Source organism: Seriola aureovittata, chromosome 7, assembly GCF_021018895.1.
Source record: "Seriola aureovittata isolate HTS-2021-v1 ecotype China chromosome 7, ASM2101889v1, whole genome shotgun sequence".
Classification (NCBI taxonomy): domain Eukaryota; kingdom Metazoa; phylum Chordata; class Actinopteri; order Carangiformes; family Carangidae; genus Seriola; species Seriola aureovittata.
Genome location: NC_079370.1, coordinates 21723439 through 21867617, shown reverse-complemented (window position 1 = coordinate 21867617; position 144179 = coordinate 21723439). Strand labels below are relative to the sequence as shown.

The following is a 144179-nucleotide window of genomic DNA, read 5'->3' as shown; positions in this document are numbered from 1 at the left end:
CCAAAGAAAATTGTGTCTACTAAGAAATAACATTTGATCCTCTCACCTAAAAAAGAGGAATAAAAACAGTAATCAGAGCCACAATGAAACAGTCGACATTTAATAACATAATTTAAACTTTGATATGAATTGACCCCAGTATTGCCCGAGAAAGCCTTGATGATGACATTTTTCACACAAGCTTGTGATGGATTTAATGTCTCTTCTTCATGGAACTGAGTCACTTAATTATTAATCTGAAGTGGAAAGTAAAAATTTGCATAGTTCATTTTCTCAAACTGTGTTAATCACTTTCTCAGTGTCACAGAGGGTGACACTGAGAAAAAGATGTTATGTATCAGTCTAATAAAAAGCAGCCTGCACTGGGACAATGTACCTCAAGCCTGCATGGGTCAATGTATAGATCCAGTGGTGTGGAGCTCATAGCAGATCAGATAAGTCTGGTTTGGTTGAATGCTTGCTCTGAGCCTTTTGAAGAGATGAAAACAGAAAGACAGAGGCCCCTGAGAGAGAAAAACCTTTTGAAAGGTTTGAAAACAGAAAAAAGTGGCCCTAGATGTTTCAACGTGTCATCACATCACTGAATTATTCATTTGAAGTTATAAGTGACTCAGTTTTTTGGCATTGATTTTCTACTCCTTTACTTTGCCCTTTTTAAGACAACTGCTAATCCAAAAAAACAGCCCAAAATAGTTGCAGAAACAGTCACTTTTCAGAATGAAGAATGTTATCAAAGAAGTCAAGGAACATAGAGAACCTTCAGTCTTTGTTTCCCCACCTTTAGCTCGTCTTATCGCTCTATTACAAATCTCCCCGCTTGCACCGACGTCATTTTTCTCCCGTGTAGCTATCAAATGCCCCTGCCCCCATGTGTATCGACCACCCTCCTCCTGGAGATCAATACTGAGCCTATGGAGGCTGGAACAAAAACTGTAATTACTCACAAAGCTACAAATTCCTCTGCGATAACAGCTTATTTCATTCATTATTGCAAGTAAGGAAAATACGCACACATACATAGGCACACATGAAACAGTTGCAAGTGATAATGATGCAGTTATTTTCCTGTTTATTTATCCAGAACTCAATTGTTTCTTCTAGGGTTAAGGTTGGGGTATTAAGGAAACTTGTACCCGTGTATAACCCAAAATAAGTTATAATACATGCTGTGTCATTATATCTTAAATTATAATTGTATATTTCATAATGCATTGGTAAATTTGTGCTCCTCACTTCATCTTATCTTCATCATCCACATGATGATAAGGAGCAAAACAAGAAAAAAAAAATCCATTTTGAATCCCAACAGGAAAAGATGAATTATTTTCCACCATGAGAAATAAGGTGAGCAATAAAACCTCTCATGATACAAAAGGGTAAGAAAGGATAACAAACAAGTGGGCGAGATTTGCTCCCTTTCAGCAACCCTCTTAAGTGGTAATGGGATAACCCTGGACACGTCAAGAGCCTATCAAACTGCCCCTCACATTCGACCCCTGGGTGAGACAGGAAGGGCCTGCTTTGTTTGTAGCAATTGGGTCCTGTGTGCAGGGCCGTAATGAAGTGACCTGAAATAATGGAAAGCCCTGGGCCCCGCACGGATGATTTTTGCTGGGATAAGAGCAGGGATCCTGATTCGGAGTCACAGTTCATTTCATTTTTCGCCTCTGATGAGATCTCCTCCGTTATCTGATAAAATTGAACAGCCATTACCGGCAGGGGCTCAGGCCGGCCAAGCGGTAAAGCGCTGCAGACTGCTCCTAACAGAAATCCTATACACTCCACTTTGTCAGCAGTTTTGAATTCATCGTTTGCTGGGGGTTGAGCCAGATGATAGGAATAATCTTGGCCCAACCAAGATTGACACTTCATTTCAGAAATCAATATTTACAATTTACTTCTTTCAAAGTTCATTCTGGGAGAAGATTCCATATTATCCTTTCCAAATAAGCTGATCATATCTCTCTCTAGTCCTGGAATGGGTTTTACCAAAATGTGAATTTTTTGGTTTAAAAAAAAAAAAAAAATCAATGTCGCCATTGTGGGCTTTAATCTGCCCTTTGATGACAGTAAATCTTTATCTTTTTATAGACAAACGGCTGTGGGCCGCTGACACCATTTCCTCCCAGAACAAAGCCCCTCGCCCCGTGTGGACGCTGGTAGATACATGGAGCCCTAATGTGGCTGGACACGCCACCGACGGGTCATTAATCAGACACTGTGACAGCCACCTCTTCCCAATCCAGCCCCCGACTTCAGCCCCTAGACAAGCCCACTCAACTCCTTACCCACAGGAGGCCACGCAGGGAGCAAAGAGACAGAGGGAGAAGGGGATTGAATGGGCACTGGGAAGACAGGATAGAAAAGGGATGAGGAGGGATGCTACAAAGCCAAGGTACAAGGGACTCAGGCATGATGGGTAGGATTTAAGATATAAGAGGTGTGAGAATCAGAGAGGAGTTGGTGCTCGAGATGAACGGCAGTGTAATACCTGAGGGGAAGGGGAATTATTTTCTAAAGATCATCACGGATGTTTTATTAACTGATGTATATGACATATGCATCCACTGCAATGTGCAGCATATCCAGCTTCCAAACAATAGTTTAACAATGTGCATACGAATTGGAAACACTCCCTGCGACTCCCTGTTGGCGGCACAATGATGTGTGGTACCTGCAACCCAATCACTTCCTCATCTGCCTTTTTACTGAGACACGCTGATAAGCAGAAAACCAACATATTTATAAAACAACAAATTCTTCTCCTGTGTGTTTGCTGCAGATTTGTTCACAGTACCCACTACAGCAGGGGTCCCCAAACTTTTTCCTGTGAGGGCCACATAACTTTTCCCTTCTCTGATGGGGGGCCGGGTTCAGTTTGTAACAGAAAAAGTGTGACGATCGCAGGGGTGCCTAAACGTAAAAATTTATTGTTTTTCTAGAAAGCCACACATAACCAAATAACCCTTTCCGGGTTCTTCACAGAAAAAAAAGTCAGGAAATAAATAATAACACTATTAATGAAATAAATAATAATAGTTCAGGGGGCCGGGCCAAATGTGGGGGCGGGCCGTATCCGGCCTGCGGGCCTTAGTTTGGGGACCACTGCACTACAGCATCAAAGAGCAATGGCAACCTGTCTATGTGCACAATAATTGTTGCAGACACACACCTGCAGAGGAAATAGCGCACAGGTTTCTGCAGGGAGTTTACAACTCTTTAGCTAACAGCTCTGTTACCCTTGTACTTGGGCACAGCATTACTTTGAGCTAAATAATAGATAGAATAGAATAATGCTCACAGTGACGCTGCTAACATGTAGGTATATTGTTTACCATATTAGTTTAGCATGTTAGCATGCTAACATTTGCTAATTAGTAGCAAACAGTAATTTGAAGATGAGGTGAATGGGAATGTCTTAAGTTCTGAAACTATTTGTTAACAAACTAAAGTATTGGACACTTGATGGTAGTGTAAGATGAAAAGTTAGGGGATCAAAAAAAGTATTACAGTTCATGCTAAAAGCGAAACATGAATGTCTGAACCAAATTTCATGGCAATACATCCCATTGTGAGACATTTCACGTAAAAACCACAGACATCAGCCTTATTGTGGCACTCGAGAGAATTTCAGAGGCTCACCAAAGTAGAAGAATTCATCTTGTGGGGCCCTTGAATGTCTGTACCAGCTTTCATAGCGATCATTAGTTGTCATTAGTTGTAAAAGCCCAATACAAAATGTCAGCCGGCTGGTGGTGCAATAGAAAAAGTCAGGGGATCACCAAAATTAGTAGGATTCATCCTCTAGGAACCAATGATGTCTATGCAGCAGGCCATGACAACCCATGTGATGAGATATTTCAGTCTAAACCAAAGTCTGACCAACGAGCCAACAGAGCGACTTCACCGCACCATCTGAACTGATTAAGATCCGTGATTAGAACCCAAATCTTTTATTTAACTCATTTGGACGTACTTTATAATGCAGAACTTTTAAAAGCCAATTTCAGAGTTGCACGGCAGTTCAGTCGTGTGTTGCATGATGGGACAGGAGACAGGTCACCAAGGAGACGAAAAGTCACTGGATCAGCAGACCATTCTCCGCCTGTAGCTGCACTCCTAGAATGAAGACGTAGCTAATGAAACTCTCACTAAAAGCTGTCTTTAAAACCTCTACGTTTTAAAACATGGTCTCTCTGGAGTTACCTAAAGGTGTCAGGTCCAGCTGCTGCATGTTGGAGCTCGCGTCCAGACGCCAACCAAGGATCACAACCTTTTATTAGGAATTTCATTCCAAGTACTCCCGCTCTGTGCGTTTCTGTTTGTTTGTTTCCAGGCGTGTGTGTCTTTGAGCCATAGAAAAGCGATAAGAACAAACATTAACACAGATCATCCCAAGTAAACCCTCAGAGGTACAACTTGATGCAGTTAAAGGAGAAATAACCAATCACAACTTTGGCTTCACTGAAAACCTTAACATGATTTGCAGCTAAGTTAGAGCCCAGTGAGCATGTGTGTTATCCAATTTTCATTGTTCTTTGGGATTGAAGTGATGTTCCAAATCATCTTATAGGCACAGCTAATGTGGTTTCAATTGATCACAGGTTTGACGGAGAACCATTTTCTCATTGTCTGTCAGGTGCCCGAGGATAGCATTGAGCAAATGTATATATCTCCCCAAAAAATGAATATGTGAGCATGAATATATACATCTGGGTTTTTCTAAAGTGCACTCAGGTGATAACTCTGTTTCTCTCTGTTCACAGCAAGCCCCCCTCCTCTGCATGAACCAAGTATATTCCATTAAAACCCCTCTTCACCATAAGCCCCAGTGGATAAAATAAAATACTGCACTTCTCCGTATTGACTGAGTAAAATGAAATAATCTATGATGCATGAACAAGCTCTAAATGAAATAATAATGTCCTTAGCAGTGAAAAACGGATTGGCGGTACAGTAATTGAGCAGATTTATTTCCACCCGTTGGAAAATGGGAGGAGAGGGAGGCAGCGGTTGTCTGCTGAAAACTGCCCTGCTATTTTATTTAATCTCATATTGGAGGAATTATTGGCTGGTAATCTATTGTTAAACATCATTTAGGGTGATGGATTGGGAGCGTCAAGCTTTTCCCCACGTAATCAATTCATATCTCATTAGCACGTATTATTTATGATTCTCATAATGTCCCTGCGGGGACAGGGCTGGGGGTGGGAGGGTTGGCCGGCCCCACTGGAGGCCTCAGCTGTTGCTAAAATGAAGTGTGACATACTGTAGCTTATGACCTAATAACTGCATATATAAAAATGATTTTGCTTGCACTATTGATTTGTTTCTGGCCATTCTATAAAAGAATAGAGGAGATGAAGGGTCACAGCACCCTGCTCCCCCTTTGGCGTTCAGAAAAAAAGGATATTTAGAGGAAAGAATAACAGCAATGTGCTTCCACATATTACCAAAATAGAATCATGATATGTATGATCACACAGGGAATGAACTCATTATTATAACTGATATGTAAATCTCTGCAGGTGAATACTTACAACAAAGTAAAAAGGTCACATTTTGACAGAAATGAAAGTCAATTCTTTCTCACAAAAAAGTAAAGTGTGCAACTTTGCAGAGATAATAAAAAACAGCTTCATGAATACAACTGCTAATATTCTGCTTTTTATCTCACTGACCACAGATCCCACGCAAAGACAATGAAAACACAAAAACTATTATAACCACAATAGTACCACAACGATACCTGTAAACTGGGAGACGCGTTCATTCATTATGATGAATGTTGTCATCCGCAGTTTATTTTTGAGGCGATCATCACATACACACTCCTGCTGCTGTTCATACTCACAAGAGAATCACAGCTTGGTTTGGGGAAGTTTTGTTGACAATAACAAAAATGTAGATTACGGCCATTGTTATCCTTTAAGACATGCTTATATGTTTATATGTTTTATTTGACTTAAAGCCAGTGTATGTTTCGATAAAAAGCACAGATAAAAGAGATTGATGGAGACTGGGTTAATAGTGCTACAAAGCAAAAGAAATTCAAATATATCATCATACAAACTCCACCACGCTTGTACTGATACACTGGAAAGATTCCTGATAAGATACTGTGCTATTCAGCAAGAAATGGAGCATAAACATGTCTTGATTTCCTTTAAAAAAGAGATTATAGTCTTACAATGAGATCATCAGGTGAAGATCATCATATAAAATGTGAAGTGAGAATTAAGGTGATTTCTTGAAAAATAAAAAAAGCAGAATGATTTTCCCTGACAGGCTTGAGAGGTCTTAGGTCTGAGATCTGTGATCAATATCCTGGACAGGGGCATGCTGAGCTGCAGGAGCTTTCCTACTGTTCACTGAGCCAGCACAGAAAAGGAAAAGTGTCATATTGTGATCTTTATCCAGTAATCGTCCTGACACACAGTCAAGTGATATATATATCCGCTGGTTTGCTGCGGGGGCACCACGACTGTCCGCAGTGTGCAGAGCAGCTATAACATCTCTGTTGAGTCCTGGTAACACCTGGCAACAGAAAAAAGCTCAGAGTCAGAAGAGAATGAAAAGAAAAAAAAAAAAAGCAATTATAGACAAGTTATGTTCAATTGGCCATTCTTGCAACAAAACAGTCTAAGAATGGACAGATACTGGTAATAAGTTTCTGGATCAGTCGATCTTTATTTTCAGCAACCACGCAAAACAAGCTGTTCAGCTAAGTAGATGCACCACCTGTTTGAAGAATAACACCGCCTGGTCTGGAGACGAGTTTAAACCAGCACACGTCAATTGACTGCTCTGAAATCTAGACCTGCACACATGTGGTTGACACGATCACATCCTATTGCTTCGAAAATGTAGTTTGTCAAAATATTAATAACTGCACTTTAACTTTCAAAAATTTTAACTATAATATTTGCATTGCAGTTAGATACAGCAGACCTGTGAGAAAATGTCTAAATAAATGATCTTTTTTCATCGGAGAGGTGCAGATACGACGTTATGGTCCTTTCTGAGACACCAGTTTGTGTTGTGTGTTTCTATTTTTCTTATTTTTGTCCATCCTCTGTGTGTACAGGTAGAGTACATAAGGATTCTACACTGGCTGTGAGCTTATCATTGTATATCATAATGTCATTCACATGAATTAATAGACAGCTGTGGATGTACAGAATACTGTTCTGCTGTGATGGAAAAGTAAAACTACTGTGTGCAAATGAGTGACCAGTGGCTTTGTTCCAGTACTGTATTATGTGCTGCAGTGACTGAGTGAGATGTGGCTGCTAAATTACAACACTGCATAGACCTTGAGATAGTCATCACAGAACCTCATGCACATCTTAACATTTATCTTGTGTCTGGGCTGCTTGAACATATCCCAGCATGCACTGGGCAGAAGGCTGGGAAACACTCAAATTCACAGTCATACATGGACAGGTCAGAGTCTCCGGACAAATACGACGTCTGAAATGCCAAGAAGAAAATATGCTAAAATCTTCTTCTCGTCAGCCAGTGTGCCACTACCTCACCTTTACAAGACTCCGCTACTACCTCCCTGTTAGTTCTGGCTTTTGACTTTTGCTCAGAGTGAACTGCACACAGAGACCACTGGGAAATGATTCATTGTCAGTGCATCCTATGAGGGCATCGACTAATCAGTATCGTAGGTGATTTGTAATTGTAATTTGTTGTAGTAATTTGCTCTGTGGTAGCTGAAGATATAGTGATCACATAGTTTCAGTCATTCCTAACCTGCAATGTAACCACTAACTTCAGTTTTATTTGGAGAAACAGGAGTAATTTACCCACTGGTAGCTGGTCCAAAACAAAATGTCAGGTGTTTTTATGAAACATGGGGATCAAAGAAAGTAAAAAAAATGAGATGGGAGGACTGGGAAACATATGAAACCAGTACATTTTGGATTTAAGTGCTTTGCAAGCTCAGCATACAGATCTGGGTGTAGTCGTTATCACTGCAGATGAAGATAAAAAAAATTTGTTGATAAAGATAAAAAAACAAAACAAAAAAAAAACACTGAGGCATTTTCTACCTCTTGGTCCAATCACAGCCATCAGGGTTAGTACTCAAGTCAAGGTGGCTATAGCAATGTCTTTTCAAAATAATGTGAAGGGGAAACTGTTGTTGGCTGTGGAGCATGTGCACATGACAGCTGAGTGTTCTGAAAATAAACAAATCCCTGCCAAAAAAACATGTCTGTCAAAAGACTTTCTGAGATAAATGCAACACATTCCAGAGATAAATGCAACAAACACAATTTGGTAATTGTCACATCCAAATTAAAACCTGAATGCACAGGCTTGACTTAAGCTCCACTTTAGAGGAGCGTAATGAACCTATTAACACCAATAATTTTTTTTTTTTTTTATCTGCGCACAGCTCTCCAGGGTGATCAGAGACGTTAGTTAAGTCTATGTATACTGCTGCCAGACATAAACAATGTGCTCACACAACCTTAGCTGATTTTGGCTGACTCTCTGAGGTTTCTGTCAAGTATGAGTGAGTATTTAAAGAGTTCAACACAAGGATCTTTCCTGTTGAAATAGGCGGAGTGAGTCTAATCCATTGCTTTAAATCATTTTATGCTTTGGATATTTAGTACACATGTTGGATTGAGAAGCGTCACCTTCACTTGTGTAGTACCAGAGCAGTGCAGCCCACTCTGAAGCCACTCAGAGTCATCTCAGCTTCAGAATCACAGCAACTAAGAAGACATATTACTGGTGCCAAAAGTCCAAAACAGGTGTTAATCCTAACATTGGCTATGTAGAAATCTAAAAGCTCCTTTAAAGAATTGAATCAATCTTCTTTGCAGTTTTCATGAATTTATTCTGTTATCAAAGTATTCATGTCCTTAAGAGTTTCAAAGCCATGGAAGCATAACAAGACCTGGGGCTAGCTGGTTACCATGCTAACTTCAGTACCAGAAAAGAAGTGACAGGACAAGACAAAACAAGAGTTTACATTTCCACTGCTGGAGACAACTCTAGGTGACTAAAGGAATGAAGTTTGATGCTGAACTCGCTGACTCCACCGGCTCATCTCACAGAAATGCAAACATACTGTACAGGAAACAAGAGCTGAAAGGGCAAAAGAGCAGCTGGTTGACTCAACGGGGCATTTGTTGAGCCCAGCCTATATTTCCAGTTATACTGTATATATGTACCTAATACAAGACAAATGTTGCTTTATGATTGACAGTTTGCATGTGGGATTGCTAGCAGAAATGTAGCCTACTTTTGGTGTTCTATTGAGTGCACAATATAAGTGGTAAATTGGTACATTCAGAATTTGGACAGTAAATATTGTGCACTATATAGTAAACAGCGAGGGATTTTGGGCAAGGTGTCCACAGGTGACACACTAAACCAGGATCATCACCATCCTTCAGCGGTATCTCTCATCATGTGTGACTCCATGTCAGCGAGACTCCACCCTAAGCAACAATCATGAATCCGTACTGGGCTGCTGCTCTAAAACTGAACCTGTTCTCAAACAACCTTTTTGTGAAGAGCGGGAAAAGCAGCCACTTGGACATAGAGATAAAAAGTCTAAGATTATGATAACTTATGGTTTACTGTTGCAAAGTTTAGTTTTTATATTTGGTGTGAGAATCATTTGAGCTGCATTTTGAACATTATAGAGCCCTATGCTTTCCCTGTGTGCCTGACTGAGGATGGATCTGTAAGGTAGGTGTTGATATCACCTTCTCTTATACAAACCTGACATCTACTGGGCAACTACAGTACCCATGGATTAACAATCAGAAAGTATCAAAGGTAAGTTAAACCATTAACAATACTACACTGTCAATACAACACTGTTTGATTATTTATAAAAACCCTTGAATATACAGTAGGTAGTGTCTCAGTTTAAGCTACATATATTGAAAATTCAGTTCACCTAAGACAAGTGTCTAAACTGTTTTAAAGAGCTCCACAAGTTTACTTATGGTCAATGTTTTGTTGAAGCCTCCAAATTCTTTTTTTTCTGTACTAACACACTGAACATGTTGTCCATAGAAAACTGTCACAATGAACAAGTCTTTTCTGCTTTTCCCATGCTCCAGCATTTGAGAGGCATCTGCTAAGTTATTCATAAAGCCCCATTACTCCTTATGCATTTTTAATTGGCCAGACATAGCCTTTATGTCATGATATGGAGGCTTGTAATGAATATTTACTGTCCAATTATTAATGGCACTGACGATTAATAATAACCTGAAAGGATAGCACATTAAATTCCACCACACTATTCAGTCTCAGAGGGCTCATATTATAAATTGATTACTTACATTTAATTATCATTATGTTGAGCTTGTTCTTTATTCTTTCACCTCCATTTAAGAAATGTCTTTTTTTTTTTATCTGTTATCATTTAAACTGTAGGGAAATCACTTTGGTCTGCATATGCTCTGAAAAGATTGAGTGACTTTGCGTCTGGTCTCATTCCATTTGTCCCTCATTGGTTGCTGAGTAGAATATTATTGATTTTTTTTTTTCCTGGCCATATGTCCTTACCTTGAATGTCAGAGATGTTCGTCTCCTTTTTTTCCCCCATATTTGCTCAGCCTCCAGTGGATTTAAAAAATGCACCTTCAGCAACTTGCCTGCAAGCAAGAAGAGGCTGCCATGAATTTGCAAATTTTAAATTTTAAGTATCAAAGCTGCCTGCTAGGTTCATTATTAATTCCTATCCTGCAGTACGAAGCAAATTTTGGTGTATTTCAGCTCCAAAAAAAATGTGGGTTTCTATGCATCATTTACTGACTGTAACCTACAGTGCAGACACAAACACAATACACAAACACACACACATGCACGCACAGTTTCATCCTGCAAGAGCTGTCCTGTCTACTCTCTACTTCTAGCATTTCTTTAATCACATTTACAGCTGAAATAACCTGACTGGTGTGGTGACATCAGACAAGTGATACGATGGTGTGACCGGACAGGAGTGGAAACGTCTGCCACCGTGTTGTGAGGACAGCGAAACACACGCTCAAACACATTCACTTCCAAAAAAAAAAAAAAAAAAAAAAAAAAGTTGATGTTGCACTAGATGCATTGTATGAATGAGAAAAGCTTTTACTGAAGAGGTATCAGCACGTATGAAATTCAGCTCCCCTTAATTGAAGAAAGGTATTGATATCAATCCCTTTATTTCATGGAAACCATTTTTGACTGAGCTTTGGCGATTGAATTTCTAGATGGATGTCCTCTATTCTACAAGACACCTGTCTCTTATCTCCCTCTTATCTATGAGGATCGAAGCATGCAGACTCTTGAATTACCTATCCATACAATGTCATCTGTTTGTCCCCCAAGTTGGTGTAACCTGACCTTGAAATCAGAGCCACCTAAAATAAATAAATGAAACCCTAATCAAAAATGCTACTCTCCTTTGGATGGGTGTCAAAGAGGAAGGATGATCCGTCCTGATTTGATTTTGTTTCCAAACCACATGATGCATTCGGACAATTAAAATTTCAGCAAGTCATTCGCTGATAGCCCTGTGAGTGAGTGCCGCTGGGCCGGGTCCTGGTTTTGGATTTCTTGCGGTTCTGCCGACACTCTGAGGGCAGGTTATTTATTTTGGCCCGCTGCCATGTCTGAGAAAACTATGTTTCTCTGAGTGTGTGTCTGGAGTCACAGAGCAAGGTCACAAAGTGTTCAAAGAGCCAGCGAAGAGACCCAGAGAGCTCACTGTAACAGAGAACAGGCTGCTCTACACTGACTGCTTTGTTCATCACAGCGGTTCGACAATTATAAATTATTTCTGTCTTTGTCTTCTACAGTACACACTACTCATCAAACCACTCATTCCTGAACATCTATGGTAAGTGCAAACACATGAGTCTTTTGCACTAGTGTAGGTGTAATTTATTGCTAGAAGAATAGGATGGAATAAGGTTGGTTTTGGTTCTGTTCTTTCCTTTTGTTCTGTTTTTAAGTTAATGGTAAACAATGTCAGTTTACAGCAAAAATACACGTTTCACAATCTGCATTTTTCTTCATTAAAGTTGAGGAAAAGACAATTTTATCACATGTGTCAAAGCTGAGAATTAAAATGTTTTACTCATAAATATGAAACATGTATTAAGGATTAATAAATGAAACAAAAAATGTATTATTTTTTTATGACCATCATTTATTATGCGAGGTTGTTTTTGCAAAACTAGTTCAGACTTGTTCATGTGTTTAGGTTTACAACAGCTCAAGAGTTTCTTGGGTGATTGATCCTTTACTTGGGGTTTCCGACAAACCATTGCTGACTTGAATTTAAACACAACAAGAACACTGGGTATTGTCCATAGATTTGAATCTGGACACGGCCCAATGTCCACACCTGTCTAAATTTGACTTTCCAGTTGTTCAGAGAATGTGTCGAACAATTGTGTTAAAATCATATTTCTGTGTTTTGTCTTGTTTTCTTATTCATGTTTCTTTGTTTTTTTTTACATTTACCGTACATCTTTATGTATTGATGGATTAAAAATGAATTTTTGGAAAGGGGAGTGGGGCTCTGTTCTCTTGAAAATGAGAAATATAAAGAAAAAAAATTGAACAAGTTAAACATTTGGAGAATTACTCTTACTATATGACTGATTATGAATTCTCGCTCCTTCACGATGACCTGCACCACATGTAGTTATGTCATCTTTTATCCTGAATAAACATATATGCTGTATTTACATGTCATAAATTACACCACCAGCTTATAGTCCATGGAAACTCACTGGCAGTGGATCATGATTTGACAATGAGATCTGTGATTCCTTGTAATGCATCCCATTATATGCATGCATTCTTCATAAGTGCTAACATGTTTTGTTTAATTTCATGGTGAGAGTTATGTATTTATGCGGCGAATCCACTGAGTAAATGTTTGTTAGATTACAACTCTTTCCCATTAAAAAGTAATTTAACCGTGTGGCATTAAGGCAGGAAGTTTTCCCTCATAACTGAACAAAAGCAGACACATGTGCGTGTGCTGAAGTGTGTGTTCCCGTGTCCCAGTGTGTGTAAATGCATATGCTGAAAGAGGCTTGTGTGCAGCCACTTGTGGAATGTTTCGCAGCCAGTGTGGCATGGCGCTGTGGAGATAAAAGAAAATGAAACTGAATGTGATTAAGATGAAGTCATCAAGAATAATCTGTTGCTGCAAAGCAACACTGCAGGGACTTCTGATAGGAGATACTGCTGTGTTGGGCAATGGACGAGCAGATATGGGTGTGCAGCAGCCCGTGACACCCTTTTACCCAGAGGGGTCCATCCACAGAGGAGTCCGCTGAGAGTGACAGCAATGATGATGTCATCAAAATGGGCCCTGGCATGATGGGCTTGAGAACGATGCCCGGCTAGGGGGGAATTGTCGATTTAGTAAGCAGTGAAGCATAGCAACTCCACTACAGGCAGTGTATAATTCCCAGCGATGCAGGGAAAGGACATTTCTTTCAAAAAAAGAAAAAAGTGTATGGCTTCACCATAAATAATGAAACACAAATGGCGTTCTATACCTCCTGGCTGGCTACACAGGGCAATTTTTTTGTTTTTCTTATTACACTCCATTGGGTTTTTTCCTCATTGAATTTTAATCTTGGAGAAACAAAGACCACTCTTCACAAACAAGTCAACAGGAAATAACTAAATGAGCACTCCTCAAGGATTAAAAACAGTCTGGGAACTTTCTTTATAGGTTTTGCATTATTGTCTGATTGTCTGAATGGAAGTTGTGTGTTTTTACAAAGGCTGTAAGAGAAACTATATTCCTCTGTGCTCATTTCCCCAGTGCATTTTTCTTTCGCCAGGTAAAAGAGAATGGAAATTACACAATTCATCAAGACATTTTTTTTTCCTTGGTAGTAAAAATACTAAAAAACAGTCAGGCCAAATAAGTTTGTGTGATATTCAGTCAAAGAGCGACAGTTCAGTGAAGACCTATTTTCTCCATACATAAAACACACACAGACATAAACACACACACACACACATACACAGATGAGTGAATAGATTTACAGGCAGACAACTACACAAACAAACATAAATGCCAGTAAAGTTTTTTTCTGTTTTAAATCTATACAACTCTATACGACATCACCCCTAACAACAATAATTGCTCCTAATGCAGTGCACTGTACACATGATGTGAATTTCTCAGTAAGGTCTTGATGGTGTTAAAGCTGTACTTCATACTAATGTTCAAGCGTAGACTATGTTTCTGAAGTCGCAATTCTGCCATCAAGTGGGCGACTCAAAACATTACAGCTGTTCTGAATTCATTTCCAGACAGTTATGACTGCGGTGTATAGGCAAGGGCTTAAACCATAGGCTTTCTGCATTTATGAGAGATACATACAGCCTTTATGTAAAGATTTAATACCCTATAATGATAATGCCCAGATTATTAAAACCATGTATGACTGAGTGCTTATAGACTTCCATGTATACCAGTGCAACCCTCAGACAAATATCTACAAGCCTAGGCCTCGCCCGCAACCCTGCCTCTCCTCCTCTACCTGGCAGCATTGCTCAGGCTTGAGCGGCTCAGTGACTGTCTATCACTCAGGGCTCACGTACATTGTGTTCGTTCAGTGAATGAATCACTGAAAGGAGCTGAGACAGTCTCAGGCTCAGACAGCAGTTTTTTCGTAATGCGGGTTTCACCGCGCATTGTAAGCTATGAATCACACTCATATTGTTTCTTGTCTCTGTACGCTACTTGTGAGGTTTTGTGTTGTGGTGTATGTGTGCTGCCGCTGTGGCAAAGTAATTTCCGACTGGGATCAATAAAGTACCTACTTACCTACCTTGTCTGTAAGCTACAGTATCTGCCTGGTCCAACAGGTTACAGTTGAAGACTGCCTAGTGTTCTGAGAATATCCCATACTGTTTACATTTTCTGTTTATTATATACAGCGTATCCCTGCAGGTTCGCTCGCAACTGACTGACAGCTCAACTGAACTGACTGAAAACAGATTGTTTCAGGAAGTGATTCAGTTCAGTTTGTTCACCCAAAAGATTTATTCTTTTGAATGAAACAACACTGAGGAATCAAGTGGAGATTCACAGACCGAAGTGAAAGCATCTGATCTCAGAACAGTGTTCTCTCCCATAAAGCCATCTCATATATATTTGTTTGCATCCATCATGTAATTTACTGCCCTCTTGTGGTCACAGTAGGTTATTGTCTCTGGAAGCTGGGTTGACTTCCAGTCACTGCATCTATCATTTCTGTCATTTTCGTGAGCGTGACCGTGTCCCATTGACAGATGCTGAGGCTTGTCAAGCAGAGGGGGGAGCAGCATTTTTTGGATGTTTTCACATGTGCATTGAGGATAATCCTGGGATCTTTGACCGGTGACCAGCTACAGCCATTGAGTGCTTATCAAGCTGCCCTTGACTCACATTCCACTGTTCTGAGTTCAGTTATGATACTGTACGCACTGTTTGCATCCGCAGATGTGTGTTGAAACTAAACTTGTACATTAGGAAATGCTGAGAAGTTAGAAGTTAGCAGGACAGCTGTGAATGTAACAGTGCAACTTAAGGCTGTTTATCAGTAAATAAACACTACAACTCCTCAAGACCCAAGCTCCTGCGTCTCCCCTGTGTGTGTGAGTATGTCTCTGTTCCGCCATCACCAGAGAGCAGGGTCAGCTGATACCAGAAGAAGAAGTCAGGCCTGTCTGTACATCTGGACATATTGCTCAAATCTCTCACTGCTGGACTGCCAGGACTGGAAGGTCTGGTGGATCATCTGCTGCAGCTCACGTTCCTCTTCTGCAAACTGTTCCTCCAAAGGCTGTCTTACGTTGCTTCAAGGGTGGGGTCTGAAATTAAATGGACCTTAAACCTATTTTTACAGGATTTTTATAGTAAATCTGTTGTTTAGTTTCCCTTTCGTCTTCCTCTTTCATCACTTTTATTTGACCTGTTTATTGTTATCATCAAATTGTCGAGTTTAATGGTTTAACTGTTGCTCTGATAGCTTGAAAAGAAACTGACCGTATAAAGTCCCGTGCATGGAACCAGGGTAAAGGTATCACAATAGAAATGTGTCACAATCAAAAGGATTTTCAGTCAAATACCTCTGCTGCTGTCTGTGGTATTCGCTGCTACTAGTGCTGCGCTCAGCCTGTCCCAGGTGGTATCCCTGCCCATTTTTAGTTTGAATCTCGGGTCCCATCACTGTGGCCTCCTCAAGGAAGATCTGGACCTAGTCATCTGTGTTCAACAATCAAAGTGTGACTGAATTGTCACTGAATTGTGTCATTGTCACTTAATAGTAATTATTTTGAAGATTACCTTATTACCTAATTGATTTTTAGATTTTTTTCCTGGTACTTCACATTTGATATGTTTAGTATTCTCAATCAGGAAGGAGTGCTGCTGGTCTTCAGAAATCCAGTCAGTCAAGTAGATGGGGAGAAACTGAGGGACAGTAATTGTAGTAATTTTGATCCTATTTTAGTTTTTTCTTTTGCTTAATTTTCTTGCCTCATCTAGCTGCACAGACTGCCGTTCCTGTTTAAAAAAACACCCTTTTATTCATTTTTTGCAGTGAAAACAAAACATAGCCAACAAATAAAACAGAAAAACTGTGGGCACGAATATGTATCACTAAAAAACTGAATTTAAACCATTTATATTTGAATTCAAGATCAAAGCCTTAAAATCTTATTTTATAGAGAGAAACCCAAAGGTTCCCACTATAAGTAAGCCTTTGGTGACAGTGAAGAGCAAAAACTGACCTTTTAACAGGTAGAAACCTCTGACAGAACCGGACTCAGGGTGGTCGACCGGTTCAGCCGAGAAGAGAAAAGAATAGCAAAATAATCTGCTGAGACAGAAGATCCAGAGGATCAACAATGGACATAAGGCAAAATTGGAGTAAAAAATCAAAAACTTCAATCTTTTTGCAACATTAAGACGTTACCACTGCATTGGTATGAGATTGTTACTTATATAGAAGCAGAGACATTGTATTGTTTCTTTTTGTCATTATTAGGTTATTATTGGTTTATATGTTGTTTCATTTAATGTCTTAATTGGTCGTGGTGGAAGGCAGACGTGTGAGTTTTTTAGTAAACTCAAAGATTGAACAATTCAAAAGTTCTATAGAAAATTACTCACTTCTCTAGTTATAACAAAGAAGGTAGATGGGTCCTGCCCCTGAAATGTGCGCCACACTGGAACCACACTGCACATTGCTTTTTGGCTTTATGCCATCCTGCCATTTTTGCACCTATTTCCCCTTTTGTCGTTTTTACCCACTTGTTCTTTGTTCTTTCTTTTGCCTCGTGCTCCAAGTTACTTTTTCTTTGCCCACACGCACAGCCTTTTACTATTACAAGCCAGTTCAATACCAACAGAAACAGAAAAGCAGAAGAGTCTTCTGGACAACAACAATCCCCTCTGCAGTTATCTAGAAAAAGTTTAGCATCAAACCGCGAAAGAGACACAGGCTACATCAGTAGCAGCGCGATAATTGGGAGGGTCAGGGTTGTTAGAGTTTCGGGGCGGTGGCCAGACTGATTGATGTGTTGGCATTATGTAAAAGTAGGCTACCTCGCTGTGCCATATGGTCTGCCTAAACTGTGCACTCACAGCCCCAGTGTGCTCCCAGTGTGCGAGCCGCAACCAAGTCTATATTTGCAGTAGAGGGGTATATGAGTTGCCCATCCTTAAGTGGTGCAACCCGGGCGTGCCTTGAATTGTAATCGGTCAGCTAATGACCCAATAACGGCTATGAACTCTCCATGGGGCTCGTACAGAGTTATCAGAGACAGGTTGGGGATGTGTGTGTTCACACTGGTTTGGAGGCATGGAAGCAGCAAAAAAGTGAAAGGAGTGCGGTGGTTCTGAGAAGGCTAGATTATAAATATTAGATTATTATCAATTCATTTTTAATTATTAAAAAGAAAAAAAATACTGGAAGCGGATGCAGCGAAATGTTCCAAAATAACAGGTATATTCTGAGCATGCCGTAAAGACCCAGCAGGTGAAATGATAAGCAGGGGTGTTGTAGCTAGGTGCTAGTTTTTAGGCAGCCCTGTGCTTGTATTAGCTGGCTGTTTAACTTCATGTGTTATCAACAGTTAATGCAAATAATTTAAATATAAAACATTTCTAGCATTTGTATGTGTTGTTCCTGCTCTTCTTTTGCAGCCTCAGAACTGAGTCGGCCCAGTGATGCTGATGAGACGGGGCGAGGAGGAGCTGGCAGGGCAACACAGCTACAGGTGTGCACACTGGCACTGCACAATATGAGTGCAAAGGATAGTATGCAGTTTCAAAGGGCATACTGACAACATGATCTGCCCCAGAACGCCCACAGAGAAGCTTACAGAGAAATCAACAGGGGTGCCAACTACACTTCGTCTCCAGGGAAACCACCCCACAGTCTGTCATGAAGAAGTTCCCGGGTTTCCAACACCAACTGCTGCGAGTTCCAACCAGGAAAATCTCCAGCCACTGTGCAACTCACAGTAGGAGAGATCTTAATATTCTGCTCAGTACTGGGCTGATGTTGAGATAAAATAATATTTTAACCATCAAATTTAATTCATAGACATCTCAGTATCATTTAGCCATAAAGTAAATAGCCAAATCATATTCTCTCCCACCACTCCCTAATTCATTACACAGTTCCTTTTATCCACTATTGATTAACCCCCGTTACCCCTCTTAGTTAGCAGTAATACATTTCTTTATACAAAGTCTGTCATTGTACTGTTTAATAATGAATGCATTAATTATATTTGTATAAAATTAAAATTAAACCCACAAGTTCCTCTTCAGAAGTCTTGTCCTGTCAACCAGGATTTTTAATTTTTAAAGTGAGTGAGTTCATTGAGTGTAATTGTTGTATTTTGTGTATTACATGCATTACTTACTTTTTTCATAAGGTGTTTAGAATACTCAAATTTGAGTTTCAAGCCAGAAAAATCAAGGTCACTGGTGCTGAAGAAAGGCAAAGTTACAGACAGATTTGGCCTCAGCATTGAAATAACACCAACCATAACTGTCTCTGATAAGGCCATTGAAGAGCCTTGGCAAGGTGTTCAACAGCAGTCTGAAGTATACAGCTTCAGTCCAGGCAACCTGTCAGGAGCTGGAAAGATTGTTGAGAGGTTAGATGAGATTATATTTTGTTTTGTTACTTAAATACCTTTTGCTTTTTAAGCCTGTGTGTGTGTGTGTGTGTGTGTGTGTGTGTGTGTGTGTGTGTTCTTTTTCGTTAAATAGTTCTCTCCAGTGTGGCGTCCGATGGCTTACATCAGATGTGAGTATCTTTCTTCCTCGCCTTTCTAGCAAAATAGAGAGATTGATGGCCTTGTCTTGAAGAATGGGCTTGAGGGGCTCATTAAAATGGAAACTTCCGTGTCCTAATTTTCCTCCCCAACTCAGCAGTGGTGTACATTGGTATTCCTGTCACATCTGGCTAAATGAGAACACCCCCCATATGGCGTCATTTACCAACAGAGTAAGGAATAGGAGTTCAACCTGCAGAGGTCACCAAAGCACAGTGTATATAATCTCCAGAGCATCTTCATTCCAGCTCCCCACAAGAGATGGCCAAAATAAACTCATGTGTATATGATGTTCTCCACACATGGAACACATGGATATTGCTGTATTTATCTTTCAAAGGAGATCAGGGTTATGACTCTAATCAAACAGTAACCACTTTTATTTTGGGTGCATTTTTATTATCGGGCTTGTGCACAAAAATTTGGGTGTCAGGTTACAGTTTAATGAAATACAATTAGTACTGGATTCAAGAGGAAACACATCACTGTTGATTGTGGTTTGTCTAAGATTAAAAGGCAACCTGTACTAAAGCAATCTGCCCTTCATTTGAAGCAAATGTCATACACGATTGATGACAATTCTTTTCTCAGTGGGACAGAACAAAATTATCGAACTCCCTACATCCATATATTTGATATATTATTTGATAGATTCAGAGCATCTGAGATTAAATGTTTAAAGCGTACTGGCAGGTCACAAAAAGCAAAACGCCAAGAGATAAATATGAATTTCAGCATTTGATGATTTGAAATAAATTTAAAGCCAAATTTAACTACAATAAAAAAGATAAAAAGCACCTATAGAATAAATCTTCACTGTACCCGTTAGCTCGACTTTTTATCTGACTCTGAACTAATGAGCCATGAATGGAGGCTGTTGCTTTTATGCTGCAGAGAGGCACAGAAATGGACTGACAAAGAGACAGTCAACCCGATTAGACCCAATTTGACTCTGAACCAGATGTTGATCAGGTAACGCTGTCCTGTCTCCATGACGACGAGCATCCACAAGAAAGGAGAAGGGAGCTCAAGTGAGATTGGCCTAATTCTACTTGATGGTTTTGATAGAGCAGAGATGTGTGGGAAGATGACGCATCGACACAGCCAGTGTTAAATAGCTGTATCAAAGATGGGCTTAGAGAACTACAGAAAACTAAAAGATAATATTCCTCCAAGTCCAAATAATTTCTAATATATTGTGTGAGATGATCAGGGTCAGAATTTGCCTTGTGCGTGACCTTAAAGGTACCCTGTGGAGTTTTTGACAAGAACTGCAATGCAGCAACATTTTGATGAGCGGATTCCTATTTTGTTTAGTGCCTTGTGCTCCAGAACAGGATTCAAGGACACACAAGAATAGGCATATACACAGATGAAAGGGAAATAATGCACAATGGGTAACACTGTACCAGAAAAAGGCAGAGAATAAAAATATGCCTGCTGATGTAACCTCTGATGTATACAATGCAGAACTCAAAATATCCAAAGAATCAGCATTGCAAATGAGGAAAATATGCATAGAACTTGTTTGTTGGGCCTCAAGGAGACACGAAATGGGTTTTGGAGAGAAACACCAAAACTTCATTGTATTGGGTGGCACTCACCGCTCTCACAGCGTTGTTTTTGAACACAGCAAGCAGCTGTTTTCAGTAAAAACAAAGCTCTAAAAACCTACTGTACACTACCTGCTCAGCACCAAATGAGAGACACACAATTAGAGACTAGCTGGCGAACTTGCATGTAGCAGGGAAAGAGCCACATATTTGATAGTGACCAAGAACAGACCTAAAAGAGTGAACATTTGTTGATATGTCAAATTGTCTCCTGCCCCAGAGTGGCAGAGAAAAATCTGTTAAGGGATCACAATAGTTATTAGAATTCATCCTGGAGGCAGCTTGAATGTCTGTTCCAAATTTCATGGCAATCCATCAAACAGTTGTTGAGATATTTCAGTCTGGATCAAAGTGGAGGATTGAGCAACAGATGAATAGACAGACATCGCTGTCCCTAGAGCCACGCTGCCCGTGTGGTGGACACACAACAGTGAAAATGCACATCTCAGCGCAGCAGAGGGTGGGTGGACTATTCATTTTGAATTCTGCGGGTTGCATCCCATTATCACCCAAATTTGACATCAAATCCTGTTTTGCAGAAGGTTCGCACAGCTGCATCTCTGCTCCCAGTGTTAGGTGACCTCGTTTAGTCTGAATCGCTTAAATGTTCCCATAAAATGGACCATTTTTTTCCACCACATCTTTCTCTCTTCAAAGCTGAGTAGCTGATGCTACATCATTTAAACGCAGGGTGACTTTGACCTACAAGAGTCTACACATTATACATCAAATCAACGGCTCATTGATTCTAAGAAACATTCACAGAGAAAATAGGGATGTGCTTCACTTTGAAGCTATAATTCCCAAGACTGCACTCTAAAAGCAAAGTCGTTTCAAACAGTCATCAAAAAAGTTCTTGTGTAATTAGCTCAAATTCACATGTGAAGAAAGAGTTTGATTTAATTAGAGACACTGAAGTATGATTTTTTGTTTACATCTTGGATGAAGCCTGGAGCCTGTGACTCATTCCTCTAATTGCTCGTGATTGCAGCATCACATTCAATAAAAGTCTTGAGGAAGAGGTGTTGATCAGTGACAGAAAATAACTAACTCAGACATGATGAATCTATGGCTTATTTCCCTTAATTCAGCTTGTCAGCCAGTCATGTATGAAACTGAATGGTAAATCCAAACATGGCAGCCGAGTCATTGCAATGGGAGCTTCTCACCAAACTCATATAGCAAAAAAAAGTTCCTCATGGAGATCCTTCAAGGATGATCATTGTAACACATGTTTTAGTGTCTTTCTCTGGCTTTGTTTGCCCAACTGCCCCGATAACTCAACTCACTGGTCACTTTATTAGGTACACCTTTCTAATACGGGGTGAACCGCCCTTGGCTCCAACAGAACAGCTTAAATCCTCCATGGTCTGGATTCAGCCCTTCCCAACTGGTATTAAGGGGCCTCCGCCAGCAGCAGCTCGAACTGTTGACACAAGGCAGGCTGGATCCATGTTGTTTATGCCAAATTCTGTTTCTCCACTCATGTACAGTCCAGTGTGGGTGAGCTTGTGCCCACTGGAGCCTCAGTTTCCTGTTCTTGGGTGACAGGAGTGGAACCCGCTGTGGTTTTCTGCTGCTCAAGGTTCCACGTGCCGTGCATTCAGAGATGCTGTTCAGCACTGCACTTTTGCTTATTTGATTTTCTGTCGCCTCCCTGTCAGCCTGACCTTTCGCCTTAACAAGACATTTGTGCCCACAGAACTTTCACTCATTTGATTTTTTTTTTGTTTTTCATTGTGAGTAAACTCTAGAGACTGTTGCACATGAAGATTGTCATAGGCTATTCATGAATTCATTCATTCTGTTTGCCTTTGCCATATCACTAACTCTCGTGTCATTTCAGACCCTGTCACACCCTCCTCCCCTGCAGTAATCCCAGCTTTCAGACCTTTCAGCCACCTGACTAACTAATTTGGTAGTTCAGTGTGGTTTACAGAAGGGTGTCACAGTGTTATGTGAAGTTCTTTTACTGCTGTCTTTTTACTGCCTAAATATATGGAGAGGAAGGTGCAAATGCTTAATGAGAGCTGCATAATCAGATCATGCTGCAGACTGCAGGGACATCCTTCTGGGTAAAGAAACTTTGCATGGGAATTTAGAGAGCAATAAAAGGGTTCCATGTGTAATAGAAATGAATACCCAAAAAACCATTTACGTTCTGCGATATGAGCTTGATTTTTTAATATGATCGCATCATCTGTCCCCATAAAATCCAAATGAGGCATCTTATGAAAACGTTTGAACAATATTTTCAATGCAAAGTATTGGCCATGTTGGACAATGAACCATGGAAAACACAGCTGTTCATATGAGCATTACAGATGATAAGTACTTTTACTGTACTTGAGTATTTCTATTTAATCATACTTTATACTTCCACTCCACTACACTTCAACTTCAAAAATGTTTGGCTTCTAATTGTCCATGAGTTGCTAACAGCTCCACCAACGAGTGATTTTTCTCTCAAAACTTTTCGCATATGGTTTAATATCGATAAATGTTCAAATGATCCAATACCTCACCAAAAATCAAAGATTAGAGAAAAAGTCCAAAATTGAATTTTTCTGGTGTCCTTGTAAATAAAACTGTATATAAAGTAGTTGAAGCTAGCTCCACCTCCAGCAGCTACAACAGTAACACGCTGCTCACAAACTGATGCTTCAGTATTAATCTGATCTAATGACATCATATGTAATAATACGTGAGTCAGAGGGACCAAACCACTAGTTTTACTTTAATGTGATACATGCAGTACTTTTACTTGTAATGGAGCATTACAGATTTGTTACTTTTACTCAAGTAAAGGATCTGAATACGTTTCCCACCATTGCCAGTCAGCCACTTGAGCCATCACTGTGCCAGTGCCAGCTATGAGCTTTCTATCAACCAGTCCAGAGAGCAGAGAGGAATTACTCTCCATGATGTTCCATGTGGACAGGAAGAATTAAAGCTGATGAAATTTCCCTCCTATTCCAAATGGATATTTGTCCCCCTGTAATAGCTCATTAGTAAATCCTAGTTGAGTGTACTGATTCGCAGCCTTACATTCGCTAGAATTAGACCATCCTTTCTGCTTGATTAGAAATGAAAAAATAAGTTGCAGTTGCATTTGACATTAACATGAATATCTATGACGATTTCCTCCTAAAATAGGAGCCTGTAGAGTCCCAGGTTTTGGCTATTTTTATTTTTTCACATTGCTGGTAAAATTTTACACCATGTCCCCCTATTTAGCATTCGTAAGCAGTACATCAACCTTTACAAATGGCTTAGAAGCCACTATAATGTAGCTGTAAGCAGATATAAGTGATTATTCATGTATATGTATAGCAGAACGTGTTTTAGTAGAGGTTATAATTGTCAACAAATATTTTACATTAATCAAAACTTAAATCCTCATACAGTAGCTGGTAAACCACTTATTACATTTTTGTATACTGCTTATGAATGCTAAATATAATATACTAAATATAGTATATAACATGCAAAATACAGTATAACTAGACATTATAGTAATAACAATAATAATCTAGATTTGATGTGTTTTATCATTAACTGCTAAGGAGGTTATGTTTTCACCTGTGTCTGTTGGTTTGTTTGTTTGTCAGCAGGATGACACAAAAAGTACTTGACCAATTTGCACCAATCTTGGTTTAGAGATGGGGTATAGACCAGGGAAAAAGATCCAGGTTTTCTCTCTGTAGTGTGGTGTATGAAGTTTGACAATGGTCTTGGCAGAGGTCTGTGCTCTGTGAGTGCCCTTCTCGTTTCCCCGAGGTCTAAGTCCCCAATTTTCTTGGCGTACCACAGAAAGTTGGAACAAAGCTTCAGAGATAATGCTTCTGCTCCTATGATCTGGTATTGAAATAGCCCACACAAACATGAAGAAGAGAATGTTGAGATAAAGGAAACTATGGCAACTCATCGTAAATCAACTAACTGACAGTAGAGGTCCGTATCCTTCACTATCTGGTTGGCATTGAGATTTTGGATGACGGATGAGATGAGATGATGACATGAGATGTTATTAATAGCTCTCTACAGTTTCCAAAAAAAAAAAAAAACCCAGTCCTAAGTGCTTTCATCAGAATCAGAGGGTGAGCAGGGGAGAGATCGCCTCACTCCCTCTCCACTCTCGCTTTCAAAGTCCATTTTGTTAGATTTCTGAACTAGTGGAGTGTGTCGACAGGAAATGGACTGTGGATTTCAACATCCCATAAACCACATCTCACATCTGATAGCCTATTGGCGTTTTCAAATTGCCGAGAAAATCACTATGAGTAAAGAGTGTATGTGTAAGTTAGTAGGATTGTCTCTTCCAACTTCATGTGTATGATTGTGGATAATAATGCAGCAAACTACAAATCTCTTAAGAAATTCTTAAATTTATTAAGACATTCTTTGCTGATTGGAATAAATAAGTCATCTTTCCAAGTTCAAATATCTTATATGAAAATCCAATAAATGTTTAGAATACCTGAAAGCTTTGGTAGGAACTCATTTTTTGGCATATTAGAGCCACTATATGTGGAATTTTTGAGTGATCGAAATTATTCTAATAGAAAATTGGTGCACTTTATCTGTCGTTTTCAGTGAAGTCATCTCATTGTCCCCAGGTTGAATCGCTTTGAAATCCTGAGGTGGCTTTACGATAGAAATAAAGATCAGGGGTTCTATGGAATATTTAAACTGCCTAAACAAAAATAAATCAAACAAAGAAATTAAGTATAATATAATACATTATTATAGGTATATATTCTTACATGATACAATATATATATATATATATATATATATAAAATATCTTATACTATTGATTTTAGTTACATTTGTAATATCTCAAAACTGTGGACAGTTACACCCGGAGGCAACTGTTTTCATGTGGAAGTTATCTACCAGGGCTGCCATCAGTGACACTAATCCCTGCCCATGGTTACGCCCCTAAGCTGTATGCATACCTGAAAAGAAAATACATATAGCAACGTGCATTGTATTTCAATTTCTTTTTTTTGATTCATTTTATTTTGGTATTTTAAATATTACATACAGTGTGTTTCCACTGCTTTGCATGCTTCATTGGTTTGTCATTATGACTCACATTTAAGGTCATGCTGAAAGTGGCTGGTGCTGAGGGCAATGTGAAATCAAAGCATTAGTCAGCCGCAATAATTAGCAGTGTCAGCGATATTAACAGATTGGAGGACAGATATACGTATATTATACAGTGCCCATGGGGTAAAATTTACAGATCACAGAACATACAAGGATGTAACTAATCCTATAGCTAGACATTTCAGTGGAATGAAACATCATGTCATTGTTATACTTTAAACATGTCATTGCTTTTTCTCTGGTTGTCTTTTAAATTTTTATCTTTAAAAAAAGTTTTAAAAAGTGCTCCAATTTAAACAATCATATATTATCCCTACCCTTGGATACAACCCATAGGAGCACACCAGCGTCAGACCAGGAATAGTAAGACCTGCAGGAACATACCAGCAGCAGGTGTATAATAAACACTATACTCTAAGTGTTGCTGGAGTTGTGACCCCCTGAGATGAAATAGTAAAACTGAAAACTGGAAAATCAATATAGCAGAGCAAGTTCTTCAGACAGGGAACAGGATTCATAAGTCTCATGTGAGAAAACAAAGTAATGTGAGAAAGTGTTCCACTGCTGTAGACTGTAAAGAATAATAGCTCTCTGACACATCTACAACAACAGTAATTAGCCTTGTTAGCACATTGGTATTTAAGTAGACCCTCGACTTTCTGATACATTAAAGAATAATCATTAATATTAATTAAAAGGCCTCATTTGAATTTGGTTAATTCATATGTGTAGCACATGCAGCTTTGTCTTTTAGCTGTATTTGCTGTGGCCACACACACAGCATGTTAATGGAGGTGATAAGCTCCATGTCTTCCAAAATAAGAGCTTATTCTGTAGTTGTAGTGATTTTTTACCTGATGAATAGGTCATTGAGATGAAATAATAATGAATATATTATCACAGCAGGTGAATTATGAGATTGATAATAATCATATGAGTCTTTGTGCACATGTTGAATAAGTTGTGTTAAATTGTCTGTTGAACTTAGTCTATTCCTCTCCCTTTAATCAAAGAGACCAAGGACACTTGAAAATAAAGTAAATGAAAGCTCAGTACGATCACTCACTCAGAGTGCCCGGCTTTTCTTAGAACCCACCAAACGACAAATGACCGAAGTACATGCTGAGTGCAAAACTAAAATAGTGAATCTCTCACACTAGGGAGGGTGGCAAAGTCGAGAGGTCCTCCCACAGAAAATTGGTGGTTTTAATAACACGACAGCAGTATTATGTACACACTGAGCCAACCTTTCTATTCCACACTGTCACTTGGGTTTTCTATTTCAAAGTCTACATGAAGATGCACATGTAGGATGCAAGATGTCAGCAAATACTTGAAAATATGTCTCTTAAGAATTAACATGTAAGCAAGCAATGGGCCTGGTCCATAGTCATGCACAAGTAACAGTTGGTCTCCTGTCGTACCATACAGGAAGCCAATACAGGCCCAGTTTTTTTTTTTTGTTTTTATCCAATCAAGATTGAAACCTACATGATAAAACAGCCATGAGCACATTAAGGCAATGCGTGCAAAACATGGTTAGCGTTGCTGATCTGAGAACTGAGGTTGTGTGCGGCTCCAGCGGACTGCTTTGGCTCCTAATATAGACAGCCTGATGCCATCTGGGTGAACACGATTACCTCACCAGTCCATCAGGCTGGTGAGGTCATTTGTATCCAAATGCGCACACATCTAGCACAAAGTCCGTATAAGAGCTTGTTTTCTAAAAAGTATTTCTCTATATTCTCAGTATTAACTCTTCAACCTGTTGGATGTTCAATAAAAGACAGAACATAGACAGTAAAGGGTTATAAGGACTGGCAAGCATGTGTGCATTTTGACCAAACCCTGGTCAGTTCACAGCAAAGTAGTTTAGTGACAAATCAACTAAATGAAACACAGATTATCCTCCACCCCATGAAAATAACCAAGCCACATGTGTCGATCAACAACCCACTGGTTTTTATTTAACATGTGCGTCAGTGGCGCTGAGATTTAAACAAACTGTGTTTTTTCTCGTGAGTGATTGACTGTGTATGAGTGATCTGTGCTTGGCATGCAGAGGATACAGAATGAGCAAAAAACTTTGCACACACAGCTGCTGTGTTCAGTGTTACTAGTTGACATGCACACCAACATGAAGCAGGAGGAGTACAGTCTATTCATTTTACATCCCACTGCATTCCAATTTGTAAATGAAAAGACGATTGAAAAATCATCATCAATTAACTTGTAAACCACATTATAAATAATCCATTATGGGTTTAAAGTAAACATTCTTCTGTCAATCTAGAATAGATGTCTGACCTTTATCCTGACTGTATTTGATTTTATTATTATTATTATCAATTTTTATAGCTCTGGTATGGAGTTTGTATTCTGGTCCAGTCTTTGAAGCCTGATTATATTTTTCACAGTCCTTAGTTTCATCACAGGTTTCATTTCCTTTATTGAATTCTGTACTTAATCTGAACATGAGCTACCATCTTTGCAGTCGGCTCTCGCACCAGCTGTCGCCACTGCATGTTTAAATAGTCAGGCAAGCCAAAGCCAGATAAATTCCCCAGTGTAGCTGCTATCATAACACAGCATTATGTGCTCATGTCATATAGTTCCCTTGCTGCTCTCATACCATGCCTCTCCCTACCTGGCGTATGTCATGTCTTCCCCCAGGAGCACTAAAGACAAGTGCATGCTGTTCTCCCTGATACCTTTGCAGTATGTCCGCCCTCAAGTCTTCTGTCAGTCAAGCTGACAATCACACTGGAAAGTGACAGGTCTGAAAGCAAGGTAATGTAGTGTCAGTGTCTTTCCCTCAGCAGCCTGACTCTTCCAAAAACAACAACGAAGCATAAACAATATGTTAAACGTCTTTCCTTCCTTGTTTCCTCCAACGTTTGCAAAGACAAGCTATTCAATATTCAAAACTGTACAGTGTTAACATCAATATTTGCTGGCTAGCTGCCCTCTTCGTCACTGCACATTGCTACTCTTGTTTGTGATTTACTGCCACTTGTTGGTCAGTGGAATAGTGTGACCATATGGTGCATTTTATATTATACAAAACATGTCATGATCAAAATAAGCCATAACTGCGTATTTCCACCTTGGAATTGTCTCTCCAATGTTCCCTCCGATAACCATCTCGATAGGCATTGCTCTTTCACCTGCACAAGCAGCGGTGGTGGGCGGGGCACAGGGCCTGATCCAGACTTTCTCAATGAGAAAGTATTGTAAGTGTAGATGTGCTTCCAGCCCCAGTTTTCCATTTTTTCCATGGGAAATCCATGTTAAATAAAGTATTAATCATAGCAAAGTATTTTTAAATAGTTTAAAACATGTCTGGAGAGGAACTTTTATGGTTCACCTTCTATCCAGAGAGCGCCTGCATCAATTCACCAACTTCATCTGACTGCATATCCCACATCACTTTTTTTGTTTGTTCACAGATAACCAAATCTGCCTACCATCCCCTCTAAAACTCACTAACAAGTTAAATTTCATTGGTTTAACAACAAGAGTGTAAATGCAAATGGTTTTTTATTTAGAAAGTTATAAATAGTCCTGCACATAATCACTTAAACCCAACCAGATTTTGTTATCTTTGGAGAGAGCCAGGCTAGCTGTCTCCAGTCTTCTTTTAGCATATCATCCTCTTGACATTAGAGGGTGACCACGAAAGCACACATTGGATCATAGCACAGATAACTGCAACAACAAATGTATTGGTTGATACCTATACACACAAATGTGTAAGGGCGTTATAGTAAAACTGCATCTGTCCTTAAAAGACATACAAAGGGACCTTCATACCACCTTGTCTCTTTCCTGTAATGAGGCATGACAACAGGATACATGTGTCCCCTCAGTGGTGAAAGTGATCAGTATCAGCTGCCTCTGATAATCACAGGTTGTGATTCACATTCAACCAAGTCGTGTTCGGTCAAAGCAATGAAGCTGTCTTTCCTCACACCCTCACTTTTCTGATCACTGTTGTCTGCCCCTGGCTGCTATACAATGCTGTCATGAGTTGTGTTGATTTGATTTTTGTGTGTGTGTGTGTGTGTGTGTGTGTGTGTGTGTGTGTGGTGAGGCCATCTCTTCAATTGTGCATTATCCATACCTCTGCAATATGTGCTTGGTGGGTCTGTGCAATCCCCGCTTAATCTCTTATTTCTACTCAGATTAAATAGGGAGCAGCACAAAGAACCGAGCCTTTTCCACAAAATAAAAGTCTATGATTACTTCCTTAAAAAATGCTCCTCTGACATGTTTCTGACTGAGCTGTTTTGTCTTTCTTTGCCCCCAAACTTAATAGGTTTTTCATTTATTTTATATTTACTCTTTACTGCGAACGGTGACAGCTCTGACTAAGTGGTACTTTATGGGTATTAAAATGAAACTTCTGGATCAATACGGTGAGATGACAAAGAGTCTCTATGGTAATTGGCAATCCCAGACACAAGAGGATAAACGTTTCACTCTTTGTTATTCCAGAAAATCTAAATGTGCATCCCTGGCTGTTGTCATAGAGTCACAATAAAGAGTATTCAAGATCTCTACAATGTAGTCTAAATTAATTTAATTTTAATTGGAAACACCTAAATCAGTGGTTTTTAGAAGTAACATCATTAGAAAAATGTAAATCAAGTGTGTAGTCAAGGGGTTTCAATTGATTGTTGGATCCAATTTTTACCGAGTCATTATTGTTGCAAACATTTACCATGAACACAAAGAAACTCCAGGCAAATCCATGAAAAGGTGACGCAAAAACACGAGTCAAGGGATGGATAAAAGAAAATTTACAAGACACTGAAAGATGAGAACACCAAGAGATCTACAACCCAAACAGTTGTGGAGTTAAATTCTTTATTTTAACAATGCAGCTGTCTTTATTGTTCCTTGTTCGTAGTATTTTTTTTTTTTGCAACTAATCAACTGCAGAGTAAATAATCTGCTTATTGTTTACATCGGCTCACGCATGTCCAGTGTATGTCATTGCTCAAATATGTATGCGTTTGATAGTCTGGACGGAGATAGTTTCTGATACAGAGCTAAAACGCTCGTCTAGATCATTTTCGTTTGAAAACTAGTATGTTTTGGACATAGTCTCACACAACAACAACAACCTAAGCATTTTGGCCATCATACTTAACGCCTGCACATCATCATAAACATACCATCCCCGGTATTAAGCACGTTTGTCGCAGCATCATGCAGAGGTGGTACTTCTCTGCAGCAGGCCCTGGAAGGCTTCTGAGAGTTTAGAGGGTAAAATGAATGTAGCTAAATATTTTTTAAACATCCTGGGGGAAAACCTGATATAGTCTGCAAGAAACCTGCCACTTAAGTGACAATGACCCCAATCGAAGCCAAAGCTGCCCAGGAATGGTTTAATAACAATAATTTGTGGCTTGAAAAAGGGTGTTCACTTAAGATTGCAGTGTCCACACAGACTCATGGCTGTAATTGCTGCCAAAGCAACATCTACACATACTGACGTGGAGGGGGTAAATACTGCAAACAGGTACTTTGTGTTTTACATCTGTAATTAATTTCGATCACTTTGTAGAGATCTGTTTTCACTTTGACATTAATCAGCCTTATCTTGTTGATCAAGGTCCTTCAGACAGCCACATTAAATCTACTTTGAGTCAGTGTTGTAAGACAATAAAACACAAAGCTCCCAAATGGAGCAAATACCTTTTATAGGTAACAATTTTTCTTGCACAAAGGGCAACGCTCTTATCAAGCAAGTGACATATGTGTTATAGCAATATAGAGTATAATTTGACCACCCTTAGTGGTTCCATTTGTTCTGTTGATTTGCCTCCAGGATCTTTACTTTCGTCTTTTCTTCGTTAACTTCATGACTTTTTAACTGAGAAGTCATGGCCGAGATGTGAGGCAAAGAAAGGACACGTATTTATGAAATGGGTTGCAACCAGGTTTGAATGTGGAAAATGAAATTGTCACTATCAAAGTGGGTGCTCTTTTGTTGACATGTTTCATTTAATTAGGCTCATGACCTTCTCACTCTACATCACAAATGTCTAAAGCTGCTATACCAGTTCCCTTTTGTGCCCTTACGTACCTCCAAATTTATGATCGATCTGAGTCAGCGAGGGCAGCTACCAAAACAGATTTTAATATCTCAGCTATTGGTGTTTCTTGACCTTTCAGCTACCAAGTGTACCCAGACGTCTGTGGTTATATTACTTGTATATTTCAGCCATGGCTTGATTTAACACTGCCTACGCCTGTGTATTATAACCTGACTCATTATGGACTCACTGCTGTATTTTTTAGTTATACTGCAGTAGTTAAAATGCTTTAGGAGTCAGCAGCATCACTGTGGTGTAGCCTATCATAAGTTTTAATACAGTGCTGTCACTGTTAGAGTTCATTTTAAGGTGCCACTCAGCTGTCCCTCTGTAAGTCTCAACTGTGGGTGTAGAATCAACTCCTTCTTGACCCGACTGATCAGACATCTATCTCTGCCCCCATTGCTGCAGCCCAAAGGATGGAAGATGCTATTATTGCCAGTTAGATAAAACCAGTGTGCCTCTTTGTCAGTATAGACATCATCATGCTAAATGGAAAAGTTTGAGGTGCTCTGTTTATTACAGTAGATGTTTTAGAGGGGCATGAAACACCTCATGGCATTTCTGTAGCTCTGATGGATGACCACTGAATTTTTTTATTATCAGTTAAGGCCATTATTCTCCATGCAGAATATTCCTTCCACAGTGATCCCAGTGGTGACAGTTAACTGCCCTTGAGAGTAAGAGCTGGATGTCCAAGATTATTTATTTCCACAATGCAATAAAATTGACAAGTAGATACACAAATACAGTAAATAAGTCAGGGATCATTCTTTCATGCCCCCCTGACTTTCAACAGTAAACACAATATGCTTTACTTTTTTTGTGTTTAGGATGTTTTTCTTGTGAGAACAAGATGGTGTTTAAAGAAACATATTGACAGTTATCTGAAAAACTATAAAAACCTGCATCTGTGCACCAGGTGTTTCTTGATTCCAATTAAAATTTTGGAAAGCAGCTTAAAGTGATGATATTATCCTCTGTGCATCTATGAATCGCTTCAATTATTAACCACACCAATCCTCCACAGATTTGGAGAAGGTAATCTCTGCAGTTATTTCCTTTTTCTTAGTTGACTGTAATTCCCGTTACACCTTCCTGTCGTGATTCCAGTCGATCCAGAAACCTCTAATGTGGCTTCTATTAAAATATTATGTCACCTGGTTGCTTGTCATTTGAGTATAATTTGCTTTTCAAGCACGCTTGTGTGACTTGAATTAATAAGTGCTGAACTTTATAAATGGTCTATGTCATGTTCACTGAGCCTAATTTATTGTTACTAAGTATATTGTGATACTAACCTGAGTCATTTAATTCAAGACTTTGGAATAAAGATGTACATCTGCTTAATGTATGAGTACTAATATCCCCCACAATCAAACTCCTACCAAACATAGAGGTGTATTGGTGTCTTATAGTTTTGAATAATAGCCAATATTGACATAGGTTAGTTATGATTTCTCTAAAATAGTTTGGTCAGTTAGTTTCCGTTTGAATTATGCAGGCAAATGGGATTTGATATGAAACAATTAGCCTACTTTGGGATTACATGCCAGCTTTTAGAATTAATTCACGAGTGTGGGCATATAGATAATCCATGTAGGACTTGATTGCGTCTGTATTAAGTCTATCCTAAGAGATCAAGGCAAATATTGCAAAAACTGAAGGCACGGCTGCAAATTAAATACTTACATTTCATTACTATTGTCTATATGGCAGTTGAATAGTATTGTGAGTATTGTGCCACCACGTCTATTCATAAACACTGCATTCTTGCTGGTCACGTGATGAACGCTCTGTCTAATCACGTTGTTCAAATGCTGTGACGTAGGAGATTCAAAGTTTGCAGCAACGTTTCTGCTGGGAGACTCTTGGTACTGTTTTCACCTGCAGCTTAAGCCTCTGTGGAGCTTCTTAAAGTTATACAGACCAATGTTTTTCTACGAGTGAGTGGGTTTTAACTATCGGAATGGAAGGTAAAGTCATTGGACCGGGTCCGTACCGGGCGACGAAGCTGGTGAGTCTCTTTGTAACGTTAGCAACGCACGGTTAAAGTGACAATAAAAGCTTTACGCTAACCTTTAAAATATGTAAGGTTTCTTTCATATGTGTTGGTACCATCGCAAATTTAGCGTAGATTACGCAGACATCTTCTATCCAAACGTACGTACTTTAAAATTTAGTTTAAGCTTGTTGAAAGTTAGTAGCTAACGGTCACATGTGTGATGTTACTTACTCAGACAGGGAGTTAAAGCGTTTAAGACTTGTCTTCAAGAAGGCACTACTAGCCCGGAAACTTGTCGAGCTTAGCAAACTGTTTAGTAGAAAAAGATGGCTCTGACGCTATAGTGGGTGGACTTAAATGTTCAATGTTGCTGAGACTGTCAGAACTATGTTTTGTAGGCTACTTTACAATAACAGCAACTCCGTTTTTAAATTCATGTAAAAGCGAATACACAATAGACTGATACTGTCAGCTTTTTCTATGTGCATCACAGGCTGCTGTCTTTAATCCCTTTCAGCAGTAATAAATTACATATTATTCCAGAGTCAAACTGAATTTATATTTATCTTGTAATTTTCAATGCCAAATCTTGAGGACTAGCAGTTTAATTAACCCATCCGGTGTGATTTGAAGATTTCCAAGAGGGCTTTTTCACAAAAGGCAGTTTGACTTGAGGAAAAGCACACATATAACTAATAACAGTGTATGTCCTTTTCAGGTTTCTGTCAGTCCTGTTCAGTTACTGTATATTGAAGTACGGCCATGTGGTATTGAACAGAGGATGACAAACTGGTAGTGAATGTTTTTCTACTAAGAACAAACCCTTAGAAAACATTCCCCCCTACTGCCTATAAAGTGTACACAAACACAAGACCTTCCCTGTCCTCCCAAGGGTCTGAAAGCTAGCTTCTTGGCTATTGCATTTCTGTATTATTTTAATCCCATCACATGTTGCGCTCTATTCATGATTCAGACCAGCCCATTAGCAGCATTTGCTTTATACAGTTTGATACTCTCCTGTTGTAATGACTTTGTGTATCCTAATCCTATTTCCCCCTCTTTGCCTTTATCTGTTTTGTTGATTTTTCTCCTCCCCATCTGGATACTTTGTGAGATCTGATAATCCACAGCCCCTGTACCTTCCAAAGCACTATTAGGAGATAATGTTCTGTTTGTTCTTATACATACTGGTTACATTTTGTGAGTAGATAAGAGTTGTTTCAGTTCAGCCTTGCTATGCTTCTAACAAAACAGTTTGAGTAACTGGTGTTTGTCTTTGATTTGCTATAAATATATATATATATATATATATATATATATATATATATATATATAAGAATAAAATAATGCACATATACGAATCAAAATGAGTTTGTCCTGGATCCTGTATGTGATTTTTCACTAGTAAGAGAGACACCATAGTCACCATATGGTATAACAGGTGGCTGTTATGTGTGGAGATTTTCTGCAAAATTATTATATTCAATGATAATATGAAGAACCTGTACTGCATTTTTTTTTTACCGCAGCAGCTGTCTGTTTTCACTCTCACCATGTTGACTGTAACTACAAAAATGTCCTCATCAGAAATGCCTGTATCTGATTTTTTTTTCTTACAGTCTACAGCATTTCTCACTGTTGTATTTCTTCCTGTTACACAGTGGAATGAAACCATTAAACTCTTCCGTGGAGGCATGCCGCTGAGAAGGCACTGGGCAAACTTCCGCTACTATGATTGCAGTTTCACAGGATCTGAGGCCGTGGATTACCTGCATGAGCTACTGAGGCGCAACTACAACTTTGGGCCTGAGGTGACTCGTTATCAGACTCTGCAGCTGCTTAGGAAGTTTCTCAAGGCCCATGTCATTGAAGATATCAAAGGACGCCATGGGACAGAGGACTTCGAAGACAACAGCCATCTGTACAGGTATTTTTTTGTCAGCCTGCACCGTTATTCTTGTCACTTGAAACAAGGCAATACTCCACCTTCAGTTTAGCCTTGTCTCCCTTCGGCTGAGCTTAGTGCTCTTTGTTTGTTTCTCCAGGTTCCCCACACTATCTCCTCTGAAGTCTTTTCCAGCAAGACCTCTCTTGAGAGGAAGCTGTGACCTGCCCAGACTCATCCGCTGGGATGACTATGAAGAATTGCCCCAACAGGAAAACATTGCTCCACTGAAGTCAGCCGTCATGGTGAGCAAGAGACAAAGAATTTTCAGACCTTCCTGTGTTTACTTAGACACATAGTGCACTTGAAGTGTATGAGAATATGCTAATTTAATAGAAAGTAAATGGCAAGATGAGGTCATTTCAGATGTAGACTAGTACACAATCTGCTCCTGTTTAACCTGGCACACATGTCCAGTGTATTCAGGGTTTTCAGGTGCATTTTCAGTATGGACAGATTATTTCTGATATGGATCTCATCTGGACTGAGATCGTTATCATTTTAAAACAGTTTTTAGAATGAAAACGTATTAGTGTGGACATAGTGTTATCTATTTATCTATTTATTTAGGTGACTCAGGCATTGCTGTTTGGACAGCCTTATGTTTAAGGATGTTACTACCATTTTGTCCACCACATTTATACATATGGAGAAAGGAATGGTAGAAACCCCGCACCTTACAGTGTAACTCATTCCTGTTCAACAAGGAATGAATTGTTGTAGTCTGAAATTTATCATTGAGTTAACATCAAGACATCACTATCTCTGACACGATATTAACAACAATCCAAAGTTCTAAGTTTTACAAAGGTAGGATTTAATGCATAAACACTTCATTCGATTACCTTACAACACTGTTTTATTGGATTATTGAACCGTTTTTTTTTTTTGTTTGTTTGTTTGTTTTTCTGCTCCCTTATTGTAAATTTAAATGGAACTTTTTCTGTCATTCCCTTTGAGCAGACTTCAGATTTGTGGAATAAAAGGCACAGTGTGGCTATTGGAGATGTGCATGAATGCAAGCTCATACGCAGGAAGGAGATTACTCCAAAACAAGTGGACCACATCTGGAAATCAATGACAATTGCACAGTATGTAACTGTTTTCCATTACTCATAAAAAACCTTCATTCTTTATGCTGTTAGTAGTTTTTTTTCTAGGTATTTGATGCCAACTCTGTTGTTTTAGTTTACAGAGAGTGTTGGGCCTACAGTCATTGGATGGAGTGTTAAACCCCAAACATGTGAACGGCAAGCACATTGTTCACAATGTGTTCATTGTTAATAAGACGGGCATAGTCGTATTGGAGAACAAAGCAGGTATGATGCACTGGTTCAAAACTGGAAGAACAACTGCTTTTTTGCTGTAACTTGCATGAACATTAGGACTCACCTAGTTCCTTTTGCATTTCCAGAGGACATGCCCTATTGGGTGGTATCAGCAATGAAATGCCTCGCCAATTGTGAGTATACATATTTTATTGACTCTGAACATCAATGTTAAAAAATAAAACTCACCATCTGCTTTGGGGACTGTGAGCACAGCAGGTGCAAGTACCTAAGGTCATGAGTAAAACTTCTAAACTGTCTTCTAAAATCTTATTGATCATTTTGGAGGAGTAGGTGCCATAGTTTAAAATTGGTTGATGTCTCACTTTGGGACAAACTAAATCTGTAATGTATAACCTGTTCTTGTGTGTGTGTCAATTAATCAGTTTACTGACTGTCAGTAAAGTAATCAGCAACTATTTTAATTTGTTGTCAACTAATTTTATAGCAAAAATGCTGAACATTACCCCGTTTTAGTTTGTAGTTTTTGAGGATTTGTTGTTATTCTCATTCTTTTGAGTTAGTAAAGTCAATATTTTCGACTGTTAGTTAAACAAAATAGGCAAGTTGATGACATCACCTTGGGCTTTAGGAAACTTCAACGGATATATTTCACTGTTTCTTGTATTTTATAAATTATTCAACAAGAAATACTGGTATATTAATCATTAGTTGCGGCCTTATTGTATACACATGTATCATTTTACCGGTTTACAATTAACTGTATGTCGATTACTGTTTTTAATTATTTTTTGCGAGCACTAAGAAGAACTGTATTTGTCTCCTTTCTCAGGGCCTAATGGCAATGAAACCAAACAGCCATTGTACCCAGGTTTCGAGAGAGATGTTCTGAGAACAGTAGCAGATTATTTTCAGCGGCTCAAAGAACCACTACTGACTTTCCATCTATATGAGGTCTTTGTCAACATTCTTAGTGAGTACTTCACCCTGTGGATCTGCTACCAATATTTGTTCACTGCTACAGATGAACATTTGCTGGTGTTCATTTTGTCTAGGCGGTGTGTTTGCCCTCAGGATCAAGACTCTCCTCTCTTCATATCTCTGCAGGTCTGCTGCAGGAGGAGGAGTTAGCCACTGAGGCTCTAAAAGCCAGCTGTCTGTTACTGCCACCGGCCAACCGGAGACGCCTCCAGCTTTTGCTGCGTCTCATGGCGCGGGTCTGCCAGAATCCCCACCTGCCTCCCCTTAATGACACCATTGCAACCCGCACACTGGTACAAATTCCTATCAGTTATTCGCTACTTGTCTTTGTGCTACTACTGTGAGCAAACAATATGATGCAAATATGATAGTGCTGCAATTAATACTACCTTTATAAATCTAGTAAGGTACAACATTATTAATATTGTGTAAATTTTTCTTGGCCATAATTTGTTAATGGTTGCATTATGGATAGGGCTGCACAATTAATCGAAATATAATCAAAATAGCAAATATGACACAGTATCCAAATCGCAGGAGCTGCATTTTTTTGATAAAGGTAAAATGTGTCACGTTGTGTATTGTTTGCACCATAAGCATTGTGGGGCTACAATTCATATTTTCCAGACGTAAAGGAATATGTTTGGTACAAGACCCAACAAAAATCACATCATCATTTTTATAAATTTTTTTCATTGAAAATTAAATGCCAAAGTGACATTTCCAACTGAAATGGCAATCGCAAAATCTGCCAAAAATGATTGTAATGTGATTTATTTTGCATTTCGTGCAGCCCTAATTATGGACTGTGTAAGGTGAACAGCTCTCTGTCTCCAAGGAGGGACAAGAAGCAAAAATATATGCAAGCCTTGGGGCATAATGTTTGCCCAAAATCCTTACTATCTGTTAAGCAGGATTAGTGGTATGCTTGGCAACATTTTCAGGGAGAGGACAATCCTCTCTCACCAAAAATAAATGTTGTTCGCTTTATCGGGCGATCTGAATCTGTACATGTGGTTAGACATAGCAAAACACTGCAATATACTTCTATGATATGATGTTTATAGACCTGAATTTATTTGGAAACAAACCCTGTTGTATGTATGTTGTATAGTTGTATATTCCTATACCATGCTACAGATGAAGTGAACATTATTCATGAAAATCAAGTATGATGTATTCAGGGATACACTTCATGTTCACTGCAAACTTTCCAGCCACAGCAGTTCCAGACTCGCACCACTTTGTCCACACTAAGATGATACACTAAGAAATACCATCCACTGAATACTATAGGGCATACTCCTCTAGGTGAACAAGGATACTTTCACTACATGAACAGAAAATGCCACAGGTAAAGTCCCTGAAAATCTAAAGAAAAAAGGAACTTGCAAGATAATTGCTGATTTAAAAACTACAACATCAGAAGGAAAATACCTGAAAAATATGTTTTGTGTTTTCTGCTCCAGTGTATTACACACTTCAAGGATACTTGGTCTTCGTGGCCATCCTTTTCTGTAGTCCATTAAAAACTGAATATTATGTATGAGCATGGAGGTTGTTGAAGTTGTAGTCTGAGACCACTTTCCCATTTACTCGAATGAATATTATACTCTGTTATAAGATTTACAAAAAAAAGCATTTGATACGGCTCTGTTGTAGAACAGACACATCTACCGGTAATCTATTTTATTGGCTCAGTCTATATTAAATATGCATTTTGCTGTCAAGATAAGACTACCACGGTCAAAACAACCCCAGTCCCACTATTTGCATGCAAATTTTTCAATTTCACAAAGTTGGTGTTTGGTCAATGGCTGTTGCTTCTAATTTATTTGACAGATTTTCATTATATTGTGTACACCTTCAATATCAGTGTAAGGTAAGGAGTATCATTAATGTACTGTATACTGTGAAGCTGGTTTCTAATCCATCTCTTGTTGTGGTCTCTGTCCAGATGGTGCAGATGTTCTCTCACTGCGTTCTGGGTTCAGGAGATGAGATGGACTTGGACGACCTGCTGGCCACCAAACTAGTGACCTTCATGATGGAGCACCACAACACCATCTTTCAAGTGCCCTCCAAGCTGCGTTGCCAGGTTGAGGAGCACCTGTCCCATCTCAAAAGAGTTCAGGTCAGTACACTTCAGTTACTGTCTGTTAACAAATTAAACAAGCCCCAGCTCCTCTTTGCATCACAGTCACATGTAGCCACTTTCTGCAGCATCTGTTCCCTCCCACAATCCATGTGTACCAAGTCGTATCTATGCATCAGCTGTGATGAAAATATGCCAGATTGGTTCCATTGTCTTGTGCTAAATGTGGAAAAGTGGTACAGTCACTGGTATATTTAGATATTAGTCACAAAAAATCAAGAACTTAGATATATTTCTATGTTAACGTGAGTGAGTTTAGTTGTGGGTTTAGCGCCCCATCTGGCAAAATGACCTCTTGGGATTTGCTTCTGTGGGAAACTGAGATCTGTGATAGAGATCTGCAACAAGAATGGAAGTGAGAGCAGCTGGTCAGCAGCATTATTGTTGGTTAATCGTGGGATGAAATTAAATTTACTATATGAAAACATGAAAGGCTCTAGTCATAGAGGCAATTACATGTATTTTTTTATAAACGTCAATATTATTAAATGAAAATCCAGATTTGTTATTTAACAACAATACTGTAGAGGCTGCACTGGAGGCTGGTGTGCCAGGATCTGTTTTGTATCTGTTGCTATTGGAAACTATATAAATGACAGAAACAGGGACAGTCCAGTCAAGATTTGTATCCCATTTAGTTCTTATTGCTTCAAGGTAAACCTGTTTTTTCACTGTAACCCTGTAGAACTTCCAGGATGAATTATACACATTTTCAACAGAAAACACTAATCTGTAGATAAAGAGTCACTCATCTGATATTTCACCATCTGGGGCCGTATTCACAAAGGATCTTATTAAAAATCTTTATGATCTTTTAAATCTTACTAAAAGTTCCTATCTAAGAGTCTCCACTTCAGAGCTGTTCGCAAAGCTGACAAGAGCGACTTTTAGTAAGAAGCAAAGACAGCTACTAAGTTCATCATTAATATACAGGAGTGTGAGACAGGAAGGCAGGACCGTAGGTAGGTTTCATTAAAAAAAAAATTTTAACTGATGATTTCATATATGAAACAATATAAAATATATTGTATATATAAAATATTGACTTGTCAGTCATGTCTTATCTGGCATTGAATACCATCAGCAAATTATATTTTTTTTAAACTGACAAAATAAATCCTTAGTAAATGTCTGCCATCAAAATATGGTTTCAAAAGTTGATTATCATTCTGTTATTACAAAACACTGACCTGATAAGGCACGTTACCTGCACACATTACTACTTGTCAGTAGGACCTACTTTTAGTGCTATAAGACTTTGTGAATTACTCTTAGACCAAGAACTCTGGAGTTAGTTTTGACACATCCCGTATTTTTAGAAGTTTCTCTCAACTCAGCCAGTAAGGTGCTAGTTTTAGCCGTAAGATGTATAGTGAATACAGCCCCAGAACTTTTACAAAGACAGACCTAGTGACACAGATTTCTCCAGGGTTTTGTGCCTGCCCTCTTGATTGCTTTTATAGCGTGAGTAGTTGCATATGTATAGATATGTGCATGTGTTTAGTTTTGGCTGGCACATCAGAAAATCCAACAAGACTGTCAATACAGTCTGTGTTCAACATTGTTTAGCCTATAAATGAAGGCCTGATTGTTTGTATCTTTGAGTCCAGCAGTGGATGCATAAGCTTGCACATCCCATGCTGTGAATCTGAAAATATGTTTTTAGCTTAAATTAATGCTGTAAATGGGATTTCAAAACTATAACCACCCTGCACACTGAGCACATTATTCATATTTACCAACCATATTAATTATCCTCATTAAACTATTCTAGTGAGCATGTAGGCCACCCACTGAGAATACTGTTACAATTTCTGAGACAGTATGTTCCACAACACCATAATGAATCCTGTGTTCAAATGTACAATAGTGGACAATAGGGTTGTGCCAATCAAGAGTGTCACATAAAACTCTACACGCTTTCTTTCACTTTTTGGTTGCTCTTTCCCTCTCTCTCATTCATAGGTTAACATAACCCACCCAACCCCCCACCCCGCAATCATATCAGATATTGCAAATTTCACAAGGTCAGATCTTATCCATCTGATTATGGATAAGATCGTGCGATCCTAGTGGACAACCTAGAGTTAAAGTCACAGACTGATATGTTTTCTTAACATGTAAAATCTAAGTCAATTGCTTTAGGTTTTTAAGTTTTGACCTACCTTGAATTGTATTGTCAGTTCATGGTGGGTTAATAATCTCAAAAGCAGATATTATGTGATGACAATGATTATGTCAATAAGCAGTCCTGATGTAAACATGTACCTCTATTTTCTCACATTTACAGTCAGAAAGATGGTTGAAAGTTTTAAATCCATTAATCCTAATCAAAATCCATTTCCTTTGTGTCTTCCATCAGATTAAATATGCGGGTTCAGATACAGACTTCAGTTCATCTCCAGCTTTTTGTAAACAGATCAGCAGGGTGGAGTCTGAGGAGCAGAAGGTGATAGGTACTCAGACCCCCTTACAGGAGCTGTTGGAGGGCTTGATTGCAGACAAAGAACTCCCTGCCAAGGACAAAAGAAAAAGGCTTAAACAGGTATGACTATGCCATTTGGATACATAGAATAGTTCAAATAGAGACTGAGGTGTCTGTTTAAAGTCACCAAAATTAAAGTGCTTTTGAGCAATAGGCTGTAAGCATTTATTTGTATGCTCAACCACCAGTATTGATCTGCGAGCACGAGGCCTGACTTTCCTTACGCATGTACACCTCGCTATACCTCTCATTGAATTCACCGCACGGCTGCTGACATAGACGAAAATGAGCTTCTAACTCTCTCTCTCTCCCTCCCTCCCTCCCTCCCTCTCTCTGAGTGATCATTTTACAAGTAAATATAACCAAAATCAGAGCTGTTGTCTTTAACTTATCTGTATGGTGTTTTGGTCGGATGACATTAAGGGCATAAAGGATTTCATCAGTGCAGAGCAGCAGCTTGAAAATGGCTTGGAAGTGACTGCTGGTTAACATGTAGTCTTAATGTGCCGCATTTCAGTCACCGTTTCATACTTTGTATTGTTGGACAACAGAAACAGAAAAACATGTAAAACAGGGCCTAAAGTATTCCGATCAAAAAATATGTGTGTGCACGTTCATTGCTGAACGTGATCTGTCCTTCACAATTTCTTTGTTTACAACCCAAAAAGAATAAAGAAATAGCTGATAGTGGCTTTCTTGATTTCACTTTAAAATTCAGTTTACCAGTTCTTTAGCACTTCAATGTTACTGTATTTTTTATCTTCAATATTTATTTATTTTCCATTATTTATTTATTTCCCATCTGTTTTTCAGAAGGAAACACTTAAACATTGCTATAGTATTGCAGTGTTGTTTACAGCTGTCTTTTACATTGCACATACTTTTATAAAGAATAGAGAAAAATGGTGTAAATGAACTGAAAATATTTTACTATTTCAAATGGATAAAACTTTATTTCATCATAAATTTGCTTAACCCCTCTCTCTTTCTCTCACTCGCTCTCTCACACTCTTTCTCAGTCGCACACACTCATAAGCACATTGACAACAGAGCCGTCTGTGGATTGGCTAAAAACAACAACACATACCTGTTTATTTGCATATGGAACGGGGAAGTGAGAGCGGATTACAAGTGGTCAATCAAGATGCATGTGAAGACGCTTTTTAAAGCCAGGTGTGAACTGACAAACTTAGAGCTGACCACTTGTGATCAGATCACTGAAGACGTGTGTTAATACCAGGTCTAAATAGGGCCTTGACTTTTCCAGCAGGCTTTAGCTGCTTTCCACTGAAAGTGTTTGTTTACAGTGTTACAACAACAGTTTTCAACTACATCCTCAGTTTTGCACATTGATCATACGTGGTCCAGCCATATACTAGGTTTTAACCAAGTCCCAATTGTTTTATTTGAAGGATTTTTAGGTGCCATTGTTCTATGTCTTTGGTGTACATGCAGTATACTGCACAGTAAAAATGCATACACTTCCCTTTTCAGTTCCAGAGGTCATACCCAGAAGTCTACAACAATCGATTTCCCACAGAGGAAAGCAAAGCTGCTGTCATACCTGAGAAAACTCCTCGACTCAAACCTAATCTCATGTTCTTCAACCTCAAGAAACCCTTCCAGCCTTTTCAGAGGAGCTGGAGTTTTAGGGCATGATGACCACTGACATATCTACACTTCAGGCTGTATGCACAACCTCAACCTCACTGTTCTGAGACAAGGAGAAATGTAGCTGTATTGGTACTAATTTAAAAATAATGAATTTGACATTGTAGCACTGTTAAACTAAAGACATTTAAAGGGTCAGTTCACTCAAATTACATAATAAATAGAGATTTCCCATTTACATACACAGACACACCAGTGTACAAGTATAAATGCTCACAATGGCATAGATCACTTGTGCAGGCTACAGCATTGACTCCACATTAATCCTAGATAGAATTATAAACCAGGTTAATATTGCATCCATTGAATGTGGATGGGTGAACTGACCATTTTAGGAATACATTTCTACTTACTGTTGCTAGAAAACTTGAACAAAATATAGGAAACATTTACTAACAGAAAAAAAACCACTGATGTTTCTTAAAATGAACTTTAATCGTTGTCCTAAATTTGTGTGTTGGTACATTTTCTACATCTAAAATACTCTGTTAGAAAGGTCTAATGTAGGGTGGCCCTGAGAGCTCAACACACTAAGGCTGCAGTGTGTGGTTCACCTCTATGCAGCTCTGCATACTTTGAGGTGTTTTTTTTTGTTTGTTTGTTTGTTTGATTTTTTTTCTCTAAATGTTGCACGTGTTTTGTCAAGTAGGTTTTTGTAAATTGATTGTGTTTTGTTTATTTGCATGTATTTCCTTAATCAGCAGTCCATTGAGCTCTCAGGGACACTGTTAGCCTGAAAATCAGACCAGTCAGCATGCTCATGTTATTCACTCTCGCAGATGGGTCTGGCCCCCCTCCCGTTCAGACAGATTTCCATTCATCCTGAGACCGGTCAGGCCAATCACATCCAGCCATCCTTTAATCCATTTACTTCTGGTTGTCAAAGGTCAAGTTTCAGAGGCAGTAGGCTAAGCAGAATATTCCATGCATCCCTCCTCCCTGAGGGATCCTGAGGCGTTCCTAGGCCAGATGGGATATATAATTCCTCCTTGATCTATGCTGGGGTCTCCTCCCAGTTGGACGTGCCCCGAAAACCTCCAAAGAAAGGCACCCAGGAGGCATCCTAATCACATGCCCAAACCACCTCAACTGATTCCTTTCGATGCAAAGGAGCAGTGGCTCTTCTCTGAGCTCCCTCTGGATGTCCAGGCTCCTCACCATATTGCTTAAGGCTGTGCCCAGACATCTTATGGAGGAAACTCATTTTGGCTGCTTGTATCAGCAAGCTCATTCTAACTGTCACTACCCAAAGCTGATAACCATAAGTGAGGTTTGGAATGTAGATGGACCGTTGAATCGAAAGCTTTGCCTTCTGGCTCAGCTCCCTCTTCACCACAATGGTCTGGTACAATGTTGTTACTTGTTACGCAACACCAATCCTCCTGTCAATCTCCTGCTCTATCATACCTTCACTTGTGAACATGACCCTGAGATACTTGAACTCTTTCACCAACTCACCTCCAATCTGGAGGGAACAATCCACTGGTTTCCGGTAGAGAACCATGGTTTCAGACTTAGAGTTGTTGACTCTTATACTGGTCACTTCACACTTGGCTGCAAACAACCCCAGAGCGCACTGCAGGTCACGGTCTGAAGCCAATAGAACAACATCATCTGTAGAGAGCTGAGACACAATTCTGAAGTTTCCAATTAATTCCAGTGGGTTCTTAGGTTGCCACCTTGACAGGCACCAATGACCTTCTGACTATAGCTCCAGCTTGCCACCTCTGGCTTTGAACATGGCCTACTCAGACTCCCCGACCTCCCGCGGGATGCATGAGAAATTCTTACATAGGTGGGAATTGAAGATCTCCACCACAGGTTCCCAGTTCACCTTCACTACATGTTTGGGTTTGCCAGGTCTCACACTACCCAGGGACTCCAAGAAAGCTGGGTGAGCTGCTGTTCAGTGCATAAGCACACACAAAAGCCAGAGCTTTCCCCTCCATGACCCGTAGTCACAGAAAGGAGACCTTCTCATTCTCTGGGGAGAACTCTAACACAGTGGCACTCAGTGGCACTCAGACTTGAATATCCCACATCATGTTTCATTGCTCTGATTGGTTGTAGGTCTACCCATTTGCATCAAGAGGCATTTTGCTTTGCGAGAGTTGATAACACCCCTAGGGAATAAAAAATGAACTGAGAGGTTCCAGACCCATTCTCAGATGCACCTTGGTCTGGTGATGCCGGCGAGGCCACTATACTGAAAAGTAGAATTTGAAGTAGCTAATATGAATGAAATGCATTTCAAAGGTGTTAATGGCTTATTAAATGTTAACATTATAGACTGTGGAATATTAATTATCAAAAAGATTAATATTTATATACACTTTTATATTGCAGTACATTATATTGTACTGCAGGTGCAGTGTTGGTTCCAATTGGCCTTCAAGCATTTAATTTCATGAGCTTGACTCTTGTGATGCAAAGACTTATTTCATTATCACATTTCAATGTGGAATCATTATGATGCTGTATACACAAATATAAATTTGTGTTTGTCATATGAACATATCAAGGGTTTGTCCAGAAAGGGAGAGTATGTGACAGAGGCAGGTGAACATTGTCCAACTATATTTAATAACTTTTATACACTGAAATCCTGAAACCTAATCTCAGAAAAAGGAAGAAAGAAGCAAAAGAGGTATATCATGTGCTATCAACTGTCACAGCCCTTTCTCTCTAACACCCCCACCTCCCCCCGTACCTTACTTGATTACTGTATGTGCACTCTTAACTCATTTCATGTTTTTACTTGCTGGTTTTATTCTGTATATAAGAACTATTTTCTTGATTGGTACATATTTCAATGTCTCAGATACTATTTTCAATGTATTTGTCATAATTTTCGTTTACCTGCTGTTTTGTCATGTCAATCAGGTTGTTACTTAATTTTAGACTTAAAATTGTTTCTATTTTTATAAAGATTAAGTACTGATATTGTTTGGATTTCCTAAATGCTGTTGAACAAATGCAATAATGCTGGAATAACTGTTACACTTGAATTGCTGCTCTGTGCTTGAAAAAAATGAACAGGATAAAAGTGAATTCATGTTAATGCTGATTTTCTTATAAAAAAATTACTGTAATTGGCCAATGTGAATCTATTCCTTTGTGGGGGTTATTGGTTGTTAAATATGAGGGATGTTGTTACAGCGGCAAAAACCTGTGCACATACAACACACAACTTTAATTAACTATCATTTTATTTATGTAATATTTAAATCAATAAGTTTAATCAACTATAATGACATTGATAGATTTTGTTAATTTTCCTAAATGGAATGGCAATATGTATGGTTCAGTAGTATACACAGAACAGCTGATCAGGACAATAAAATAGAATACAAAAGGGAACACACAAGAAGAGAGCAGGACTTTCAATAATGCGTTTATACAACATTCATTTTAATAGATAAAGTTATATATACAGTGTGGTATGAAAGTCTAAGACCAGTTGTCTTGGACTTTTGTACCACACTATGTACAGTATATAACTCCAGTTTATTAAGCAATGTACATTTGCAGTTTTTCTCAGACAAATTTTAAGTAATAGTAATGCATTTCATGGCAATCCATCAGGTAGTTGTTGAGATATTTCACTAAAACCAAAACTGTCAACCACATGGGGGCGCTGCAGTAAAAGTCAGGGGATTGCCAAAGTCAGAGCGTTGCATCTTCTGGTGATCATGAATACAAAGTTTCCAATAGTTGTTCATATAGTTCGGTCTGGACTAAAGTGGCGGACCAATGGCAACACTGACAACCTTAAAGCGACACTGTGGCTAAAAATACACAGCCTGCAACATATGATCGAATTAGCCTTGAGCACAGTAAGCTAAGTTGTATAAGAACTAAATGCGGAGCAGATTTTCACCATGTACTGTTTTCCTGAACTGTGAAAGCTGAGTGTTTATGAAGTGTGTGTTTACTTGCCTCTGCATACGTTCATGACTTGGAATCATAAAGCCTCAGGCTAAGCACCAATATTTAGTTCAATCTGAAACATTTTCAATTCGCATGGATGCATTTGTATCCAATCATGTCCACTCACATCTTTTCAGTTTACTTTGTGTATACTAGTGTCAGGAGGTTTGAGTGTTATTTTCCCTCAGTATATACCAGATGCAGTCTCCTAAATATATGTATTATTGAGTATTGAGTATATTGAGTATTGGATGTTGTGCAGTTCTCAGGCCAAAAGAGCATAGAGCACACTAATGTTGTATGCTGGTATCTGGTGGAAGGAAAACAATATGCATTATCTTCCCAAAATATGAAGCTGCACTGCCTAAAGTAATTAGTCACACAATAGTCAAGGGCTTGTTACACTGAGGTTGTAATGCTTTCATTTATATGGCCACCAGTTAGACAACATATAACAGGCAAGCTTTTGTGAGTGTCTGACTTGCCGGTGTACAGCTGTTTGCTGGAGGCAGTACATGCCACTGTAATACCAGTAGAAAAGATTAGTTACTTTTTTGGTGAGTTTACTACAAAAAAGCGCTTTATGAATGGGTGAATGTGGCTTCCACTGTAAAGTGCTTTGAGTGGTCAATAAGACGAGAAAAGCGCTGTATAAGTGCAGTCCATTTACAAAAACATTTTAAACATTGTTCCCTCTACATTTATAGCACTACACATTTTAAAATGCTGTCAAACTACTATACCTATAATGTAGCTATCACTTAATGATTGTAGGTCTCAGTTAAAGACACATCAGTTAATAGAAGACTAATGACTCTCAGGTAGTCATCATCTGTAATTAATAAAGTGGAAATATGAAAAACCTGTGAAATGATTACATAAGTGTAATTAATATGGCGTGGAGAGCTCTGTGGTCATTATGCTTCAGGTATTATCAGCACATTAATATTCCAGCCAGTGTGCTTGCAGATAGTACAGTAAGTGTTCCATTCAGGGTGACTGGGAGTAGCTGATGTCTCAGCAGTGGAGTGAAGGAGAGGGAATTAACTCCATCTTGAGGGACCTCCTCAGCCTTTGTAGCTACAGGGGCAAAACCTGACCTAAATACATAGCAGCCAATTAGCTGTCATGCATTAAGATGATATAACTGACATGCCGCACTGCCTTGAATCGTGTTTATGGTCACTCAGCATAACTGATCTATAAGTGCTGCTGATAGAATCTCTTTTGCAAATTGACTAAAACATACTTGAGAGACATCCCTGCAGAGCTGAGATAATTTCATTTTCCAAGCTACTGACAACAGTTACAAAAATTAAATTTTCCCAGTTACTCTTTTTTGACAGTAACTGACTAATTCTGCATTTTTTCACTATTGTGTCCCCACCATGGCTGAAATGCTGGTACTAAAGTCAATGGTCTCTGGGTCTTGGGTTCACAGAGTCTGGTCCATATGTGCAAATTTGCATGTTCTGTCCATGTGCAGTTTCTTGTGTATGGTACATTTTCACTCACTGATGCAGACTGGATTACAAACATAACAGTTACTCTTGATTCTGTGAAGAAATTAAACTAAACCGTTACTTTAAGATTCTTTCTCTTCAGTTCTGAGGCTGTCAACATTGCATGTGCTCACATAACAATTTTTTTTTTCTGCTATTGTGTTAGTGAGTCAGCCCAGACCATGCTCTCCAGTTGGGAAAGCCCATGCTGTTTCCCTAATGCTTTTCTGGGAATAGACATGTAGCTGTGGTAATTGGTTTTTCACTCTAGAAAGGGTTTTTGCAGTGTCCATGTATCGCATGATCACAGCGACCTGCAAGCAAAGCTACACAAGGAGAAATAACAGCCTGTTGTATGTATGATATTTTCCCACAAGTAAGTGCAGAAGTATGTAAAAAAAAAAAAAACTTTAGTTTTCCTAATGCTGCTGACATGAACTTTACTGCTGCTCCTAGATTGTAGTTTGCTCCTGCCAACAGCATATGCATGATCTTTGAAGTTAGAATTCCTTATTATTCTAAATTATGAAAACATAACATAACATTCTTTACATGTTGAGTCCAAACCGTGTCTCCACTAATCATGCATCAGTCATAATTGCAAGAGCTCAAACATTCACAGCATGACGTCCACCTGCCCTGCAGAGAGGCAGAGAGGCAAAACAGCTTTTCAGACTACAGTTAATCAAAGAAATTCAATTCACATTACTTCCCGTAAAGTTGGATGGAGAATACTCGTTTTCAACAATGTTTGTGTTAAAAAAAAAAAAAAAAAAAAAACCTCATCTTTCGTTTAATAGAGGGAATTAATAGCAGGTCACATGGGCTTTAATGAATATTTTCAAAGGTTAAGTGCAGCAACACTCACTCTCGGTAATGGGCGACCTTTTCAATTGTATCTCCAGTCTGTAGCGCTGCTCTGTGACGCTGAACTTGAACCACATTCGTGCTCCATCAACGTCAATTAGATAACAGCCGGCTCGGAAAGAAATATGGCAGCACTGTCTGTACGTGGGTAGAGTGAGCAACATGTTTCTTTATGAATGAGTGACTGAGTGAACTCTCGGGTCTCGACGTTGATCACTGCTTCGGTCAAGTGCTTTTTTCTGCTGCTTGCTGTGAGAGTGCTTTTTGTCTTATCCTGTAGTGGAGTTAAAAAGAAAAAAAAAAACTGTGAGTGGCACTTAGCTTTTGTGTCAATCTCAATGTGTGATTGTAAGATTGGAGGTAATACATGTATTTTTCAGTAGAAAGAAATAAAGAAGCATGATGTAACACATGACAAAAAAAACACGAGGTGAGACAAAGTGTTACTCGCCTATTCTTCCTGATTCTATTTCTTTTATGGAGCCAAAATCAGTTCATTAGTTTTTAGTAAAAAGACAGTTATGACTCATTATCTCTATGCAGCTGTAATGAGAAATATGACCATATCTGTGAAATATAAAAGAGAGCATCATTAATCCCAAGTTGTGGAGGTAATTTTTCTGTCACACACTTTGACATTTTTGCTTTTGAAACTGTTCATCAGAGGCAGAGCTGCTCTTAAGGCGGGAATGAGATCAGTTTGACGTCAACAAAGAGCCATTGTTCTTCTGTTGCTGCAGCTACCTGAGTGATATAACAGGTAAACTTGAATGGCCAAGATGATTTGTTGGGGGGGGGGGGATGCTATAAATGGCACTGATGTCTGTTTCATACATGCTCATGTAATAATGATTTTGGAGGGAAGGTAGGCAGGCAGACCTACTGGTTAACAAGGCGGAGGTGTGATACAGCTCAGAGGGGGTTAGAATAACTGGTAGCAGTCACAGAAAGAGCATCTGTGGCAGCAAAACACCCTCACACACACACACATACACACACACACATTGTGGCTCAGGCCAAGCTTAGGATGATAGGAGGCAACAGTCCAGCTTTTCAGTCCGGCTCATCCTCTGTGACACTTTATTCCACCTCTTATTCTGCTTATGCTGTTTCTAATTTGCATTAGCAAGTATTTATTATTTATCATGTCAACCACGGCTACTTTTTACTGCTTACATTCAGGTGCGCACACAGCACCTTAAGCGCCAGTAGTCACATGCAACACACATGCTTTCATTGTCACAGTATGTTGCACTGTTTTTTGCACTTTGGTCCATGACGACGACATTTCGTTCAGCCGTTTACTTTGCATGTGGATGAATGGCAATAAAGCTGACATGCCTTGAACTAGGATTTCTCCTTCTCTTACCTTCACAGTGAACCTGAAGGCAAGCAGATTTACATTAGTATTAGCTGCCATAGCACACGATCCTATCATTTTACTAATACACTAAGAATCCACAGCCACACTAGCAGCTGTGTGGGGCTGTATTAAAGAGTACTCCACTGAATATTGCCAGAATCACATCTAAAAACACATCTACATAAGTGCTGTTGAGATAATTCAATCAGGAGAGACTCATTTGCTTAACGAATAAACTTTTATTGCCATGTGCAAAACAAGAGAGGAAAAGTGAGAGATGTGATCAGAACTCATCGTGATGTCAACTTATGTGATAAGGGGGTGAGGTGCTGTGTGAAGTATAGGATAGATTGAGATCGTGGCGAGATCTTACTGGTTGCCCAGCACTTAATTTCAGCTGATTACAGAGTGGGGTGAAAGAGGGAGACTAGAGATCCTGACTGAACTTACGCTAAGCTTCATTTCAGTCTGGACCAGTGCTCTGATGAAGAACTAAAAGTTGCACAAGTCTTTGTTTTACATGAGCTCAGAAACAATATAGCAGACAACAGTGTTAATACTAACACAGCACAAAAATAAAATTCAATTCAGTTCTCAGTTTGATTTCATGTTTCATCCTCTCCAGTCAAAGGTTAATGATAAAAGCAGCCATGTCCCTTGTTTCCTCTGAACTTGATTTTACGATTTTACCAAACTTCTCTCGTGTAATTTCATCTCAGCAGTGCGCCTGTGGATACAACTGCTGTTTCTGTCTCCAGCTGTAACGTTATCTTGAGACTTTTTTTTTTCCCATGTGCAAAATCAAATGTGAGTGAAGTTTAATTTTACTCCAGAGTCCCTTCTTGCTAGATATTTACAGTGTACAACATCATGAGAAGACAGACCTTTTCCTCAGACCTCTTAGGGACCACTGAGTAGATTCGATGCCAGGAAACGTTCTCCACGAGTGTGTAATCAACAAAACCGAGCTCTGCGGGGAACCTGACTGCTGGGATCCTGCACTGCTGTTTTCTTTCTTTTTGGCCACAACCCACTCTGACAGCGAGCGAGGTGAGGGTTGTTGTTTTGTATCGACGAGGCTGAAGGAAAACTCCTTTTATAGAAGTGAAGGCTTCAATGAGACGCGAGAACAGCTTTTTCTTTTTGTTGTGCGGAAAGAATGTGGAAGTAAAAAAAGAAAAAAAATGCAAAGCAGGTATTGTTTATGAAATAAAATTTCAAAAAAAGGGAATGTCACAGAGTTTAATATATTTAAGTAAGATAAGTAGCACTGCATAAAGACACAATCAAAAGCCTGGATATATTTGAAAATACCATCCAGATATCGAGCACTTCAGACAGCCTTAACTGTTTCTCACTTGTTGCATTTCAAGCACAGAAAGATTAAACAGACAAGAAAATAATCTTTTTTTTTTTCTCTCTAATCTAGTAAATCATTTGATTTCACTGCTGAATACAGGAAACAAGGCTGAGAAGACACACCAGGACAACCTCAGTAGAACACACAAAGCACAGAAACACTGTACAAACAGTATCATCTAAGTGAAGGAATAAATATAAACTGGAAAAAACAAAAAAAACAAAGTGGATCCTGCAAGAAACAGCACCTTTATTGCATGTCCTCACTTAGCAGTATGTGCAGTGTGTGTTTGTGTTTGCTTTCACAGAATGTCGTGGTAAAAGAGAAATCTTGCGGCTGTTATAGTTTGAAAAACTGAAGAAAAAAAGAGAGAAGTATAGAAAAGTGTCTCTTTAGAACCAGCCTGCAAATTAAAGTGGAAATATTTCATTCATCTTGGTAGGTACAACGGAAAAAGTAAAGGGAATAAGAGGGTAGCAAATTTACATTCAGGGGGCGATTTAGAAATAAATTACACTATAAGTGCTTTTATAATTAGATGGTCCGTTTATTTGCAGGGTACACTGGATGAAATGGCTCATTCTGATTTTATTAGTGATTTATCTCTAATTCCTTCTCAAACACAATTTATTCTCTGACCACTCGTTTTCCTCTCCATTACTTGTCTCCGTACCAGAATGCATTGAGTATTTTATTGATATCCTACATCAACTCAATAATTACTCACTAAAGTGTTACTAAAACAACGCTGAAAACGTTTTCTTTTGTTCATGGGCTCTTTCTATCTGTATTTTAAAGGAAACAACACTGTTGTGTTTCATCACCAACACAATCTCACCAACAAATAGCCATGTCCTTCGTTCCTCCTGGTTTCCATGCACATCTCCTCAGTCCTGTGTGCGGCATCAAGGAGCGTCAGCATCTGTACAGTCAGCGCTATATGTGACCAGACTCTTAAGCTGCACCTCCTCCGCCTTGAGGGAATAATCCTCGACTCGCACATCTGAGATTCTTGCTAACAAGGAGGATGAGAGTCTCGCTGATTACATTGATTAGTTCCTCCTCTGTGGGTGAAGTTGGTGTTAATCAGCCATATCTGCAGCAGACTCGCTCTCCTCCACACGACACATGGTTGCGTGACCTCAGACTGAAAAAAATCCATGCTCAACTTTAATTTGTGATCTTTTTTTCAGATAAAAAGTGAATAATAGGATGCGACACAATCCTTCAAGTCCATAACTTTAAAGATGTACATAAAATGCTGTTCGATGCTGCAGGCCCAGGTTAAAAGGTCTCATATTTATAGTTTGAATGATTTTGTTTGAATATACTGAGGTAAAGCTGCTGTGTGGAGGCTTGGCACGTCACATATGGCATACAACGTATGGTCGTATAGGCTCAGTCATACGGCACGAAACAATGCCAAAACTGTTAAAATAGCATAACAGCCACATGCGGTGAGGCGTCAGCTTCAGTGTCCATAATATTTACAACCAAATCTGTTTAAAATACAGACTTTAATTATACTGAGTGCAATGATGATGGTATTTTTTTTTTTTTATCTACAGTGGTGACCTACAGTGGGTAATTTGCTTGGAAAATGTCCTCATCAACTTCTGATTACATCACTTCTATTACCTAGCAGTGACAGCAGGCTGCACTACAGGGGGCCAGTTTCACAAATACAGAATATTGTCTGTTCTGTTAAGCCAGTCTGATGGAAATTGGACAATTTAAAAAAAAAATAGAGAGTGAAAAGTTTGCCACCTTTCACCCAAGCTAACCCAGAAACTATGAGACAACGTGGATCGTCATTTGTGGTGCACTACAGGTCTGCACTGCGTCGACTTTTTATGCTGCTGAAATTTCTTTTGTGTCTTTATGATGTTCGCTAAATTTATCCAGTGAAATTAACCCCTTTTAACCGTTGAATATTTCCAGAGCAAAGTAAACGGCCTAAAGCGGCTTTACATGTTTTCTCAGTTTGAAAACTGAAATGTGCCCAGAATGCGTGGAAGAATGGTTTTACCTAAGGTGTTCAAATTACATATAAGCCATAGTCAAAGTCAGTCTCTGTGAAACTAGCCACTACAGTCCTGTTCACACATCCTCCAACTCTGGAGTGGCAAACATTAGCAAGCCAGCTTGGATTAAGTGTAATTATGAGCCCACCATCCAATTCCCAGCAAGACAGCAATCAGCCAGCAGGGCATTACTGGGATCAGTACGTATAGTGTAACTACTGAATCTGAAGGTGTACTCACTTACTGCTTCCTGAAAAGCAACCACAATAGTGTAGTAATTCCCAACACTGACATTCAAACAGCAGCAGGTGAATATGTTTTGAGTCTGTATAAAGCACTTCTTACTCTCCATGAAAGAAAATTAGATTTCTAATACTTTTGAAGTCTGCAGGTGCCTTTTTAATGTATTGGCTTGAAGTATATGTAAATATTCTCTGTAATCAAAACCAGGTTATCTTCAGAGGGGGCATCATTTTCCTGAGTTTCAGACTCCATCGCTTTTTCGTAAAATGAAGAGATGCAGGAAATGGACACTGATCAAAGAGTGAGTAATCATGTCCTGAAGCCACAGGGGCTTTATCTCCTCCAGGTATAATGAACAGCGCTTATGTGGAACAGTATAGCTGTATATCCAAGCAACTACACTTAGCTACATTAAAAAGAAAAAAAAAACTTCCACACACCCACTTTTGTCTGATGGCTCTGCCACTGTGACTTTACACTGACTTTCAATGTGACAGGTGCCCTTAATTTATTTAAATGTCACCATCCACACCTCGTCAGTCAAACGTTGGTGCAGTTAGTCGAGGGCGGCGTGTCCGCTTTGCTGCGGATCTCCTTAATGTCGTTGAGCGGGGAGTCACTGGTACCGATCTGACACTTGAACACCTGCTTGTAAGCTTTCCTGAAGTTCTCCGACAGGAAGGCGTAGATGACGGGGTTGACAGACGAGTTGCTGTACGCCAGACCGTGGGCAGCCACCCGTAACACAAAGGACGCCTGGTTCAGCGGGAAGGTTCCAAACTCCACCCAAAGGTGAACAACGTGATGAGGGAGCCAAGAGAGGCAGAACACCACCACCACCACCAGCACCGTCTGAGCCGTCTGAGGTCCATGAGAGAGAGAGAGGAAAAAGGAGGGAGATTTAGTCAGTGCCTACAGGGACAACAGTGACAACATTTACATTGCTGTACCCAGGTGTAAGTGTCAGTCAGGATAAAATAATAAAGTTTTGAGAGGTTGGTGCCTTAGAGCTCTGCTGTTATTCTTTGTTCTCGCACCTTCTCCTGCTACGATATACAAAACCTAGAAATTTGTTTCATCTGTTTTAAGCTGATATAATTTTTATTTTACTGAATAATTCTTTGAATACTCTTTTTATCTTTTCATACAGATTGAACTTCCTGGACAGGTAAATTTTAAGCTCATTTGGTAGCAAATAAATAGGCTGCACAAATGTTTATGTGAAATCCTGAAATGAACCTGGGTTTAGTGCATCAGTGGGTGTTATTGAAAACGCTTTGCGAATGCTGATGTGTTAGCATGGTGTTAGCAATCTACTAGGAATGCAAGAATGAGTCAAGAGTGAATTTATTTTCTAATCACTTCAGGACTAAATTATGCAAGAAGCCAGTCCTCCAAAACATCTACTTAAAACTGGGCAGAAAAATACAGCCGCCATCCTGCAGCTCTCCCCTCACAGGTATATGCACATTCTTCATACACATGCACGCAACACAAGCAACACAGCTGCAGATGTGCACCTACAGTTAGCAGGAAGACTAAACTATTAGCAACATTCAACATAGCCACTCAGCTCCTACTTTCATTGTAAATCTACCTACACAACCAACCACTATAGATATTTTTAGGTAATACAGGAAAATGAAGTCAGCAGCCTGTTAAGCTGTCCACGAGAGGTAAAGCAAGTTCTCTCTGAAGGGATTTGCACACGCATCTGCATTTATAGAAGAGCCAAGAGGAACGCTCTCTCTCTTTTAAAAAGACCTGTGATTGGCTAAGTCTCCTGTCACAGGCTAGTTTTTCTCAAACATGAAAACAAGAGCCAAGAGGAGGAGTAGACGTCTAGTTTGCTCTCAGACCACTTGAATTACAATATGCTAATAGATGATTATGGAATTTTTACCCATTGACTCCAACAAATGACTGGCTACCCCAACTTTAAAGCTGCTTGGTATTATTATCATCTTTTTTTCAAAACTGGCATATTATATTTATGACAAACATGTTAGCAAAAAGTCTGCTGCCTGAAAAACCCAAAACAATGCGCAAAAAGTTGCAAAAATGCTAATTAGATCTGGACACTGCAGAGTTGGTAATAATTCTCTGTAGGTTTGTTATTATGAGCGACCGCTTTCACATTACACATCATCATATATGGATCATCATATTAGCTGTATCAGTTCCAGCTGAAACCAACACATACAGTTGACCAATTTGTATGCAATTCCATACTCAGTCAGGGCCTCATAAAACCCTTAATTGTATTACACTTAACTGACTGGCACCACATAAATCATATTATTCTATTGACATTTCACTCAGCGGATCCAGCTGCAATCCTGTAAATGTTCAGATGACTCTCATATCAGAATTGGCCTTGATGCAAATGCTCAAGCTTATAAACATAAATGATGTGGTACACTTGAAGGTGGAAAGAAAATATTTCAGTCAATTCAATCACAATTCAGTTTCAATCACATCTACATGTCTACGTGTCTTGAAGATTTGTATGTTTAACAACGACAAGAATGTAAAAAAAAACAAAACAAAAAAAACAACCACAATGTGCAATTAACAGGCTGAGCAAGAAGAACGATGGCAGAAGAACAGACCTCGCCGCACACGGTCACGTTATGGCTTCCAGTTGGCACCTAATCACCTCTGAGGAAGGTCACTTAGTGACTTCATGAGTAGTTCATTTAATGAGCAACTGATGGAATTATGTTATCTTGTATATTAAGTACACCCATAGATGAAAACGTATATAATAATGTATAAACTCTGAGTCATGACGCGAGTTACACTGTAGTGGTTTCCTCCAGTTTATAACACAAAACCCATTTATACACACATTCCACTATAAAGACCCAAAATTTAAGATACTGAGCAGATATACTTTAAGAAAATGTGATAACTTATGGTGACAATTACAGCAAACCAATTTTCTTTTTGATCTAAGAGGAAAGTGTTGAATGTTATATATCAGTAAAGCCAATGGCAACAGCTGGAATGTGTCATCACAAAAATGCTGCCTGATCTTCTGGGCCCCTCCACTGCATTTGTCTTGACAGCAAGTGGATTTATTCCAGAACTCATTAGCTTCTGTCATTGAAACTAAAAAAGCATCTGAGCAGGTAACAACCAAATCGTGTGTGTAAATTGTAAAGTGACATATCAAGCAGGGAAAGATACAGGAAGAGCAATACAGACAAGTCAGAATGATAAACACAATGTAGCAAAATGAATACATGCATTCATATTAAGAAATTATGAATTTACATAATGACATTTGACTCATGCAGACTTTGTATCAAGAAGTTCAAACACATGTCAGAAAGGCGAGGAGGAGTCTCACGGTGATAGAAACTCTCAAGTGTTTTCTACTTTAATTGGTGAATGTGGGAATATTTGATGCTTGAAAATGCAGAGCTATGTTCATATCCACCTCTCTTATGCCCATACTATTAAAGCTGCACTTATCATACTTTATATTAATAACTGATCAAATGACAATGTGTAATGTGAGAGGTAATCAAGGGAGGGGAGAGGGGTCAGTTATCACCCGGCCCTGTAGATAGCCTCAGTTAACTTTTTAGCATTTTTGTTTGAAGCCAAATGTCATAGTTTTCTGGCCCACAACTTCAATGTCTGGTTCAGTCTCAGTCTCATCAGTGTCATTATTATTAGCTGCAGCAGGCAGCTGCTTTCAGAGTTAAACCTACTCCACATCACTGTTGCTCCGTGCCTGTTGGATGTGTAAGCAACTGTTAGCTAACATGTTCTCATTTGTCAGTGTTTACAACCCACACACACACACACACATACACACAAAATAAAGTATTAATCAAGATTTAAATGCCATGAACAACAAAGAAAATCAATATGGCAAAAGCACAAGCAGTTTACTGGGGCTGTAATTTGGTTTCTTTTTCTTCTAAAACACAAATAGTGAACTTTTCAACTCAGAGCAAAATTAATTAACTGTAGGGACGGCTGCATCTCCACTGATGAGTAGTATAATAACATGTTTGTGCAGTCTGATGAAATGCTTTATGATCATCTTTTCAATTTAAGATCTTCCCACAGTCCAGGGCAGTGTTGATCTTTTTTTTTCTTTTCTTTTTTTTTTTTTTTTTTTTTTACAATAAATGTGTAATGTAACTGCACCTCATCGATCATTTCAGAGGTAAACGACGGCTGGCCCATATCCAATTTGAAATGAAAGGTCAATATTGGCCTGCGATATCAGCCCAACCCTCTTACACAAGTGTGCATACACCACATACACACACACACACACACACACACACACACACTGACACATACACACTCCCACACGGTACCCAGGGACAGGTTCCCACAGTTTCAGTGTAGCAGTATGTTAATATCGCAGTGCTGTTTAGATAGCCTCCATAACACATTCATATCTTCACCTTGACCCCCCGAGAGCCATCAGTTAGGCTAATATAAACAGCAGCATCTCCACAGGAAGAAGAACCTAATAAAATCCATCCCTCTCAGCTCCGTCTCTCCAGCCGCACTGTCTCTACTTGTAAAACTCATTTGTCAGAAGCTGTCAGCTGATCACTGAAATGTCTTAAAAAAAATAATTAAAAGATGTCATTCATTTTGGATATCGAGGTATTAACCTTTCAATGATCCATCTTATTCTTACGTAACATTTTTACAGTGTTAATGTGAAGATATTACTGTACTGAAGTAATGATAGTCAAAGCTGGATATCAGGGCACAAGACAGATTTTTTTTTCCTTAATGGGATAAAACAGAACCATGAAAAACATTAACAGTTATTGTGATGTGATGTGCTCTGTAATTCTGGGCTCACTGTGCCATTTTGCTGCATTTTTGCTTTTTCAATAAATAAATGGATCCTTAAAAAATAATGTTTCTAGTTCAGTTACGAATTTGATTTCATTTGCAGGAAGATGTTCAGCCATGTAAGACATCAGTGAAAATCATCAGGTTTTGGCATCAGTTTGTCAGAATCAAAGGGGGTTTTGCACCAACACTCAAAAATCGTCATTGTACTGGGAGAAATCCATCAATGTGCCTGTGTCTTGAATTTGTGAGAGGTTGCTCTAATGATGCTGTTTCTGACAGCAGCCCAACAGCCCGTAATACATTGCAGCCACAAGACAGACTTAACATCTGGGCACTGCAGTGCTTCTTCAGGGTCCCCAGATGTGCGTCACTTCCTTTTCTGCCTCAGAAGTATAAAAGCACATAAGTTTTATAAAAATACTGAGTAAAATCCAATCTGTAAGACCCCTGGGAAAATATAACTTCATTCTTTTATTAAGATGTTTGTAGAAAAGGTTAGTAATTTAATATTAACAGGGTAAAAAAAAAAAGAGCAGGATCCAGGTTAATGCTAACTACAACTTAATGCTAACCTTAAAGGTTAGTAATCCAATGTCCCATCACTTACTACTGTAAGGAGTGGCAATTTCTTTGTCACTGAAGTTAGGGTAGAGTGCTAAGGAGTTTTTTTTAATTAATTTATTTTTTATTTATGTTATGTTATGTGTAAGTTTTGGAGGCAGAATGAGTTTAAATCAAAGACTGACACTAGCCAGGTGTCCACAGTGCAAATTTGGACCAAAATCAGCCAAAGAAAAATGCAAATTAATGAGTGTTTCTGTTTCCATCCAAAACCATTATGTGACTATTTGGGAGTTGAGTGTATTGAGATCAACATTGCAGAAGAAGAGGGTACAATGAGACGTATCTGCACCATGAAAACCATGCGGAAAACGTAACTGGTGTATGGATTTATGTTTGTTTCATGTATTAATTCAATTCAAAGGTATGATTTACACTTATATAACTTTACTTTGCTGTTAATAAACTGAAGCTAGCACAAAAATAAATTACAGTTATTAATTCATCCAACACTTAGTTTACAATAGTAACACTCATGTGATAGTAACACCATCCTGTCAATAAGCAGATTAGTCCCTGAAGCATGAGCTGTCCCCATTTCACTTTGCAGATGCTGTTAAACAATTTCAAGATGACTGTGAAGTATCCATAACCAACTGTGTGCTCCATCTGGATGCCTGACTCAGCGAAAACTCCGAAATCATACAGTATCAATTTCTGGCTTTTAACCCTTGGTTCAACACTGAGAATCCAGTGAAAACATAATTGTTTGCCAAGTATAATGAACCTCATGATTCGCAAGGACATTACCCAAGAACCAAAGTAAATAAGGCTTTTATTTTCTAAAGCAGAAAGCAACAGTAGTTCAGATTTTCTTTCATTTCTATCTGAACATGACATAAAACCAGAGGGGTTAAAAGATTTGTTTAAAACATATTTATCACATCTTTGCACAAACACCTTCCAGAAAGACAAAGGAAGATTTACCACTGTTTTTGGCGATTTGGCTTTTGACAGTGGTTCATTTGACTGTTGGAGGCTGTTGTCTGATTCCTACTGTGGGTGTCTGAGGGTGATAAGAAGTTTGTATTTCACAACAGGAGTGGGAGTAACCTTGCTTTTCCCAGCTGTCACTGACATTGTATTTCACAGTCCTGGTAGTGAGGTGTTGAGACCCAGGTGAACCACACAAACTAATGATTAAACACTTTTTTTAAGCAAACTCCGTCTGCTTCCCACCGAGGACGCTGTCTTATGTCTTGTCTTGTCTCATTTACTTGAAAACGTGACACCAACCTCATGATTAATTAATAACAATTGAAGCCAGTGTAATAATGATTTTCCTTTGAGATAATCTAGTTTATTAGCACAACGGAACACAGGAGATAAGCTTGTTCCCTTTCTTTCAGAGCGATATGGTCGATACCACAGCGGAGAAAACAGGCAGTCAATGCACCTGGACACGACATAATCCTGCACACATACCTTATTTACATAATATCTTCTAGACCATAATTACAAGCAAAGGAGATAGAAAAAACATTTGCAGTAATTATTGGTAATTACAGTTAATATCTCCCTCAAATGATTTTGACTGCCACCAATAGAAAATAGAAAAAGCTTCAATGATGACTCTTCTTCTTAGATTAATGTTATCTCAGGGGAACTTTCCCAACAGGACGGGGGTCAAAGTGTTTCCTCACAAAGTAATTTTCTCAAAAACAGATATTGGAAAAGGGAGCTGTCCTAAAATCAGTGTCATCTCACATTTGGGCCAATATGGTAGCTAAGTCAGGCAATTGAAATGGTGTGACTACAAGGATAGTAGCGAATCTTGGAATGATACATGAACTCTCCTGAGTCACAATAATTGTAGATATTGTATTAATGTAGCAATAACCTTATCTCAGTTTAAAACAATATTAGCGAGCTTTAGAGGTGCTGGTAGTTGGTAGGTTACCTTTGGCCAGTTTGACCTGTTCCAGTCATTATGCTAAGCTAAGCTAACAGTCTCCTGGCTGTAGCTACATACCCAATGGATAGATATATGAGAGGATTTGATCGTCTTGTCTAACGCTCGCACTGCAATTATTCACATGATTACACATCAATAACAGAGGCCCAATTGTTGACAGCTGCACAACAGTTATGGTGTGTTGAGTTAACCACAGGACACACACACTGCAGCAGAAGAGCCAGGTTATGTTTTCACAGCATCTCAGTTAGAGTGAGGAGAAGGTAGCCAGGGGACCTGTGATGGGATAGATGTCGTACCAAAATTTGTTTACTCTTAAAAATGTGTTTTGCATGGCAGCATCTAGAAATCTAGCTAGATTTCACACCATGGAAGGAAGTGAAAACAACTTTGGGGGGAGTAGCTTTCATATCTCTATAGCTCTTTAAGTCTATAAAGTTTGCAGGTCGTTCTTAACTAATTCTCTTTTCTGTTTATTATTCTGTGCTTTAAAATAATACAAACAAAAATATGACAGTGATTGATCTATTCGCATCCTTATGCACATTATTCATATTCATTTTGATTCTGTGATTTACTGTATGCTGCACATTAATCTTCTTATCATGAAACACTTTCCATGACACACGCTGGAAAAATGATACACTGCCAAGGAAACACAACAATTTTGGCACAAGCACCGTACTTGTGTATTCATAAAAAAAAAAGGAAATGGGGATGTTGCAGCTTTCATTGTAAAATTACTCATTTTTGCACCACTGTGTGTGTTTCTCTCATTGTTGATAGCACACTCAGATCTGTTCGGACATTAGTCATAGTTAAACAGCAGGTTCCCCACCAAGCTAATTTATGTATTGTAGTCTGGGTTTAATGCGCTGTTTGCCAACCGTTTCTCACAAAGCTGTCAGCATAACATTCCCTCTGTGCATCATCCCTCAGCACTCTGCATTATCAGAATATCTCAGAGTCCCTGTTCTACCTCCCACTCTTGTTTTAAGCCTCATGCAATAAAGCATGTATGTATAAGTAGGTGCACATTTTACATTCTCATCAACCCTTCCCCTCTCAGCTGATCAAGAGCTGCTAAACTGCCCGGCTGTGACGAACAATGGACGGACAGACTGACAATGAAGTGGGCGACAGCCGATAACTGGCTCTCTGGGAAACTAAATGACCTCCAACAAGAATAATGAAGACTAGATTGCACTTTGATTGCACATTGGCTTTTGGCCACTTTGCTCGAGTGGGCCGGTTAACATTGAGGATTATAGCATTAATATTCATTTTTTCTACCATAAGGAAAATGGAAAGGATGAAAATAGTTCCCTCTGGCTGCCTGTTGAAATTGAGGAAATGGTAAAGCATATGGTACTAGACCTTGGCTGAATAATGTGTGTAGGAGCGTGGGGCAGTGTAACTGTGATATATATCTTCCTAAAGGCCAAGAACGCTGACCTCTGCTTTGAATCAAACCATATGTCGCCAGAGGAAGAGGGCTGCAGCTTAGTGAACCGTGAAAAACGCTGATCCAGAGAGAGGGAAGGTACTTCAGTGAAGGTATGACTTGTGTGTTAAAATTTATATAAAGGCTGACACCATTCATCACCATAATCATCGTTAGTGAAATCATCATCATCATCATGTCAGATAATGGTGTTAAACAAAAATTCAGGGGTTCAGAAGGTGAATTTCAAAGGAACATTTATTACACACCCAGTATTTTCAGTGATTTAAGCTTTATTTTCTCTGGACTTCTTAACTTCAACTTGTGCCATTTTACAGTTGTGTTTTTTTTGCAAATTTCTGCACTGTGGGATTAATAAGTGACTATCTTATCTTATCTTTTTCATTATTTTATGTCCTGCAAATGTATGTGATTCTGCAGTAATTCAACAGGTGGCAAATCATCCCATCTACTTTTGTTTTCCAGTATGTATTCAGTGTTTGCAACTCATTACAGTCAGACAAGTTTGCCAACATATGGCTGCAAGCCTTGTTAAAAACCCCAGCCCCCCAAAGAGACTGGTTTAATACATACCTTTTTCTTTGATGCCTCTGACTTTTTGGACATATTTCTTAGTTTTTTGTGCAAGTGATTTAAAACCTGTAAGTAAAGAAATAAAGGTATAGGTAAGGTAAGGTTTTTTATAGGTGAATCATTTCCATAATTATGAAATGACCCAAGCTTTTCTTACCTTTGCATAACAGAAGGAAATCAGCAGCAGAGGCAACACATAACCAAACACAAAGGTGCAAACCACATAGACTTTCTTCTGGGTTTGATCTGGCCACACTTCCCAGCAAAAGGTGTGATTCTCCCCTCTGTGAAAGATGTTCTGGTAATACATGATAGGCGCAGCCATGGCCAGAGAAAGTATCCAAATCACCACCACTCCGATCAAAGCATGCCTCGCCACCCGGATAGAGGAGGACTTTCTCGAGTGCACGATGGCGATGTACCGGTCCACGGACATGGCAGACAGGGTGAAGATGCTCACCAGCATGGACACAGTGAAGAAATAGTGGATGAATTTGCAGATGAATGCGCCCAGGACCCACGTCGGCATCATGTAGACGGTGGACTGGAAGGGGACACAGAAGAGCAGGTAGGAGAGGTCCGCTATGCTCAGGTTGAGGATGAATATGTTGGTGGTGCTGCGCGGTTTCCCCGGTTTGCTCCGGGCCAGCACGGTGATCACCATGGAGTTGCCCAGCACACCGAGCGTAAAGATGAGCCCGAAAACCAGCAGCGTGATGAAATTATCCATGCCGATCCCGAATAAAAGTTTCTGGTCCTCTTCCTCCACTCTGCTCAGGTTACACGGCTCTTCCAAGAGCCAAACAGACTCGGATAAGTTCATGATTTTCTTTTTTTTCCCTTTTAGATGAACTCGAAATGTTGCCAGACCGACCTACAGGAGGTCTGTGTGCCACTGCTGTTTCATGACACGGAGTTTTCAGAGTTGGGGTTTATGGTCTGGTGCGCCTCCTTTAGCGCTCCTGTACATATTGTTTTTGCTCTCCTGTGTCTTTATCTCAAGGTTTTCGGCAAATCGTCCGCTTTATTCTTACAGGCTACCTCACACCACGAGTTAACAAGTCTCCCAAAGCTATCTAGTTACTAAACAGCGTTCATCAGTCACGCCGCTGTGCGTCTTGGAGTCCCTTTCTCTTGGCGCGCACCTGATGCGTCTGCGCACCGACCGCGCTGCTGCTGCTGCTGCTGCTGCACTCTGCAGCCTATTTCTCTGCGTCTGGACTTTTTCCTTCACATTATAGCAGGGGTTGGGCTGTGTCAGTCACGTCAGCACCACCTCCCAAGAAATCCTGAGAGAGAGAAAAAAAAAGAACTACTTATCCTGATATTTTTTCTCCTTTCTGAAACCTTGTGCAATTGAGATGCCAGAGGCTAATACCATCGTCTTAGTCAGATTCATTTAGTTATGACACAGTATGATCTGAGAGCAAATGTTATTGAAATTATCCGCCTGGACTGCTTGCTATGATTGCCTTATTTGAGTTTCATTGTCTTCTGTCATAAGGGAGAAATAAGCTTTCTAAACATATAAAAACTTCAGTGTTGGGATTTGGGGCTTCCTGTGCACGTTATTTCAGAAACTTATATGCATGAATGAAAAATGTATAATAAGCAAGGACTTAAGTTGGTCTAATTAGGATGTCCCAGATACACTGACAGCTGTGCAGACAAGATACTGTAATGTTAAAGTGCAGAATCAACAAGTCACAACACTAAAATAAATAAACAAATAAATAAAAAGGGATTTTATAAGTCTCATATCTTTAATCTCTCTTTACAACAGTGCTCAAACACCTCAAGAGTACATATATAGCTTATTATAACAGAATAGTGTGTCCACAAATGTAGACTTCCTCAGTGGTGAAACTTTAATATTTATAAGAAATTCACACACAAAAGAAAAAAAAAATTCATACACACTCAAATTTTAATGCATTTCTTTTGCAAGAGACTCTGGCAATATAAGATTCAAAAGCAGAAAATTATTCAGTAGTTTTTGACTTAAAGGTCACACTGGCTGCACTCCCTCAAGATGTGCACATTCCTCTGGAGACTGAAGGGTCATGTTAAAGTCAAAGTCGTAGAGCTTGCTGGTGAAGATTTCATGTGAGCAGTTGACTTATTGTTCACTTAAAGTCTCTGAGCTGAGCTTTATCACACCGTGCTTCACTGAAAACACAATATTGAAAAACTAGAGTAATAACATTTGTCTTCATAATCACAAGATAAACACCCGACTCTGCTGCTGCACTAACCTTTGTTTAATCAATTACCCAGAAGAGCTGGCCCTATCTGATATGATCAGTCAATAGTTGTAATGGTTGTATGATTATTTTTATTATTGATTAGTGTGCTGGTAATCATCTGCTCTATAAGCTGACAGAAAATAGTGAGAAAAGGCAATCACAGTAACCAAAGCCCTAACATGATTTCTATAGATTGCTTCATTGTTCTGAACTCAAATAACAGAACTAGAAAGTAATTCCTCACAATGTGAAGGTGGACTCTGATCACTTTGGTATTTTTGCTTGAAAATTACTTAAATGGGTTGATCGATCATTTCAACTCTAATTTTCAAGAAATATCCATCACTGTAAACTTCTGTTATCCAGTAGCAGTAGAATAATGAAAATGCACTTGAATCTCCTGCAACCTCACACTTGAAGTCTGTTTATATTTCTAGAAATGAAGCCATACAGTGAAAGTTTTCGTGCTCACATTGTACACGTGCTCATCAGTGACAATATTGAACTGCTAATTAGCACGTAGACATTGAACTAGTAAGTTTGACTCCACTTACTGTGAATGCTACTGTGACGCCTTTAGTCTTAAACCAACTTACGTTAACTGATATTTTGGCCACCTGGGGCAGCAGAAACAAGCTGTGAACTCAACACTGATCTATCATCACCTTGATATCAAACACTTATTTGAGAGTTGCCTATTTACATATCTAGTAGTAAAGGACAAACATTACCATTCACTTTGAGTAGTGTGTGTGGCTACCTGGTGAAGTCCAATATTCATTCAGCTTTTAGCTCTGTTTTTGGTCTCTACCAACCACAGAGGGAAATATCTGGCTCTTTAGTTGCTAAATTCTCTAAAATCTTACCTAGTTTGTTTGCCGTATGGTGCCAGCAGATGTTTTTCCTTAACACGGGTAGCTGGTGGTGTTGAAAACAACGTTATGGGAGCAGTGACAGTGAACCAAAGCAGTAAAGTTGTGAGCTGGACAGTGAATCAATAAACTGAAACTCACTATAAATCTCTTTTGAGCTGTTGAGGCGAGCTGCAGCTTCAGGTAATAATTCACAGGTAAGGTAAGTTCAGCAGTTCAAGCAACCTCTTTCACATCGTCACATGGTTTTCACGCTGTCATTCGATACATTAGCTGTGGTTACATCCACACATTTTTTCCTTCTGGTTGAGACTTTCAGGTGAACTCTTTGCATGGGTTGTGATTTAATAGGGTCTGGTGTTTACATGCAGCAAGATGCATGGAGATACACATTTACGTCAAGCCGGAGGACATGCACAGAAAGAACAGAGCCAGGTAATCATGTTAAATGATTTACAAGGTGCAACTTTTCTTTTGTCAGTTTATAAAGATATTTAATCTACCCCTCTGCAACCGAGTGGAACTTCAATCAGTTTGGGTCTGTTTATTTTGATTGAGGAGCATTTTTATTCTGGAATATTAAGCTCCACGTAAATGTACCAATTAGTATAAAAACAACCTATCGATTATAGAGTTTGCAGTTTCTATTAGTGAAGGTTGTATTTCTGTAGGTGCTGTATTTTTTGTCTTTGTCTGTTCAGTGGCTGTCACTGCTTGTTCTACTTCTAACCATAACCATTTCTTCTTCTGCTTTTTTTTCTGAACAACCTTGAAATGCAGAGTTTTCTCATATCCGACAAAAAGGGTTTAGACCAAAATATACAAAAGCTTTCATGAGCTGGATGTAATCATGTATTATATCAATATCAGCTACTTTCATTCCGTCAAATGCAACATGTATTGAACTACTTATGAGCTTGCTTAGGTCCATCTCACTCTGCAACATACCCCACAAACCCCAGGCACTTATTTTCATTTTGTTTACTTTTTCTTGTAACATAGTTTATATCACTGACAGATTTTTTTAAATTCACCTTGTATAGCACTTAGATGTATTTGTTTTATATCTGTCCTTGTGGATAGAGATTGCATCCATGTCACGAAGCACGTTCCTTTTCTCTGTCCATTGTTTGCCTTTATACTCCTATACTGACACCTTTTATATTGGTTTGTGTCCCATTAGACTCGGCTGTGTCTGAAAATGAAACGAGTGCAGGTTCATAGAGCTCCGTCTGCAGCGATGGCAGCTGAGCTGAAAGGCGTAGGTGAGGATGGGTCAGGATGGAATAATTCAGTGGCTTCTGCTCCTGTCAGACTTTCAGAGCCCACAAGCGAGTTTAGCTCTGCGCTCATCGTGCCCCCCCAGCAAACAGAGGCAGGACTGACAAGAGGCCAGACAGCAAGCAGAACGGAGAGCGCGCACATCACAACAGCCATCCATCTGTTTGGACATGATTTGATTGCATGTAACCTCTAAATGTTGGGTGTAATTGTTATTCAAAGGTCATGCACAACAACAACAACAACAACAAACACAGAACAAATAGATAAAAAGGTTATTCTACTGTAATATAATAGGGGGTTAAGGTTAACATTTCCTGTATACTATTGACATTTTGAACATCAATTTTATTATACTATACGTATTTTTACTGTCTTTATAATTTCTATGTGTGTACGATTTTGTTTATTCTAATCTTGCCTGATCTACAGGTGGCGCTAAGAGACACAGCAATGCAACAGCAAAGGCAGAGAAGAAAAAGACGACTGATAGCAAGTAAATATGGATGTAGATGATGCAGGTTTTAAAAATTTGAAAGTAATCAGCTTAGAGAAAAACACATTTGTTGCATTCGTAAAACCTCAAGGAGACAGAGGATAGGTCTCCACAGGGCACCTTTAACTTTCACCTTAAAGAGATACAGTAATGATTGTGAATTGGATTTCCACAAAGTTGCGATGTTTTAAAGAGCCAGAGTTTTAAAAGAATTGTCAGTCGATGCCAAGATATCCTGACCTTTAGTCCCTGGTATTGTATTTGTCAGTTTCCAAAAACAGTGAATCCTGAATTGAAACCCTGATGACATCATCAGAGTTATTTTCTCCCTCCAGAGCCACAAAATAAAATTTCACAGTCTTAGTACTCCTCGTGAGACGTAAACTAAACTTTGTGTAAAACAATAGATACTAAAAGATAAACAAGAAGATCCGGATGATCCAACAGCATATTAAAACCCCAACAGTCTGTTATTCTCTTGTTGAACAGTTTGAAATATTTTTTATAGATATCTTCCACTAGATGGGGCTATTTTATATTTAAGAGATTCATTTAAGACTTTAAGACTTTTTTCTTAAACCCAGCTGTGATGGAAATCTATTGTTGATAGCATAATGTGCATTTGAGTGTTTAGGCTGTCTGCTGCTGTCTCTGGCACTAATTCCCTCTCGGTGTGTTTGGTAGGTAGTCATCAGTGGAAATAATGAGAACACTGTACCAGCCAATTTGATTTAGGAGAGTCGTGCAGGTTAATCTCTGTGGTTTCAAACAGCAGTTACATCTACAGCTCCAACATTTGGGGAGGCGTAATCACATTGGGAATATCCCTGTACTGTCAGTTCCACAAAAACAAAAGATGTTTTTGTGTTTTGTTTTTGCCAGTTTTGCAGCACAGTTTCTTTCAGCAGAGGATCCTGTTTTACAAATCAGAGATGCTGTCTCTACTTTCCTCTGTGTTTTTCCCGTATAGAATCAGGCATGCACATACTGCATATCTGCTGTAAGACAGATAAAGAGGGTAGATTTTAAGCGTCGGTGTGCTGTTTTGTCAGATAGGAGAATGAAAAGGCGGTTATCATTTATTGAGGCTTGTGAGAGTTTGGGTTTGTGTCAAAATCTTTTGATTACTTTGATCCGTCAGCATAAAGACAACAGAATAAGTGGTCACACCACAACTACAGGCAAACCTTGAATTTAAGTGTGTGATAGCTTTAGACCGATACTGGCATTTTAACAGATTAAATGCTATTTATGAGTGTTTTCCACCATGAAAAGAAAACACAGTCAGAGGAAACTAAATCCTTCTTTTTAGTTTTCTCCAGAAAAACTTCTTATAAACTTTTATTTCACAGTGAACTTTTGTGGCTGTTGTCTGTATCTGCGCCACACATCCTTTATATCCAAACCATACGACCGCTATTAGCCTTGTCATTCAGACCCTTTGTGAGATGAGAGTCTTTCTGCGAATGATTTGTATTTATTGTCCTGCCTGGCAGTAGTCGTGGCTGTGCTCTGTGTGTGTGAGATGTTATCTGAGCTTTTTCCCTCTTCGACGAGATTGAACCTATAAGAAGGTGAAACCAGGCGATGTGGGGCGTGGTGTGGCGTAGTGGTCTAAGCAGGCGCCCCATGTGTAGAGGCTACAGTCCTCGCTGCAGTTGGCCCCGATTCGAGTCCCGCATCGGACGGCCTTTACTGCATGTCATTCCCCCTCTCTCTGCCTCCTCATTTCCTGTCTCTCTCCACTATCCTGTCCAATAAAGGCACAAAAGCCCAAAAACATATCTTTAAAAAAAAGAAACCAGGCGATGTTTAATATCCATCACATTTCTCTGAGGTCTTTAACCATATGTTTAGAGATAAGGTGCAAATGCTTGTAAAAACGTCCCAAAGTGCCCTTAGGGTGGAAGTGCTTTTTTATTTTTCAAACCACATTTTCAGTAACTCTGAATATTCACAATCAATTTATGTCAGCATTAGAAAAATGAGAGATATCTCATCTTTAAATTAAAGGTACTCAAATATCCCACATGATGAGGTTGTTGCTTCAATAACTTGCCCAGTTTTACAGTTCATGTAACTGCCTTACGGTTGGCCAGTGTTCCTGCTGCCTGTGGGTGTCTTATCAAACCCTTTTTTTTTACAAAAACATCTGAGGAATTTCTTGGTTAAATATGTATTGTTTTGTAACTTTGTTTTGCATTTAATGATTGGCATTAGTTCACTTACACACACTTAAACACAAAGCAGTGTTTACAGGGCCAATATACTGTCATTACCTATATGCAGTAGCTCGAGGTAGCAATATTTTAAATTATATCAGGACACAGTGGAAGAGACCAGGAGCCAGCTGCACCAGCTGTATAGAAGTGGAAATTTGAGTAATTATAATGGGTTACATCACACAAACTCGTTCTGACATAGAAATGAGTTCTTACTAAATATTAACACCCAGTAATTTCCAGGTCAAACTGTTACATAGCTAACTGAACCAACTGACACAACCAACGTTAGCTTGCTAAAACATGATTATACTTAAGAGTAAAAAAGGTAATTCAGTACGGTCAACTCAATTGACCTAACACTTCATAAAATGATGACATAAACTGGGAAGGTATAAAATTACATGAAAAGAAATACTTTTTATTTGCTTGCAATAAAATCCTTTTTCATTTTGTCTCAATACATCAAAGTCCACGTGTCATAAAATCAAGGCTACTCTGACCCAGCTTTGATGTCAACAAATGCAGACCCACAATCAGATTAGGACAATGCATTCATTAGGGAAGAGCTTTTACTCTATTTGTCAGTTTCAGAAAGCATATTACCTGACAGCTATTACTCAACAGCAATGATTTTATCCGGACATTTGAAGCAATTCTCACTAATTATATAATTATATGTTAAGAAAAAGTTAAGTTGTAAGTTCTTGTATATTCTCTCTTTTTCTTTGTTCAGTATAACATCACCCTGAAAGACCTTTACTTCCTGTATATGGCTCATTTGTGTTTCTGTTGACGTTTGTTGATGAGCAAACCGGAAAAATGCATGAGGCATGTAACTGGAAGATCTTCAAACTACATTGAACCTTTTAGTTAAGGATAAGAGGAAATCCATTTTGCTGCTGTATGCATGAGGACTTCCAATCAGGCTGATTACATCCCAGACAAATAGAGATGAGAACAAGACACCTGGATTTATTTTTCACCAAGTAATCAAGCAAAGCATCCAGTGATGTATAAAAACATGAAATCATGAGTATGTGTCTGTTTCAGGCCCTATAATTCACCATCTGTCCTTGTCTGCGACTGGTGAAAACAAACACTGTGATTCTTGTGGAGTTTTGTTTCCAGTCAGTAACTGAGGATATCGTGATTTCTACTTTTGAGGAGAGGAAATATGACCCCATGCATCTTTCTAAGCAATAAGCATACGTTTCCCTCAACATAGATACAGAGATGATAAACAACTCCCCCTTTCCCTGAGTTACTGTGATGGATAATCCATGCTGTTTTAGGCCCATTACCTCGACTCAGGCCTGGCTATTTCCATGACAACGAGTTACTGTATCTCTGTCGAAATCGGTCCAGGCTCTAAGCTAATGGGTTATTATTATATGACTGACGATGTTGAGTCATTTTCTCTGCCTTGGGCTGATCTCCCTGATAAGCAATCGTATTGTTGATTCTGCCAGCACCCTCCCCAATGCACACACACACAGGCATCCCACCCCACACACCCCTGCGGTCAGAAACGCCAGCAGGAGTCCTGGGTCAGGATGGATTGCACCCAGTCCTTCCGGATACATTTTCACAAGCGATTTGATTTCTCTGGCAATCACTGCATTGTTGTATTGCAGCATCAAATCTGATCATCGTTATGCAGGGTTGCTGTGGCTCAATGAATTGTCATGTGACAAACTATGACTCTAGAAATTGTCAGTGGAGAAATTCAGCACCATATGGTGACACTGACACCGAAGCTGTTTTTCCATTTCTCTCTGAAGCTTTGAGTCATTTCAAATGGCATGTTGAATGGTTCTACACCCTGACAGAGCAGAACAGAGCATTACAGTTCTTGGTTAAATGACAAACATGAAGAACCATAGTATTGTTTAGATTTAGTTAAAGGAAAAACTGATTAACGGGAAAGAGACTTTTATCCTGTCGTGTTTCAGCATCTTGAGCTGCAGGGTTTGAGCTGACACAGATCTCCGTTATGTCATTATAAAAAGCCTTTTATGTTGAAGGGGAACTGGGGTTGCCTGGAGTTCATCACCGAGATCTACTTTTAGTTAAAGTTCACTTTCAAAGTCGTGGACTTTACTTTGAAGACGTGAGTATTAATTCATCAGTCAACAGCATCAGTAGATTTGATTCCATGGCTCACAGAAACCATGAGAAGGTTTCTTATGGGGCTCATGAGGGGAGGATGGTGTGAAAATTATTTATGGTTTTATGATAGGGGACATTTTTCTCAGGCACCATACAGAAAGCGAAATTGAATAATTCATTAAAAGGTCAGTGGGATATTTTTTTGATGTGTACACTACAACAGCAAACAAATTTCTGTCTTAGAGAGCCCTTGATTTAAACTGTACAAACTGCATTCCTTCTGAGAATTATTTTGTGCAAAACTTGCTGATGTTATCTGTTGTCAATGTCCAGTTTTTTCAATTTAACTCTTGTCTCCAGGGCTAATAGAATTTATTTTATGAAATAATTTCTTCTTCATTTTTCTTAAGGTAAGTTCTGAGCACACATTGATGTTGATTTGAATTGATATGATTTTGATTACATTATCATAATCACCTAAAAATGATGAGCGGTGATTTGAAAACTTTTATAAAGTTTAAATCTCTAACGTATACACTGACTTCGAAGTACTGTCGATTTCATTTCAAATGGATACGATTACCATATCAATTAGTCCATCAATCTACACTCCGTCAATAATGACAAAGTAAAAAACATGATTTTAGAATTTTTTACAAAATTATTTAAAATGAAAAACTAAAATTTTCAAAAGCATTCAGACCCTTTGCTGTGGCGCTTCAGATTGTGGTCTGGTGCATCCAGCTTGCTTTAATTTTTCTTGAGACGTGTCTGGAACTTGATTACAGTTCACCTGTGGCAAACTGAATTGACAGAATAGAGTTTAGACAGACATGTACATAGTGTATGTAAGGTCCCATTTACTCTGCAGGTCAGGACAAGAACCAACCGCTGAAGCCCAAGGACTTCTCTGTAGACCTCTGCAAAGAAATGTGGCATGGCTAAGATCAGAGTAAGGGTAGCCTATAAAATTAATTCTAAAGCTCTGGATGTTCCCAGGAGCACAGTGGCCTCACTACGTTTGGAACCACCAGGACTCTTTTAGAGTTAACGAACAAGAATGACCTTAGGTCAGGGACGTGACCAAGAACCCAACCGTCACTCTGACAGAGCTTCGGAAGTCCTCTGCAGAATTGGGAGAACCTGCCGTAAGGATGACCATCTCAGCAGCACTCCATTAATCATCACTCTGCACCTAAAAGTGTTTCCCATACCATCAATCAGCTTACATAAAAGAGGTAGCACAAACAATAATTGATAAAACACTTTAGTGTTTATTTATCATTATTCTTATTAATAAGAATATAAATGATAAGAATTAGAAAAGTAGCTGCTGCTTTGCATGTTTCAGTACCATTGAGGCAAGCGGTGAGAGAGCGAGAGAGAGAGAGAGAGAGAGAGAGAGCGAGAGAGAGCAAGAGAGTGATTCTGTGAGATTTTATGACAGTGAGCCAGCAAGTACAACACTAGGACCCTGACACTGAAGCAGCCAAATGGAATTCAACCACAATTAATTGTATTATTTACACCTGTGCTTTTGTGACATGTCAAAGTGTCGTTTGTTAAAAAAAGGCCTGCACCATGTAAAAATACTTGACAAAAACAAAAGTGCTGCATTTAAAATGATACTTAAGTAAAAGTACAGAGGTGATGTCGGCAAAAAGTACTGAAGGTGTGGGAAGTTTTTTGCCTTTAATTCAATAGTTGCAGTGAGAGAGAGATGGGAAAGTTGGCAAAGGGCCACAGGTCGGATTCAAACCCAGGCCGCTACAGTTATGACTAAGCCTTCATGGTACGCGCACTACCTACTACTTTAATCTACTTTTGTTATTAATTAATATTTTTGAAGATTTGTTTAAAATAAAATTAAAAGAAAAGTGTAAAAAATATTTGCACTTCAGAAAAACTACCTGTCATCATTGTATGTTGGTATATTACAGCAACTAGCCTACAATAATGTTAATTATCAATTAATATGAAATACAAAAATATTGTTTTGTAACAAATGTAAATGTGCATTGCTATGTGACATTATGTTGAGTAGTGATGTATGAGGACAGTAGGGCTGTTGAGGTATGTTAAATATAGCCTACTGTATCTAGGCCTACCCAGCAAAAATAACTGTTAATTTGAATTTCCATAAGGAATACATACGGTAATTTAGTCCCACTGAGGGAAAAGTAGGGTAATGATGAAATAAAACTCACTAAGTAAAAAGCTAGACACGCATTCAGTTATTTCAACTAACTGTTTTAACTATTTTTAAAATAATTCCAGGAAAACCAGGAATATAACATTCTTTTGTAACTGAAACAAACCTGGTCATTTCTTCCCCTACTACCTGCAGAGAGTCAGTATATCACTCCTCAGCAACAGCTCGGTGCCCTTGAGCCAGGCACTGAAACTACCTGTTGGCTGTCGGTTCTGTGCAGCTGCCAACAACAAAGAGGAGTGGTGCTGGAGGTCAATGGTCTTTATCTGATCTCTTCTCTCTATCATTTACTGACTCTTACTGAGCAAATCCTGGCGTCGTTGAGTCACTTTCTGTCATATTACAAGATCACATGCAATGATTTCGCGCGTTTATTCAACCCTCCCTACAGTGAACCACGAGCTCCTAATCATGCACAGACGTGCACCAACGTGCCTTTATAGCTCACATTTCTTGGCGGACTAAAGCTGCATTCCGCCCCACCCCTTACAAACATCATCACCACCACTGTTACTAAATCAGGAAGCACCGAGATACGTCTTTTCTTCTTTCTTTTTTTTTTTTTTTTGAAGGAGACACTTTGGTGATAACAGCAGCGGCGAACCATAAAGGGGAAAAAGGCGTTATTGTTGATGCTATTGACGACCACCTTCGACCACTGTTGAGAAGACTGACAGTTGGTTACATCCAGTACAAGGCTCAGCTGCGGATGCATGACACAGACTAACCGGAGAAGGGTATGTATGCAGTCAAAATGGTCAAATTCACGGAAACAAAACCAAGGCGAGAGAGCCAGTGTAAAGACAGTTACACCCATATGTTGAAAACGCAATCGCATCTACTTTAATGCTTTTTCTCGACCGCAGGGTTCGCGGTGTAACGATAGTAAACATGTTATCCAAGTCGACTTGTTTACAGTGCGTAACAGCCGTGTCGAAACCTGCAGGGGAAAACATGCTCGTAATGTCACTTTAATCTTAGCACAAGTCTACTTAAGTCAGTGTGACCATACGTAATAAGTGTTGTTTAATAAGCATCACTGCCACCAGACAGTGTCACTGCTTTGTCATGTGCTTTGACAGTGTGGCCCCCCCATCACCACTACTACAACCGCTACCCTCCCTGCTGCCGTCTCTCTCGGTGAACCAATCACAGCGAACCTTTCTGGCAATTAAACGATTCTTTGCTTAGTGGAAATATAACACACAGTGTTGAAGGAGAAGTCGAGGCCTGAAGGCAGTCATTAGATGGTCCTCTTCAAATCGGCGTACATGTAGCAAGCCAAGCAGGACTTTAACCTAGTAACATTCACTGTTTTCTAATTGCTTCAAACTGTTTGTTACCGGAAGCATCGCTGTGTTTTGGTAGCAGAGGGCTGGTGGACTAACAGGGAAGCGAGTTATATAGCTTAAACTATATCAAATACATGTATTGGTAGGTGGGTCATATATATGCCGAATTGATCAGTATGTCAGATCGATTATTTTGATGTTATAGGTGACGTTACACGCGGCATGGTAACATGCACCAAAGCGTGTAACCTGTAAATTGTAAGATTTTAAATTGAGTTTTGCTCCGATACGATATATATTTAAGAAGGGGACGTGTTAGTGTCAGCTCCTACCCAACAGCACCGTTAGCAATGGTTTGGTGAAATGTTCGCAAAAATGCGATGGTTATTCCAAGCACATTAAGTAATTTGCATAGGCTAATATTGTAAGACATAGAAATCAATCTTAGCTGTGACTACATTAATACATTCAATTATTGGAAAAATGGTCTCAGACTGTTGGACCCCACTGCAGACATAAACTTGTTGTCATATGACATTTTAATGGTCAATACACTTGAACTGCATTAACTTTACCTTAACATTAGAAATTTATAATACAATTTATATTATGGTGTTGGTGTTAGGGACATGTTTAATGTCAACAGTTATTTTATACTCTCTCAAAATCAGTAATGTTGTTCCTTGTGGCTTATGGTTTTCATATACTGTATTTTTTTGTCTTAACCAGTGGATAGCCTGGTCTGCTGGACTTCCAGAGACTGAAACATACACTGTAAAGCCTGGAGGAAATGAAGTATTACATCACTCTGCATCCTAAGTGAGGACCAGTCAGCAGCAAGCTCCACTTGTTTCTCGACTTGATACATAAAATCAGTGAAGGCCTGCAACAGAAACCTTACAGGCTTTATAGGCTTATATGTAGAAAACAGCTGTTCACCTCTGCACTGTTTGTGAAAGAGCAGCAGCATGTAACAGCAGCAGAAGACGCTCCCATGATGAGCTTTGAGCTTCATTTTGACAAAATACATAGATTGGGGCTCAATACTGTAGCTACATGCTAACTTACTGTCGCTGCTGGGCATGCTCTATAAATAAAGTACTCACACATGAGTGGCTGCTTATGTCTGAACTGCGCTGATTTATTAAAGGCGGTCGCACTGAACGTCCTCTAGTCAGGGAACACTCAGCGAGGTAACCTCCGTCTGATACAAATTACCTGTACGCTTAATCCTCACCTTTTTTCTGTCCTCCTTCAGATGATAAAGACGGAACACAAAGCATATTATTTGCTGAAAAAGTGCGGAATCTCATTTTTGATTCATCATGTCAGTTGCGCCATGAAACTTGAATATCACGCCAACACTGTCACAGCTTTGAAAGATAACATGATTGTACTAATGTTTTCTTTTTGGTACGGATTTGGTACGGTGATAGAAATCTCTAATGGATTTAGTGAAATGTCAGGGATTAGACAGAAAAATCTTCAAGTGATATATACATGCAGCAGAAAGGTGCCAGCAGTTGTTGCTTAACCTTCACATATTTTTAGGAGAAAGCTCTGTTTGCCCGCGACTACCTGCATTCCTTTGCATGTCACAGAGTTTGCCTCAGCTCAGCCAGAAGAGAAATTGCCAAGAGGTTTGCTCAGCTGTCACATGACTCGCTTGGCATTCCTTTGCTTTTATGAACAAGACGGGCTTATAGCAGCAAGCCCTGAGTGTAGTTTTGCAGACAATTAAGTGAAAACTTAGGTGGTCTCTTACAATTTTCCATACAGAGTGAAGTTTTTCTTTCCACTTGCTGAATGTATGTGCGTGTGACTGCAGTCTGCTATCTTGTGTTTTGCAGGTGATCTGCTGAGGTTAGTCAACTTCCGTCCTTGCAGACTCACACACTTCCTCTCTTTTCTCACTTCCCCTCCTGTCTGCGCCTGTTCTTGGCAGACAGGTTGAGTCACATTACCTGCTATATGAACACCCCTCCCACACACACACACACACACACACACACACATGCAACAACGCAATAGTTTTGTCATTTTTTTGCCCAAGGCGTGGCATGGCCAGACAGCTCAGGGTGACAGAATCTCTTGTCATCGGCAGTGGCGTCACAGCCTGTGTGAAGTGTCAGCTCGTCATTAGCAATCACAGCAGATGGTATATTTTGCCTCCGGATCCAAGTCATGACGTTGTGGCTTGGATTATTAGACAGCAAACCCCAGCAGCGGTTGTGCATCTCCATTGAGAAGTTTTGAGCTTTCGCTTCAGGCCCGAGGCTATATCACTAGAACACCCCAGGGAGTGACAGGAGGTGCCCCCGCATATCAAAGCAAAGCAAATACATGCCTGAATTAACTATACACAGCATTGGACCCCTGGGAGTATTGTTTTCCCAGTAGTGTCTAATATCCCATTTGAGCCATATGTGCTCTTTCAAGTGTAAAGTCCCATAGCTGTCTTCTCAGAAATAAAAAAAAAAAAAAAGGTTGTACACAATAACAGCTGCCCCTCCACCACCACCACCACCACCACCATCACCAGCAAGGAGGAGACAGGCATCTGGAACCCACAGGCAAACATCGCTTCTGTGTGTGGTGGAGCTGTTATAGTTCAGCCAGACAGTCACGGCTCACTGGGCACTGAGCTGACAAAACTCTGACTTCTAGCTCGGTCCCGTGTAGAACTGTCCTCCCTGATTCAAAGTGTTGAGCTCAAACCAGCCTGGCATTGTGATCTAGGAGTGGTGATGGTCCAGATGATTATCTGATAATGACATGATGAGTATAAATGCAGGGCTTTATCCTTTAGTTAACATTTTGCCATATGATTATGACAGTCAGAAGAGCTGAACAGCTGTGCCAACCACCAGAGCATTCCTCTGTTTGGTTTGCTCTGCCTCAAATGATATGATTCCAGAGAATCTGTGTAAAATCATTACTGGAGATCTGTTGTGATTTTGCCCCTTCTGTGAGGTTTGTGTGTTTTCATGCATTATCCAAAACATATTCTGTCTCTCTCCTAAAAGAATTTTGTCTCTCTCCTCCGAAATATTGTTTGGTAGGTTCACGTTCTCCTGTTTGTTGTTCCTCTCACAGTATTTGTAAATGGGTTTGATATATGGGCAATATTCAGTGTTGCATGCTAGGACAGCCTCCAGCCTCTGATCAAAAAGGTTAAGAAGGAGATGAATGACGTCCCACACATATTGAATGTGTTTATATTCATGCCTTAAAGTGATAGTTGGGCTTATTTGACGTGGGGTTGTGTCAGGTAGTTATCTATACTCTATATGTAGCACAGAAGCTGAGCAATGTGCTGCTGTGGACGCGGTCAGCCGCACTTTTAAAAAATGCCAGAAAAAATCAGTGTGTATGTTATATTTTTGATACTTTCACTGTTTTATCTTGCTGTCAAACGGCCCTTTTCTTTGGAACTACAGTTTGTAAACCATATTACACCTAGGTTTAGCTCTTGTCTGCCACAAATAGCTGATCTGCAGAGTATTACAGTGCGCGCCATAGTTGCACTTGGTAATGCAGTTTGACGGCAAGATGAAGCAGTGAAAATATTCATAAATATTGATAATTTTTTTGAAGTAGATCCCGTGCACAGCAGTACATCACTCCTCTTGTGTGCCAGTTCTCCTGACTGCTTCTCTAAACGCCGACTATAGATAAGTACCTCTCACAACCCCACGTAAAAATAACCCGAACTATCACTTTAAGGCAGACAACCTGTGGTCACTCTTTGCCTGGCTCAGCTGTGAGGCAGAGGAACACGGTGTTGTACCTCACTCTTTTCCCTCAGGGAACTAAAGTTATACTCATAACCTTCCATACTTTTCAGTCAATTCACTTGGTACAACAGATGTTGTGTGGGACATATATTTACATCCTTCAGAAATGCCACCGAGCCCAGGGGAAAAACTTCTGATACTTTAGTGCATCATGGGTCCAGCAGAGAGAACAGAATGATCCACAGAGGGGGTCGTTACATTCAGTACAGTAAAACCATGACGAATGTGTGGGGTGAAGACCAACCGGCTGCTGCACAAATATCACCCACATATACCCCTTTAAACAGTGCCCGTGATGTCAAACGCAACCTCACAGCCTGAGACAATGGGACACCTTTGCTTCTATAAGCTAGTCTAAGTAGATACGTTACACATGCACAGGGCACAGGGAATGCAACCTCTCTTGCTCCTCAGATGCAAAAGGAGGGGGGGGCAGAAGCTCTGGAACTCCAAAACCATGGAGCTGCACACTATGGAGATAAGTACATAAACCACGTTTGGTCATAGTGTAACTTTCAGACCATTAGCAACAAACTAGGTACAGGTTTGGTGCGCAGAGAAAAAAGTTGAGATCACACACTTGCTTTGCAAACACCAAGGCGAGAAGGAGCACGGTTCTGTGAAAGAAATTTCACATCAACAAACTCATTGGGGTCAAATGGAGGACCACAAAGGGCTTCAAGCACTAACAGCAAATTCCGTGAGGGAACACAGGATCTAACCATAGGCCATAGTCAGCAGACCTGGCAACACCCCTTCAAAACCATATGAAAGTTGATACTGCTGCCAAATACCCTTTAATTGTTGGATGCAAACACCTTTCTCCAAAATCCCGTGCAGGAACAACAAAACTTCCACCATGAAACACTGAAATGGAGGAACATTTTGTTCCCGATACCACTGTTTGAAAGACTGCCACTTATAAGCATACAAAGCTCTAGCGGACAAGGCCTGAATGCTTTCCATTAATGCTTATTTCAAAAATAGCGCTGTTAGCACAGCTTAACAGAAGCTAGCCGACCTGAGACGTAAGAGCTAGTAGGCACACTGAACACTACACTGGAAATCAGTGCTCAGACTCACAAACTGAGGCTGTCAACACCAACAAGAACAGTTAAACAGATTTTGAGTGAAGTCCTGACAAACAGAGATAACTAGCAATAGCTAGCCAACATTGTACAGTGTTCTTAGCACGGTGAAAAGCATAAGAAATAAGGGACAACACAGGTTGACTGCCTTAAGGTGTGAATAGGTGTCTTCAGGCCGGATGTAGAATGGCCATACAGTATGTGCTGTACAGAGGGAATCGACTGAAATGGGACTCCTTCCTGTGTCCTTGTACTTCTCCCCTGGTATGCGACTATTTTTATACATTTTCCCATGTTTTTGGATTTGTTGAGGAGCAGCAGTGTTGTTCCGCTGTCATGGCTGGTTGTTTATTGTACACATGGGGTATACTGTTTCACTTTTACTTTCAAGCGTGACTTCGACTTGTTCTAGCAAACTTACAGAAAAGATCAAGTCTGGGCTGAAGGAGAAGGAGAGAGAAGGGAAGTGAGAGGACTGACACCAACCAGGCTAGATGTCAGGCTTCCTGCAATGTAGGCTGATCGCTAGACGGGCAGATGCCCTCCCTTGGGGACAGATGTTGACCTTTGACCTCAAATCTCTTGTTAAGAGTATAGCACTTAAACTGGTAGATAGGCAGTGTGTAACCCCATCGCTGTTTCTCATCTCCTCACTCTCTCTTGTGGCCTCCCCCCACTCCTCTCCATCCACACACACATGCACGCACATGCTCCCTATTCATTACGTAATTGACTCTCGCAGTAGGGCATAGCATAGTGCAGTCACTGAGGGCAGCTGGAGGGTTAAATGAAGTCCTTGTCTCGCGTGCACAAGAGCAAACTTAAAGCGAAACAATGGAACCAGGCAACGGCAGACAGATGAACACGTGTTCCAGCTACTTCCAGCTTTAGTGGTAGCCTGAGAAATGTGTTTTGTCAGCGTGTTGTGCAGACTTCTTATCAAATCAAATATGCAAGCTGTGGTTACAGAATACACCTACTGTGGATAAGTTCGTCACAGGTATAGGCTTTGTGTGTTTCTTAATCATGGGTTTGTGTGTGTGAATTGTATGCGAGGAAGTGGCTAAATAGAGAGGGCTGCAAGGAGTGTGTATATACCTTTTGTGTACACTCTACTCCAGAGGAGAAGGGTGTAATCTGTTTGTCCACACAGAGAAATTCAGTGGAGAGAGCAGAGAGAGCCGGGCAGATATAACATGGACATGGTGGGGACATATTACTGAATGTATGCGCTGCAGCAAGGTGTGCACACGCAGTCTGCTGCACCAGATACACTGATTATATGCATGATACCTCAGCTGAGTGTTGCTTTCCCATCATTGGTGTTAAATCTTTGTTGTCTTTCCTGTCTGTAAGTAGGCTAATGCTAATGCCATAACTGAAGTGCCTCAGACGAACCATTTCTACACAGACATTAGACAAGAGAATACGTAGTATTAATAGTTACTCCAGAATTGATTAATTTTCCTTTCAGCTTAATTGGTTTAGATTTAATTTCTGATGATTCAGTTACATCAGAAAAATACCAACACTGCCTAAAGCGCTTCTCACAATTTATCCTGGGTGTTTAAATTTCTTCTCCGTTCAACAAGTAGGCCGCACTGCAGTTTCCGTGAATATAAAATTGTGTAAAGTGCACATTATCAGGTAAATTGCAACCACATATCTCAGTTATAAAACTGTGGACCAAGGATTTCTCTTCCTTGGCAAATGCAATTTGAGCAGAAATTGTCTGCTCAGAGACAGCTGTTAGCTAACGTTAGCTCCCCGGCAGGCACTGACTGAATAAATTAGAACCCACACATTGTTCACTTGACCTCCACAGCTTCATATCTGGTAGCCAGAGATAATATCTCTTCAACAACTAGCTGAGAGCTCAGGTCAGTGTCCCCTTTTGTAGATGCCATCTCTGGATTTGCTACGAGGTGCCCAGAGTCAGCTAACCATCCTGATTCATGACAGTCCTGTAAACTGGGGCAGGTCCACATAGATTGTATAACTATTGACATCACAGTTTATGGCACTGTCTTGACTCAAGGCGGCTAACAAATCGAAATAAACTTTTTGTGCACGTTGTAATAACTAAATTTTACGAGGCACTGGATACACATCCAATATTGGATGTACATGTTTACTGAGAAAAGGCAGATCAATCTTGGGACTGGGATATTGGATGATTCAAATAAAAATTGTGATTAATTTGGAAATAGATTTTTTTTTTTAAATGCAGCCCTAATTATTCCTGAGTCGCTGCTACTGTCAATACTTGCCACCAAGTAGTGTTACCAGTAAACAAGACACAGGTCAAAACAGCGTTGTTCGCTATCTGCAATCTGTCTATGTCAGCCGTTTTCAGCCCGTTATCTGTTTTCTTCTCTCCTACTCTCTGTGCTCACATATACAGTGTTTTAAAACAGCTGAATTCCCAAAAAACGTAGTTCTCATTTACATGTTTTCCTGTTTCTGTTGTCAGACACTGGAACAAGTATGAAATAGTGACGCGGCCCATTAAAAACTACATTTTACCAGCATTCGCTTCAAAGCTGCTTCTCTGCTGCTGCTAAAATCCTGATTTTTTGTAACCACAATGTCGTCTGGCAAAATCACAGAACACATAAGTTAGAGACAGGTATCTAAGACAGTGGCTGTCCTGTGATTTGGCTACATTTACTTGTAAAATCATCACTCACTCTACAATCTGTTTCTGTTAATTAAGTGGCTCAGTGCCCCCATGAATAACTTAACAATCAAAGCAAAAGTGTAATGTCAAGGTCGTGCCATTGTTAAAACAGTCGTTTCCACAAAATTGACTTCGTTAGTCAGTCCATGTGATGAATACTGATGTTGTGCCCAGCTTCAGAAAGAAACAAACGAACATTTCTCTCTGAAATGTTTTATCAGGAACAAAAAAAACTCATCATAGTCATGAAATTAATCAAAATTAATTGATTCAGAATCTAAAAATGAAGAGTGAGGATTTAAATTTTTGTGAATTAATTAAATTCGATTGAACATCAGCTGCGTGCAGCAGAATTTTAAGGACAGATGGATGTTTCTTACTGCAGTGGTCCCTGAGATTACGTTGAGCCATCTGCTGAATTCATTTACAGTCTTATTCCTTTAACTTTTTTCAGAGCTTTATAAATGAATTTGATTGTTTTGATTAGATGATTCAAATGTGAGAGCACAGTTCCATCCAAAATATTTTACTTCTTATGCATAGTCTTGAGAACAGAACATGTAAAACTGGCTATACTTATTATTACTATGTTTATCAATAAGACACAGAAAGGACATTGATTATTATAAGGAAAAATGTCACTTTGGCTCTTGACATTTTACATTATATAAAGTCCACTATGTAATTTTCAATCTAATGTTGTGGTTTACATTTTTGTTGTGTTCCCATGCCCTCAGCTGTTTCTACTAACACAGACAGGGATCACGTAGGAATTTCCTACATTTCCTTAAGAATCCGTTGCACCCACTCCATGGTGGGACAGTCAGTGGAAGCTAATTTAAAAAGTAAAGAAACAAATATTAAGTACAAACCTGCTTCCTTGGTCTAGATCTAGAAAGAAACTGTTTACACTACCAAACACCACATGACACTATCCTGTATTTGAACTTCATCATAACAACTGTAACTGTGTGGGTTGATCACCAGATAGGATATATAAATCCATGGTAATATGATGCAACTCTGACTGACCACATTGTTTTTCCGCTTCATCTCCTGTGTTAAGCACTTTAATGACCCCTGTCGTAGTAGAATCTCAGACCTAAAAACCCTCATAAACCCCAAAAGACCAAAATCTTACTACCATTAGTTTCATATTCCCAAAAGATGCCCCCCCCCCGCCCCCCCCCCCCATGTTCTTTTGTGGGAAAATCAAATGCTTGTATCCATCTTTTCTCTGAGTCATAGTCCTATAAAAGTCAGTTTCATGGTTGTTGACCTTTTGTTTGGGGAAGTCAGAGGGAGCAGTGCTGGTTGTGTCAAATCCATCTGTACAGTATTGTTTTGTCTTTGTTCATAATCACAGAATTATACTCACTGCAGGTTGATAAAGCAAAGCCCAATGATATTGTTCAAGAGTTTTACTGCCGTGGTTGTTGTAGAGTAATCCATTCTCCCTTTTGTCAGCATTATCCTGACAGGAAGATTTATGCTGCAGCAAGGTAATATCCCTTTCATCTTCTCAAGCCTATAGTCAGTGAAATAAATGGCTGTACCCCCTCTGTTCTCACTGTAAAAAGACGGGATTGTCTTTTTATCGGCTGATAAAATGTTACCCGAACCAAATTTGCAGCACACGGCGCAGAAGATATTTTCTGTTCTCTGCTGCTGTCACATATCTTTTCCTACAAAATGTGAAAGCACTGGTTATCCTCTTGGAAATAGCATCTTTTTTTCTTTTTTCTTTTTTTTTTTTGATGTTCCATCTTTCAGGTGTGAAAGCTGCTACTTGAAGTAGTCACGGAGAAGAGAAAAATAGGGCTCAAGTAATCCAGTATGTGTTGCAGACAGATGACATATGGTAGGAAATTTGCTTAAATGTCAGCATCCAGTTTTTGTCCCCCCCCCCCCAAGCTAATGAGCCCCATTTCTTATGCGTGATGCAGCCATGTAAAAACATTAGCAGCTTATGAGGATGTGGATTTGAAACAGCCGCAGGAAATGGACAGCTCAGAAGGACATAATTGCTCATATGTACTGCAGACTCTGCTTTGAGTGGTAATGGATTCTTCCAGGTGCTGGCCTGCATGTAGTCACCATATAATCGGAGCGTTTTTCCATCCTAATGATTTATTTAAAAGGCAAACACCAATGTTTCAAAAGATGCACTCAGCCATATGTGGCAATTAACAGCAACGTATATGGGTTAAACTGGGAAGGAGCGATTGAATTTGACTTTTTCTCTTGCTGACTGTTTTCCAACACCTTCCTATCTCCTTGTAAATTACTGGGCGATGTGTGAGGGGAAAAAATAAAAGGCCAGGCTACCGAGTTGTAATTGCAGTCTTGTATCACATGCATACTCAGCCCCCCCCCGCCTCTCCCTCTCTCACACTCTATTATGCAAGAGTCTTTTCTTGCAAGTCCTTGCAGGATCTCAGCTTTGATTGTGTAACACTCGAGAGTGAAACTGGCTAGAAAGCCTCACATCCCAGCGACGTGTCCCCACGTCAAACAAACATCCAGAGTCCTCGCTGGATAATCAGTTTTACATTAAAACTGAATGCCCAGCTGCTTGCAATATAATTGTGTCCCTTTGTTTAATCAGTGGGGAGTTTGTCGCAGCTTATAGTTGCTCGTTTGTGCTTTCTGTCACTGTTTTGGCTCAACCACAAGCACCTGTGATTCAACCCATTCTCTTGAGTTCACAAATAGTATTTAAAAGGAAGTTTTGAGGCTTTCTCTATGGGGCTGAGCAGTTTTAAATCCTTTATACAGTGTATACAGTATGTTTGATGAATGCTAGCTGACCTCTGAAAGTCACAAATCGGGGGTGGCTATATCACAGAGGTTGAGGTCCAGTGGAGAATTAGCCATGTACTAAATACTATAAAAAACCATCTCCATATGGAGAACTGTACAGAAATAAACAAGGACCCTGTACTTTGTTATTCCGGCAAAGTGAGATGTGACTTTGACCTTGACGCGATTGTTGGTGCCAGACAGGTTGGTTTGAGAGTTTCTGAAACTTCTAATCTGCTGATCTCTTTTACTCAGAATTGTGCAGAAAACAAAAAAAAAAAAAAAAAAAAAACTTCCAGTGAGAGAGAAACGCCTTGTTGATAAGAAAGGTCAGAGGGGAATAACCAGTCGGGTTGGAGCTGAAAGAAAGGCTACAGTAACTCAGATAACCACTCTTAACAACTGTGGCGAGCAAAAAAGCCTCTAAGAATGAACATGTCAAACCTTGAGGCAGATGGGAAGAAGCCAACATCAGGTTCCACTTCCTGTCGGCCACAAACAGAAATCTGAGGCTGCAGTGGGCACAGGCTGAACTAAACTGGACAGTTGAAGACTGGAAACACATAGCCAGCTCTGCATAATCTGGATTTCTGCTGAGGCAGCAGATGGTAGGGTCAGAATTTGGCATCAACAGCATTGAATCCATGGTCCTGCCTCGTGGCAACAGCCCAGGCTGGTGATGGTGGTGGTGGTGGTGTAATGGTGCACTCTGATAACTCTGAATATTGGTGCATCATTTTATGGCTACAATTTAACACATTCTAATGGCTACTTCCAGCAGAATAATGCTCCACATCACAAAGTATAAAGTCATCTCAAGTGGCTGTCAGTGGCCTGTCCAGTCAAAAGATCTGAATCCAGTAGAACACCTTGTAGAACAGGAGATTGGCAGCATGAATATGCAACTGACAAATCTGCAGGAACTGTGATGTGCAATCATGTCAACATGGAGCAGAATCTCAAAGGTATTAGTATTAGTTTGCTGTTCCTCCCAACATTTGAAATTATTTAATGTTCCTCAATGACAAAGATGCAGTGACATATTCCTCTTACCACACTGGGACCTTCTCCCGCTCCCTCAGCTGTCTCATTACCTGTGCCAGAAGCGTCACTGACCCCCGACTGGAACCGACTTGTCCGTTCATTTCCCACCATGTCTGCATCTTCTATAAAATAAATATCATGCATCTCCCTCTTTCCCTCTTTCTCTCTTTCTGTTTGTCTTTGCACCTTAGCAGGTCGAAACGGCACAGGGGAGAATAGTTGATCGATCGCGGATGGCGTAATTCTGGCGGATTGAAAAACATAAAAATGTAAAAATGAGTCGGCAAATATACGCGGGCCGGCGTTAATGTACCCGGGCGGCCTGCCAAAGGAAAGTCTATGTGTGGGAAACCCTGCTGTATCATCAAAATCAACCGTAGTCTACAAGCAATGTTGCCAAATTAGATTTTTCAGATCCCTTATCTAGAGGCAAATCTGGCAACTTTTCGATTCAAACCTCAGCTACTTTCCATAGAAGAGCCGCCAGTACTGCCCCGCAAGTATGAGGCCTCTCTGCACAATGAGTGGCAAAGAGGCGGAGCAACACATTCAGTCCAGATCTGGAGGAATTAAAAGGTTTACACTAGAGGGCAGATCAGGCCTAATCACCCCTGACTGAAAATCGAACTTTATCTCTGAGTGATAATTTTACAAATAAATATAGTCGATATCACAGCACATTGGTTGTCTTTCGTGTGTTTGGTGATTTTGTCAGACGACATCGCGGTTACAAAATCTGAATTTTTGCAGTGCAGAGCAGCAGCTCGGGAGCGACTGCTGGTTAACGTGTAGTCTTAATGGATTTCACTCATTATTTCATACTCGTCCCATTGCCTGTAAAGTCAGAGCATCCCTGTAATTGAGAAATAGCATCTTCACTCCAGGACTTGATTTGTTTTGCTGGCACCTTCAACTTTGGTCTGTCTATACACCACCGTCACAAAGGAACTCCCAAGGAACAAAGGACAGACAGAGACAGACAGCAATTGGATGTTGCCTGTGTATATGGACTCCCCGAGGGTGATGTTATTTCACCACTACACAGACATCGCCACCTTGGGGTTTCACTGTAGCTTTTATGTCCTTATCCAGCCTGACAGGTGCTCTGAAAGCTCCTCTCTGTATGCTCCGACTCGTCGTCTGTAGACGTGAACCGTGTCTCACTGAAGACCATAATGCAGGTGTCATTTTTTTCCCCCTTCATGAGTCTTGTGCCCAGAGTTCTCCATATTTAATTGTTGGACCTTCCTAGAATATTTTTCTTGGGGGCGTGGTTGAGGTTGGAAGCCCTGGGCGCGATACAGCCATAAAGTCCATAGTATAACCGTGTAAAGTGTCTCCGTTATGGCCGCTTGCGTAAACAATCATATACAGCGCAGTTGGGCACAAAAACATGGTAAAAACAATCACGGTGGACAAATTTATAGGATGCCGAGGCACAGACACAAAGACACCACAAGAGCAGCGCCTCCAACAAGAAGCCAACAAATAAAGAGTTGGATTATCCTCAGAGCTTAAATTTTCCCTCATTATCAAGCTTATTTTCAGATATGGCTGCTCTTCTTTACACAGGCATCAGTACATCATGTAATAATGAGACAGATTTTCAGAGGAACTCGCTCTTATTTGAAGAATTTCATGAGTGTTTTTAGTTCCAGGGAGAATTTCTAATTGTTAAAGTTTTTATGGTTTTTTTTTTTTGTTGCAAATTCTGCTGCTCAGGGTTTAGAGCTGTTTACATTGAAACATATTCTTGAACTTTGCATTTTAATCACATTTGTTCCTCCCTGAGATGCTGAAGCAAACTGTCTGAAACTGCTGCTGCTGTGGTAAACAGCAGCTCCCCTTTGCTCCCTGTTCAGATATAGTGGATGTAATAACACCTCTCAGTGGTTAATATTTGTTCACTGTGTGCACTGTGGGTACAGCATTATATTTAATTAACCTTGCCTGACCGTTTGATAAGGAAAGCAAGGTGTTAAATGATGTGTGTGAACATGGATGTGTAGTCATGATTTCACTTTACTTATTTTTTTATATAGTGATCATTCAAAGGCTTTATTAACATATTTCTTTAAAATCCTAGCAAATAGGGAATGTGAGCGGCTTGGTGCATTTACAATTTTAATAATGATTCTGACACATACTGCATTCTTGAATGAATTAAGATCATTCTTCAACGTGGTTGGCTGGAGAGTTTGGAGCTTTTCCTACCTCCTTGCCTGTGAATCCAATCATAATGTTAGAAACCTGTGCCAACATCAGTGTGGACCATCAATAACCCTCCTTACCAAACCTTCTTTTTTTTTTGACGGGATACTCTTGAGTCTGTGTATTGTTATAAAATGAAGGAAGGATGAAATAGCCAAGGTGTCAAAGATGATGAAAGGTTTTTTTTGATGGCTGCAAAACGCCTAAAAGCCAAATAAATGCATGCCGTGATTAAGTGAAGGAGAGTGGTCCTTGGGAGGAAAGAAGAATTTTTCTACAAGTGGTGTCTGCAAGCTGACATTTGATTCATGCAATATCCAGCAAATTGTTGGTTAGGTGGTTTCATGTTGTTTGTGAACTATGAATTCACACACCTGAGACATTTCTCACTTCCTCCACATGGAGAGAACTGAGCCTGCACTCCATCCCTTCAAGGTAGTGAACCATTCAGGACTTGTTGGTGCTTTTTAGAGACTTGGCTGCACGGCTCCTGTTGGCTGAAGTCAAGTCAAGTTTGCTGTGTGTTTTCTGCAGATGTTACAGCAGCATGTGAGTGACGGATATTGTTGTCAGAAGATATCACGGTGACACAGGAAACACATCGACACAGTCTCATATGTTGCTGTTGTGATGGACATTTTAAATTATTAAAGGCTGTAATTTAATGTTATTTGTTTGGTTAAAAAAAACAAAAAAAAAACCTGATATTGCTTTCTTTTCCCCCATGAACAGCACACCTTTAGTCAGACAGGTAGAACAGTAGATAACGGTGAGGATTAGAGGTGACTAGGTCTAATCACTGGCAGGCTGTGTTTTCACAGCAGCGGGGCAAAAGAGACCATTAACACAAAATATTCTAATGAAAGACACAGAAGACTATAACACGTCCAGGGAAGGAGTGCTGGCATGTTATAGATCAGGATGGTCAAAGCTAGCCTGAATACTTTGGGGGGCTGACTTCACACTAAGGACGTTTCCACGCCTGCCGTGTTTGGTTCCGTTCAGACGAACTCTGGTGCATTTGCTCATTTCTTTCAATTTGTTCGGGCTGGTGAGAGCTGTCAGCTGAAATCTTGCGCAAAACTAAACAACTGGTCCAAGACAGCCTGAAACGAAGGGTATTGGCCCCACTTCTAAGTGGTGCACTTTGTGGCGTGAAAGCAAAGCACAACAACCACAGGACTTTGTGATGCTCTGTCCTCGTAGATGTGTTAAAATTCAATTTTTGAAATAAATTCAAAAACTACCGCTTCATCCATCTGTTGATTATGAGGCAACCATATAAGCAATCTGTATAAGCGGGGTAAAGAGTAGCCTGCAAGATCATTGTAACCATGGTAACATGTATGCACGTCAGAACGAGAGTTCTATATTAGTCAGACAAACAAACAGTGTATGAATATGTGCTGTAAATATTGCTAAAGTTTCCACATCACACTTGTGTAAGTTGTATTTTGGACCATAATTAGCTTCCAGACTAGTAGTGATGTCACAAAATCATCTGGTGTGTACGTATCTTAAACGAACAGATACCACCCCACCCCCCCACCCCCACTCCCCAACCCTTCTCTGTGATGAATGTAAAAACACCCTTTTAGCCTCCAACTGCACATGCATCATTCTGCACAGTCGTTACATACAAGTGAAGCAACATTAACCACAGCGCATTTCTGAGTCGAGGGGGGCTTTCAGACTGAATGCAGTACAGATATCAGTCATGATCTTGGTTTTGATTGATTTCTCCACTGAAGTCAGAATTTCACAGCAGAAGCATTTTTACATATGTTGGCGTTCAGTATAAAACAGTTCAAAAAAGTGTTTTTATCGATGAAATGATACATTTTCTCACACCGAGTGAAGGGGTAGATAAGGAGGAGTAGCTCATCCTCATATAATATGCTGTTTACAGTCTTCTCCTGGTCTAAACTCAGTCTCTCTTTTTCTTCCAGTCTCTGTGAACAGCATGGGCCAGCATCTAGGAAAGAGGGAGTACCCCACAGACAGCAAGGTAAGAGGTCCTCACTGTACTACAGCCGCTTTAATGTCTTGATTTGTGCATGAGGAATAACAACAATAATAATAATGATGGGTGTACACGTGTAAGCATTTTGTCGGTTGTGATCTGGGAATGAAGCATGTGTTGGGAGAACTTTATTGTGACCTTATCAACGTGAACGCCGGCCCTTATCAGCAGGACTTTGGACTGTGTTGCAGACAAGCTCAGGCTCCTTCACTCAAACTGATTTATTACCTTCACTGAGCTTTCAGTCAGGCTAGTAAACCACTTCACACCGTGCGTGTTTTGAATCTCTTTTGAAAAAGCTTATGTAACACAGCACAAAGGTATTAATGCGTTATGTGCAGAATGTTTTTATTCATGTTTACAAGTGATTTGATTGCCCACGTTTTTATGGTTTACAACCACTTACTCTGTCACCTCCAGTGCTCGGATCACAAATCCACGTTGTGTGGTAGTCACAGCGCCACAGCCAACACTTGAACTCATCCCTCAGACATTTTAAGGAGTAGTAACCTATGAATAATGCACGTCTCATGCAATGCATGTCATGTTTATATGATGAATTTTATTGTGGGGCTGACTTTGTGAAGGTTGAGTGGACAATGCTGTTGGATGAAGTAGTTTTTAGGTTTATGTGTATCCATTATTATGACAGGAGCAAGTACATTGTGTATAAAAAAAATTTTTAATATTGGTGAAGGATTTTATTGTGAAAATCCTGCTAACTGACCTATTTTGAACTGCCATTTTTTTTTTTTTTTTTTTTAAATGTTTTTGCGTAGAAAACTTTTCAGAGGTTAATATATTAAATTTTAAACAATCGCTTTTCTATAAGCATCAGCGGCCCACTCTTAATCAATGGCTGGTTGTCATGGCAACACCCGATGCATGATGAGTCTCCATGGGTCTTGTGCGTCGCCCTATAATAACCCCTTGAAACCATGAGCCTCGTCACACTAACGCTCGACAGGAGAACCCATTCTAACTGGGGAGAGAAAATAAATGATCGTGTGCATCAACGCTGACACTAAACCCTCTCCAGGTACACATCTCATTTAACCATTAGCTCTGGCCCCATGATCATCAGGACTCAGCTCTCTGACACTGATAACTGACCATCCATGTACCTGCAAATCATTATTTCACAGCAGCAACATTTTGTAACCTCAGAGGTCCATTTAGGAAACAGAGATAGTTTTGTTGTTTTATGTTTCAGTGCACTTACATCTTGTATTGCTGTTGAGTCAAATTTTATGCTTAACAGTAAACTGGATTAAAGTCTCAGACAGAGAGATGTTGTGCCTGGTTAATGGATTGTGTTTGCTGCTGTTGTAGGAGTTTCTTCTTGTCAGTGGGCAAAACTGTGGGAACAAGAACAATTATCTCACTTGAAAGTGTCAGGGTGAATCAGTTTGTTTACACTCCAAAGTTGAGAAAGCTTGGGCGCAAATTAAGTGCAATTTTCCTCTTTTTCTTTCATAACAAACAAAGTCATGTCAAGTACCGCACAAAAGGCTTTTTTAATTAGCGAGGAGGCAAGGTGCTCTGCTGTGCCCCAGAGTGAGCACTTGACCAAGAAGATCTGCCTCTAAGAGCGCTGTAATTAAATAGAGCAAATATGTTTGAGAGATTTTTTTTTGACTCATCTTATGTAGAAATTAGAGACCAGACACTGCTTCTGGACGCCGAGAGCGTGGAGGAGGATCATGCTTAAAACCAGGACAGTAATGTAATTTAATGACATCATGCAATTAACCCCCAGCCTTGTTCAAGGTCTTTTTTTGTGACAGCTTTTCAAAATCAAAGCAGATATAATGAGTTTGGACCATTATGGCTGAGGCTGCAATCAGATTTGTAGAGGATGCAAACTTGTTGTGAGCAGAGCTAGAGCCACCAGTCTGTGAAGAAGGAAGGAATAGGGGAGAGGGGGGAGGGGGTGGTCAGCGTTTGAGGCTGTGGGCAACAGCACAAACCTGCAGTTTGCCTGTGTGGTCTGGCGCCTGCAATGGGCGGAGTGTAATGTTGGCGTGCTGGGGAGGAAGGGAGCCCTAACCAGCAGGGAGGCTGATGGCTCAGCCCACAGATGATTTGTTTCCTTTGCCTGCAAAGCACACTCAGGAGAGAGGGAAGCAGCAGCCAGAGAAGTGGATTAATTAGTCAAGTGTGAAGCTAACAGGGGAGGTGTTAGGGCTGAAGCAGCTTTTGTTTATTTAGCTTCATAATTACACTGTATACCTCTCTATGTCAATTATTCTTTTTTCCTATTTCTTTTTGGCTTGATTATTGTGACATCAAAGTCAATTTAAAGGTCTGGCAAAACAGCTAGTTGTCATAGTGACAGTCGAGCAGGAACAGAGCGTGACAGAGTCGGGCAGCTTGTGTTTAGATGCTGTTGTCTGAGTCGTGATCCCTCACCCATTTTCGTATCAGTTAAGGAAGGGTGAAATGTGCCTGTACCTCTCTGACAAAATGTTTTCTCTTTCAACCATCTGAAAGCTTCACACTGCTGATATTTTAGAGCCTTAAATCCCACTTGGAAACACAGCATAATAACACTGGCACTGCTCCTCAATTTTTGTACAAACAGAGGCACATAGCTAGCTCAGACATTCGTAATGTGTCTCTGCTGGCTGTTGCGCATTGTAAGATTTTGGAAGAACTAGAACACCCGATGGATTTAAATTCAGGACTAGAGTATATCCCCAATGGCAGGAATGTTCAACAACAGGATAATGAGGAAATGCTAGCCCTGGTCTTCCACTATATTACCTGTTTCTCTGGATGGCGGTGAGTCAGCACTGAAGTATGTAGCGTAGTTTGCTCAGGTCTTGCCAGATTTACTTGTGACTGCGAGTTACAGATTCTTCAATAAATAAACCCAAGGTAGAGGGGTCACTCAGTCACCTTGTGTGATTCTACAAATTGCATTTTCTTTTATGATCTAACTCACTTGGTTGACAATAAAGGGAGAAAATCAACAAATAATGCATCCACTGTTTAAAAAAGATCCACTTGCTGCATGTGGTGTTTGTGCAGGTTATTAGCCAACCAGAGACACTTGAGATATTTCCTGCCCAACTACAGTGAAATGATAGTTTTTTTGTTTTTTTTTGGCTATCTCAGACATCAGCAGTGAACATCAGGATGTGCTATCAAGGTCATAGTACATATTTGTTTTTGTCTAGACTATTTTCTACTGATGCTGAGCAATCAGAGAGAGATCTGTCACAACAAAGACAGAGGAAGCAGTTTCTTCACTGACAAAAACATTTTTTTTTTAAAAAAGACCAGAATGCAGTGCAGCCAAAGACATACTGCATTTTGAGTGAAGGGCATACAGTAACTGTGACTTTTCTCAAGTTGCCTTGAAATACAATTTGAAAAAAGTGACTCTCTCTGGCTCTTGTTGCGTGATTGCTGTTGCTGTAACTATCTACAATGCTCTCACTACGCACAGTGGGTCCAATAGTCTGACACCACTCTCCTATTCAAGTCAAGGGGAAAGTTGTTTCTGACACTTCAACCCCACTGTATATGTATAACCCACAGTACAGTTCAACTTCTCAGATGGTGTCACAAGTCATTTTGGGAAATTTAGGAAATCACTAGAGATGCAAATTAGATGGCAAACAACTCATATGATAAAAAATGCTTTGTCATTGCTTTCGTTTGCTGTCTTTTGCATGATTATGACCAGGGCTGTAAACTAACTTTTTGGCTCACCTGCCAATGGGACCGGTAGATGAAAAAATCTACCGGCCAAGTAAATTTTTTACCGGCCAAGTAATAAATTGCCTCTTTTTGTTACATATACATCTGTTTCAGTACTTTTCATTGAGATAACAGTATTATATAGCGATATATATATATTAGGAAAGAGACCAAAATATTATTCAAAATACATTTTTAATATTTTGAATATTCAAAACATTGCGAACATGGGCAGTGCCAGTACCAGTTAACCTCCTGTTCTGATAACAAATGATAATAACAAAATTCAAGGAAAAAAAAATAAAAAATAGAACAGAACAAAGTGGATCAGTGCATGATCTTTGGTCTCTTCTGATAAAGACGTCAGAGCAGTCACGGCAGGTTGAGTGAAGAGATGCTCGGACTGAGCCCGGGACACTGATTTGCAAACAGCGTGACATTTTTCTTCCTTCGTGCTCTCGGATGGTCTCGAGTTTCATCGTTTTATTGCCAACCACAAATTAATTGGTGCGCTGCTTTCTCCTCTATACTCTTTCTTTTTGGGTCACTCACACCGGGTATGTGCCTCCACATTGCTGCGCCGGAACAACACTGCGCGGGCTGGTGGTGACGCGTGGAGGCTGATTTATACTACTGCGTCAAGTCGACGCCGTCACGACGCAGAGCCTCTGCGTCCGTCAACGTGCACCTCCAAAAATGTCTAGGCATTTTATCGCAGCAATGTTTTGCTATATTGTGACAAAGACTTACCTGCCCCATGGCATGTAGCCCTCCAAAATTTAGTCGCCAGGGGAATATTTTAGTCGCATTTGGCGAGTGGCGACCGTTAGTTTACAGCCCTGATTATGACACAGCCTTACTACTGAAGCTTCTGAAATGAAGACCCATGTCTCCAGATGAGGGAGCTTGTGGCTCAGCTTGTAGCACAGCAGTGTTACCATTGTACCCAATTAAAGCACTCTGTGTATTGTGACCAGCCCAGCAGGCTTATCCCTGTCTCTCCTGTTCCTCTGTGTGAGATCTGTCCACAGTCACATCTGATTCATAACTGCACTCTTCCCATCCCGTCCCGAGTCTTAACTCATGTGATTGACACTGTTGCACTGTTTTATCCAGAATAACCATTGCTACGCACAAGCACAAAGTAGAAACTGGGATTCTAATGTTCCCTGTCTGTATATGTTCTTTTGCAATAATGTTTTGTCTTTTATTTGAGTTATCGCATGCTTTATTCCAGGATGCTTGCCAAACTCATTGGTTGGAAAAGCAGTCAACTGAATCTTCTGAATATCATGATGCTCTCAGTGACATTTGATGAACATTATTACTATATAAATGTAGCCTTTTGAAGGTAGAGCTATAGAGACTCCTCTGCATTCAGTGCTGTTTATACCTCAGTGAAAAGGTGAGATGAAATCTGCAGGTTCCATTTTTCTTCAATCTGTTGAAGTGTGGACAGAGTGAAAGACTTAAGGGCACAGCTATCACCAAAACCACAGATAAGAAGAGGAACTTGGATTCCTTTTGAAAGTACCAAATCAGTCAAGGCCTGAAAGGTGTTGAAATCACTGCACTCGTCTTCCCCCTCTCTCTACTCGAATGCAAAGAGTACTTAAACATGTTGAACCCCATCCCACCTGGTACCCTAGTGCTGAATGGTGGTCAGACAGCGGAGTGGAGCTGAAGAGGCACCCATCTTCGCTCTAGCCTGAGGCACCCAACAAACAAGCAAACACGCTCACAAACATTAGCCACCACTTTCTCTGACGCAATATCGTTTGAAACAGCTGAAACACTCAAGCGGTTTTATGAAGTGTAAGTGACTGTTTGCTAAGCCCTAACCCTCTGAGTTACTGTTCCTACGCTTGTCAAGCTTTTCATTCTCACACGGCACATGTGCAGTGATTAAGGTGGCAGATTTACCTCTCGAAATGCTTACTGATTTTAGAAACAGCAGATTCTTGATTTCAGGCAGAGATATGCAAAAGCAGGCTTCTCGTTTGTAGCTGAAATTACAGGTGTCATTGTTTAAAAAAAAAAGAATCTTGTTAAAGCCTAGGGCTAATACTGAATGTATCAGACATGGATATAAATATTTTTAATGTAGTGTAAGATCTAGTTAATCTTGGAATTATGTGAAAAAATACAAGATCACACTGTTATTTCCTTCCAAAATTACCCTGTTTGGCTGCTTAGCTCACATATTCAGATATTAAAACAGCATATTTTCACACTAATGTTTCAAAAGAAGAACGTTTTAGAGGGCTAATGTGTAATGCTACCTCGGGTCATTTTGCCTAGTCATTGAAATGTAAATTTCCCAGAATCCAAGAACAGGACAGAGCTTGTAACATTAAGCCAAATTGAGAGAGGCAAGGGTCAAGTTGTGACTTATGACCAATAAAAAGCACGAGATTTTAAAAATGGCAACAACAAGCATTGTGACATCAAACAGCATGCATCAACTGATCAAATACAGGTTTGTGTGTTTGTTTGTCTAAATACATGAGCCCAAAGATGCATGTAAATGGTTGAAGCCATTGCAGTTTATGTGGGCATTTTTTGTTTTGTTATATCTTTAGATAAGTCTACAACTGAAGGGTAAGACCCATTGGTTTGGACAGAATGATCGTTATGCAAAAGTCCACAGTAGTTGGAGCTCCTCAGTCCTAGGCCACCCCCACCCCCCATTCCATTTCAGGAAGTTGGCAACACTAACCTCCACTCAGTGGGGAAATGCGCCATATGTGCTAGTCGTGTAACCTTATCATTGATGTAACCTTAATGATAATGTAATGATGTGCCCTTTGGCCCTGGAAGAAGTGCTTGGTTAAGTGCTGTGGCTAGTAAACTAGTTAGCAGGATATGCTTAGTATTGCAACTTGAAGAGCAGACAAACACACTCTTAAATCCATTCCTTATGCCTTCTCTCCTGTGTTTAGAGAAGCTGCGCCATTCACTCTTATTGTAGCCCAATGCACACCGCTCCAACGTGTGAAGAAATCCAGACCTTGACAGACCTGCCGTGCCTTGAGCATTTTCCTGAGGTGGTTAAGGTGGACAGATGGAAGAGGTCATTTACCCCTTATTTTCATCTGGGTGGAACCTCCACGTTAAGGAGGTTGTAATTATGGGGTAAAATGGGTAAATTTTTGTTATTGTGTTCCATAATTCAAAGAAATATGGCAAAAATCGGAAACCTAAAATACCATTAGGCTCTCAGGAATACGTGAATAATTGACAAGTGTGATCCTAAATGAGTGACTTTCCTGATCTCCTTCCAGCCTCAAGGTCACTGTCTCCAGCAACCGCCACTATAGAAGCTCTGCTCAACTAGAGCTAAATTTAATAAGCCACCAGTGACGAGTAGGTGTGAAGTCATGCTGACAGCTGCTGCCCAAGGATGGCATCGAGCTACTGCTCTGGTGCGCTTGGGAAAAATTGCCCATGTTTTTTTTCTCCTCCATTTACTGGTATCGCCCCATTTGCCAATAATGAAGTCCAGATACCATGGAGGAAAATAGTGTAATAATTTTGGTTGCAGCAGACTGAAAGGTGTATGATATACTGTATATAGATACAAATTGTTATTTATCCTTAGTTTTGTTTACTATATTTCCAAAATGCTTGTCTGCAATGCTGTTTCACTTATGTCAAGGTACAAATAGTTTGTTTTTTAAAAAGGCTTTACCCAAAAGCTCCATTTCCAGTAATTCTATGAGTCGCCTCAGCATCCAAAGATATCACTTCAACCCAGTCACCATCAGTTCAGCTCCTGAAATGTGGATTTGTTATTTGTACTGTAATTTTTTTACACTTCGGAAAAGTGTGTGGCTGAAAAACAAGATACAGTAAGACAGCTGTGTCTATGCATGTGGGAGTGCATGGACAAAATCCAACAAAGGTTGGATGCTGAGCACTTTAATGTTGGAAAAAATGCCAATGTGACAAACTGCAGGAATACAGTGATAATGACAGTGTAAGTTTTATCAGAAATTCATGTGCACCTTCTTTATCTGCATTGATTTTTCTTTCTCTCTGCAATAACATTGATGGAGGGACTTTGGATCAGCCTTTTTTTTGTTGTACACTGGAGTAATTCAAGCTTCTGTACATGTAAAATAAACTTTAATTTAATAATCATTTTTAATGGCTGATGTAGGGTAAATCCCTGAAAAATGGGTTTCATGTAATTTTTTTCTTTATAAAATTCAATGTGATTCATGACAAAATAAGAACTTTGATTGCGATGCGATCGACTGGTCACACAACCCCAGAAAATGTCATCAGATTGTGATTCAGATGTTGCTAAATCCTGATTGGTGCAGGTTTAACTGAGCTCCACCCTCTTCAAAGCAGAGACAACTAAAAAATGCAGTAAATCTGTTAATTGAAATAACCAAAACTCTTATAACAAACTTTGGCAGAAAATTGTGTGTTCGTGTAGGACCTCATCACTCATAGTAAGAAAAACTAGATTTTCAATGATCTTTAAGTCAAAAGAAATTTAACGAATATGTTTTTTTTCTTCAGTTTGCGAGGAGGATTAAAAGTTAAGGGATGAGGCTAGTGTTGCCAGATTGTTAAGATGTTCTGGTTTGGTCAGCAGTATGTTGCACAAGCTGCACTCAGTTTGAAGACATAAATCTATTTGTATCTGCATGATTTGTATTGGTAAGTGCTTGCTCACCACACTTGTCCACAGGACTTTGTCACATTTGCACTTGTCTAAATGCTCATGTTATGATGAGCCACGTACAGACCGTGCCTGCGTTGATTCCCCATGTTGCCAAACCCACTCGAAAGTGTAAACCGAGGACATCAGTGTACACTGTCATCAGGGAGGAGGAGGGAATCGGTAAGAGGATTTTATCAAATTTGGGGATTAGCAAATGCAAATATTTAGTTCACACGGAGCCACTAAATAGAAACAAGTTACAGAATCTAACTTGTGATGAATGGCTGCCAGAGAAATAAACATGGCACAGGTTGTTAGTTTTGGTGCCAATTGGTAAAGAAAATAAATGACCTAGTGACTCACAAATGCTTTTACAGGTGGGTATAACAATTTGCTTGCATAATGTTGAAGTTATGACTTAACCCTAACCCTGAATCTGAGCAGATCTGGCAGTTGGAGCAGAGGTGCAGAATTAATTCTTACACACATCGGAAAAGCTTGATAAGACAGACATATGTTATTTTAATTATTTAATTGTTGTTGTAAAAGGTAATTATGTCATTTACTGACTATGTTTCCAAGATATTCTGGGTCAGCCAATGTAACATCACACTGCTGTCAAAACTTTACAGGGCACATATGACACATCAAACATCTGGTATCTCAAGTTGTTGATCCGCTTCGAGTTTTTTGACGGTTTCAGTTTTTAATTAGTTCTGTCTTGTTTTATTATACCGTATGTCAAGACCCCAGGTTTCCCTCTCTTCTCCTGTAGCTGGCTTTAGTGACAACAGCTTAAGAAACTTTTGAAATGTTTCACTGAACGGGTAAAAAAATAAACTGACGATTAATGATGGTTATTGGAGCTTACTGACTTTAGCTTTTTTTTTTTTTAACTGTCAATTAATGGGATTTTAAACAGGTGTGATCATGATGCAAAACATTTTAATTAAATCTCAGAGTTTGCTTCAAATCAGTCCCTGAAGGAGAGATTCACCTCTCACCTGATACAGGAACTAGTCAGTCTCAGAACAGCTGTCATCTAGTTTGACTATCCTCTGCACATTCTTAACAGTAGCCTTTTCACCTCAAGGGCTCAGGATGGCAATGTTACGAATGAATTTACCTGCAGATTGGCAGATTGTTACTTTTCAACTACCTCCTCGTCTGTTTTCTGATTATGTTTTTGCCTCATTCTGACACAGAGCTATCCTTTGAGGAATATGAAACACGTCAATTGCTGATGCATCCTCCTCTCTCTCCTCACTTTGTCGGTTTAAATAATCATCTATAGACCGCTTTGTCTTATTAACACAGTAACAGCTTAATGGATTGTTTTGTGCGTTTCGTCATCAGTGCACATCAAAGTGCAGTCAGGGAGAGCTCAGGTGGGGAGAGACCGACTCAGCCAGCAAAGAAGAAAACCACCATGGCTAAAGCAGTACCTGTGCCGGAGGGGGACCAAAACAGCCTAATGATCATCATGCACTTGCAACCATGTGAAATTTGAATAAATAAACGGTAGCATATGGAGCCCTTTCCTGATCCTGATGAAACATACAGTTTAGAAGTGGACTCGGAAATGGGCAAATCTCAGTATGTGTAGTACGTGATTCAAAATTGGCAGCAGCTTCTTTTGAATATTAAATGAACAGGTCTGAGTATAATGCTGCTGTGATTATAAAGACCAAAAGCCTAAATGGATGTAACGATCTCTCTTTGTCTCTCTCTCATGCTATCTTTCTCTCTCTCTGTTGGTCTCTGTCTGTGCATTGTTGCCATGGTACCTCAGCGCCTCACCTCTTTAATCTGTTTTTGTGCTCCTATTAAAGGCTTCGTCACCTGAACCCAAAGCAGCGCAAACAGCAGCAGAAGCAGCAGCAGAAGCAGCAGCAGAACCTGAATCACAGGATGAAGTCTTTGGTAAGAGGTCAAAACACATCTTGAATTTGATTTTACATGCACTTTGTAATCTGTTTTTATGCTTTAAATAATGAATCAAAGAGACTGTTGAGCAGACTAAGGAATGTGTTCCACCTCAGAATCCCTGCCACCATTAACAGACACTCTTCTAGAGTTGTTCCGATCATGATACTAGTCTAGGTAACGCCACTCCGATACCACATAATGCATTTATAAACTTTATACTTTCACACCCATATAGAAAAGCAGTTTTTTCCAGAAATCAATTCTTCTTCGCCGCTCTAAAACTGCAGCCTTCCACTGCCAGCCACTCGCAACTACTGTGAAAGAGCAGTAAAGAAAAATTGATTTCTGGTAAATAGTGTTAGCTGTTAGCAGAGGTCACTAATAGCCAGTGTGTAAAAAAGAATTCTATGGCGTTCATGTATCTGTTCATGTTTTACAAAGGGTTTATCTTGAGCCACGCTATTCAACAATGACGGCAACAATATCACATCCAAACAGGGTTAGTAGTATACAGCTGTTACATTTTATTTTTTAATACAATTGGTGTCGGATCAGTACCCGTTCAGGTATCAGAATCAGTATTGTTGAGGAAAAAATGGTATCAGAACATCTCTAATCTCTTCTGCTGCTAAATATGACTGTTCTTCAGTTGTCAGGATGCTGTTTTGTTAGAATCGCTCCTGTAAAAGCCTTAGCAGCTTCTAGGACGTGTATGTAATCAGCGAATGTGGGCTAGCACAGGACATTGGTTTACAATGAATATAAATATACAGTCATTAACACTGTCACTTAATGATGGTGACAATTGACTGATTACAATTATTCATAGCTGGTTCCAAAAAATGTTTTTTGCTATTTTCTCAGGTAGTCCTTAGTCATAAAGCACTGAAATGTGCTACCTGAAACGACAGCTTTAAATCCACATCGACACAGTGGCTCCTTGAACCCAGCTATCTTGACTCAATATCTGTTTTATGGCAACAATGAAAGGCTGCCGCTTCACAATGCTAGGCTCAGAAGGTGCTAATCCTGCAGCGTGACATTTGTTTGCACTGAGCAGTCTGGCTGGTGAAAAGTTGGCACTTTCCAATGATGAATGAAACTTAGTTTGTGGAAGCCAACTATTCCTCATAATGAGAAAATCTCATAGGTCAGGGTAGCATGCTCCCCAGAGTTTCATCTCTCTCAGGTTTGCTCTTTTTAGAAGTTTTCCCTCAGCCACATTCATTGTGACGTGTTTGGTGTTGGAGGGACAGGAGTTAAAAAGTTCTTTTGTAATACTCCAGCTCAGCAGATGAGGGCAGAGTCTGATGCACAACGGACGGCATCTTTAGGTTGGCACTAAGCTGTATGTTGTCAACGCTAGAGTCTCTTACAAAATGGGGTGATTATCCCCGAGGCTGGAAGAAAATTACAATTGCTTGTGCAAATTTGCTGAATTCTTCTTTTTTTTAATGAGGCAACAGCTCTGATTAAATTCCAATCAACAACAAAGCAGATTCCGCTGGGATATACTGTATACTGTAACTTAAACACACTGCATGCATAATAGCTCTCTAAAGGCAGCAAGTAGCTTAAATATACTTAAGACTTTGCCCTTGAAATCAACATCCTCAATGTCTTTTTTTCTCCTGTGAATGAAACCATTAGTGTCTCTGATGCTTCTGTTGGCTCTTGTCAACTTTGATGATGGGAGCTGAGTGAAGATGCTGCCTCAGGAGCTTCGCCGGGTGAAAGAAATGATTCTTTTTTTCCTCACGTACAATGTGTTCTGTGGCCATACACCCTGAGCCAAACATCATCTGCAGACTTATAATGTGTTGGCTTCTCATAGCTGCCTGCTTGGACTTGGAGGCATGCCGAAAGAGTAATCACACCAAGTAATGAGGAAATGCAGAAGTTTGGGAGAGGGAAAGCTGGTTGTTCATTTTTCAAAACAATAAAACCCTCTAGATGTTGACCACGTTTGTCAGAGGAAGACCAAGTGTTCAAGAGATAGTGGGACAGAAGACAAGTGCAGATTGTTTTCTTGCCTCTGTGTCAGTCTCGATTGTTTTCAGGGTGAGCTGAGGTGAAATGCAAGAGAGGGGAACGATCTGGCCATGTGAACTGACTACAGTAGCACAAGAGATAATAGATTGATTGTATCAGCGTCTTTGAGTGTGCGTTTCTTAAAGGACAGCGAGTTGAGTTGTTAACGGCTGATGCCATACCAGTTTTGGATTAACCCCTCCTATCAAATATTATAATTATAATATAATAATATAATAATAATATCTTTCAACAGCCATTTTGAGGGTTGAAACATCCAGAGCATTAAATGATTCTCTTCTTCTAGACCTCTGTTCTTTACTGAACCTTACTGGCAGATAAAATGTCTTCACTGAAACCCCAGAGATGATATTAGGAAGATTCATAGTCCTCCATGTGAGACAAATAAAAATGATATTTTCTCTCTGTCCTTTTGTTATCACTATGTCCACCAATAATACAGCTGTTACCATTATTACTACGACTTCTACTATGGCTAAAGGCTAAATCATTTTTAAACATCTAGAGTGCAGGACAAAAGTTGAATGTCCCTATTAAATCAATTAAAAAAACTAAATTGAAATTGTGTTTCAAAAGAGTGTAATTTTTTACATTGTTAAGAAATTACTCAGCAACTGTTGATTTTTGTGGGCAATGATTCACTCCGCTGTAGCTGTAGTTAATTTTGTTTTGAGCTTATTACCTTTAAAGCATGGCAGAGCTCAAGGTTTCACAACTCTAGCTAGTCCTGGCAATATGCTATGCTAACATTGGGTCTAAAGTGAAGACAATGTTGGGTGGTCAGTTATATACAGTATATATATATATATATATATATATATATATATATATATATATATATATATATATATATATATATATATATACATACATATATATATATACATATATATATAGCTTATATATATATATAAGCATGACTTACCAGCAGCATTTATGAAAACACCACCACACATTTTTCTTTTTTTTTTACTAAATTCGTCAATTTCACTCTATAAAAACAAGCCATATGTAATAAAATGTTGAGGTGAAAAAGAAGCCTGGACATTAGGACATTAGTAACAGGCCACTGCAATTTTTTTCAGGTTGTCATCCTGTTGAAACAAGTCAGAGTCAGACAGTCAGAGCAGTGCTGGTTGATTATACAACAAATCAAAAATCATTCATACTGTGTTAAAGGATGATTGGCACTAACCAACTGATTTCAACTTTCAAAGAAAGGTCAATATCGACCTAATATTATGCAAAATCAATTCATCAGCCTAACTGCGTTTCTCCATGCGTGTGTAAGTGCATGTATTCATGATTGAATTTGTGTGTGTCCATGCAGATGCTGTGTCATGGCAGCTTGGTTGAGTGTGTAATCATGCCTCCTTGTGCCGAGCAAGGTGCACACTACCAGAGAGCCAACCCTCTCTCTCGCTGTTCTCACTGATTCTTTATTATCAGCGGCAAAGTTGTACCTTGCAGAGACTTCGTCAGATTGATCTGTTAGCCACTCAATACGCTCCTTCTCCTGCAGCTAATTAATGTCCCTTGTGTTAAACACTTGTCATTGATCAGCATGGAGCAGACTTAGAGGATTCACCACTGACACAAGTGATATTTCAAAGCAGCCACCCACACAACACACAGCTTCATCAGTCTTTGGGGACCATGTAGTATCCAGAGACATGAAATGATCTGACATACAGTAGCTTTACAGTACTAGTAACCGGGGGTTGTTTATTGCTACAGTCATTTTTTCTGGCTTCATCTTTAGTTCATCTGGGATGATTCGCTGTTATTTCCTTGCACTGATCTCTTGTTTAACCTCAGTATCCTCACACAGATGCTTCTGGCAGCTCATGATGAAAACACAAATGAATTAGGTTTAAGAGGCGATCTCTCTCAAATGGGAAGTAAGCAGCAGCCTTAGACATGATCTGATGAACAGTGTTCATCATTCAGGTTTTCTAAGAAGTTTGCTCCAGAGTGAACGTTATTGAGTTATACCTATACCATTAAGCAATATAATGATCGTGGTGCTTAGTTTGGTTAATCTGGTAAATGGAGAATAGAAATCAAAGCTGTCATAGTGTGTATTTGGTCTGATAGTTACTGGTCACACAGCTGCTTCAAAAATATCTTGGTGTTCATGTGTAGATTCCACTTGATGTTTAATGTTTAACTGGTTCTTTGCTCAGTCAGCACCGCTCTCAGATAGTGTGTAAAAATCCCATTTTCTTTTCAGTTTTCTAACTCATTCTGAGGGAACATCGCTGTTTGGAGACATTTAAAGCCTTCCTCTCACCTGTGCACCAAGGCTGAACTAATTTAGCGCCATTAGGTTGATTCAGGGTGCGAGCAAAAGAAAATAAAAGGAATTTCCATCAAATAGACACAGTGTGAGTGGTTTATGACGGGCAGGTTAGCAGTGCTTTATTGGAGCCTGTTTTGGTGTGGTTGTCATCAGCAGGCGTCATGATTCATCCTGGCCTGTCCAGTGTCTGGGGATGTCTCCATGCAGCACTTCCTGTTTGCAGTGCTTTTCCACTGAAGGGCAAACACCACCATCAGCTGTGCGGCTGTTAAAAGCCCATTATGGCTCCATTACCTGCCACAGGCCCCCACTCGGCAAAACAGACCCCCTCTATCTGTCTGTTCCGTCCTAACTCTGTCTGGGTCAGTGTTTCTTCATCATCACAGGGTGAACTGAGGAGAAATGACCAGCAGTGGTTGCCTGACTAGAGATCTTAGTGCAAGGTAGATGAAAAGGGCAGATGGTTTTGTATGTCTTAGCCCATTCCTATAAAACAGTTTTTTCATATAAGATGTTCCGTTAGCAGTTTGCTTTTTTCTGACTCTATAAAGTCCCTGTCAGTCAGTGTACTGGAGATAAAAATCAAGCGTTAAGTGAAATTCATCTCACATGTTTCTACGCAGTCAGCGGAGATTAATAATCCTCTTTCAGAACAACTCAAGACGACAAAAAATTCGCGCAACACTTTTTTTGGATTAAAATTGTTAATGCTGGTTTCATACCAAATTCTCAAGTAAGCATTGATTGCTTTATGTAAGGATTAAAGTAAATTGTAGCACATAATCCTACAAAGCAGATATTTGAGGGCCACTTTTGCTCAAAGTATCGGTTTACGTGGTAACTCCTGATAACGCCTAATAATCTACACTACTCGTAAAGACGCCGTGAAATGGCATTGCATTCGTACTTTATCAGAGCAAGAGAGGGGGCGGAGTGGTGACACAGTGCACGGGCATACATGTGCAAAAGACTTTAAATAACCTTTTCAATGTAGATGGCATCAGACATAATTTCAACACATTATCCTGGGGATAGGGTTAGAAAATGTGAGCTAAATCTTTTGGGCCGTGGGGTAAACGTTGGAACAGCTGATACAGCAAGGCTGACAAGTGGCATTCATGTCAAATGTCACCCATTTTCAGTTTATTTCTCTCAAAAAGTTATATCTCGAATATATGACACAACACTATCAACTCTTTGTCTATGTTACAATATAGGCAAAAAAGAAATTATTCAAATGTTACTTTACCTAGCAATTTGGCGTTCTGTCTTCCAAATAATCCAGAAGTTTAACTATCCATTCACGAAACGAAATCGGATACTTTAGGATTCTCTTTAACCCAGGGATATGAAACAAACATTAATGGTTTGTAAGAGTGGCATTTAACAATGTAACAGGATGTGCAACAAAAGTAATCCTGGCCAGTGCAGAATAGCATGGTAAATACAACATTTTCCAATGTAATCCACCAAATCACACCGCAGAAGTAAAGCACGCCATGAATAATAAGCATCAAGTCCTCCAACCTAAACAACCGTATGGGTCGTTTTTTCAATCCTCCAATACAACCCATAGGACTGTTTCTTGAAATAGGGCCCTAAGGCCGCATATGTGGCGTATCCGACGCTGCCATGGTTACTATAATAACGGTACAGGAGGCACAAAACTTGCATTTTCCCCCAAATAGAGACCTAATTATCCAGAAAGCATCTGTGATTTGTTTCCAACTTTAGGAAACTTTTATTTCATCTGAAAGGTTTTATTTCAACAACAATCATAACAACTGCAATATCATTTCTTTCTTCTTTCTATTACTTAATAGTTATTAAATGCATAATAGTTAAAATAAGAAATATAGCTAATAGCTATATCAGCGTGGGGGTATTTGCTGATCATTGGGCTATCAGCCTTTAAAAATCCACTATCTGTCTAGTAACAACTTGCAAAAACACTGATATGTTTGTATTAAACATTCAAGCCCAGAGACTCACCACCTCTTTGCTGTAAGGCTGTTAGGTGCACACAAAGTGAAATCAAGGTTACAAGAGGATTTGGGTTCTTTCTCTGAAGCAATTGGCTTGAAAAGATTGTCTTGTCTTTGTAATTAGTTTGAGTTTGTGCTCCAGTCCCCCCCCTACACCCACACTCATGAAGAAGATTTAAGATGAATTAATACAGGTTAATCAAGCTCTTACATTCAAGGTCAATCTGTTCTCATGCAAAAGACTTGGTTATATAGAAAATAATGTTTCCAAAGTCTGAGAGCTTTGGCAATTTAGTAGCAACAGAAAAGTATATTTCTAACTATTCCTATATATGTATTCTTTAATCTAAGAATACATCTAAACACATAAAGGCTTTAAAAACAAGTTAAATCCTCCTTGTATCGAGTATTAGAAAGATAGAGGAGATTCAGTGAGGAAGAGACCACTCCTGAGTGAACCTTGAGGGCTTCTTCTTCAGCTTCATATCAGTGTCTGTGAAAAGGAACGACACGCTGTCTGTGAAGATCTAATTCTGCTTTCTGCTGAACACTGTTTGATAAGGCTGCTGGGAAAGTTGATATAGTAATATTCTCTGGCTATAAGCAGCTTGGGGCACCACCTAGGACTTAATGAATGAAGGACGCATGTGATTAACGGAGCTGGGACTATTCAGACACAAAAAAAAACAAAATCACACAGGCTGAATGGTTTATACTTTTATCATCTATATGTACGAGTGCTCATGATAGATGGGTACTATTTATTTCCTCTGCTTAACAGTCTAATGACCAAATATTTTTATGGGACTTACCTTGTCGTTTTCTAAAGATTTGTGATGTTTTCACACTAGCCACTAGCAGGGACTCATAAGTGTGAGCTCGACAGTTCCCGCAACCTGTGTTTCCTTTCCTGCTCCAGCCAGACAATCTGACCAATAAGAGCAGTGAACATACGTGGTTTGTAATGATGCATTTTGGTTCATTCGACTATTTCTCTGTGCATAAGCAAACCGAACCAAGGGGAAAATACTACATGTTTGTGTTAAACATTTTAACACTTCATTGCGTAGCTCATTAATACCTAAACCTTTTCTCATTTTTACAATCTCTGTTTGTCTTCCTGTCTGAAATAATCATCACTAGAGCGTTTAAATTCTCTTTGTTCTCTCACTGGATTCATAAACTTCCTTCTAATATCTTGAAACGAGCGCAGTTATTAAAGCAATTCTTCAGAAAAGCCATTATAGTTATACAATGTACTGTATACTCCATCTTATTGTTATTTAACTCTGAACTAATATACAATGGAACTTAATTAGATTTAACTTAACTTTAAACCCCATACAAACCCAGTCCCTGTGTCACAGTGAGACAAGATGAAAACACAGTTGTAGACAATACAACAACAATACTGCAACAACAAGAACCTTGAAAAGAAAAGAGAAATCTTAAAAACTCATAAAGCTAGATCTTTGTACTTTTTATAATCCTTAAAGGTACCATACATTACATTTTTGTGGTGTTTTATTTGAGATATATTTGTGCTTTTAAAAACCAAAAAACATCCCAGTGAAGTTTTACATCTCATCTCTTTACATCTCTTGTATCTCTTTTCCCTTCCGCTCTAGTAACGACAGGTTGGTGAGCCAATCAGAAGAGAGGCTCTGCGACTTGCTTCTGATTGGCTGACTGTTTTCTGAGTGATTTAGTAAAAAACGTTACAGATTTCCGGTAAACATTCAGAGACAGCAAATCCTGCAAGGCTGGCTCGTTTTAAGGCTCAGTAGTAAATACGGGCTGTGTGAATCTCTCTGTGGACTGGGCGGTGACACTTTCACAGTATTACTGTAGAACCTAGATCTACTTTATAATCAAAAATGACATGGAAATCTCAGTTTATACATACTACCTTTAAAGGTTCCCTGTGTAGTTGTTGACCCTCAGTAGTGATGGAGCTGTTTTTCTATTTGGAAGATTAGGAAGAGGAGAATTACAAGCTAGCAAAGATGGTAAACAATGCTGGATTTATAATACTTTATGAGGAAAGAAATATATATGACACATTTGTTAGAGTTCAAGGATACACACAATGCTCTTTGGTCAGTAACAATGAATGTTAAACATACCTTTTTTTCTTTTCAAGAAAACTAGACAAGGCACCTTTAAGATGTTAGTCCTATTTGATTTTGTAATTAATGGCAAGCGTGTTCAAAAATGACGCACCAGAGAAAATGAAACATCAGAGTTTGTTTTAAAAGACTCAATCAATTGAGGAGTGAGCAATTAATGACTAATGCAACAAAGGAAGGTGGAGGTGGCGTACCTGTTTACAGCTAACCCAAACAAACCACTGCTATAATAAGGATGTATCAAAGACCACAGTCACATTTGATACAGTAATATTGAACTTATGGTCGAAACGTTACTTCTGCAGTGTGTGAAATCCACACATCAGCTTCTCTCTTCTTCATCCACTACACTAATGGATGTATTGTTTCCTGTGAAAGCCAATTTGAATCTTGAACGGAAAAGGCCGATTCCGCCAGTAACAATGAAAAGTATTATACAGAGAGACAATTACAGAATGCAAATACTCTGAATGGCTATTGTTGGAAAAAGAAAATGGTTAATACTTTCCTAGATACTTTTAAAAATGGACTTTGATATAATGAGATAATTACAACTTCACATACTGATAGAAGAACAACAGGTGCCAACAACAGATGGATTGGATTGTCTTCTTAAATTAATAGAGGCTTAACATTTAAAAACCAGCATTTGATGGAAAAACCAAAAAAGCTTGCAGCTGATAAAGCTATGGACATAACATGATAAGAGACTGTCCTCTGAAGATCAGTTTTCATTTTGGATTCATCCCCTCTCAAGGTCACACTTGAACTTCCATCAAGGAAATTGAATGATATTGGTGTGAGCCAGTTATCACTTATTTCATACACTACAGGCTGCCCCTCTAATTGCATTTGGGACCTACTGGCTACTCTTGAAATCTTAAGGGTGGAACAGGCTTCCTCAGATTGCAATGATTTGCGCCGAGGCCAGGCAGGGTTCATCAGAGTGTTCTTCCTCACTCACCAGCCGCTCTGTCGGCTCATAACTAACTTTGTAGAGAAGCTTCTGAAAATATATATCAACCCGTAATGAAAACAGAATCAAAACATGCTCTTTGGAAATTATATTTTCCCCTGTGAAGTCTTGTGGATGTTTACTATCTGCTTTAGTTTATGAGGATGGAGAGGTGGATGATGGCGTGCAGCATTGTGTGTGATGTACACAGCTGGGTTTTCATTTACCGACGTGTCCTTCATCTGCTCTGCAGAGCCCTATCTCCTTCTGTCTGTGTGATTGTATTTTTTTTCCTTATTCCGCTGGCCTTGGTTTTTGCTGTAAACACAGAATGTAATATATTTTCAGTGGATAAAAGAGTAGAACAAGTAACTATTATGGATTTTTGCTTCAGCACACACAGCTCCCTTCATCACACACATATCCTACAGCTGTAAACAAATAGCCTCATTTGATCCACTAGCTGTCTTTACAGCTAAATATCTTATCATATTTTTCATCTCGACCTTCGTAAAACCAAAATAGTTACTCTTTGAAATAATTTTATGAAACTGGCTTGTAGCTCAGACACACATTTTGTGCACAAAGGCAAATTAAAGTGCTTTACATAATGCATTAAATACAATAAAAAGGAAATACCGCATTACACATTAAAATCGAAAATTGAAATGCTCAGTCAAAGGCAAAGAGACCATGACAGTTCCAAATGTAGATTTAAAGGAAGTCAAAGTCTGGGGAAGCTCTGAGGTGTATAGTAACTAAGTGCTGCTTCTCAACGTCATCCCAGTTTTGCACATGCCACCTACAGGAAAGTCATTGTGTTTTACATTTATCCATAGAGTGTATAGAAAGATGGATGTAGCCTCGGTGACGTCACCCTTCTGAGGAGCGGTTTTGAAGCTCAGAATGGGCTGCCTCACCGTCGCCATCTTGACAGTGCCTGACTCCACCTAACTCCTGGCCAATCAGAAAATGGGTAAAGAGGCGGAGCAGAGACTTTGCTGAATGCCGGTTTGTGGCCACGCCCTCATTTAAGCTGAACTTCAAGCCTCAATGAAAATAAACCGGTTAATTATATAAAAATTCACCCCCCGTACAGTTGTCATGAAGGAGGAAATTAGCCTTAGAGACCAAAACCATTTTTTGTTTCAAATATTTGGAACATTTTGGTTGTTTCTGCTGTGAATTTGGTCATTTTAACATGGGAGTGTTTGGGGATTGACTTGCTTTTGGAGCCAGCCTCAAGTGGTCATTCAAGGAACTTCATTGTTGGCTTAATTTTTCAGCTGCTAACCTGCAGTCGATGCTCAGATAGGAATGCAGTTCAGACAAGTGTTGCCTATCATTTCACAGCTAATTAGTCTATCATTAAACCTGCAATAAATTATTTTTGTCACCGTGGGAACAGCAGAAATAAGGTGTAAACACTTCAGTGAAGATTTTGATTCAGAAGACACAATTTTATATGCCTCAGGCTCCACTCCAATCCAGGCTCTGATTTATCTTTTGATGCCTTCGAGTGGGTATTTCACACTTTGGCTTGAGAGCAGGTTATCATTTAAGCTTCATATTTGACAGCAAAATCTAAAAATGTAATTAAAGGATGCAAGGTTTTCTGTCATTTCAAAATCGTTAAACTATGGTTCAGTGATCTTTTATCTATGTGCTTGATTATAGAGATATTCTGCCCTGTCATGAAATCATTAGAGCAGCTGAACCCTGTTTATTATGGTGTGCATTACACTAAATCAGTGATATATTTTTTATTCATCATTCTCTCTATCACAAAGTTGACTTTTTTGCTGACTGATTATCTCTTGATATCCATCCGTCAAGCCTTACTGTTACATCTGCCAAAATAATTAAAGTAACTACACAATCCAATAACTACTTATCTTAAGATAGCAAGGGCAGAAAACATCTTCCTGCTGCTGCTGAAGACGACACTGATGAGAGCAGTGACAGTAAACCAAAGCCGTCAAGTTGAAAAAACAAAACAATGAGCTAAAAGACACTGAAAAGCTCTGTAGAGCCGAGGCACCCTGCTGAATCAGGTGATAACTCTCTGGGGGTTCACCTCTACAAGCGACACCTTTCACATTATAGTCATTTATTTTAATATAAGAATATTGATTAAAGCAGCTTTAAAGAACAGATATGTAAATTATTCAAATAGGTCATAAATACATAGTCATCACTGAGCTCTATTGTTAATTTAAATTGTCTAGCGCATATGAGTTGGGAAATATTTCTTATTGTATATTCTCTCTACCTCCCTTCCCCATTGGTAGACCCCATTGACTAATTTAGCATCTACACACTATCTGCTTTTTTTGCATGTGGGTTTTGCTGGTTCACATCTCTCTGCATATATTGTACACGTAATCACTGCTGACTGAGCATTCAACACAGTATAGAGTGTACGTATGAGTTTGGTCCTCTGCTGTACATTTGTCAGTGGCATAAAAGTGCAGTGGCTCAGTCATTTGTCTCTGTGGCGGAGGCTGACGCTAGCTGGTACCGGCCCTGGCACTGCCAACATGAAGCGCCTCCTCTCCTTCCCCCCTCAAAAGCTCTGATTGTTAAAGGGCAGCATCCATCACTGGACCAGTGTTCTTTGGTTTGACACCATTGTTCAGATTCTCCCTCTCTGTCCCCTCTCACCTCGCTTTCCCGCCTATGATCTTTCCGTTTCTTTCAGGTTTTTTTTTTTTTTTTTCTCTATCAGACGGATGAATTAACCTCAAGACCCACTCAAACATGCAAAAGCTACAACATGCACTACATGCACACACTTTCTTAATGCAACCCTGTTTATTCAGGCATGTTCATTCCCTCGTGTCTGCCGTTTTTCCTGGTTGATTTCATGTGGACACACACCGTGTCTCTGTGCATTTTGCCTCTGTGTGTTTATGTGCCATGTTGTAAGAGATTGTGCCTCAGTGCGGCCATGAGTTCAGTAGACCACGTCATCTGGCCTTGACCATCTGGCAGGACAATCACTGGGTGTGTGTGTGTGTGTGTTAGTGTTAGCAGCTGGGTCTGAGGCTACAAGAGTCCAAGGGGAGGGGATGATGGGTAACCCAAGAGTGTACAAAAGTACTACCCTAGCTACTGCATCCCATATGTCAGACAAGATGAAGTGGAGTCCTTCCCCTCGGAGGAACACAACAAACTCTACTTAAAAGTGGAAGTGCAGCTGTGGATGAGTATCTACGGTCCTGTTTAGACATCATATGTTTTACCCAGAAACACCCAGAGTGTGTCTAGATTCAGATGAGATAGGTTACAGCTCACACCTGGCAGAAGATTGTCTCAAGTGTGTCTCAATTGGCTGCTTGTCATCAGATTTTGCTCCACTGCTCACTTTTTATCCGTGGGATCACAGGTAATCACAGGTGCCAAACAGAAAAGATTTGATGATGATACACAGAGACATAATGGATCACACGGCGAAAGCTGAGCACACTTTGAGACAGCGCTTCCCCCGAAGGCGTCCATAGTGTTGCATTTGTGTGGGCAAAAAGTGACAGAGTCAGAGTCTCTGCTGCATCAAGTCTGTGTGCTTGTCAGACTGAGGTTGAGAAAGTTATAACAACTGTTCAGCCATCAGACAAGCACTTCAGTTAAAGCATTCTGATGCTTTAAGAATAAACGGAAGTACATTTCAAATCAAACACTTGATAGAACAGGTGTGAATAAAGATCAATACTTCATCAGTACACCTGTTCATAAAGCTGTTGTCTTGTGATGAGATTGCCCAAGATTCATATCAGCGCCAGAGGGAACTGGGCCTGGAGTATCAGCATCCCCCTCCCATCCTTCCTCCACCAGCAAATAGAGCTGCTTTATTGACACTTTGGTGTCTTCTAAAGTGGGAAAACACGCAATGACTTGTACCTTTCTGTTATGTTCCCCAATGTGGAAGCAAGGGATGAGGGGAAGTAACAAATATAAAAAGTGTCCCGGGAGGAAAGAAAGATTAGGAGGCAAAACAGTGTGTGAGGAAAACCAAGGAATTTTAGTCTTGAATTCAAACACAAACTAAATTACTGCAAGAGAGGTAACTTAAAGCGCTGGTTTCAAAGAAGCTATAAAACAATAAACAACCACATAACCCAGACTATACTGTTCCATTTAGCAAAAAAATCGGGATAACATCTTTTTTTGATGGATGATTCTTACAAAATTTATGGCGCATGAGAATTGCCGTTGGTGCATTTACACAAACAGAGTGTGCCATCTTAGTTTTAGTGACATGTGCTGTAACATTTAAAATGTTGCGAGGGCTTATGTGCTTGACGGAGCAGAATGTTTTCAGGTTGTGTTGGGAACCTAAAGCTGTCGCGAAGTTTCTTGTGCCAGTGGCCACGCAGAAGAAAGAGCAGTGAAATGTCTCTGTCCAAGCCGCTGACACAAGCAAACCAGCTGGCATTCGACTTCAGGACATTAGTCATGTCCTCTGCCATGTTGAAGTGTGTGCATGTTTAAATGTGTTTTGACCTCTCATGTCTCCATGGGTGAGAAATTGCCCCCAAGCACTACGCCGATGGCATCAAGCGACGTTCAGCGCTGTTCTTCTTTTTGTGCTGTCCCACTGTCCTACTTGAGACACACATTCACACCAGCTGCCAATGAAATCCTCATACTCCACAAGCACGCCTGTCATGACAGAGATATAGTGCTGTATTAAAACACCAGGCTGAAGTGAACAGATTCAAAATTAAGATTCATGAGTGAGCTTTTAGGGAAATATGATTAACCGCAAATCATAATATAATATGGCGCTGAAGTGCCAGAAAGTTGTGAGAATATATCTCTTGTGTTTAAAACTAAATAATTAAAATCAATTAATTGATCGTACAGTATCAGAAAAACAACATCAACAACAAATTTGGTGTGTCATGCAGGTTCCAGCCTTTAAAATGTGCAAATGTACTGTTTTTTTCTGTTTTATATCATTGTAAATAAAATATCTTTTGATTTTTTACTGATGGTCAAACAAACAGCTAAAATGATAACAGGCATTGCACTAATTTATGACATTTGAGAGATCAAAAAGTGATTGACTGATTAATGAATAACAAAAAGAATCATTAGTTGCAGCCCTGAAACAGCATTTTTATTAGCTTATCAAACAATGGCAGGGAATTTACAAAAAGTCAATATGTCGGTACTTAGCTCTTTGAAATGACACATTCACTTAAATTGATGTGAGAAAACTTATGTTTGATTCACTCCTGTCAAGAAAAACATAGAAAGAGAAAAAATAGAGAAAATAGTGAAATAGCTGCTGTTTGTCAGTGAACAACTTGATGTAAGGAGCTGTTAGTAATGACGGGCCGGGGCATTCATTATGTTTGGTAGTGCTGCAAGGTTAGCCTCTAGCCTAACAGCTGTTTGGATAAATGCTGCAGCTCTGACACTGATGTGTGTTACAACACTTACAGCAAGCAAAGATCAAACCAAAGGTGGCTAATGCCTGTTCTCTTGTCTGCAGTTTTGGAAAATCAAAGTGTTTACAACATGCCAGAAAGCATGTTAAGTGATTTCTTGTCTTTTTTTTTTTTTAAACATTTATTTATTATGGATTTTGTTCATTTACAAACAAACAGAGAACAGAAGAGCACAATAAGGCACATTATAATGAAACAAACCAAAAACAGAAACAGAAAGGGGACTTGTAATAAAGCATAAATATATCTTGTCTTTACTTTAACGTTGGAAGCATCACAGCGGGAGAAGCTTTATTCCTTCCCCGTTTAAAGCCACTGCTCAGAGTGAAGTTAAAAGGTCATGATCATGGCCTGGGTTATAAGAAGGGAGTGGTTCTGCTGTAGCTGTTATCTCGTCCACAAAAATCTCTGGAGGACTAACGTCCTGAATGCCAGATGGGGTTTCAGAGACAGAGAGCGTCTTTTTCTCCAGTGCTTGTGGGTGCTTCAGATCCAACATGAATGCAGCGGCAGAAGGATTTTTCGGCCCCAGGTGGGAGGTTTGGTCCGGGGCCACATAGCGATGGTTGTTTTTTCAGAGGAATGCTTCCCGTGCCTCGGTCCCACCACAGTCCTTGTTGTTGTCCCAGATGCTAGGCTATACATCCTCTTCACACCACAGAAGGGGAGGAAAAATGAGGAGATTGAGGCCCACTCCCTGCATACCTCTTCCCTTCTAGATGCTGATCTTTTCCCTTCCAGGAAAACTGAATTTCTCTACTGAATAGAGCCGACAGGCTGTTTTTAGTGTCTTCGCTCAACTATTTAACCTAGATCATATAGGAGACAGAGGTGATGATGATAACTGTTCTGGGACTCAGAGGCAGCACATCGATGCTCTATAATTTCACCATAATTATCAGGCCATCCTGGTGCTACAGTTGTCATAGGAACACCTTGGAGTTGTCATGGTGAATTAATCAAGATGAGGTAAAAGGCTATTGTCTGGTCACCCTCAGTCTGCGACTGTGTCTTGTCCACATTATATCATATCAGAAGCTGAAAACATATTTTAAACGAGGTCAGTGTCTCTTGGCGCTGTTAAAGGCAGGTTTCCAGAGCAATACATTTGACAGGACATGTGCAGCAGATCCTGATCGCTCTTTTGTCCTCTACTCATTATCTTGGGATTGCAACATATGAATAAATCCGGTATTTATGAAAGGAGCCACCAAAGTGAATGCAGCACGGTCTCAGCAGACCCCTGCTTTCTCTCTGCAGGGTTATGCATCAGCCTGCTGGATAATTGGCCCTTAGTGTTGTTTACATGTTGTTTTGCATAACCAGTACCCAAACAGTGATGGCCGTGCAGCTGCAGGAAGAAGAGTTCTTTCTAACGTAATGAAGGACTACACACAGGAAAAAGGAAACCTGCAGCTTTGCTTTTCATCCCTCCCGCCTCCTCCTCTTCTGCTCAGCAGCAACTTAAAGAACAATGAAAAAATATTAAGTATGACATGAAAAGCTTATTTCACCTCTAATTTCAATATTTCCAGTGGAAACACACTGACGATCAATCATAAGAAATTGAAATTGACAGTTTATAGCTGAGAAGTGACTTCAAATGACACCACAAGATTGGCCCAAGTTGTCAGGCTGAGTATCACGGACAATTGCAATGCCTGAAAATTTGGTTAGATGTGCTGAGGGTTTTTATTAAGATCCACTAGATACCGACTGATTGCCTGACTCAGGGCAGTTGTTACTAAACCAAAGGGAAGACTGAGTGACCCAGCCACTGAAACTACAGGTTTCAAAAATCTTACAGAGGATTTACTGTAGTCTCAGTTTCATCAGGTTAATTTTATAGCTTGTACTGTAGCAGCTGAACTAGTAGCAATGTATATAACAGGAGCAGGAATTTTCTGTGGCTATATCATAGAAAATGATTGTGATCCGTAGAAAACAGGCAGCTCTGTAAGGACGTGTCGATATCCTCTACATAAGGCAGAAATAACTCCAACAAACAAGAACACAGCTTCATTATCTTTCGTGCTGGGCTTGTCAGATTTCATTAATTACGGTTCTTGCTACCAGTCATGCAGTAGCATACTGTCCCAATTTCCTGCCTCTCCCTATAAAACAATACACGTGAGAAATTAATAAAGATCTGCACAGCTGTGAACTGGAAACTTACTTAATAGAATAGCTGTAGTGCACTTGTTTTCGATCACATTTTGCTTATGTAGCCGAAGCAGAGCGATTTAATGATCTGTCACAGACACGTTTGGCTCCCACCTGTGATTTTTCTTTTTCACACAGACACCATGCTGCTTTATTCAATTAGATAACAATATTTTGATATTTTCATAATGGATGTTTGGTTTGTGGACAAAACATAACACAAAGAGTAGACAATAAAATTTTAAAACAACTGATCACAATCATAAGCAGTAAATAAAGGATCGTTACATAGTCTTTTTTTATTTAATGGACTTCCTCTGGCACGCTAACCAACAACACTGATGGCTATAATACCATGTATGGTGGGTGGTAATGGACACCGATATTGATCGTGTCTTCGCCTATACAGAGATCCAGTATATATCACAAAAAGGAAATAACATAATGGCAAATCCCAGAACAGTAATAAAATCACTGTGTCAAATGTGTTTGAGGCTTGGAAATGACAGAGTTTGAGTCACTTGGTCATTCGCTATCTGGGGGAGGATTTTTGTTTTTCCACTGGCCCAGTAACCACTGACTCATCGGCACTGGTCAACAATCCTCTCAATCCTACACACATTTATTATGTTCAATTTGGGTGTTGGGACGCTAAATCCCTGACTTAATGCACCTTTAATACGAACATACAGGGGGGCAGCTGATGAATAAGTTAGTGATCAATACATAACCTTTTTCTGGCCAAACACGGTGAACACGCAGTCAGTGTTGTACAGGAGTATTATGTACTGTGAAGTTCTGTTAAAGTTCAGCCATGTCAGGATCTCTTTCTCTCTGTGTAATTTGTCTTGTGTTGATATATTCTAGTGGCAAGTGGTGCCACAGAAAGGGGAATATCAGGTGATGGATGTTGGAAATGATTTAAGAGGACCCGTGGGTCGGCAAATGAAAAACACAGCTTTCTTATTTATTCTGTTCTGTGCTGTAGCAGCCTCAGAGGCTCCTCTCCGAAAAACAGGGAACAACATTGTGATGTCACATATTCACAGGGGGTGTCACGATACACCGGTGTTGATAACTGTGACTTTTAGAAAATGAAATAATGATATAGTGTTAATAACACACCATTATATCATGATGGCAGATGTTGGGCCTGGTAGATCTTTTGTTCGTCACTTCATTTGGTTGCTTTCTCACTGTCCATTAGGTGTAATTGTGTTTTTGTACATTTCTGATCACAGACTCTCTCTCCACTTCCCTACACTCGTATTTGAGTCTAAATTCATTTGCCAAAAAGAGACCAAACACACAATTAACAACATGAACCTAAAGATGGATTTTCTATAGATAATGAGATAATATCGTTGTGAATTCTTTTGGTGACGAAAATCGTTAAGTGAAAATCTGATATCGCTATCGTGACAGCCCTAATATTTACTGTTCGTAACAGAAAATGATGAGTCGTGTTTCTCTTTCTTTGCCATAAGCAGATTGTAAATTAGTTTAGAACACATTGCCATGATTTTATAAAGTTATACCGCTGTGGACGAGGATGAAGCTCAATATACACTCACCAAGCACTTAATTGGGAACAACAAATTAAACTGCGTAGAGCCTCCCTTTGCTCTCAAAACAGCCTCAGTGTTACATGGCATGGATTCCAGAAGAGATTCACAGCATGACTGTGCAGATTTATCAGCTGCATATTCATGCTGTGAATCTCCTGTTCCACCACATCCCAAAGGTGCTCTGTTGGATTCAGATCTGGTGAGGCCACTGAAGTTCACTGAACTCATTGTCATGTTAATGAAACCAGATTGAGTCGAGTTTTGCTTTGTCGCATGCAGCAATATCCGGCTGGAAGTGGTTAGAAGATTGTAAACTGTGGCCAAGAAAGGATGCACATGGTTAGCACCTTTACTCAAGACAGGCTGTGGCATGATCGGTATTAAGGGACCCAAAGTGGGTCAAGAAAACATTCCCCACATTATTAAACCACCACCAGCCTGGACTGTTCACACAAGGCAGGTCAGGTCCATGGATTCATGCTTTTTGATGCCAAATTATGACCCTACTGTCTGCTGCCTCAGCAGAAATCAATTCATTAGACCTGGCTACATTTTTCTAGTCTTCATCTGTCCAGTGTCCGTGAGTCTGTGTCCATTGCAGCCTCAGAATTTCTGTTTTTGGCTGTCCTCTGATGTTGTAGCCCATCAACCTCAATGTTCAACATGTTGTGCTTTCTGGGATGCTTTTCTGCTCACCACACTTGTATACAGTGGTTATCTGAATTACTGTAGCCTTCCTGTCAGCTCCAGCCAGTTTGGTTGTTCTCCTCTGACCTCTCTCATCAACAAGGGGCTTCTGTCCACAGAGCGGCTGCTCATTGGAAGTTTGTTTTTTGGCACCATTCTGAGTTAAAACTCTAGAGACTGTTGTGCATGAAAATCCCAGGAGATCAGCACTTTCAGAAACACTCAAAACAAAATGAACATGCAGAGACTCTAATGAGCCTCGCTATTGGGTGCCTAGATCATGAGCCAGCTTCTTCTCCAATGACTGGCAGGTCATTCTCTCTGCCTACAAACTCCTGGGAGAAACTTGAAAACAGTTGGTAAAAAGTTTTTTAGCCAATGAAGTTTAAAAAAAAATGCAACTCTGCTGACAGTGTGCTCAAAACACCCCCCCAAAAAAAGTATTATTGAGAAATCCAGCATCCAGTTAGCGGTAAAGAGACACTCACTGTTATTACATCTCAACTTTGAAGAGTTTTTAAAGCCCAGAGGAGAGCATGCCTTTCACCTTTCACCTTTCACTGCAGGTGTAATGGCCCAGCATGCACAGAGGTCTAATGTAATGCGAAACTAACTTGTTTGATTAATGATGTAGTTTGGAGTCATTATCAAAACTTTCATTTAAATCTATTATGTCCAATTCCTTTTCCCCCGTAGATCTGGCTCAAGATCAGTGAGACAAGTGAGCTAAAAGCAACACATAGGCTGCACAGATTGGATGGATTGTTTCAGTTTCAGAATGAAAGATGACATAATCACAAAAAAACTTTACACATAGTGGCTTTAATAATAGCTTCTTCTCCTTTCGCCAAGACGTGACTTGACATCTTATTTTTCCACATTGTATTCATTAATTTAATTGTGCAGTTATGCTTTGTAGAAACAAAATCTTTATAGAAAGTCTTTGAATGGGATTGTTCATGTTCTTTGAAGCAGCTGTTAACCCAGAAAGAATCTAATTAGTTTACAATGGGGACTTTAAGTGTCCCAGAGTGGCCTCTAAAAGCTGAAGCTTCTTTCGGAGGCTTTTTCACCTTGACAAGAATGAAATTATGAGTCAGACAAGATTCACTAAGTACTTTATACGGGATTGCAGTGCATGTGGCGGGGCTGCTGCAGCCATCTTGGTCATGGGATTATGCTGAAGAAACAGCCTCCGTAACAGGTATTGTTAGATGATTTTTATTAAGGACATTTAGACAAGGTGCTGAAAAAGAAACAGTCTTCAAATTTGTTTTATGAATAATTTTTGGTGTCTTGAGCTGTTAGGCCTTTGTTCGAGAACTAACCAAGTGAAGCATCTAATGGCCCAGCACAATCAAGAACAGCATGTATCTCTTCTTTGCTGACATGCCCCACAAAAAAAAAAAAAGTTTTGATTGTGCATTTAGAACTCTTCTGAAAACTTAATGACGTAGAAAGAAATGCTGCAGACATCCATCTGGTGGGCGACAGGTGCACCTCATCAACGCCCAGCCTCGCTGCTGGGTAAACGCCTCAGATAAAAGAAAAACAACTAAGTTGAACTTTTTCCATAAGTGTTTTGACAAAACCTTGCATTCGGAGCAGCGATGCATGTATGACAAATAGTGGCTCCTCAGGGCGCCCCCCCCCCCCCCCCCCCCCCCCTCAAAGCACCTCAAAAAGCTGGTGTCATTCTCTTCAAACAGTGATATTTGCATCTTCTCTTCATCGACACTCACATTTGATACATGACTTGCAAGTCCGCCGGAAGGAAAAGAAGCTGGAGAGCTCATCAGACCAAGTGAAGAGAGATTATTATGGTGATGTTGCTGCTACAAACGCATTGTTTTAGAAGTAATTCCATCTAAAATTGCAGCAAATCATAGTGTAAACCTCGACATAACCAACGCCAGAGAGCCAGCACTTGCTCTGCACCCAGACACAGCGGCCTCGTAGCTCTCGGGTCCCAAATCAGATAAGTGTCGCCGTGCATTGGGTTGAAAATCCATACTTATAGGAGTTATTTTAGTGACACTGGGCCTTTTGTTTCTCTGTAATAACTATGCAGCTCTGACAACGGCCTACTGTTCAACCAATATTAGCATGCTGATTCTCTGGTGTAGTGCTACACCATTTCTTCCAGTACAGTGTGTATATTGTTTTAGAGGCAGGAATGCACTGGATGTCCTTTGCTGTGGGAGCTAGCTAGCTTAATGGATGGCTGTCCAGCTGTATTTCAATCTCGATGGAACTAATATACTGGAACACACGGGTGTTTTCTCATGATTGAAGTGAAAAATGAAGCATGATATTGTAGGGAGATGGGATCTTTGCTTTGTGCAGGGTAGACTATGTTACAAAGGTGGTGCAGCCTAAACATGGCAGGCAGATTTATGTGTGTTTCTGTCATTTTTAGAAGCATCTCCTCCTAAATATGTGTGAACCCACTATTAATTAAAGTACTGCAATAAATCAAGGTGTATAGAAGCACTCTAATGCATTGTGCTCCAGTGAAATTAAGCTGGGATTTGTGAGCACACCTGCTCTAACATTGGTTTGAAGTCTGCACTTAACAAAACAAAAGGTGGTGAAGGTGACCTCAGAGATTTCAGAGCCAAAACAATACTTAGGAAATCAATTAATATTTTTCAGATGCTCACATTTTTAAACTCATGTTGTCACCTTTTCCCGTTCAGCAGGTGAAGTTCATTCTAGTTAAACTGTGAAATGTTAGCTTCGCTGGTCTCTGCTGCAGCAGGAAGGGCACGGCCGCGTCAAAAGAGCCCATTGTGCTGCTGTGGTTTGTTGTGTGCCATGCAGGCCCAAGCCCATAGATGACCCTTGTTTTTTCTGCGCAGGCCTGGGTGAGGCAGATGCGAACCAGAACAATGGCTGCGTCTCGGAGAAGCCGGCGGTGACTGACTCCACAGGCGCTGAGGGCCCCCGCCAGCCCTGGACCCCCGCCAGCACAGCTGACCCTGACGCCGCCACACCACGCCCCCACCTGGCCCGCCTCTTCTCCCGAGATGCCCCGGGCCGAGAGGACAACACCTTCAAAGAGCGACCCTCCGAATCGGACGAGCTGCAGACCATCCAGGAGCACAGCGGAACGGCTTCAGAGTGTGGGTCGGATTGCCCCGAACAGGACCTAGAGTAGGCTAGCTTTTTTTCCCTCCCTCTCCTCTCTTTTCTCTTTTCCCTCCTCTGTCCTTCAATCTCTCATTTAAGAGAGAGACAAGAACCCCACATTTGACAAATACAACTGTACTACCAACTACTGCTACCACCATGGCATCTGCAAGCTCCGCACAGACCGCCTTCGGGTTGGGCCGCAGGAAGAAGAACCCCGGCCTCCTGGATCAGATCGGAAAGTTCTTTGGAGGGGACAAGAAGAGGAAGAGCAAGGTGAGGAAGCAGGGAGAGTCGAGATGAAAAAAAAAAAAAAAGAAAAACACTCGACTTTTCTCTTTGTATCTCAGTTCATTCTGCTGATTCACTCCCAGAACCACTTTTTACTTCAGATTCCTTAGAGAAGAATTTGTTGCATCATATTTGTCATATTGAAACGTGTTGGTTTTATCGTTGTTTTATGGTGACTGACATTGTCCTACGATTCACAGTAACCAGCTGGTTATGAATCGACACAGGATGATGACTTTGGGTGGAGTTTGTTTTATTTAGATTTTTTATTTTCTTTTTTTATTATGAAGAGGCTGTGATTTTGAATCATTAACGAGTCGTTTCTATATTGTTTCTGTTTTTCTTTTGTTTGAATGGTACTGACATTAGTAGCATTTTTCTCTTTTGTTAAATTTAATATATCTGTCGTAGATGTGAAATGGTGGAATTGTTCACTTGTTGCTGCCGTAATGGAGTTTGCTTACTCGAACGTTTGACAAACTGGAGTTGAGAACAGCTGTGTTTCAGCTCAGGTACTTCCCTAAATGATGATGATGATGATGATGTTGTGAGAGATTGGGAATTGATCCCCGTATCAATAAAACATAGTACTGGTACATTTTATGGATTTTTTCAGAGGCATTGGTTTCTCTACAGAGAGTTAATGCTGCTTCCAGGAAAGTTGATTTCTTTTACTCTGGGTTAATTTCTTAAACATTCACGATAGGTCAGCCACAGGGAGGTACTTCACTACAGTCTGCACGGTGCAGCAGTCTGCTAAGTCACTTTCAAACTTAATGATTATGCTATAAATGATCAAAGAGATAGAAGATGTATATTAATATAGAGTAGGAGCACATTATCATCCCCAGTTTGGGAATATATACAGGAGGCATCCTATAAAGTCAGAACAGGCTTATCTTATCTTGCAGACAGGTGATTATGAGGCATTTGAGCCTGCAGTGCTTTTTAATTAGCTCTAGTGTTGTCAGGATACCGGACTTTTGCCCATTAGTAATTATGAAAGATCACTGATCAGCTCTACTTTGTCAAAACAAAACAAAAGTCGGCTCACTGTCAGTCTTTACTGTGGTAGTGAAAGCTCTGTTTGTACTCCTGGCGCCAGTTTGCCCACCACACCACCTCAGACAGACTGGGATCCGCTTCTAGTCACGATGGACCGCTTGGCACTGTTGCCATGGCTATTAAGAACCAGACTGCAGCTCTGCTGGTTCCACATCTTTTCAGCCCATGGGCCATTCACTCACAGCGATGCCCTCTGGAGGCGGTGTTGAAATGGAAATTTGGGCTCCGGCACCAAATGCGGTGCAAATGTTCCACATTGAACATGCATCGTTATCCTGACAACACTACGGCAACAAGCTGAGGCTAAAGGCCAAAGCCTCTCGTAGACATGGCAGTGGTTGGATATGTCCCATCATGAGTCGCATCTGTTCGTATTGACAGCTGCTGTATAACATTAGTGATGATGGCGAACGGAAGGCTACAGTACAGCAAGCTAAATCCTCCTCTGATTATAAGCTTGTTTCTTTTTTGTCCACCTTTTCTAACCCTGCGGAGCGCTAACCAGAGTGCTTTGGCACAGTATTTGCAAAGAAAACAGCATGAACATATGCATTTCCTCCCATGCCTTATGCCAACTCTGAAACGGTGTTCAGTGTAAGATTCAGGATTAAAAAAAAATGATTTTATATATAATGTATGCCACAAATCTTTGCTTTAGCCTGCTGTGCTGATCAGATGTTGTTTTTCATTTGTGAAATGTTACTCTTGAAATGTTCAGGGAAAATGTCAACAGAACAAATCGTGAAGCTTTCATTTAACGTCGGGTTAGTGACCAATTTGCTGCAGTATTTGTTTGATTTTTCCACTGTACATTGCTCTCCATATTGATGACAGGTTTGCTAAAAACAGTTGTACAAATATATTTATATATGTATTCACCAAGGGTTTGCCTTCAAATGACGAGTGTTCACTTCTCAAGTAAACGACAGACAGGTTAGCCCCACCTCTGTTGCCTCCAGCAAAAAAAAAAAAAACAGCCTGCACTCACTTTCTGCTTCAAACATGAATTTTTCCAAAAAATTCATTCATTTTCCATGAAGACAGATCATTTTTAGCTTAATTTCTGATCTACCCTGCCTGTCTGTGTGCACAGATTCACCACAGACATTCTCAATGCATACATCGACTTCTAGGCTACAGTATTAGTGGGAAATATTGTGTCATTGTTTTCTGTTATGGACTATGATATGCATGCTTATTTCAGTAAAGGTAAATTGTTTTAATATTCAGTAGGTGTGGGGCCATTTACCATCTGATCCCCTTGTGTTTTTTATGATTTTTGTCTGATTTATTTTCTTACTTTTCGATCCAAGCCCCGAGTCCGGGCTTTGTGAAAACGTTAAGACATGAGAGGTAATGAGAGATGACGCCAAAAATGACAAACTTGAGTCTCAGGACATGAAACAACTGCAGGGAATCTGCATTTCAATGCTCACAGGTTTTTGATCACTTCAAATTACAAGGGTAGTGATGTGCTAATTGGACGGGAAATTAAGTTTGCACAAGCATTAGGCAAAAGAAGCAAAAGAAGACAGAATATTTTTAAGCCATAACACAGTGAAAACAGTTTATAGTGATTGATTACTCTGAGGAGATGATTATTGCTTTCCTTTATTTCTCATAAAGATTACCATCTAATTGATGTTTGTATTTATTACATGACTATAAAGTAATGAAACAGCTTCACTACTTACTGCTTTAAAGATAACAATAACCTGATGAAATAAACCTCTGCTGCTCCAAGTCTAGACTGAATGGTCAACATCACACTCCACTCGCGTAACACACCCGCTGCTGTGAGAGAGCAGGGACGATAATTACAAACTGTCAAAGTCCCAAATCGCGAGCAGAGTGGGAAAAATAAGTCACTGAGCCACGGCAGTGAAGATATCACATGGCACATGAGTGCACAGTGAACTTGCGTTGGGAGAGCAGGCAGGGGCGGTTGTTAGTGGGCGTTACACACTGTGGCTTCAAAACCTTGCACAAATAGGTTAGAGGAGAGCCTCAGCATTTGACAGTTTGCAGTAGTAGGTTCCAACATTTTTGTTTGTTCTTATGTATGAAAAGACCCAAAATGAACACTGTAATTGGACTACTTGATTTACTATAAACAGCATTTGTGTGGGAATGATTCTGTCCCAAACGCTTTGATCACTATAAGCAGTTTCCACTGTGTTTTTTAAAGTTATAATTAGCATATTAATTAGTTGAATAAGACAGTATCAGGCATGTAATGATTGCTGGAGTGATTACTGTATATGAAATCAGGCTTTCGCAGAACAGCTCGCAGTCAAAACCAAAACTTGTGTGATAATGTACTCTAACCCCAGTGTCTTGGATGGAGAGGGTGGTGTCAGCCGTGCTCCCTCCCCCCCATCAGTTACCCCGCCTCAGGTTCACATGTCTTTGACCCAGTCGGAGAGTTTGTTTGAAGCAGCAGTGGATCAGTGACGATCCCTGTTTTTGTAACGCCTTCAACTTTGCAGTGGATACTTGTAACCGTTTGTATCTGTTGTGAACTGTTGTGACCGGTGACCTGTTCCTAACCTGATCCTGTTCTAAGCTTTTTGGATTATTGCTTGATTAAAACTCTTTAACAACACCCTCAGCTCTCTCTTTGTTTTGTTTTAATTCGTGTTCGGCTTGATGTCTCTCTCTCTTTTTCGTTGTTCTTCTGTTGTGAAAGTGTGAGAAATTGTTTTAACTGCTCTGCTAACACCTGCCTCTGATTTTTTGTTACTCCCAATTTTGAGGTGGAGTTGCAATTTTTATGTTTTGGACCCAAACCACAGAGAAAAGCCACCAGATGTAAAACACTTCACTTTCAGCATTTATTCTGCGTGCTCTGGCTCTGTGTGCAGACTCAGCCTTTAAGATTATAGACCTTAAGACAAATAAAAGTATTTCACAGTTCAGTCAGTCAGTCACATCAATGCGTAGACTGCAAAACAAAAGGAGTTATCAGAGAGGGTTTAATGAAAACTTTATCTCCATTCGGATAGCACTGAGTAACGGATGACAGGCTTGACTTGTTTGTGTGAGCGTAAAGACAAAGAGAGAATAAAACACCTCCTCTTTTTTTTTTTTTTTTTTTTTCCAAATTCTGCGAACACCTCATTGGTTTTGTTTCCTGGAGACAAAAGCAAATTTAAACTAATTTCCACTCAGATTGGAGAGAAGTGTTGCCACATTTGAGCCATTTAAACCACGTCTAAAGAACATGAACAGCAGCGTGTTCGTGCGGATCGCCTCTCCTCTGAGTTCGTCTCAGCAATTGAGTCGGCACAGGCTCATTTAAATTTCTGTTTGAGATGCAAAAATGTGCGATTATATTCATCTCTTGGTTAGACCGAGAAACACCCTGGCACCCTGGCACAGGAGATTATCACGCATTGAAAACAAACACTGTCCAGGAGTTTGGACAGACAGGCATTTTAATTACATTTAAATACAAGCTGCAAATGATTGATACTGCAGAATTAACAGCAGCACTGCTTTATCAGTCACACGAAAGAAGACGGTGCAGCCTCTGTGCGTGCAGCCTCGGAGTTGGAGAAATTAAAAGTGCAAATATCACTCAAGCATTTCATTTGTAGGATTGGGTTATGTGCTACTTAAGGGACCGTATGAAAATCACCGGGGGTGGGGAGGTCTGATTATTCCCTGAAAAAAAAGATGTTGTACTCATTAACTTACTCAAAATGTATTATTATTGGTATAATTACAGCAAAACTAAAAACCTTAGGCTACCTTCCCTCAGGAAAAAAATAACCCTCCTTTTCTAAACTTCTTTTTTGTTGTTCATCACTCCTAAATGACAGCGCAGATAATTGCTTAATTAGCCCCTTTTTTACTTGGTATCTTGCGGGACACAAGACCTGATTGGCTTTCCCAGGGGTGAACAGCGAGCTGCGGCTGCTGTGTTTGCGTTTCTCCACTGCCTGACAAACTGCTATGTTTGTCAGCCCGATCGATTGGCCCCTCGCTCCCTCTGTACATAAATCTGAGCGAGTACAACTACAGAGGAAAATAAATAAAAAAAACAACTAGTCCTCAGAGTTGAATGCAATTATTATCTCTTTCTTCTGGCTCAGCAAGGGTGCACATGTTGATAGATGTGAAGCACCCTGCAGAGCGTGATGCAGCGAGGGCTGTCATCTGGAACTCTGCTTCCTAACAACCACTGGGGGGCAGAGAGGCTAATTGTGAGTAAATGGATGAATGAATATGTGAGAGAGTGCCGTCTCCTCCTGTTCACCGCTGCAGAGTAGAAATCTGCAGCTCATTTTACAGAAAAACCAGGTATCTTAACTAGTATATTTCGTTATGATGTTCATCCATGAGGGTTTTTCCCTAATGATGAAGATTGAGCGATTCTCAGCCATGAATCTCCCAAGTCTTCCCCCTCTTCGGGATTAATTATTAAGCATCATTCATAATGAAGCAGACTCCTGGCCAGGCAGTGACCTCTATCCTCAAAGGGGCCAGCTGTGATCATTAACCTGCACGGACACCATGTATCTCCGTCTGTGTCCTGAATCCCGATTTCTGGCTTCTCCCTTTTTGGCATCATTATAATTGATTATTTGAAATGTTTATCAGTGTTTGAAGTAATTTCAAAGAAAAGAAAAAAAGCAAATATGCATATTTTGTATTTTGTGTAAATTATTAACTTTCATGAATGATTTTTTTAGTTCAGTCTGCATCCTAAAATAAACCAGCTACAATTCAACCTACTGCCCCTTTTTAAAAGCCAGGAAGTAATTCCCTTTCTTTGTGTTCTGCTATTCATATTCCTTGTTACACAGATAAAAAAAAAATAGAATAAGAACTGGACAAGAGAAACGGCAGCTATTACAAAAAATCTATTTCAGGAAATCCAAAGGACAAGTGTTTGGATACTGGACATGCTGATCTATACACAAATCCACCGTGATTGTGTGTGTTTGTATGTGTGTGTGTGTGTGTGTGTGTGTGTGTGTGTGAGAGTTGCAGGCAGATGAAAATGAGCTCTTTCATGTCTCCCTGCACCTCCTTTTCTTTCTCTCACGAGCTGAAGCTGAATCGCTTCCCCTCATCAAACGGGGGATCAATGATTGCGACCTCCAACTGAAGCGAAACTTTGAGAAGAAAGTTTAAAAAGCTGAAAATGGCAGCATATCCTCAACGCTTAACCAAAATGGCTTTTCATTTAGCAGCATTTTAATAACAGCTCAGACTTGGCAGAAAGCCTCAGTGTCACTGCTCAAGATTTGAAAGCCATCATCATTAAGAGTACGCCAGCAGCTAATGGAAATCTCATCTGTATTTTTTCCCCCTCCTAAGATGTGTAATATTCATTTGACATTTGGATGCATCTGCTTTAGCAGATTGAATAAGAATCCTCACGAGAGTAGGTTTTTTTTTTTTTTTTGTGTTGTTTTTTTTTTGCTTTTTCAAATGGAAAAATAAAGTGTTTTAATGCAGGAGAAGAGAAGAGAACACACACAGAGAGGAAACGCAGAAACTCATTCACATCAAAGGGACAAACTGGCTGGAATTGAGACTGCACCAGCCAGAATTCATACAGCGTTATTTGATCTCCTGTTTCTTCTCCCATCTCTACCTCCTTTCTTCTACTTTCCAGCCAAACAAAGGCGCAGCAGTGGCCACCAAGGTTGCTCTATTTTCTCCCTTCCCTTTCATTTTCTTCTTCCATCATGTCAGAAACAGACATGTAGCACATGCAACACACACAGACACGCGCACTTATGCAAGAGGACATCATTAAGGGGTCACGACTGAAGCACAGGGGAAGCTGCAGAGCTTGAATACACATGCAGACAGCAACAACAAGAAAGGACAGATTTAGTCCTATTCAAACAGTTGAAATAATCATTTTACTGTAATACATGTTTTTTCCTTTTGTTATATAAGATATAATAATCCACATGTCCATTTGGGTGGATTGTGCTTCTCTGTATTGCTCTAATTGTTCGACGGTCCATTTTCACAAAACCCCCAAAAAGACGATAAAGGTGGCGCATAATGCAACACAGCGCGTCTACCATGTTGTATAAATGGTGGTGGCGGTGAAAGTTTCCTCCCTTTTGATTACCTGAAGGTTCTTTGATGTGAGATAATGGATGTGAATCATCAATCGCATACCCTCCACCTCCAGCTCTCCACACACACACACACACACAAACTCATATAAACACACACACATTTTCCTGTTGCATTAATGGGGTCAGAGAAAGGGATGAATGAGGTAACATTAACTGAAAAGTGGGTGGAAATTAGTTTTTTTTTCTCCCGTGGGCTGCAGGTTGTTGATGGTGTTTGATATTAGAGGAATCATACTTTTCACCTTTAATGTGTCTGTGCTGTTTGCATTAGTTAATAGAGGATTTCTTTTAGTTTTTATTCAGGCCTAAAAGACAGAGGATTTCGATCTTATAAAGCACTCATCTTGACATGGCCTTTGTGAAGCCTGACTTTGAAGCACTTGGCTGCATTGATTTGTATTTTGGAAGATAATTACTCTTCTTTGTTAAGATAAAACGGACAAGAAAATACTGACAATTGTAACTGCTCATTTGTTCCACTTTAATTTGTTTTTAATGACTCGTGACCAAATGTTTTCGACAGTTTGGGATAAGGGTTAATGAGGTGGCACTGTCTGAGACGTGGGGCTGCTGCTGACTGAATGATTGTCTGCGGGTGGGTGGGAGTAAACGGGAGGTTTTTCACAAAGTAAACTCAGCAGAACTAAACATCAAAACGTATTCTTATTCAGAGCTGTTGCATCTCAGCAGCCACTTCTCACTGTGGTAGGAGCAAGTAAAAAGATGGTGGAAACTGACAATCTTCTGTGTAAAAACATTCAAATGAACCAAATTTCTGAGCATGAGTAATCAAAAAGCCAATATCAAAAAAGTTATATTTATATGTTAATTCAATGTACAAAAGTTGCATATTGCTACATTATGTATTAAATCACAATCCGCACCACATTAGCATCTGCTTACTTGAATAACAGTAGGCCATGCGCATGATCTATATAGAAAAAAGTTATTACACAACCTACAAATTAATTCCAAGTTCAATTAAAAAATGAATTATTCTTAACATTTCAGGTAAGTGACCCCTTTTATATGCAACAGTTTTGAGCTGCTGCTGTCTCCCATCAGCCTTTGGCGCTATGGCAACAAGGGATGGTGTGCTTTTGTAAACGGTCCATTAAAGAGTGAATCATTTTGTAATTTTGGTGTTTTTTATTTTCATCATTCAACAGGTAAGTAGAACAAGCAACAAGACAACATATACAAAACTGAGTATTATTTCAGTATTCATTAATTTGATCCCGAGGAGGTGTTATAATAGAAGCAATAATTTCTTGGCTGTAGTAAAAGGACTATGCCTTACTTTATCAGATAAACTATTAATCTTGAATGTAATGTTAAAGATTTTTTATGAGCAAGTATCTCAGGGTTTAGAGTTAAAGCCCAAGTAGCTTTAGTAGCTGCATGAGCGAACATTAAACATGTGTGTCTGTTGTTCCTTTCCTTTCTTTTCATTTCCTTTCCAGGGATCTTTCCGAGGTGCTCTCTCTCCAGGTCCTCAGAAAGCCTCTGCGACTTCCCCACGTAAGCGTGGAGCAGAGAACGCTGTGGTCCATTTCTTCCGCACGATCGTAAGTAATGCTCAGAATGAACTCTCATATCTCTTAAGCGCTCACAGTATCGGAGGTCAGACATCTCTAAGTACATTAGCAGTGCTCTTTCCTTCCAATATTCCTCCATGTTTGTCTCTTTGCTGCTCTGATACTTTTTCCTCTCCTGATTTCTTACTAACTCTATAAAACCTCTCTTTCTCTATGTTATTAACTCTTCTTCAGGTGTCCCCTGCCCCTCCTAAGTCCAGGGTGAGTCTTGTTTACATTGCTACATTTGTATAAGTTAAAATTTAAATTCATATACAAACATAATAGATAACACATATAAATACATAAATAAATAGATGAATGAAGACAGTAAAGATAGTAAATATGGAACAATGTCTTTACTTATAGTGTAATCTCTAGACCATTTACCCTCCACCATAAGATATTCATTCATTTTCAAATATTGTAATGATAAATACATTATATTAAAATAAGACAGCAGTTAGATTACTGAAACATCGCTGCGATATCCAGAGTGATGGTAGCACATCCTGGTTTAATAATGATCAATAAAAGAAAGTCAATGTGAATGACATTAAACAGATCTTATTTGTAAGACGCTGTTCTCCCACAGTGTTTTATTGACTATTGCAATGCAGCAGTTCTCACGAGATGATGATTTAACACCGGTTTTTGTAGAATTTTGTAACGGTTGGATAGCACCAGGCTAGGAGTTTCCCCTTTTTTGCAGTGTTTATGCTAAGCTAGCTGTAGCTTCACCTACGTATTTCCCACAATGAAGAGCTGTTCATTTAAAACGCTACACTGCATTGTGTTGATTATCTATAGTGTACTGTAGGCAAGGGCGTAGGTTTGCATATGGACATGTCCCTACCCATATTTTTATACCTTACTATACTATAATTTACTATACCATATATTTCATATATGAAAATTCAACACACGCACATATATTACATTTGCATATGGGCATTTCTGAATGTAAATTCAGATCTTATATGTCAATAAACCGTTTGGTTGATGACATTAAAAAGCCAATCTCTCCGATGTTGAGACCAAACCTACGCCCTTGACTGTAGGTCTCTGGCTTTGTTGCTTCTGAATGTCACTAAACTTGTGCTCTTTTCAATGTGAGCATCTGCCTTGCTCCTCTCTCCTTTACCCCACATATCTGCCCCCCTTTCCTCTGTTCCTCATCTGCTCCTGCCCCCCCTGTGACCCTGTGACTGTCTCCCCCCCCCCCGGACGGACCCTCCCACCTGCCTCCTCTCCTTCCCATCCTGCCTTTGCGATGAGTAAGACACACATTTCTATTTGTCCCCCTCTCTCGTTTACCTCTTGTCCTTGTCTCTTGTCTCTCTGCACGTCCAGTGGAGAGGACTAGCAGCCAAGATAGGCCTGGTAGGTGGTTTGAAACTGCAAAAACACAGAGGTATCATGCCTAATTAAACTGAAGCAAGGGCAAGTGAGGTCATCCTCTCAAACTGCCTTTGAGCGTGACCCCTGTGGCTCCATTTCCATTTTCGTCTCCATCAACCTCTTTAGCCGCCGTCATCTGTCCATACATTAGAGATAACGCCCTCATTTCCTTCCAACTTAAGTCCATTTTCAAATAGGTCATCCCCATTCTGTATCTTTGCAGCCTGACTCATCCACATCATGTGCACATATTGTATATTCATGATAACACAGGCATTATTCTGCTCTTCATTATCCTCGTTTCATCTCAAAATTCCTCTGTGGCTGGCTGAAATGAGGCTGCCTTCTGCTTCATTTGGCGACGTTATCAACACTTAATTTAAGATCTTAGCGAATGTGCATGTGTGTGTGAGAGAGTGCGTGTTTGCTTATTCTGAATCACGAAGCAGCAGAAGCGTACTTGGAGGTAAAAGGTTGAAATGATGTGGACAAAGACTTTGCTAAGGGACTGTATGAAAGTTATCAGCAATCATTTTTATACAGTCCCTAAGTGCTTGTCTAAGGGGATGAACTTAAAATCAATTCCTATATAGATCATTTTCATGCCGATATGATCAAACAGACCTCTGTTTTTTGCTTTTTCCATAGCAAAGATATTTTTGAAGCCTTACCAGAATGAACTACATTTGCTCCATGGTATCTGCTGTGAATAAATGAGCTTCCTGAATGTCATAAAGACACAACAGAAACCAGACTCTTCAAAAACTGATTAGCATTGGGTTTTGCATTTGCAAAGTGTCAGCACATGGTCATACTGCTGTAACTTGCAGGTACCAGATGACATGGCCATGAGGGCCATGAACCTTTAATTTTTTAGAAAATCAACTGCTATGCAATGAAATCTTCTCTTCTTTTTATCTAAAATATGCAAACAGGAAAGTTTTCCCCTTTCATAGCAAACTGTGCTGCTTTGTAGCTTTTCTAGCACATGCATAATTCACACAAATGTCCTGTAAAAGTAGGGTGGAATTGGATTGCACCAGAATCGATATCTGGTTTTCCTCCGATACTTTAGGTCTTTTGTAGAGCACACTCCTCCATCACCCCTGAGCACAACCTGGAGAAGGAGGTCTTATATATTATATTCTCTTTACTCATTACTCCCTGAAAAAAACAGGGCTCTCTGTCACATGTCAGTCCCCTGCCAAACATGTCCAAGACTCTTTGAACACCCTGACTCTCTCTCTCCCTCTGCTAGGGCGACCAGAAGTCACAGTCCGCTAAAGGCAAGAAGGCCAGTGCAGGGGATGGCAAAGGCACCCTGACTAGGATCTTCAAAATGGTAAAGAAAAACTGCTTGTCAGACACTTTCCATTTTATTTCCCAGAGGCTTCTCTGCACTTCTCTTTCCCGGAAATGAAATTGCAGAGAAAATGGAACATTTCTCTAATCACTGTCTTGCCCGTTTCTTTTCTGCCTCAGTGATGATATCAGCAGCAGAGTGAGTAACTGATACCTGATGGAGGATAGCTGAGTTTAACTCACTGCACATTTGTTCAACATTGATATGCTTAGAAGACATCTTAACCTCATTATTACTGCAGCAGCAGCAGAATAATAAGAGGCTTTTTGAGACAAGATTGATCATCGTGTGTTCCACAAGCTTTATGCCGGCTCTGATATAATTATGTTGTAGATGGTGGATCCAGCTCTGGTCAGGGTCCAGCAGGGCTATAGCTAACATACTATAACTGCTTTATAGGGAAGGGGTTGCTTATGCACAATATATAATATAACACTATCATGCAATCTCATCATTCACTGCCAAGCACAACAAGCTCCTTCAGGTACTTTGGTGGACGCGCTGGTGGTAGAATACAAAACTGATCATCAGACACACACAGTCCTGTTGTGCTGATATTAAAGATCTGCAGATTTTTTTTTTTTTACATACTTACTAGATATAACTGTAATAGCAGGGATGACGACAGCAAAGTGTGTTAAACATTTTTCCAAATATAATATAAAGCAGTTAGCAGTTTGCTAACATGTGCAAGATGTCAGTGCTGTACTTACAGTTTATTCGGCCCAAGAGGGGAAAAAAATACATTAATAAACACTATTTACAACTATATTATGATGTGCTGTAAAGAGTTTTTAATCGTCTATAGTTCAAGTGCTTAAAAATATGAAAGAGAGGATTTAAAATAAACTTGACCTGAACTCCTTGTCAGCATCACATCCTCTAGCTAGTGCTGACTTAGGTGGTGAAATAACAGATTCCCTGTCACAGAAAAAGTGTGTTTGTCTGTACTGAGGAAGTGACTTTGGTATCAGTTTTTGGTCAAAAAGGAATTGCACAACATTTAAAAAAATAAATAAATAAAAATCTGCTATCAAGTAACTCTAGAAGTTTCCCGTTCCCTGTTATGACTAAGTGAAGTTTGGTTCTCCCACTCGAGTTTCAGGATATTCAATGTGATACTGATACTGAACACTTACCCAGCTTTTCAGCCTTGGTACATATTTATTAGCACTTAGTTTAGACTGCCATATTCATAACTGCTTGATTTTCCAATTTACAGAGAAGCTCCTTATTAGTTGATTTATTTTTCATATGTCATGAAAGGCAGCGGTGGCTTTCATGCTCTGCCAGTTTTTCAGGTTTTAATTAGCCAGCCACTCTCACTGTAGGCCTATCCTAGATTAGTTGGTATAACAGTTACTAAAGGTGATGAGAAATTCAAATTTCCCTGGGGCTGCATCCTCAGCTGTAGTGGCTAAATTGTTGTCACGAAGCTAAAAGAGAGTAAACAGCTCTGGAGATGAAGAACTTCTGGGATGCTCATTTCAAATCTCCCTGATACGACTAATTAGCACTGACTCAGTGCCATCACACCACCACTTCCATTTCTTCTGCACATAGATGGCACAGTGCAAATGGAAATGAGCATAATGCCATAGTCACTTTTAATTAATGTTTCACACTTTGTTTTTATTCAGAGTCTGCTTTCAGTTTAAGATTTAAATCTAAGTGCGGCTGCTGTATATTGACTTTTTCTCTTTCATGACAGATAATGAATTTCAGCTGGGATGGCTATAAGAATAGCTTAGAACAAAAGCTCAGTCCTCAGCCTTCATTTTATCAGGAGGAGTAAAAAGCTTCTCACAATATGGATTATCTTCTTAAGCAATCCATAAAGATTTGTCTCATTTGTATAATCTTTCCCCCTTTCAGAGTGCTCTACTCTTCTTACGTTTTCAACTGAATGAGAGAGTGGGAAGGAAAAAGAATAATATAGTTTCAGAGACGGCTTTGTAATTAACACAGAATATGTGATCTGGAACTTTGGGAACAAAAAACAAATGGGAAACTGGGAGGTTTTCCTCTGAATGAATGAAATGCCTAAAACCTCAAGGAAAACACATTAACGGGATCTGTGAAGCAATATGTAATAACCTGTGGTCAGGGGATAAGATGCAACCTTAATTCCAACTCTCAAACAAAACAAATACATAAGTAGAAAGAAAAAAGTGAATCAGACTTTTTAAATCAAATTTTTTGAAATACTGAGGAATAGCCTACTGAGTCAAAATTAGATTTTTTTGAGTCAGAATTTTCTCCTTTTTTTCTACACGTCATAAGATTGACTTAGTTTATCACATTTTCACCTATTTTCTCATAACGTTGTTTTACTCTCTGATAAATGTGACTTTATTTCTCAACATTTTGACCTCGACTGCACACTTTTCACTTACTGTCTTTTGACCTTTGACTAAATTTGACTTAATATTCTATAATTAGGCTTATTTGTGCATAATTTTGTCTTCAAATGTCACAATTTTGACATAGTATCTCATAGTTTTTGACTATTGTCCCAGAATTCTCCACATTTTCACTTTGTGTCTTACAAGTCTAGATTTAGTCTCATTGTTTTATTTTTACAATTCCCAACATTTCTTTTATGTTTTGTTCTCCTGGTAGAAATCATCTTCTACACTCATGCATCATTACAAGCCGGAAAAATGCCCACAAGGATGGCTTACTAACCTGCTCATTTCTCACTTTACAGGACTACTCTGACATTTCAGTCTTAAGCCCTTCTCTCATTATTCCGGAGCAGAACCTATTACAGCTAAAGTTAAAGTTAGTTAATTTAGTGGTGTGTGACTACAACTCTCAGGGCTGATGAAAGAGTTGGCAAAGCCTGATGAAATACTTTCTCTCTTCTTCAAATACAACTTTTCTCACACAGAAAGTGACAGGTTTGGCAGAGAGCTACTCTTTTTAAATGGGTGATGACTCATAATGGTCGTCATCAGTGGTGAAGAAATTTATTGGCTACAATTACCTATTACTTAATATAGTTTTTGTGAGTTTGCCAAGTGTTGGCAAGGGCCCCGAGACAGAGGTGAATCCTCTCATCACAGACTGAGTGAAATGACTGATGGGCCGGACTCCAGAAACATCAGAGTAGTCCTTTAATGCTGAGGCAGACCTGCAGGGCTGCCACCTCCACACATTCATCACATATGTCTTGTCTGTTACACAGGGAAGCAGGAGTGCTTCTCCAGCCAAACGCTGAGGTCCCTCTCCACACCCCCTTCCAACAGCACGAGGGCAGATGTTCAAGAACACGGGACTAAAGTGGGGGAAAAAAAAGAGGAAGAAAAGGAGGAAATCTTATCACCCCTTACACTCACCTTCCCCTCCGCCTCTAATAACACTCTAATGTTCGCTAAATCCCTCATCTCTCCTGTTCCCCTCCCATCCCTTTGGCTGGTAGATAGCGACACAATCTGTTGCCCCCCCCTCCCCCTTCCCAATCCTCACCCACCCTTGCATGCGTTGTGCTGAGTCTGTGCAGTCATCATCATTGGTGTGAACTGTTTGCTGAAGTTGATCCTGAAGCCGCTCACATGTGCAGCCTGAATGACCCCCTGACCCCTGCCATGGCTCTCTCTCTCTCTCTATCTCTCTCTCTCTCTTCATATATACTTGTGCTTAAGTTTCTGTGGACGTCTCTCATAGTTTCTCTAACAAAAGGTGGCTGAACTGAAGCAGACCTGGAGTTCTCGAAAGCTAAGGCCGGTGCGAGTCCGACTGACTCGACCGTCATTGCCGTTTGCTGATTGGATGAAAAGGCCGGGCTGTTTCTGTTTTAGTAAAGAGCGATTTTCTGTCTCGTCACACTGTCTTTTGTCGTTCCCTCGAACTTTCTCCCCCTGCACCCGAACATAAACCTGTGTTTGAGTTTTGTTTTGTAATAGATTTAACAGATTTTACATTATTATGAGAGCCATTTTGGTCTTTGTGTGTTTTCATTCAACTCTTGTGTCTTAGCTGTAGTTAAGTGTCCTGTCCTGAATGTGATGTTGATCTATGTTTGTCATTAAGGCTGTCTGTGGATTTTGTGGTAAAAGTTAAATTTCTAAACTTTCTAAATCAATTTTCTGCAATAGTCACTGAAAGAAGCAGAGGAGTTTCTAATGCATCTGTAACTAAATTATTTCGTAGTGCACTATTTTCCACTTTTAAAGCCTTCAGACCCTGAATCTGAAACATAAAGCCAGATTCAGACCATTCATCTATGCTTTAGTGTAGTCTCTTCTTTGTCTTTGTATGCACAGCACAGATTCTGTAAATGCCTTTCCTCCTGACTACCAAAAAAACAATGTGCTGTGTTTCCATTTTGTGAATAATAAAAAACAAAAAAAACAACACAATTTCAAAAAGGTGCTCTGTAACTAACTATGTATTTACAAATTATAAGTTGTTACTTGAGAATGTGCAAAAGTTTTCTGGCACCAAGTCAGTCAAAGAAAAGCTCAGCACTACCACTTGTGCTGTTCCCAACATCCATCTTTCAAAAAGCCGGCATGCGTGATGCGTAGCGTCCATCTCTCCTACTGTTTGTGTGTGCTTGAGCCTCTTGAGTGCTGTGTAGTGGTTTTTGTTGTTTTTTTTTTCTGAATGGATCCTGTGAATGAATGTAAAGATCCTCCTCATTATTGTATGTGTAATAAAACATGACCAGCCACTTAACTGAGAATAAAAAATAAAAAATTATAAAACCAGCTCTACTTTCTGCCTAGTGAAGTGTGTGCTTTGTCCACCTTGGCCTGATGCAACAGCAAATGACGCACCATTCAAAAAAAAAAAAGAGACTGAAGCAAAGGTAAAAGTGGTTTCACTGGGTGCAAACAAAGCTATGACGGTTTCTTTCATGAAGCCAAAATTCATGACTCACTGGCTAATCATTATTCATGCCAAGCTTTCCAAACTACTCATGACTGGAGCACCATTCAGACTCAAGTATAATCACACAGAGTATATGCATTTTCATGTCATGTTCAAATGATGAAAGCACACAAAGGCTGGATGTGGCACAGAAAATGTGAACGAAACCCACTGGGGGGCAACTTTCAATTCATATATCCCCAAGAAAACACGCTGGAAATTATTCTTACCTCATGTTTCATAACAACACATTTTCAATCCCTTTAAATAACCAGGTCATGTTTTCCCACTCAACATCTTTCTATTGATTCATCGATCCAACTGTATGATTCTACTTTGAAGCTGGACAAAAGTATACAGACATATCATGGTTAAATACACGCAGTAGAAGAAATAATTAGATTAACAGTCTGTAGTAGGCAGACTAAATTGCGTGTGGTGTGTGGTGAGTGTTGTTAGCGAGAGTGAAAAAGTATTTCAGAAAGAAATTTTCTCAATGAAATTGTTTGACATTTTAAGAAAGTTAGATGAGATTGATTCAAATTAGCTTAGGTTAGCATAAAGACCAGAAGCAGAGGGAAACAGCTAACCAGACTGTCCAGAGTTGAAAGAAATAAAAATCCTCATATCACCAATTCTAAAGTGTTAAACTGAAAACAGCCCTGTGTTAGAATAAAGCAGCAGTTATTGTGTTAATGGGGGCGTTGTTCAAGGTATTAGTGAGACATGAAATCTGATTCGAGGCTGGTTTGAGGAACGATGTTTGAAGCCTTATTAAACACCAAAACACCAAACAGGTGTTCATAATTCTATGTGACAGGATTTCACAGCTCTTAAAAGATATCACGGCAGTAATTATTTTATCTTCTGTTGTAATGATAGGTGGTAAATAGAAATATTGTGCTTGAATTACCAAATAATTTACCAAGAGTGTGTGCTTTCATGTATTAGATTGGCCAG

At 39.8% G+C, this 144179-nt stretch overlaps 4 protein-coding genes across 11 annotated transcripts; 3 read left to right on the top strand and 1 right to left on the bottom strand.

Moving 5' to 3' along the window:
- Window positions 1-34039: 34039 nt before the first annotated feature.
- Window positions 34040-46047, top strand: depdc1b (DEP domain containing 1B). The gene is made up of 11 exons (XM_056379826.1): window positions 34040-34193; window positions 35843-36108; window positions 36227-36371; window positions 37090-37217; window positions 37315-37445; window positions 37541-37588; window positions 38248-38388; window positions 38523-38689; window positions 40354-40530; window positions 42914-43096; window positions 44531-46047. Exons 1-11 carry the CDS (start codon window positions 34146-34148, stop codon window positions 44693-44695), a joined length of 1599 nt encoding a protein of 532 aa, XP_056235801.1. The 5' UTR covers window positions 34040-34145; the 3' UTR covers window positions 44696-46047.
- A 7913-nt stretch (window positions 46048-53960) lies between these two features.
- Window positions 53961-66634, bottom strand: LOC130171598 (galanin receptor type 1-like). Its single transcript, XM_056379654.1, has 3 exons — window positions 65570-66634; window positions 65413-65478; window positions 53961-56857 (listed from the first exon to the last, which is right to left on the bottom strand). The coding sequence occupies exons 1-3, from the start codon at window positions 66233-66235 to the stop codon at window positions 56537-56539; spliced, it is 1053 nt and encodes a 350-aa protein (XP_056235629.1). The 5' UTR covers window positions 66236-66634; the 3' UTR covers window positions 53961-56536.
- A 10753-nt stretch (window positions 66635-77387) lies between these two features.
- LOC130171776 (myelin basic protein-like) lies at window positions 77388-126811 on the top strand. The gene is made up of 4 exons (XM_056379910.1): window positions 77388-77590; window positions 93717-93775; window positions 104009-104099; window positions 126264-126811. Exons 2-4 carry the CDS (start codon window positions 93731-93733, stop codon window positions 126560-126562), a joined length of 435 nt encoding a protein of 144 aa, XP_056235885.1. The 5' UTR covers window positions 77388-77590; window positions 93717-93730; the 3' UTR covers window positions 126563-126811.
- LOC130171777 (myelin basic protein-like) lies at window positions 126675-143062 on the top strand. Of its 8 annotated transcripts, XM_056379912.1 has the most exons (7): window positions 126675-126810; window positions 135464-135568; window positions 135773-135799; window positions 136931-136960; window positions 138237-138320; window positions 138461-138479; window positions 141532-143062. In XM_056379912.1, the coding sequence occupies exons 1-6, from the start codon at window positions 126694-126696 to the stop codon at window positions 138461-138463; spliced, it is 366 nt and encodes a 121-aa protein (XP_056235887.1). In that variant the 5' UTR covers window positions 126675-126693; the 3' UTR covers window positions 138464-138479; window positions 141532-143062. The 8 variants fall into 8 exon arrangements, with proteins under 8 accessions (XP_056235887.1, XP_056235892.1, XP_056235891.1 ...); XM_056379917.1 differs by lacking the exon at window positions 136931-136960 and having other exon boundaries at window positions 138246-138320; XM_056379916.1 differs by lacking the exon at window positions 136931-136960.
- The last annotated feature ends 1117 nt before the right edge of the window (window positions 143063-144179 follow it).

What these genes read in the sequence shown, in the direction of transcription:
- LOC130171777 (XM_056379911.1), top strand. Translation starts at nt 126,694, where the DNA reads ATGGCATCTGCAAGCTCCGCACAGACCGCCTTCGGGTTGGGCCGCAGG. An exon ending in ACAAGAAGAGGAAGAGCAAG is followed by an intron (nt 126,811 to 135,463) that starts GTGAGGAAGCAG and finishes TTTCCTTTCCAG; the next exon opens with GGATCTTTCCGAGGTGCTCT. An exon ending in CTGCCCCTCCTAAGTCCAGG is followed by an intron (nt 135,800 to 136,930) that starts GTGAGTCTTGTT and finishes CTGCACGTCCAG; the next exon opens with TGGAGAGGACTAGCAGCCAA.
- LOC130171598 (XM_056379654.1), bottom strand. Translation starts at nt 66,235, where the DNA reads ATGAACTTATCCGAGTCTGTTTGGCTCTTGGAAGAGCCGTGTAACCTG. An exon ending in TTTCCTTCTGTTATGCAAAG is followed by an intron (nt 65,479 to 65,569) that starts GTAAGAAAAGCT and finishes CTTTACTTACAG; the next exon opens with GTTTTAAATCACTTGCACAA. An exon ending in CAGAGGCATCAAAGAAAAAG is followed by an intron (nt 56,858 to 65,412) that starts GTATGTATTAAA and finishes CATGGACCTCAG; the next exon opens with ACGGCTCAGACGGTGCTGGT.
- LOC130171776 (XM_056379910.1), top strand. Translation starts at nt 93,731, where the DNA reads ATGGGCCAGCATCTAGGAAAGAGGGAGTACCCCACAGACAGCAAG. An exon ending in AGTACCCCACAGACAGCAAG is followed by an intron (nt 93,776 to 104,008) that starts GTAAGAGGTCCT and finishes CTCCTATTAAAG; the next exon opens with GCTTCGTCACCTGAACCCAA. An exon ending in ATCACAGGATGAAGTCTTTG is followed by an intron (nt 104,100 to 126,263) that starts GTAAGAGGTCAA and finishes TTTTCTGCGCAG; the next exon opens with GCCTGGGTGAGGCAGATGCG.
- depdc1b (XM_056379826.1), top strand. Translation starts at nt 34,146, where the DNA reads ATGGAAGGTAAAGTCATTGGACCGGGTCCGTACCGGGCGACGAAGCTG. An exon ending in CGTACCGGGCGACGAAGCTG is followed by an intron (nt 34,194 to 35,842) that starts GTGAGTCTCTTT and finishes CCTGTTACACAG; the next exon opens with TGGAATGAAACCATTAAACT. An exon ending in AAATCAATGACAATTGCACA is followed by an intron (nt 37,218 to 37,314) that starts GTATGTAACTGT and finishes CTGTTGTTTTAG; the next exon opens with TTTACAGAGAGTGTTGGGCC.